This window comes from Lissotriton vulgaris, unplaced genomic scaffold, assembly GCF_964263255.1.
Source record: "Lissotriton vulgaris unplaced genomic scaffold, aLisVul1.2 SCAFFOLD_519, whole genome shotgun sequence".
NCBI lineage: Eukaryota > Metazoa > Chordata > Amphibia > Caudata > Salamandridae > Lissotriton > Lissotriton vulgaris.
In genome coordinates, this window is record NW_028241567.1 from 935,911 (window position 1) to 1,079,378 (window position 143,468).

At 50.1% G+C, this 143,468-nt stretch overlaps 1 protein-coding gene and 1 long non-coding RNA gene across 2 annotated transcripts; both read left to right on the top strand.

Moving 5' to 3' along the window:
- The first annotated feature begins 15,778 nt into the window (after positions 1-15,778).
- Positions 15,779-113,038, top strand: LOC147670622 (uncharacterized). The gene is made up of 3 exons (XR_015303645.1): positions 15,779-15,937; positions 111,067-111,138; positions 112,484-113,038. It is a non-coding gene; the product is annotated as an uncharacterized LOC147670622 (long non-coding RNA).
- A 391-nt stretch (positions 113,039-113,429) lies between these two features.
- LOC147670623 (uncharacterized) lies at positions 113,430-115,666 on the top strand. Its single transcript, XM_086948122.1, has 2 exons — positions 113,430-115,211; positions 115,357-115,666. The coding sequence occupies exon 1, from the start codon at positions 113,593-113,595 to the stop codon at positions 114,820-114,822; it is 1,230 nt and encodes a 409-aa protein (XP_086804248.1). The 5' UTR covers positions 113,430-113,592; the 3' UTR covers positions 114,823-115,211; positions 115,357-115,666.
- The last annotated feature ends 27,802 nt before the right edge of the window (positions 115,667-143,468 follow it).

Below are 143,468 nucleotides of genomic sequence, written 5' to 3' on the forward strand. Positions count from 1 at the left end.
TTTAAGTGCATTAGGCATTTCAGCCAAATTATTCCAAAATTGTGCTTTAAGTGCCTTTTTGATTTAATTTGTCTCAAAAAGTTTTCTGGCTGGGGGAGCCGACTATCAAACCCTTACTTAAGGAAGGTTCAGGTGCTGAAAATGCAGATGCTGTATTACATCTGGCTTTCAGCAGTGGCAGTTGAGTATGTGGGTGGAGCCAGTGGAGAAAGTGGGTGGAGCCGGGGGAAGGGGTGTGGTCTCCTAAAGAATTTGAGCACCTGCACTTAATATTTTACAAATTAAGCACTGAGAGAGGGGTGTGGGGGGGGGGGGGTTAGGAGGGGAGGGTTAACCGTCAATCCGAATGCCAATTCTGGTCTTGACCTGCTTGGGAGAGAAAACGTATGATTGGTCGAACTGATCTTCCCCTGCAGGTCCCAGCGTGGGATTGGTAACGCGTGCACTTGGGCAATGCCCGAGGGGCCGGTGTCCGAGTTTCTGCTGTGGGCTGCTTTTTTTAGCAGTCTGGGGCGATTTGGGCGGCGTCTCTATTGTTGGAATATCGCCAGTGGGCCAGTGGGTGTCTGAGTGGCCTTTCTAGAGGCAGATGGGCGCTCATTACCCCCGTTTGGCAACAGGAAGAGGTGTCACACTCCCTTTGTCTTGCTGGGCCTGCCCATTAATGTGTGCACATATTGAGCTGGGGCAGGGGGCCTGAGTAGAAGTGGCCTCACTTGTTTTCAGGTGTGTTTCTCCAGTGTAAATTAATGCGTGCATTTTTTTACCCCCTTCTTTTTAATGGAATTACACCGAAGCAGTGACATTTGAGGAAAGGCATTATGCAAATGGGCCAGTTTTTTTTGTGAGCCCGGGCCGATTTTCAATCCCAATCCGACCCTGGCAAGTCCCCGGTGGATACCACGACCGGCTGCGTCACCCAGAAGTACCACCCTTCGTGCCCTTGCTTCCCACGCGTAATCTACTCCGGAACCGGGACTTGTACCACCTGCGGGTCCCGTCTCTGTTGTATTATGTGAGACCTGCACAGACCCCCAACCCTGACGTAACTTGCCATGGGGTAGGGGGGGGTGAGCAACTCGCCAATCCAGATGTGCCAGTCTCCATCTCCGAACGAATGCCGAGTTACCACCTCTGTGAACATGCTCCAGTGCTCGGTAAGAATGAGCACCCCCCTTCATGTAAGGTGTGATATCCACCTACCTGCCAGCCTAGCCAAACCGCGCAAGGTAAGACATCAGGGCCCTTATGGCACGTGCAGCTGCGACCCCCCCCCCCCCTGCATCAATGCTCGCACCATTGTCCCCCTCCCCCCCCCCCCCCCCTGCATCAAGCCTGCATGCAGGGCCGGCTCTAGGCTCATGGTGGCCCTGTGCAGGGAGCGTAGGTGGGGGCCCCGGAAGAGGGGGTCCGGACCCTCATGGACATCGATTCGCCAAAATGTTATGGGTGACAAAAGCGACATGTCACTCCCTTTCACACCCAGTGACATCACAGGCGTGTCTAACCTTGGACTTTCGACGGCCTCTTATTTACTGCTTGAGGTGTTATGGAAAGAGCAAGAAATGGAGACAACAGAAAAGTAAACAAAGCTCCATGGGCCCTCTTTAGTTTCTGTTCTCTCTGTCAGTCAGTCTCTCTCTCTGTCAGTCTCTGTCAGTCAATCTCTCTCTGTCAGTCAGTCTCTCTCTCTGTCAGTCTCTCTCTGTCAGTCTTTCTCTCTCTGACAGTCTCTCTCTCAGCCAGTAAGTCTCCCAGTCTCTCTCTCTCTCTCTTAGTCTCTCTCTCTGTCAGCCAGTCTCGCTCTCTCCCAGTCAGTCTCTCTCTCTCCCAGTCAGTCAGTCTCTCTCAGTCAGTCATTCTCTCTCTACCTCAGTCAGTCTCTCTCTCTCTCTCCCTGTCAGTCCCCCTCTCAGTCAGTCTCTCTCTCTCTCTGTCAGTCTCTCTCATTCAGTCAGTCTCTCTCAGTCAGTCAGTCTCTCTCGCAGTCAATCAGTCTATCTCTCTCAGTCAGTCAGTCTCTGCCTCTCTCTCTGTCTGTCAGTCAGTATCTCTCTACCTCAGTCAGTCAGTATCTCTCTACCTCAGTCAGTCTCTCTCTCTGCCAGTCAGTCTCACTCTCAATCAGTCTCTCTCTCTCTGTTAGTCAGTCAGTCACTCTCTTAGTCAGCCAATCTTGCTCTCTCTCTCTGTCAGTTTCCTAGCCAGTCAGTCTCTCAGTCAGTCAGTATTCAGTCTCTGAGTCAGTCAGTCAGTCAGTCTCTCTCTCAACTCTCTCTCTCTCTCCATTCTCTCTCTCAACTCTGTCCACTCCATCTCCACTGTCTCTCCACTCTCTCTCCATTGTCTCTCTCTCCACTTTCTCTCTCTCTACTCTCTCTCCACTCTCTCTCCACTCTCTCTCCACTATCTCCCTCCACTGTCTCCCTCCACTCTCTCTACTCTCTCTCCACTCTCCCCCACTCTCTCCCCACTCTCTCTCCACTCTCTCCACCCTCTCTCCCTTCACACTCTCTCTCTACTTTCTCTCCACTCTCTCTTTCTCTCCGCTCTCTCTCTCCCTCTCTCCCTCCACTCTCTCACTCCACTCTCTCACTCTCTCTCACTCTCTGTCTCACTCTCTTTCCACCCTCTATATACTCTCTCCACCCTCTTTCTACTCTCTCTCCACTCCCTCTCCACTCTCTCCACACTCTCTTTCTGCACTGTCTCCTCCACTGTCTCCCTCCACTCTCTCCCTCCACTCTCTCTTCACTCTCTATGCACTCTCTCTCCTCTCTCTCTTCTCTCTCCCTCTCCACTCTCCACTCTCTCTCTCCACTCTCTCTCTCTTCTATAGCTCTCTCCACTGTCTCCTCCACTGTCTCCCTCCACTCTCTCTCCTCTCTCTCTCTCCTCTCTCTCTCTCTCTCTCCACTCTCTCTCTCTCTCTCTCTCCACTCTCTCTCTCCACTCTCCACTCTCTCTCTCTACACTGTCTCTCTCTACACTTTCTCTCTCTCTCTCCACTGTCTAGCTCCACTCCCTCCACTCTCTCTCTCTCTCTCTCTCTCTCTCTCTCTCTCTCTCTCTCTCTCTCTCCACTCTCTCTCTCTTCACTGTCTCTCTCACCACTTTCTCTCTCTCTCTCTCCACTCTCTATCCACTGTCTAGCTCCACTTTCTCTCCACTCTCTCTCTCTACTCTTTCTCCACTCTCTCTCCACTCTCTCTCCCACCACTCTCTCTCCCTCCACTCTCTCTCCCTCCACTCTCTCTCTCTCTACTCTCTCTCCACTCTCTTGCTCACTCTCTCCACTGTCTCCATGCTCGCTCCACTCTCTCTCTCCACTGTCTAGCTCCACTCTCTCTCCACTCTCTCTCTCTCTACTCTCTCTCCACTCTCTCTCTCTACTCTCTCTCCATGCTCTCTCTCCACTCTCTCTCTCCACCCTCTCTCCCTCCACTCTCTCTCTCTACTCTCTCTCCACTCTCTCTCTCCACTCTCTCTCTACTCTCTCTCCACTGTCTTTCTCTCCACTCTCTCTACTCTCTCTCCACTCTCTCTCCACTGACTCTCTCTCTACTCTCTCGCTACTCTCTCTCTCTCCACTCTCTCTATACTCTCTCTCCACTGCCTCACTCCACTCTTTCTCCACTCTCTCTCCACTCTCTCTCTCCACCCTCTCTCTCCACCCTCACTCTCTCTCCACTCTCTCTCTCTACTCTCGCTCTCTACTCTCGCTCTCTAGTCTCTCTCTCCACACTCTCTCTCCACTCTCCCTCTCCACTCTCTCTCTCTCCACTCTCTCCCACTCTCTCTCACAAAGTAGTGTGCGTTCCATGGGCATCCGCAGAAATGTTTCCGGGGGGGGGGGGGGGGCACATTTTTAACTTCATCTCCATCCCCCTTGCACCCTTCTCCCCTCTGCCTTGCAGCACCCTTCTCGCCCTCCCCCTTGCACCCTTCTCCCCCTCCCCCTTGCACCCTTCTCCACCTCCGCCTTGCACCCTTTTCTACCTTGCACCATTCTCCCCTCTGCCTTGCACCCTTCTCCCCTCTGCCTTGCACCCTTCTCCTCTCTGCCTTGCACCCTTCTCCCCTCTGCCTTACACCCTTCTCCCATCTGCCTTGCACCCTTCTCCCCTCTGTTTTGCACCCTTCTCCCCTCTGCCTTGCACCCTTCTCCTCTCTGCCTTGCACCCTTCTCCCCGCTGCCTTGCACCCTTCTCCCCTCTGCCTTGCACCCTTCTTCTCTCTGCCTTGCAGCCTTCTCTACCGTGCACCCTTCTCCTCTCTGCCTTGCACCCTTCTCCTCTCTGCCTTGCACCCTTCTCCCCTCCCCGTGGCACCCTTCTCCTCTCCACCTTGCACCCTTCTCCCCTCCGCCTTGCACCCTTCTCCCCCTCCCCGTTGCACCATTCTCCCCTCTTCCTTGCACCCTTCTCCTCTCCACCTTGCACCCTTCTCCTCTCTGCCTTGCACCCTTCTCCCCTCTGCCTTGCAGCCTTCTCCCCTCCGCCTTGCACCCTTCTCCTCTCTGCCTTGCGCCCTTCTCCTCTCTGCCTTGCGCCCTTCTCCCCTCTGCCTTGCACCCTTCTCCTCTCTGCCTTGCACCCTTCTCCCCTCTGCCTTGCACCCTTCTCCTCTCTGCCTTGCACCCTTCTCCCCTCTGCCTTGCACCCTTCTCCCCTCCACCTTGCACCCTTCTCCCCTCCGCCTTGCACCCATCTCCCCCTCCCCGTTGCACCATTCTCCCCTCTTCCTTGCACCCTTCTCCCCTCTGCCTTGCACCCTTCTCCTCTCTGCCTTGCACCCTTCTCCCCTCTGCCTTGCACCTTCTCCCCTCTGCCTTGCACCCTTCTCCTCTCTGCCTTGCACCCTTCTCCCCTCTGCCTTGCACCCTTCTCCCCTCCGCCTTGCACCCTTCTCCTCTCTGCCTTGCATCCTACTCCCCTCTGCCTTGCACCCTTCTCCTCTCTGCCTTGCACCCTTCTCCTCTCTGCCTTGCAACCTTCTACCCTCTGCCTTGCAACCTTCTCCCCTCTGCCTTGCACCCTTCTCTACCGTGCACCCTTTCTACTCTCTGCTTTGCACCCTTCTCCCCTCCGCCTTGCTCCCTTCTCTACTTTGCACCCTTCTCTACCTTGCACCCTTCTCCTCTCTGCCTTCCACCTTTCTCCCCTCTGCCTTGCACCCTTCTCCTCTCTGCCGTGCACCCTTCTCCTCTCTGCCTTGCGCCCTTCTCCTCTCTGCCTTGCGCCCTTCTCCTCTCTGCCTTGCGCCCTTCTCCTCTCTGCCTTCCGCCCTTCTCTCCTCTGCCTTGCACCCTTCTCCCCTCTGCCTTGCACCCTTCTCCCCCTCCGCCTGGACTCCAAAACTGATCACTTTCTTCAAACAAAATAATTTTGACCCAATAGACAAGCTTTTTATTTTTAGTAAATGCATGGCAGGTGCTCTACTATCAGTTTGCAGTTTTCATCCAGTATCCATATGTACTCTGGCTATACAAGGAAAGTGCCACCATCCCAAGCCAAGGATACACACTAAATACTAAGAACTACCAACAATATATCGCCCAAACAAGGGTGGGCAGAGAGCACATCACCCTCACATGCATTCATGTTTTAATGAGGATGCTTTTCTCTCACAATAAAATTAATGTTTGTACAAATGCCATTTTGACACCTCTATGTGCTGTACATAACGATTGTCACTGTAACTCAGCTTACCGAACTCAGAGGGAAGGTTGACTTGGTACACCGAGAGAATAACAAATGACTCGGAGGACTTAAACAGATGTCAGGCCAGGGTGAGCGTGAAACGGACTACGATAAAGCAAGCAATTAAAATTGTATTTTGTTTAAAAGAACCATGACTTGTCGGAAAACACCGTTTCTATTATGTATAAAAGTTCCTAAAAATGTCACAGTGATTACAAACTATATTACACAGGCACGTATGTTGGAGAAAGGACCTACAGGCTGTCTGAACAGAGATCAGATAATCTTCCCTTACTTGCAGGCCCGTTATCCTATTCCACCGAGACCTCTGTTTCACCTTTCAACAATAAAAGAAACTTACTCACTGTATCATTCCTTGTCCCAAACTTGGTGGCTGAGGAAGTGCTTCTGCCTCTGGAGCGTTCTTTCTAATAATTATAATTCACCATGGGCCAACCTGTGCACAATCACATAGCAGAACACTGCGTCTTCGCCACATGCCAGCATGCCAGCTCTCCACATGAGGCCCACTCAAGAGGGGTGAGCAAATCGCTTTCACTTTCGCATGTTAGACATGCGTAGTCGAGCCGGCTAAAATCATCCAGAAAATGTAAGCATGCTTTTAAAATGCTGATGTGGAAACAGAGCCAGCTTCAGCATTGTAATTGTGTCTTTAGATAACTTGTAGGGGAGGCAGGGAAGCAGTTTTTTTAAGGGTGCCACAATCACATTAAGAGGTCCCCAGCCCATGTAGGCCCCCAAACCCTGACAACCCCACCCTCCCCCACCCCTCACCCCTCACAGCCCTGGCCTCCACCCTTCTCAAAGGAATAGTGCCCTGAGGAGAATGCGCCATCCTAGGGCCCCCACCCCCTCCTCTTTCCGGGCCTGGCTCGTGGCTTTGACTGAAGAGAAACAATGGAAGTTGATACTTTGTTTCTCTTCAGTCAAAGGTCAGCAGGTCAGCAGCGCGAGGAGCAGGCTGCAGGCAGCAGCAGCTGCTTTAGAGAGAGAGACAGCTCTCTACCGAGAGCACAGCTGAGGGGCCCCCTTCATCGACAGGAGACGTGGCGGCCCCTGGGGTTTAGCGGCCCTGTGCAGGTGCACAGTTTGCACATGCCTAGGGCCGGCCCTGCTGCATGCATGCGAGGCGCAGCGCCGCTTAGTTTAACCCATTGCATATAAAGCAGGATGGAAACACTGCCTCAGTCGATCCACTCACGGAAATGACAAGAGAGTTCATGACAAACACCTTCATCGGAGCATGAAGTCTGAACTGAAGCCCTGTAAATATCAATGTTTTTTATCGAATTAACGCTCAACAGCACCCTCTAGGGGTAAATAATAAAACAACCCGGACAGCAAGAACTGCCATCGGTGGCTAATTCCATCCAAAAGGACAGTATGCTATGATCGTGGCAGGATTCTGCTCCTCGGACCGTGAGATGTACATTGGGTTTATAATGAGAACGGCCAGGGTCGGAGTGGGAGACAGAAGATACCCGGGCCGGGCACCTCCGTTTATTTATTTATTTTATGCGATTTTATATAGCGCAAACTTTACCCGAAGATGTCAGAGCGCTTTACATAAGAACCACTTGAGAAACATAAGGACTTAGGATTACATGCGTTACATAAAGGATACAAACAGAAAGACATTGCAAATGTACAAGATGTAAAGTCACACAAGGAGGAGATACAAGTGGATATATTCTAAGAGTACATCCATACTCCGTACGTCCAAGAGGTCCGAGGCGCCAGGGGAGGGGATCTGAAGTGAAACACACCTGGGCCCATATGTAGTAGGCTTGTGGGGCCCTTGCCTCATGCAGGCCTGGGCCCCCAGTCTGGCCGGGGCCCGTGCTGCCCTACACATGCTCTGGGCCCACATACTAGCGACCCATTCCCCCTTCTCAGTGCCGGACACACAGCTGGGGCAGGACCGCGAACATGTGCTCCACACTCCTGGCCTCAACCAACTGAGCTACCAGCAGCTCTTCGGAAGCCGGCCCGTGATGCCCGTGTCCGGCCGCGCACCACCAAAAGAGCCACCGAAGGGGGGAGTGTGGGGTGGGGTTCGGGACCTTCTGCATCACGACTTAGCGTAGATGGGAACACCCCCTCCCCGCCCTTGACCCGCCGCTAACATCTTTGATCTCCTACTACCCACAGGCTATTCTATACTCAAGAAAGACAGAACCGACGGCGTTGGGGGAGGTGTTGCAGTCATCTTTAGAAACTCCCTTCAACTGAAGGCTTCTCCTTTCAGCTCTTTCCGCACCTTCGAAGGCCTTTCTCTTGAGCTCCAATTGCACCATCGCTCACCCCTCAGATTCCATGTCATTTACCGTCCACCGGGGAGCGACCCTTCGTTTTTGGAAGAACTCACTGACTTTATCAGCGACCAACACTTGGAAAGTGACAATCAGACCTTTGTGGGGGACTTCAATCTACATTGGGGCTCACCACAAGACTCCTCTGCGAACTCGCTTGCCACCTTCCTCTCTGCAAACGATCTTATCCAACACTGCACAGAATCAACACACTCTAAGGGCTCAATCCTGGACCTTGTTATCTCCAAAGCAGACAGGCTTTCTATCACTGCCCCTATTCACGTAGACTGGTCTGACCACCTCCTCATCCCATTCTCTCTTCACCTTTCACACTCTATAACTCTTGGCCAACCTAAGAGGGCTACCTCCTGGTTCCGTGATGTTAAAAATATTGACATTGGTTCCTTCTGTGAATCATCCTTGTTATCACTTCCAAAGCTAGACCCGAACCTTGATGTTGACGAACTCACCTCCCAATGCCTCACAGTCCTTGCAGTCGAAATCAATAAGGTCGCTCCTCTCCAAAGCAAAAAGAAAAGGCCCACTCCTTCAGCACCTTGGTACAACAAAGCCCTCTATGAAGAAAGGAAGCAGCTAAGATACCTGGAGAAACAATGGAGGCAAGCGCCCTCCACCGATAACTTAGCCACGCTTCGCTCTGCAAGATCCAAATACCATAAGAATATCTTCCTTGGGGAAGCGTCTCACTTCAGAACCCTCCTTGACTCTGCCAAAAATAGACCCAAAAAACTATTCGATCTGATCAAGAATCCCAACTGCTCTCCCCCAACCTCCAAGCTGGAGGACTCTACAAAGAAAGCAACAGACTTTGCGCTATTCTTTGACAAAAAAGTGAAATCACTTGTGGATCAGGTCGCTCATCCTGCCCCTCTAGAGGAGCGCAAATCACTAGCCATTTAACAGAACTTCAACCCCATCTCTGAAGATGCCCTTCTCAAGTGCATCCTCGAAAACAAACCCCTCCAACCATTCTCTTGACCCCATCCCTAGTGCCATTGCTATCGACTTCTATTCCCACTCACTGTCCTATTGGACCACTCTGGTCAACATCTCCCTCTGGCAAGGCTTCCTTCCTGTCTCCTTCAAAACTGGGCAGGTCACCCCTCTGCTTAAAAAACCCACTGTGGATGCGAATGACCTCAATAACTACCGCCCCATCACTAACCTTCCCTTTCTTGCGAAGATCACAGAAAGATGTGTAGCGAAACAACTCTCTCGTTATATCAGGGACAATGATCTTCTTGACAAATGTCAGTCCGGCTTCATCCAAAACTGCAGCCCTGAAACAGCCCTATTGCAAGTGATCGATGACGCGCTGAGGATACTCGACTCGGGGGGGGGTCCTGTCTTCTCATTCTCCTTGACCTCTCTGCAGCCTTTGACACTGTCAACCACGACACTCTCCTCAAAACTCTGCAACAGAGAATGGGCATGGAGGGTATTGTGCTTAAATGGTTTGCTTCCTTCCTCTCAGATAGATCCCAAATGATCAAAATAGCGAACAGCCTGTCATCTCCTCTGGCAGTAGGTCAAGGTGTTCCTCAAGGCTCTATACTTGCACGTACTTTGTTCAATCTCTACTTAGAACCCCTGGGAAATCTCCTAAGTAAATCTGGGATCAACTATCACCTCTACGCAGATGACACTCAAATCTACCTTGAGGTTCCGTGAGAATCGTAATGACGTTTTGGGCTTGATCGAATATGGATGAGTTTGGTATCTACGAACCGCAAATGATGAGTGTGGCTCAAGTGAAGTAGTGTGGCTCACTGGTTAGAGGCGGCAGACCCGAGAGCAGAGGACGGCCCGGGACCAGGGTTCGATTCCCGGCGCGGCAGGTTTCTGGACCAGGGTCAGCGGACTCGACAATTCTCTCGCCTTGGTGCCCACTCTGATCAGCGATCACACTCGGCAACTCTGGGCATTAGCTTGCCTCATCTTCACTAACGGCCCCACCAGACCGCCGGGGATGCCTGGTCTCACCCTGGAGATACCCATTAAGGGACCATCTCTCAGGGAATCCAGGAAGGGTTTCGCAGCGGTCGAAGCGCCTTGGGACCCTACGGGTAAGTAGTGCGCTATATAAATGCCTATACATTTACATTTACATTTACAGTTTAGTGGGTGTACGTGTTTTCGCTACACTACTTGGAAGGGTTCGTCTTATTTACGGGTTTCTTCATTCGAACCCTCGGGTTCCATTTTAGATACAACATCCATTTTGTTTCTTGCCCTCACGTAGCCGGCGAACGAACAATGTCCGCCTGATGACCCTGGGACTCCCAAGCTCTTGCGGAAGATGCATATTCCTTTGAGTGTGCCTTTATGACTAGGGGAATGACACGGCAAAGGCAGATGGCTCCGCTCGAGGCTCATCTTGCCGTGCCGGTCTATTGTTTCAGCCTTGCATGCGTTAGGCTCGAATCCTTTGATCCTGCGATCACGCTTCCGATATTGCCCCTACACTTTTTTTCAATCTGTTGTCTGTCTTTGTTTTCCCTGCACCTGTTTCTGTCCCTTCTCTTAGCTCGTTTACAAATAGAGTGGAATGTGCCTAATGATGGGATGATGTGCTTTTACAGTTGGGAACCGGCAATGCTACTGTAATTATGTTCCGGGCTTCTGAAAACATGAATGCGACCCTTTTGAAGTTTACTGTGGGAACTGAGTTGTAACCTTTTGTTCGTATGTTGTGCAATGATGAAAATCTGTATAAAAGGAGCGATCCACTTTTGCAATTCGAAGCAGACTCTCTGAACATACACTCTGTTGTACTTCTAGCGATTTCTGTGTCCCTGCAGTAAATAAACGCTGATCTTTGACACCGAAGGAAGTGTCCCGTGTCTCTGTAATTTGTACGCCGGAACAGGTATCCCCACGAAGGTTTCAGGTGTTGTGCCCTGGCACCTCTGGGCCTTAATTTAGCCCAGTCCTTCAACCTCAAGGTTGCCTCCACCCACGATCTCGCTATCCTTAGCTCTACTCTCGACTCCATTCAAAACTGGATGTCAACTCATCATTTGATTCTGAATCCCTCCAAAACTGAATTCCTCCTCCTCTCCTCCTCACTTTCTCCTTCCCCGGTTCAATCTTGGATGGATCAGATGAATCTACATAACAATAAGCATATCATTGTTGAAAGCGCAAAATCCCTTGGTGTCTTACTCGACAACAATCTCAATCTAACTCCTCACATCAATTCCATGGCAAAGTCTGCACGATACCAATTGCGACTTCTTTGGGGAATCCGTTGCTTTTTCCCTGAGCATGACCTTAAAACACTGGTGCAATCGCTGGTCCTCTCCAGACTGGACTACTGCAACTCTCTTCTTACTGGCCTCCCCAAATCCCACCTGTCCCCCCTGAAATCGGTCCTACACTCAGCAGCCCGTTTCATCTATGGGGCTAAAAGAAGCAACCACATCTCACCGCTGCTATCCTCCCTTCGTTGGCTTCCCATCGAGGCTAGAGCTATCTACAAGACTGCCTGTATCACCTACAAAGCCTTGCACTCCTCCTCTCCTCGCTACCTGGCGAATAAACTGAAACTCTCTGGAGGCTCTAGACCATCTCGGAATGCGGAAAATCTTTTGCTTGAACCCCCCACCTTCAAGAAGGAAAGATCGATGGCCCAATCCTTTTCAGGCAACGCAGTGAGAATCTGGAACTCACTCCCGCCTCAGCTCCGGACCACCACCTCCTCCCAGGTCTTCAAAACGGACCTCAAAGTTCTCCTCCTCCAAAGACACCTCCAAGTCTATCTCACACCCTTGCCTTCGTTTGAAGGAAGACCTCCCATTACTGGAAAGTCTATTGGCCAGGCTTTTGGTACTTCCTCCCAGGGTGTTCTGGTAGTTTAAATGTTTAGTAATATCCCAATACCTGTGTATGGTACCCTTTTGGAACTTGCACACGTCACTTTTGTCTTGTAACACACTGTTTACTACCTCGCACATTTTGTTTGTTTTAGATCAGGGGTCTCCAACCAGTCGATCGCGAGCTACTGGTAGCTCGCCGAGACCCTGGCAGTAGCTCGCGCTGCATTGTGCTAAATGTGCCTTGTCATGTGGCAATTTTGCAAAGCCATTGTAAATACCCATAAAAATGTATTGCCGTGAATGTTGTGGATTATAATTATTTACGCAAGACTGAGAGTTTATTGTGCTTGTTGTTTATAACCCCCCCACCGCCCCGAACAGTCCCTGCACATTTACAGAACCCGCCCTCACCCAAACCAGCCGCTAAGATTGGCCGGCAGCTTAGCTGGGGCGGGGAGGGATGAAGAGTATGATGACGTTCCTCCCCTACGTGATTGGGGTCTTGTGACCCTCTGTAAGCGCCCCCTGCCTCTTCCTTGCAGGCACCGCGCTGATCAGTCACGAGTGCGGCACTGCATCTGGCGGGGCAGGGCAAAGCAGCAGGTTGTGCGGAGCTGCAGCGGGCGTGGCATTGCAAAGCAGCAGGTCGTGCAAGCAGTAGATTAGAACTGCTGGGACCCACGCCATCTGCCTTCAGTAGAGCCTGCCGCCTTCTATCAACCGAGCAGCAGGTAGGCCTCTTGGAGGTGTTAACACAGATGTGAAACTTTTAATTCATATCTAGTGATAATTTTTACTTGTCACACTGGAGGCGGTCACGCGTCGCAGGGTGTGAACCCGCTACATGAACCCTTCTCTGGCTCACCCCTCTCTTTGAGCCAACGCGTGGTGTGCTGAAATGTGGGCCCTAAATCCAGGGCCGGCGCTAGGCATGGGCAGCGTGGGCAGTGGCCCAGGGCCTCGCAGCCATGGGGCCTCGCGCTTTCAAATGCTTCAGAGTTTGGAGGCCCAGGGGGCCCAGGGGATTTAATCAATATCTGCCTTCCTTGGCCTAATCGCTGCATCTGCACGAGGATAGCAGCGATTAGACAGGTCATTCAAGAGCCCTCCCCTCTCAAGTGCGCCCCGCCCCTGGTTGAATAAGAAGCAGGATAACCTGCAGGGCGCTAAAGGAAAGATAGAATGACGGCGCCTCACACTGAAAACAGCTCAGCTCACCCAGGACTAGGGAAAGGGAGCACAGAGTAAATGAAAGGGGTGCGAATTACGGAATCAAGTGAGAGGGGGCGGGGGGAGCAGATAGGTGTGATAGCAGCCAGACAAGAGGTGCAGGCAGAGTAGCACAATCAGAATGTAAAATTGGCTGGACTAGGGCTTTCAGTGTGCTAGGTCCCTCGAGTCTTTACCTGGTGGTAAATTAAAATATTGAAACAGGCCCCTACCGGACCCTATATTCATGTCCTTTACTTTACCTACTGTGCTGATCCTGTATCAGCATAATAATTGTATAACACAGTGGCCGGGTTGGACATTAGGGCAATCAGGCAGTGTGTAATGGTCCAATCTGCCAGGTTATTATTTGACCTGTTTTTTGGGCTGTTTGTTTGCCTGCTTTATGGTCAGATGAACATGTTTTTAATGTTGATTTTCATGATATTAAAACAAACATTGCCTGCAGCAAAATCAAATTAGGCAATCTCTCATACCTTACAAAAAACGTAAACAGCATGTCTTTACAAGTTAAAAACTGCCCTAATTTTGACACTTTTCTAGCTAACTAATTCACTAATGGGGGCCACTTTTATTTTTGTGCTGGGCCTATTTCCTGACCCTATGAGGTCACTTCCTGTCAGGTTAAATCTTATGCAAATTATAGGGGCCTCGCATGTTCCTATTCTGCCCGGGGCCCCACAAATCCTCGGACCGGCCCTGCCTAAATCGATGCCTGCAGAGTCAGTCATGGTCAGGGGTGCTAATTAATTTCTGTGCAGCTGGTTAGTCATGCGATGCAGTGTTAAGTTGTAAATGAGTGTTGCACCCCAAAGCACCCCTGTCAGCCTCTCACCTGCCCCACCGCTGACTTCCCTGCTCCAGAGCACACCGGTGGTGCTTTAGGTCGGATATCTGTTCCCGAATACTAAAGCTAGGTGGTGTTGAAATGAATCCAGCCTGCCTCGGATCGGCAAGGCGGGCCTTCGGCTGAGGCCAGTTGGTGGGCCGTGTTTTTTTTGTCTGCTCAATCTGTCGCAGCACGAGGTGTGCCAGCCCTTGGCTCCCTCCAGGTGTGACGGGCCAGAAGGAGCGGATGTAGACAGAGGGTTCTTGGTCAAGCCAGTGATGCTTGAATTGAGTGGAGGGGAAAGACCCACCCTAGAGTGGCATACTTTGTACCTGGGCCAACAGTGATTGTGCAAGACTCAGTTTCCTTTCCTTCTGGTGTGGAGTGTGCAAAACAGTGTTTCCATCAGCGGTTTTAATTTCATAAGACACCTCATCACTGGTAAAAGCTCGGCCCTGAGCAATTCCTTAATTTTTTCACAACATATCTCCAAGTGTTTTCCCATTACCAGGCACTGACGCGAACCCTCCACCACGCGTACAAAAGCAGGGGGACTCAGAGTAAAAAGGCTAGCTGTCTCTGTGGTGGTCAGATATTGTGGCACAGAGGGCAGAAGGGCACAAAAAAACGAGTAGGACAGAGGGCAGAAGGGCACAAAAAACGAGTGGAACAGAAGGCAAAAGGGGCACCAAAATGAGGGAAAAACGAGTGGCATAAAAGGCAAAAGGGGCACAAAAAAACAAAAGGTCGTAAAGTGGTTTGACAACACAACACAAATCCAAAGTCAATCCTTTCAGTGTTTCTAGGGAACTTTTAAGTATTGTGTTCAAACCACAGTATGGTGGGCTATGAAGAAAATAGGTTTTTTAACCTTAACGTCAATGAAACCTGGCGTGGGAGGTCTCTCGAAAAAATGCGCTAGTTGCTTGGGGTTTGGTAGCTCAAGACGATTTTCACTGACCAGAAGTAGCTCTCACTACACAACAGGTTGGAGACCCCTGTTTTAGATACTTGCACAAGTGCCACCATTGCCTACGTAACGTTTGTTACTGTGCTGGAGTGTCTGCCTACTATTGTAGTATTATACCTCTACTTGTATTTTGTACGTTTTTGTAACCTGCACCCTTATCACTTTTTCCTCCTGTAATGCACCGATTGCTACCTCATGTATTTTGGTTGCTCACCAGTGTCACTTTTGATCCATGTAACTTATTGTTTGCTTTTGTATTTTGTTCCTGTATATCATTATTGGTCCTTCTGTGAAGCGCTCTGACACCTTCGGGTAAGGTCCGCGCTATATAAAATTGCATAAACAAAATAAATAAATAAATGGTGGGGCCAGGGTACCGGAGGGGAGGGGGGCATTTAGCACCCCCAGACCTTCAAACGGCCGCCTCTGGAGGCAGCGGGACGCAGGTGCCCCCAGAGATGCTTTCTAAGGCCTGCCCAGGAGCTGCCCTCTCCCTGCACCCCCTCCCGGTGGACTCGCCCCCCCCCCCCCAGTGCAGGCGGCCTCGCGGGGGGGCGGGCCTGAGTCTCGGTTGAGTTCCTTCGCGCGCAGTTAGTCACTGATTAAAGGTCCGATGATTGACGGGCACAGGAAGACCCGCCCATGGCCCCTGGAGCGGGCCCGGCTCCATTCTCGCTTGTGGTGTGTTAATCATTTACTGGCTGGAAGGACAGACGGACCCGCACGGCGCACACACTCACTCCGCACCTGCGCGCTGTACCTGCCCCCCCCCCCCCCCCCCCCCCCAGCGGGGCTCCCCTGTAAGGTGTCGGGGGTGAGTGGTGGACTGGCGGCGCCTGACCTGCCTGTCATCGTGGCACTGACTGTGAGTGACTGACGGCCCGGGGCGGGGGTCGGGAGGACTCGTCGTGAGTCCGGGGGTCCCTGCAGCTGCCGGCCCAGGCCCAGCCCCAGCCCTTGAAGAGCACAAGACCCGGTGCGCAGAGCGTCCCTTGTTTGCCCACGGTGGACACCTCTGTCCCGCCAGGATCCAGGTACGAAGATGCTTTTGACCCATGTGCCCTTACTGTAAATGTCTCGCATTCCAGTTCTTTGTGTACTGGCTATGATTGGAGAAACATGGAAATGGAAGGCCCGTGATTTGGCTTGGGATATACTGTGGGGTCAATCTCCGTCCCTGCACTGGGGCTGGTGCCGCCGCCCACGCACTCGGAGGCCACCCCTTCACCCGTCTGAAGAACGCTGTTTGCTCCTTATATGGTTTCAGTACGAGGCGGACTAGGGACAAGAAAGAGGCCACGGTTTGAATGGGATGGAGAAGAGCTGCCCGCACCCCCACCTTAAGCAGCAGCTCCGGCGTGCAGTGGGGGGCAGATAGCACTGAGGGGGGCAGGGTGGACAGGTGTGCTCTGGAGCAGGGAAGTCAGCGGTGGGGCAGGTGAGAGGCTGACGGGGGTGGGCAGATAGCACTGAGGGGGGCAGGGTGCACAGGTGTGCTCTGGAGCAGGGAAGTCAGCGGTGGGGCAGGTGAGAGGCTGACGGGGTGGGCAGATAGCACTGAGGGGGGCAGGGTGCACAGGTGTGCTCTGGAGCAGGGAAGTCAGCGGTGGGGCAGGTGAGAGGCTGGCAGTGGGGGGCAGATAGCACTGAGGGGGGCAGGGTGCACAGGTGTGCTCTGGAGCAGAGAAGTCAGCGGTGGGACAGGTGAGAGGCTGGCAGTGGGGGGCAGATAACACTGAGGGGGGCAGGGTGCACAGGTGTGCTCTGGAGCAGGGAAGTCCGCGTTGGGGCAGGTGAGAGGCTGGCAGTAGGGGGCAGATAGCACTGAGGGGGGCAGGGTGCACAGGTGTGCTCTGGAGCAGGGAAGTCAGTGGTGGGGCAGGTGAGAGGCTGACAGCGGTGGGGCAGGTGAGAGGCTGGCAGTAGGGGGCAGATAGCACTGAGGGGGCAGGGTGCACAGGTGTGCTCTGGAGCAAGGAAGTCAGCGGTGGGGCAGGTGAGAGGCTGCAAGGGGTGGGCAGATAGCACTGAGGGGGGCAGGGTGCACAGGTGTGCTCTGGAGCAGGGAAGTCAGCAGTGGGGCAGGTGAGAGGAAGGCAGAGAAAGCTAAAGCCGGTGGCAAATGTGAGAAGGCAACACTGCGGGGCAGTGTGGTAGGCGTGGGCCTACATATCTATGTATATGGTATCTATATACCCAGGGCAGCAGAGTAGTAGAGTGTGTGTGAGAGACTTCTGAGAGTAGAGTTCCCTAAAGAGGGGAAAGAAGTGCGTCTTCAGCTGTTTCCTGAATTGGACTAGGGGTGGGGCAGTCCTGGTGGATGCTGGGATGTTGCTCCAGAGCCTGGGGGCACAGGCGGTTGGACTAGGGCTGGGGCAGTCCTGGGGGATGCTGGGGTGCTGTTCCAGACCCTGGGGGCACAGGCGGTTGGACTAGGGCTGGGGCAGTCCTGGTGGATCCTGGGGTACTGTTCCAGACCCTGGGGGCGCATGCGGTTGGACTAGGGGTGGGGCAGTCCTGGTGGATGCTGGGGTGCTGTTCCAGACCCTGGGGGCACAGGCGGTTGGACTAGGGCTGGGGCAGTCCTGGTGGATCCTGGGGTACTGTTCCAGACCCTGGGGGCGCATGCGGTTGGACTAGGGCTGGGGCAGTCCTGGGGGATGCTAGGATGTTGCTCCAGAGCCCGGGTGCCCGGCGGAGCGGCCTGCAGCGCACTGCTTCTCCCTTTCTGGCACTTCCTTCTTTGCAGTCTGCTGGTGACCGGGCACCAGGTGTGCCAGAGAACCATCTGACATGGGCAGCTAGTCAGCCAGGTGGGCGAGTTGCTGGTAGTGATGGTTGGAACTTGGAAGGATGATGCAGCCAGCTTTGAAGGTGGCACGGGCAGTGTTTAATTTGAGCCGGTGGTTGCAGGTACTGGGACTTATTTTTCGACACCAGACTTTCCCCCAAAATAAGAGCGAGAATGGCAGAAATGGGGAAAGAGAAGGCAGGGAAAGATTGGAGAAGGAAGGGGTGAAAAGGACCATGCAAGCGAGAGATAAGGGCGCAAGGAAAACATGTAGTGAATGTGGCGCCCTCCCCATGGCCCCACCCTATCCAGATTCAAGAACATTTCAATATACATTTGGCATGAACATCAATTCACCTAAATGCCTGGGGTAGCGGAAGTGACATCTCATGCCATGTGACCTACACTTTAACTTACACAGACATACTTACATACACACACTCTCAGCAAATTTCACATTTGCCCTCTAGGCGGTTTTTCTTTTGTTCTGTTTCTCTACTATGCTGTTTTATCACTGTGTTGTGTTATTCTGCTTTAGGTCTCACTATCAAAAAGCGCCGGGACACTCTTTTTGAGTAGCCGTGCGCTATATAAGAATAAATATAACATAACATAACATAACATAAACACACTCCCCCACAAACATGCAAACAACATGCATTTAAAACATTTTTTTTCCTACCTCAGCTGCCAGGGACCGTCATATTCCAGCAAATCTTACTCCATTATTGAATGCACTAATAGAGAAAATTGTAGCATTATTCACTATTAGTGTAATAAAAAATTAACAGAAAATAAGAAAAGTGGAGTCTGTTGTATCTTCTATCTTCCTGTGGGGTTATCATTATATCTTAACATCTTAACTTAATAAAGTAACTTAAATAATCTATCTGAAGTATCCATCTTCTTTCTGATTGCATCAGAGTCCCAACCAATGTCCACAAGACAAGCTGCCTATTTCTTCCGGTCACTGATTTCGCCACCTTTGGGCCAATGATGCAACAGTAGCGCCCGGGGTCTCTTTTTGGAACTAGCCAAGGGTCGCTGCTGCGACCCTTGGTGACTCTTAAAAAACTGCCATGTCCACTGGGTAATTCTTGATAAGAGTCAAATTGAAAATTGTGTACAGAAATCCCACATTTTACAGGGCTTGTCAACATTGACAGCTCACGCAGGATTCAATATAGCAGGAGAAGCTGCCGGAAATACTGAGAATAATACTTCCTGCTGAAGATTTATGCTCAAAACAGTGGCCTCACATAGGCCCCCCCCACCGCGGTGCGCAAGGCCGAGCTCTATGTGGGGGCGAGGGGGGCCTTATGGCAGTACCCTGGCCTGAGAGCTCCTTGGTGAGGGGGGGAGAGCTCAGGGAGTGGGCCCTCAGCTCAGTATCCTGGCCTGAGAGCTCCTGGGAGAGGGGGGGCGAGCTCAGGGAGTGGGCCCTCAGCTCAGTATCCTGGCCTGAGAGCTCCTGGGTGAGGGGGGGGCGAGCTCAGGGAGTGGGCCCTTAGCTCAGTATCCTGGCCTGAGAGCTCCTGGGTGAGGGCGGGGCGAGCTCAGGGAGTGGGCCCTCAGCACAGTATCCTGGCCTGAGAGCTCCTGGGTGAGGGGGGGGGGGGCAAGCTCAGGGAGTGGACCTTCAGCCCAGTATCCTGGCCTGAGAGCTCCTGGGTGAGGGGGGGCGAGCTCAGGGAGTGGGCCCTCAGCTCAGTATCCTGGCCTGAGAGCTCATGGGTGAGGGGGGGCGAGCTCAGGGAGTGGGCCCTCAGCTCAGTATCCTGGCCTGAGAGCTCCTGAGAGAGGGGGGGGAGAGCTCAGGGAGTGGGCCCTCAGCTCAGTGTCCTGGCCTGAGGGCTCCTGGGTGAGGGGGGGGCGAGCTCAGGGAGTGGGCCCTCAGCTCAGTATCCTGGCCTGAGAGCTCCTGGGTGAGGGGGGGGGGGGCGAGCTCAGGGAGTGGGCCCTCAGCTCAGTATCCTGGCCTGAGGGCTCCTGGGTGAGGGGGGGCGAGCACAGGGAGTGGGCCCTCAGCTCAGTATCCTGGCCCGAGAGCTCCTGGGTGAGGGGGGGGGCGAGCTCAGGGAGTGGGCCCTCAGCTCAGTATCCTGGCCTTTAGAGCTCCTGGGTGAGGGCGGGGCAAGCTCAGGGATTGGGCCCTCAGCTCAGTATCCTGGCCTGAGAGCTCCTGGGTGAGGGGGGACAAGCTCTGGGAATGGGCCCTCAGCTCAGTATCCTGGGCCCTCAGCTCAGTATCCTGGCCTGAGAGCTCCTGGGAGAGGGGGGGGGGAGCTCAGGGAGTGGGCCCTCAGCTCACTATCCTGGCCTGAGAGCTCCTGGGTGAGGGGGGGCGAGCTCAGGGAGTGGGCCCTCAGCTCAGTATCCTGGCCTGAGAGCTCCTGGGTGAGGGCGGGGCGGGCGAGCTCAGGGAGTGGGCCCTCAGCACAGTATCCTGGCCTGAGAGCTCCTGGGTGAGGGGGGGGCGAGCACAGGGAGTGGGCCCTCAGCTCTGTATCCTGGCCTGAGAGCTCCTGGGGGAGGGCGGGGCGAGCTCAGGGAGTGGGCCGTCAGCTCAGTATCCTGGCCTTAGAGCCCCTGGGGGGGGGGTGAGCTCAGGTAGTGGGCCCTCAGCTCAGTATCCTGGCCTGAGAGCTCCTGGGTGAAGCGGGGCGAGCTCAGGGAGTGGGCCCTCAGCCCAGTATCCTGGCCTGAGAGCTCCTAGGTGAGGGGGGGCGAGCTCAGGGAGTGGGCCCTCATCTCAGTACCCTGGCCTGAGAGCTCCTGGGTGAGGGGGGGCGAGCTCAGGGAGTGGGCCCTTAGCTCAGTATCCTGGCCTGAGAGCTCCTGGGTGAGGGCGGGGCGAGCTCAGGGAGAGGGCCCTCAGCTCAGTATCCTGGCCTGAGAGCTCCTGGGTGAGGGGGGGGGGGCGAGCTCAGGGAGTGGGCCCTCAGCTCAGTATCCTGGCCTGAGAGCTCCTGGGTGAGGGCAGGGCGAGCTCAGGGAGTGGGCCCTCAGCTCAGTATCCTGGCCTTAGAGCTCCTGGGGGGGGGGGTGAGCTCAGGGAGTGGGCCCTCAGCTCAGTATCCTGGCCTGAGAGCTCTTGGGTGAGGGGGGGGGCGAGCTCAGGGAGTGGACCCTCAGCCCAGTATCCTGGCCTGAGAGCTCCTGGGTGAGGGAGGGCGAGCTCAGGGAGTGGGCCCTCAGCTCAGTATCCTGCCCTGAGAGCTCCTGGGTGAGGGGGGGCGAGCTCAGGGAGTGGGCCCTCAGCTCAGTATCCTGCCCTGAGAGCTCCTGGGTGAGGGGGGCGAGCTCAGGGACTACGCCCTCAGCTCAGTATCCTGGCCTGAGAGCTCCTGGGTGAGGGGGGGGGCGAGCTCAGGGACTACGCCCTCAGCTCAGTATCCTGGCCTGAGAGCTCCTGGGTGAGGGGGGGGGTGAGCTCAGGGAGTGGGCCCTCAGCTCAGTTATCCTGGCCTGAGAGCTCCTGGGTGAGGGGGTGGCGAGCTCAGGGAGTGGGCCCTCAGCTCAGTATCCTGGCCTGAGAGCTCCTGGGTGAGGGGGACGAGCTCAGGGAGTGGGCCCTCAGCTCAGTATCCTGGCCTGAGAGCTCCTGGGTGAGGGGGGGCGAGCTCAGGGAGTGGGCCCTCAGCTCAGTATCCTGGCCTTAGAGCTCCTGGGTGAGGGGGGGCGAGCTCAGGGAGTGGGCCCTCAGCTCAGTATCCTGGCCTAAGAGCTCCTGGGTGAGGGGGACGAGCTCAGGGAGTGGGCCCTCAGTTCAGTATCCTGGCCTGAGAGCTCCTGGGTGAGGGGGGGCGAGCTCAGGGAGTGGGCCCTCAGCTCAGTACCCTGGCTTTAGAGCTCCTGGGTGAGGGGGGAGAGCTCAGGGAGTGGGCCCTCAGCTCAGTATCCTGGCCTTAGAGCTCCTGGGTGAGAGGGGGGGGGGGTGAGCTCAGTGAGTGGGCCCTCAGCTCAGTATCCTGGCCTGAGAGCTCCTGGGTGAGGGGGGGGCGAGCTCAGGGAGTGGGCCCTCAGCTCAGTACCCTGGCCTTAGAGCTCCTGGTTGAGGGGGGGCGAGCTCAGGGAGTGGGCCCTCAGCTCAGTATCCTGGCCTGAGAGCTCCTGGGTGATGGGGGGCGAGCTCAGGGAGTGGGCCCTCAGCTCAGTATCCTGGCCTTAGAGCTCCTGGGTGAGAGGGGGGGGGGGGGGTGAGCTCAGTGAGTGGGCCCTCAGCTCAGTATCCTGGCCTGAGAGCTCCTGGGTGAGGGGGGGGCGAGCTCAGGGAGTGGGCCCTCAGCTCAGTACCCTGGCCTTAGAGCTCCTGGTTGAGGGGGGGCGAGCTCAGGGAGTGGGCCCTCAGCTCAGTATCCTGGCCTGAGAGCTCCTGGGTGAGGGGGGGTGAGCTCAGGGAGTGGGCCCTCAGCTCAGTATCCTGGCCTGAGAGCTCCTGGGTGAGGGGGGGAGAGCTCAGGGAGCGGGCCCTCAGCTCAGTATCCTGGCCTGAGAGCTCCTGGGTGGGGGCGAGCTCAGGGAGTAGGCCCTCAGCTCAGTACCCTGGCCTTAGAGCTCCTGGTTGAGGGGGAGCGAGCTCAGGGAGTGGGCCCCCAGCTCAGTATCCTGGCCTGAGAGCTCCTGGGTGAGGGGGGGTGAGCTCAGGGAGTGGGCCCTCAGCTCAGTATCCTGGCCTGAGAGCTCCTGGATGAGGGGGGGCGAGCTCAGGGAGTGGGCCCTCAGCTCAGTACCCTGGCCTTAGAGCTCCTGGGTGAGGGGGGGCGAGCTCAGGGAGTGGGCCCTCAGCTCAGTATCCTGGCCTTAGAGCTCCTGGGTGAGGGGGGGCGAGCTCAGGGAGTGGGCCCTCAGCTCAGTATCCTGGCCTTAGAGCTCCTGGGTGAGGGGGGGGAGCTCAGGGAGTGGGCCCTCAGCTCAGTATCCTGGCCTTAGAGCTCCTGGGTGAGGGGGGGCGAGCTCAGGGAGTGCGCCCTCAGCTCAGTATCCTGGCCTTAGAGCTCCTGGGTGAGGGGGGGCGAGCTCAGGGAGTGGGCCCTCAGCTCAGTATCCTGGCCTGAGAGCTCCTGGGTGAGGGGGGGAGAGCTCAGGGAGCGGGCCCTCAGCTCAGTATCCTGGCCTGAGAGCTCCTGGGTGGGGGGGGGGGGCGAGCTCAGGGAGTAGGCCCTCAGCTCAGTACCCTGGCCTTAGAGCTCCTGGTTGAGGGGGGGCGAGCTCAGGGAGTGGGCCCTCAGCTCAGTATCCTGGCCTGAGAGCTCCTGGGTGAGGGGGGGTGAGCTCAGGGAGTGGGCCCTCAGCTCAGTATCCTGGCCTGAGAGCTCCTGGATGAGGGGGGGCGAGCTCAGGGAGTGGGCCCTCAGCTCAGTACACTGGCCTTAGAGCTCCTGGGTGAGGGGGGGCGAGCTCAGGGAGTGGGCCCTCAGCTCAGTATCCTGGCCTTAGAGCTCCTGGGTGAGGGGGGGCGAGCTCAGGGAGTGGGCCCTCAGCTCAGTATCCTGGCCTTAGAGCTCCTGGGTGAGGGGGGGCGAGCTCAGGGAGTGGGCCCTCAGCTCAGTATCCTGGCCTTAGAGCTCCTGGGTGAGGGGGGGCGAGCTCAGGGAGTGGGCCCTCAGCTCAGTATCCTGGCCTTAGAGCTCCTGGGTGAGGGGGGGGGGAGCTCAGGGAGTGGGCCCTCAGCTCAGTATCCTGGCCTTAGAGCTACTGGGTGAGGGGGGGCGAGCTCAGGGAGTGCGCCCTCAGCTCAGTATCCTGGCCTTAGAGCTCCTGGGTGAGGGGGGGCGAGCTCAGGGAGTGGGCCCTCAGCTCAGTATCCTGGCCTGAGAGCTCCTGGGTGAGGGGGGGGAGAGCTCAGGGAGCGGGCCCTCAGCTCAGTATCCTGGCCTGAGAGCTCCTGGGTGGGGGGGGGGGGGGGGGGCGAGCTCAGGGAGTAGGCCCTCAGCTCAGTACCCTGGCCTTAGAGCTCCTGGTTGAGGGGGGGGCGAGCTCAGGGAGTGGGCCCTCAGCTCAGTATCCTGGCCTGAGAGCTCCTGGGTGAGGGGGGGTGAGCTCAGGGAGTGGGCCCTCAGCTCAGTATCCTGGCCTGAGAGCTCCTGGATGAGGGGGGGCGAGCTCAGGGAGTGGGCCCTCAGCTCAGTACCCTGGCCTTAGAGCTCCTGGGTGAGGGGGGGCGAGCTCAGGGAGTGGGCCCTCAGCTCAGTATCCTGGCCTTAGAGCTCCTGGGTGAGGGGGGGCGAGCTCAGGGAGTGGGCCCTCAGCTCAGTATCCTGGCCTTAGAGCTCCTGGGTGAGGGGGGGCGAGCTCAGGGAGTGGGCCCTCAGCTCAGTATCCTGGCCTTAGAGCTCCTGGGTGAGGGGGGGGAGCTCAGGGAGTGGGCCCTCAGCTCAGTATCCTGGCCTTAGAGCTCCTGGGTGAGGGGGGGGGGGCGAGCTCAGGGAGCGGGTCCTCAGCTCAGTACCCTGGCCTTAGAGCTCCTGGGTGAGGGGGGGGCGAGCTCAGGGAGTGGGCCCTCAGCTCAGTATCCTGGCCTGAGGGCTCCTGGGTGAGGGGGGGGCGAGCTCAGGGAGTGGGCCCTCAGCTCAGTATCCTGGCCTGAGAGCTCCTGGGTGAGGGCGGGGCGAGCTCAGGGAGTGGGCCCTCAGCTCAGTATCCTGGCCTTAGAGCTCCTGGGTGAGGGGGGGGCGAGCTCAGGGAGTGGGCCCTCAGCTCAGTATCCTGGCCTTAGAGCTCCTGGGTGAGGGGGGGGGCGAGCTCAGGGAGCGGGTCCTCAGCTCAGTACCCTGGCCTTAGAGCTCCTGGGTGAGGGGGGGCGAGCTCAGGGAGTGGGCCCTCAGCTCAGTATCCTGGCCTGAGAGCTCCTGGGTGGGGGGGGGGGCCGAGCTCAGGGAGTGGGCCCTCAGCTCAGTATCCTGGCCTGAGAGCTCCTGGGTGAGGGCGGGGCGAGCTCAGGGAGTGGGCCCTCAGCTCAGTATCCTGGCCTTAGAGCTCCTGGGTAAGGGGGGGTGAGCTCAGGGAGTGCCCCCCCCCCCTCAGCTCAGTATCCTGGCCTGAGACCTGCTCCGTCGGTGACGCACTGACTCAGCAAAGGTAGGCGAACTGAAGCCGACACCAGCCTCGGCCCCAGGCCACGCCAGGCGGAAGGTAATCCTCTTATTTACAGGGAGCCAGTGGAGGTTTTTCAGGTGACCAGAGATGTGTTCTTTACGTGGGATATCTAGTATGAGCCTGGCTGAGGCGTTCTGGATTCGTTGGAGTTTTTTCTGGAGTTTTGCGGTGGTACCGGCGTATAGGGTGTTCCCGTAGTCTAGGCGGCTCGTGACCAGTGCGTGGGTGACCGTTTTTCTTGTTTCGGTGGGGATCCAGCAAAATGTTTTTTTGAGCATGCGAAGAATGTTGAAGCAAGATGATGAGACGGCGTTGACTTGTCTGGTCATCGAGAGAGAGGAGTCCAGGATGACGCCCAGGTTCCGTGCGTGGTCAGTTGGGATGGGTGCTTTTCCTAGGGCAGCTGGCCACCAAGAGTCATCCCAGGCGGAGGGGGAGGTGCCTAAGATGAGGACTTCTGTTTTGTCTGAGTTCAGTTTCAGGCGGCTGTGCATCATCCACTCGGCTACTTCTTTCATTCCTTCATGTAGGTTGGTTTTGGCGATGTTAGGGTCTTTGGTGAGTGAGAGGATCAGTTGAGTGTCATCAGCATAGGAGATGATGTTGAGGTTGTGTTGGCGTGCGATGGCCGCGAGGGGGCTCATGTATACGTTGAAGAGGGTGGGGCTGAGTGAAGATCCTTGTGGCACGCCGCAGATGACTTCAGAGGCCTCTGACTTGAATGGTGGGAGGCGGACTCTCTGGGTTCTTCCGGTGAGGAACGAGGTGATCCATTCCAGTGCTTTTCCTTGGATTCCGACGTTTTTGAGGCGTTGTAGGAGGGTGCTATGACAGACTGTGTCGAAGGCAGCGGAGAGGTCGAGGAGGATGAGGGCGACTGTGTCTCCGTGGTCCAGTAGAGTTCGAATGTCGTCAGTTGCTGCGATAAGTGCGGTCTCAGTGCTGTGTTTGGCTCGGAAGCTGGACTGTGAGGAGTCGAGGGTTTTGTTGGTTTCGAGGAAGGTGGCAAGCTGGTTGTTGACAGCTTTCTCGATGACTTTGGCCGGGAATGGAAGAAGCGAGATGGGGTGGTAGTTTTTGAGTTCGTTGGGGTCAGCTGTGGGTTTTTTCAAAAGGGCGCTGAGTTCTGCGTGTTTCCAGCTTTCCGGGAAGGTGGCTGAGTTGAGGGAGCAGTTGATGACGTCTCGGAGATGTGGTGCGATAATGGAGTCTGCTTTGTTGAAGATGTGGTGAGGGCATGGGTCAGTTGGGGATCCTGAGTGGATGGAGTTCATCAGGCGGATGGTGTCCTCAGTGGAGATTGGGTTCCAGTTGTTAAGGACGTTCAAGGGGGGTGAAGGTCCTGCAGGAGGTTCGGTGGGTAGGTGTCCGGTTCGGTTGTCGAAGCTGTTGTGGATGTCTGCGATTTTGTTGTGGAAGAAGGAGGCTAGGGAGTCGCAGAGGGCTTGGGAGGGGGTGATGTCGTTGGAGTTGGCTGATGGGTTGGTAAATTCTTTGACAATGTTGAATAATTCCTTGCTGTTGTGGGCGTTGTTGTCTAGTCGGTCTTTGAATGCGGCTTTCTTTGTAGACCGGATTAGATGGTGATGTGTGCGGGTGGCGTTTTTGAAGGCGTCCCTGGAGCTGGTGTTTGGTTTTTTTTTCCAGGCCTTCTCGAGGGAGCGACAGAGTTTCTTGGATTTCTTAAGATCATCGTTGAACCAGGAGGCGTTTTTGCTGTTTAGTTTGATTTGACGTTTTTTCAACGGTGCTAGGAAGTCGGCGCTGTTGGATATCCATTGGGTGAGGTTAATGGCTGCTTGGTCGGGGTTTGAGGAGTGGACAGGGGGGTTGAGAAGAAGTGATGAGGAGATCTGGTCGATGGAGATTTTGTTACAGTTTCTTCGCAAGGTGGGTTGAGGATGGCTGTGGATTGTGGTCTTATTGTAGGTAAAGTGAATGCAGCTGTGGTCCGTCCAATGAAGAGCTGTGGTGTGACTGAATGAAACATGTTTGCTGGAGGCGAAGATAGGGTCGAGTGTGTGACCTGCGATGTGGGTGGGGGTAGTGACAATTTGTTTGAGTCCGAGGTTGGCGAGATTGTCCAGAAGGGTGGTGGCGCTGCTGTCATTGTTCTTTTCCAGGTGAAAATTGAGGTCTCCCAATAGAATGTAGTCCTCGGAGGGGAGGGCGTGAGGGGTGATAAAGTCAGTGATGTCTTCAGTGAATTGTGCACGGGATCCTGGTGGCCTGTAGAGGAGGGTGCCTCTGAGTGTGGTCTTGGGGTCGGTGTGGATCTGAAAGTGGAGGTGTTCGGCGGTTGCAAGATTGTTGTCGGCGCTGGTTGTAATTTTGATGGTGTTTCTGTGGACGATGGCGATGCCTCCTCCAGTTTGATTGGTGCGGTCTGTGGGATGCCTGTCCAGGGGCTCAGAGGACCAGAGGCCTGTCCAGGGGTGCAGAGGAGGTGAGGCCTGTCCAGGGGTGCAGAGGAGGAGAGGCCTGTCTAGGGGGGCAGAGGAGGAGAGGCCTGTCCAGGGGTGCCGACGAGGAGAGGCCTGTCCAGGGGTCAGAGGAGGAGAGGCCTGCCCAGGGAAGCAGAGGAGGAGAGGCCTGTCCGGTGGTGCAGAGGAGTTGAGGCCTGTCCAGAGGAGAAGAGGCCTGTCCAGTGGTGCAGAGGAGGAGAGGCTTGTCCAGGGGCCAGAGGGGGTGAGGCCTGTCCAGGGGGCCTAGAGGAGTAGAGAGGCCTGCACAGAGGAGGGGCAGAGGAGGAGAGGCCTGTACAGAGGAGGTGAGGCCGGTCCAGGGTTTAGATGAGGTGAGACCTGTCCAGGGGTGCAGAGGAGGTGAGATTGGTCAACTCGGAGGGGAGAGCAGAGAAGAGGAGGTCTGTCCAGGGCAGGCAGGATCTATATCTACCACTGACAATAATACCACAGACACAATATAGGGCTCAGAATAGGTCTCATAAAAGTATTCCCATGCTCAACCCTTGGTAGCTTGGCTGTGTGCAGGCAGGCTTAACTTTAGAGACAAGTATGTAAAGCATTTAAAAACACCAATTCAGTAAATAATTAAGATACAACCCACAATAAAAATCCAACACCACTTAATAAAAATAGGAAATATGTCTATCTTTTAAATAACATCAAAACAAAAAAATCCAATGTAGGGAACCAGAGATATGATTTTTTAAAGATTAAACACCTTTTAGTGCTTAGGAACCAATAGAGTCACTTCTGGACATTTGGTCGCCTCTGATTGGGACAAGGCCAAAGTTTGAGGCCAGCGAGATCGATCTCTGGTGGATACACAAAGCAGGAGGCCCTGTCGAGAGTTTACCTTTACACTTAGAACCTTTTCTGGAGGATTTCTCACCAGACGTTGTGCAACCTCCTCCAGCAGGCCGGTTTCAGTGAGGGTTCGCCGGATTGCCTTTCTGTGAGAATCCGGTCTCCCTATGGAGTTTTTTCACAAAAGTTCACCAAACTTTTCCAAACGTCTGGAACTTCTTCCCGAAGTTCCTCTTGATGGTCCAAAGTGTCCAAAACACAACCCAAGGGTCTGGAATATCAAAAAAGGTCCTTGAAAGGTTATGACCACAATTCCCACAATGCACCTGGATAACACCCTTAAAAGTCCACAGGTTTCACTCCAGGCAGGGGACTCTTGGTGGAGTTGATGCAGGGTAACTCTTTTAACCTGCAGCTTGCAGGGAGACCGCTCTTTATTCCTCTTGAAACAAGTTACATTTAAAGGGCTGTAGTTCCAGATAACAGTAAACAACTACAACAGCCAATACTGCCACTTGATTTTCAACTTCAGAACGAGGAAAAAGAATAAAACCAATCCCTCTTAACCACTCTTTCGGTTTTAATTAATCTATTTATTTTTTCAACTATCAATTTCTTTTTCTTTTTTCAAAATTCAACTCATTACAAAATTACCATACTCAATACAAACTATACAAAATTCCCCACAGAAAATGTCACCCTTTTTGGAACCTAATTAGTGTTCCTTTTTCAAGAATCTTACATCAGCATTCTCTGTTTCATACTCACATATAGTGTCACATTCATACTTGTGTTTGAACTCATTACCACATTCATACATACATCTTTCTTTCATTCACTCTAAACCCACCCTGGGGTACCAACAACACATTTTTTTCAATGCAAATATAACAAAAAATGTTTCCAAAAAATACAAACAAAGACTAATACATTTCAAATTTCAAAATAGGCCATCCGTGATTCAACAAAACCATACAATTCTTGAAATGATGATTTGACTTGATTGGCCTAAAAAAACGTGGCCGACGTGTTTCGAATCCCTTTATTCAAGGGGTTCTCCTCAGGACCAAGTGTCTCTGAAAAACATGATAGACAGTTTCTTACTATGCTGTTTTGTGGCTTAATACTCCAATATCTATCTAGGACTGCAGCTTGAGCTTTCTTACCTTTTCAACCATTCGGCAGATTCTCATGGATTTTTTCTCATGTGTTATCTAGTAACAAAAATGACATTAAATACACTTGTAGCTGTACACTTATTACCTCATAAGTGTATCACCCTAGGCACCAGTATTTGTTTGCTGGAATCTCCAGCGAAGTTTTACTTCAACCGTTCAATCAGTACGTTTTTAAAAAAAAGATTACTTCTTAAGTTCAAATCCAAAGGTTGCTTTATTCACTTTGTATTCATTTCAAAATTCAAGACAATCCGTGTTCCAATGTGTTGGACTTGGCCCGCAGGGCAGGTTCACCCCTAGACTTTTTGCCTTATTTGTGACCCTGTGTCAGTGATTTTTGGGTCTCTACGCACTTTCCCCTGAGTCCCAGAGTGAAAGTGCGTGCGTGAAGTATGGCTGGCCTGCCCTCCCATAGGAATGCATGGGGAATGTGTGTGTCCCTAGTAGTTCCTGATGCGTGGGGAGTGCAGGCTCGAGTTTGGTATGCCTGAACTCGTGAGAGTGAATGCTGCAAGATGGTGTCTGCGGCATGTATGTGTCTAGTTGGGAAGTGCTACTTCTGGACATTGAGATATGTGTACAGTGAGGGTGCTGGAGCGTGATTGGCTGGAGCTGGCTGGCATGCCAGGCTCCAGGAAGTCTGGATGGGTCTGCCCGGTGGTGAGTGGGAGATTAGCATGAGTGATGTGTGGGAGGAGTGTACCTGTGTCCTGGATGGGCTGGGTTTTCCCCACACAATGCTGGCTCCGCCCCCCTGTGGTGTGTCTAACGACCCTAGCCTCCCCAGTGAATGAAATGGGTGGTTGGGCCATCAAGAGTGCTCCAGAACCAGCTGCGGCTGGTTTTTCCCCCACCCTGCACATTGTAACAAAGGATTTGTTGGTATAAGAAGGGGCTGTGTCCCCACTGAAATTGTTCTTCTTTTGGAATCCTGCCAGAGGGGGCTTGTGCCGCTGCTGGGGCCAGAAGGACCGCCACTTGGGGAGTCTCCCTGCCTGGAGACCCAGTGTGCTGGCTCTGGCCCAGCCTTGCCCCCCTGCCTGCCTCCAGCCCTGCTGGAGCCCTGTCCTGTCCTCCAGTGCTGGGGAGCACTGAGGACGCCTGCCTACAGCCTGAGAGCGCTGCTCTCTGCCCTTCAGCGCTAGGAGCGCCGAGATCGCCTGCCTAAGCGCTGGAAACGCTGTACTTTTGCTCGAGCGCTGTGAGCGCTGTATCCTGCCCGCTTTGTAGGAGGATTCGACGGCGCGGGTGCCACCCCGCTCATTGCCGTATTATTTTGCCCGGTTTTGATCGATCTCGAGGGAGCCCACTCCTCGGATCCTCTGGTAAGCCGCCTGCCTGCCTAGAAGCGAGCCGCCGCGCTGCCCGCGGCGACCCGGAAGTGGTGAGGCGGCCGACCAATCACTGTGCGGCCCCGGAGAGGCCGACCGGAAGTCCCGCCCCGCTGCCGCGACCCGGAAGTCAGGCAGGCCGGGGGCAGGACGAGAAGCAACCGGCCGAGGAGCGCCCCGGGACCAGCGGGAGAGACCCGCCTCCGTGAAAGACCAGCCGGTGAGTGCAGGTGCCTGCAGAGGAGGGGGGGAGCGTCGGGACACATTGCCGGTGTCCGCCCCGCCCCCTCTCTGTAGCGCGACCTCGCGCTCGCGCGTTGGGAGCCCAGAGAGGCTCAGAGGCAGCATTTTGTTGTTGGAGCCCGAGAGGCTCATCGGGGGCAATTATTTCACGAGCCCTGAGAGGCTCTGAGCGCCCCACCTTCCCTGCGAGTCCCCAGAGGGGGGACTCCCCCAAAGAGAAGCGCCGCACTTGTGCCTAGAGCCTGAGAGAGGCTCAGGGCGCCCCTTTAGAGAGCCAGAGAGGCTCGCAAGTGCCCTGTCTTTGCCTTGGGTCCCCAGAGAGAGGGACCCCACAGCCCAGCGAGGCTGCACCTTGTGTTGCTGGAGCCCTGAGAGGCTCAGCAGCACCCTTTCTTGTTTAAGAGCCTGAGAGAGGCTCACCAGTGCCACAGTGGTGGTTCCTTGAGCCCAGAGAGGCTCCAACTTTGTGTTAACTTTACCTGCTCCAGTTGTCCAGCACTTAGTGGACAACTGCCACGTTTAGGCCCTGACATTGGGACACCGGGACAGTCACAGGTGGTGACTTGTGAGTATGGGGTAATGGTTATTGATTCTGCACCTCTGAATGTATTGCTTATGCGTCATGTGCCTTTACACCTCTGAATGTTGATACATCATGTGTTTTATCCTTGCACCCCTATAGGTATTATGACATGTAGGTGGTTGTTTTCTCCCTAGTACAGGTGGTGCTAGAGAGGTCCTGTTGCCAGTGATTACTGGTTGTATGCTCTACTGTTATATTTTTGTGCTACAGTAATTATCTCTAAAAGTGCTGATACCCTTGACAGTGGTCCAAGTGGCCCTGTCCTGTACAAATATCCCTTGTAAATTCCGCCCATGCCGGTTGGCACCGTGTAATAAGATGTGTGTTTTATCTGATGTATATTTTTATAATACAAAGGCTATTTTTACATAACCTTGTGTGGAGTGTTTCTTTGTGGTGGGCCTTGATTGTTGTTGCTGGGGTGCGTGCGCAAATACTTAACTTACATCGCCTCCAAGTTTAGCCTTGACTGCTCGCGCCACGTTACCTAGAGGGCGAGTGGGGGTTGCCTTGGTGTGTGACTCCCTTGCCCTGACACTTAGAACTGGCGATCCCTGACTGACCTCGACGCGAGTCTTGGCCGGCCAGGGTCCCGGGTCTAACATTGGCGGCAAGCGGTGAGGATAAGAATTTGTGTTTGCGTTGTACCACAGTGGCAACTGGCCACTACAAAGCTCTGCATTTTAGATGACCACATTTTAGGGGATTATTGTGTTTTTGGTGAAGTTCCATTATTGCTTCTCCTGAAGAGTGTAATTTGATAATTGTGTTCAGAACATTTGTCCCCCGCCCTGCTTCCAGAGTTTGGTACCTGTGTCACTTGTGGTCAGGTTGAGAAGTCAGGGGTGGTAGAAACTGCCTTACCGATCCGAGGGGAGGGTGTGTGTGGATGAATGGTGTGTTTTCCTGGACGCTGTGGAAATTAGCAAAATTAATGTACCTAAGCGGCGTTCATTTGCCCTCTCCCGTCCCCCTCCCTGTAGGCACCACGTATGCCCTGAAATGTTGACCGCATTATTCTGCCAATGAAAGCCCGTGCCCATATGTACATGACAGCCATTTTAGGCACCTTGGCCTCTTGCCCACTCATTAGAATCACTGGCTTCCCTCCTGCGCGCATTTGAGCACCCCCCTCCCACTCACACATGCATGGACCATGAAACCCAGCACTCGGCGCGACCCTGCTATGAAAGGCAACCCTCCTGCTTGACCCAGGCAACCCTCCCCATTTCCCTCTTGAAGAAGCATCCTTCGCCTCAGCTGACATAGCCCCCAGCTGTATCTGACTGCCCCTGTTCTCTCATGTACGGGTCATAAGATCTCTCTCTCTCTCTGTGCGACTCTGACCCTGCGCGCACCCTGGCCCCCTCCCTCTCCCTCACATGGACAAGTCATAAACCTTCCTCCTCTGCAAGACCCTGTCCTTGGGAGTCACGGCCGCGCCTGACCAACACCTCCTCTCCCTCCATGAATGCCCCTCTGTTGACAAGCCTCCCCTCCGCGCTCGATTGTCCACGCGGCATGAATACCACCCCTTTGATGACCCCTTCCCCCGAGTCCGGCTGACCACACATGTCCAGGGCCATCGCCTAAGCCATGAGATACCATTTACTGCCCTTATTGTATGAAGTCACTCCTCTTCAAAGGACCCACTATTGATCCTGGCCTCCCCACCCCCTGGGCTACGATCAGGCGCACACATCCTAATAATCAGCAGAACATCCAGCTGCGTCATTGCTTTCTCCCTCTTATCAGCAGGTCAAGGGTCCCTATTGTGAACACATGTGGGGTAGGATTTACACGAGGATTATGGGGATGTCTTTTCTTTGTTTTACAATGCTGTGACTGTAATGCCAAGTGTTCTGCAAAGTATAAAAGACAGAGTCTCAGCTCACTTGTTAGAGCACCTCCCGATGGCACCTTGTTTCGTGTCTGACATGACAGGCTCTCCTCATGAGAATTAAACTCTGTTCTTGATTCCTGCTTCCAGCGCCCGTCTCTTTATTTGGTAATTATTCAACATGGGAACTAAGAGGCGGTTTGCGCCAGCGGCCTGGGCATTGATAGAATTATGGGCTCACTTTCCACAATTGGCGTCCCAACGCGGGGTCCATCAGTGACATAGGGTTCGGTAAGAGAGATCCAGACGAAAAAGTGAACGTCTAAAATGATCGGGGTATGCCTGCCTTGAGAGGGCCCTAGCCCGGCTGCCGATCGACAGAACTTCACCAAATTCTGAACGGACCTCTCTTGAGTGACCTATTGTCCTGACTGGAATCCCACAGGAATGCTACACGGAGTAAGAGAACGATCGGGCGCTGGAAGGAGGAAGGCGAAGAACTGCCCACACGGTCCGGTCCGGGTAAGGTCGCGTAAATGCGACAAATTGTGAAATGATTGTTTGTTGGATAATACTAGTATTACGCTTTGTTGAAACCCTCTGGAGATTCACTGTCTGCAAACGGGGAAAAACAAACAGGCTCTCTCTTTGCAAGCAGTGAAGGATAGGTAACGCAGACTTTTGTCCCCATTGTAATCCGTCGTACCTATCTTCCTCCCCCACTGTTTCCCGAACTGTCGTTCGTGGATTATTGTCTGGAGATTCTTTGTCTGCAAACAGGGAAGAACAAGGTCTCGCTTTGCAGGTAGAGAAAGAGTGGGCAACGATAACTTTTCGTGCCCACTTATTCTCCCCACTGGATTGTTTGATTGGCCGATTATTCGGTATTGGTTCGTTTGAGGTATTCACCGCCGCCAAACAACGGAGAATAGAAATATTCTGCCTAGTCTTTGCCCGCTGTGATAAGATAGGTAATGCAGACTTTTGTCCCCGTTGTAATCCGTCATGCCTATCTTCTCCCCACTGGTTGGTAGCCTGTTTTAGCCCGGACAGCTTATTAGAGTTGAACTATCCAGCTCCACTGGAGGGCACACCTAATAAGGACCTGTTCATTAAGTGTGGACTAGTCGCTATGGCTCATAATAGGTTATGGCATAAAAATACAAGAAAAGGAGTTGGGCGAAATCAGTAGGCCACTGAGGAGTTATCAACTTCGTTAAAAATAAAATAAAAAAAAACGTTAGAAATAACTAGCAATAAGAAACATAAAAATGGCGAGGGAAGACAAGCCTGACACCAAGGCAGCCACGAGGTAGCTAGGTTCCGTTGCCTATTTCTGCCCTAAACATGTCTGCCTCATTGCCCACCACGCCCAAATAACGGTCACATGAAATAGAAACAATTCAATAGGTACCTACCCCCATTCCGGAAGCTCCCGAAGTGCAACGGGTCCGCGGTTACGCCCATCCGGAAGGCGAGGCCTCGTGGCACGAGGGGCTCACCTGGCCACGGTCAGGAGGAGATGACGTTGGGCAGGCGGTCCAAAGAATGGCAGAGACCTCTCCTTCTCTCCTCTCCTGCTGCCCTGCAGGCCACGGGGGGGGGGCTGTCTTGCCTCAGCCACCGACCACCCTCCCCCTCTCTGTCTCTCGCCTGGTCCGACCCACGAAGAGGGCCGAAGTTGGAGGCGAGAACGATGGCGAATCAAGTAGTCCCGCCACATTTCAAATTCGCCGCATGCCATCGCCTGCTGGTCCAGAGCCGAAGCCAAGGCAAGAACGGCGGCAAATCAAGTAGTCCCGCCAGATGCCAAATTCACCGCCTGCCGCCGCCTTCATAGGTACAGGCAGTCCTGCCACATTTCGGGCTCCCTGGAGAATCAGATAGTCCCGCCACATGTCAAAAAGGGAGGGGGGGGGCTGTCTTGCCTCAGCCACCGACCACCCCCCCCCATCATCAATGGCTGGCACGGCCAATGTCGAAAACGATGGAGCCGGAGAACGGCGCGGGGTCGCTGGAAGGGGGAGATGCCGCGAACGACCCTCCCCCACCTCCCTCCAGGTGGAGGCTTCCAGCGACACCCCAACACTCTTTGCTTAAAGAGGGTCAACATCATAAAGAGGTCTTCTGCCCAGGACGGGCACCCGCTCCATCTCGCCTCTCCTCGACCTTGAAGATTCTATAAGAGCCGGGGGGCCCCCGACCCTCTGCATGGGTGCCCCCGCCCCCTTCGCTGGGAACCACGACATCGGTGCTACTCCTGCCGGCACCAGACTCGGATCGGAAATGGCTAAGATGCCGCCACGGCACAGGCTTGTTCAGTTCCGGAGGAACACCAGAATGACCCGGTAGGAAAATTGTTGCCGCCCTTCCCACTCTTTGACTCATGGTCCATATTTGTTAGACTGTTAACCACCTAGCACGGAACTTTTTGAACTGTCAACGGAAGGTTCTGGGCCAACCATGCGAGACTAGAGACACTCTGACTGCCCTGGAACTTGCCTGACCCCACCCAAAAATGGCGCCGACACCAAATGAGACGTTTTATTAATGAACTTTGTTGCACCCTGATTGCGCAAGCTTTTTGCCCCGAGATATAGATTTATAACGTATTGGATAATGAAAGTAGAGATGAAGGATATTGAGTATGTGCTTGGACAATGAATTGACTTAAGGGTGGGTACCGATTATGAGTTGCAAAATGAATTGGTGTAATTTAAGGTAATGAATGAACATTGGATAATGTATTTATGAATTTGTTAAGGATGAATTACTGACATGCATCATGCTTGCTCTGTAGGGGAGTTTAATACGATCTTATTGCACTGCTGCACTTTATGCAATAAACTGCCACCAGCTTTGTTTTCCTCATGTACAGTTCCAATCTGCTCCGTGGCTAAGTCCACTGGGTTATAGGCCTGTATTTATGTGCCAACACTTTTTATTAAAAGTATTTTGAAAACGAAAGCATAGTTGTAGCGGTCGCGATTAATGAGTTTTGAATGTACTACTACTGTGAGCAACGAGAAAGTATGATGAAGGTTAAAGGTTAAAAAGTCGATATTTAGCAGCCACACTACGTGTCACAGGTAGCCGGAAAAGTGCTTTAGAAGGCCTAAAACGATATCACAGAAATGCCACCTGACCGCCACCCTTGTACCCGATCAAAAGGGGTTGCGACCAAGTAACACATGTAGATTCGCAGATCGTAAATGATTATATATCTGACATTGCCGGTCCCTCTGGGCTTAAACGCCGAGATGGTAAAGAAATGCTCTACGTGGAGATAGGTCGAGTATGTGGTAGGTAAAAACATTTTCGGATTTATGTGCGCTGATGCGTTTTGAATGCTGCACCCCCCCCCCCCCTTTTTTTTCTTCTCCTCCCTTCTGCAGGTCCCGTCGGAACGCCGGCTGAAGTATGGAAAAGCGACGATCGAGCAACCGACAAAAGGAGAAAAAGGGGATCCGAGCATAGTACTCATGCTAACAAGCTTTGAAAGACGTGGACGTAGATATGACTGTTCCTCCTTAGGACGTAGCGACTGGGAGGATGGACTGACATAGAAAACTTGACGGGTATCGTATGACGGAAATTGACTCAATGTTAGAACGTTGGATAACGCGACTATGACGTTTAATCAGATAGGGAAAGGACTGGGAAAAGTCCTGAGGTAAGGGTACCCAGGCACCACCCGTCTGGGAAGTTAGAAATATTGTTGATGTTCGAAATATACCACCCCCCTTCTCACCCTCTTATAGATAGAACGAAACTACCCGACTGTTCTTCTGATCGATACCCTCTGTTGCCTCAGCCGGAGAACATCCAGTCAAAGGAAGAAAATAAAAATTGGTTTAAGATCCACCTATGGGCAGATAGACCAGCCAGGTTAGTTCCTGACCAACTGACTGCGGTGTGAGTATTAGCAACTGAGAACACTCGCGGAGATAGTGAACGAGAGGAAAAGGAGGAAAAAGGTAAAAAGGAGCTCAACATGTAGATAAATAGGATACTAAAGATGCGCAGCATACAGGAAAATTTTTGTTTGGCCAATAACTGTTTTATGTTTGTCGTGAACTCCTTTGTATGTAACGCATGTACTGTCTTCCCTTGTCTGAGTTTGTGTGTATGTAATGTACGGATTTATGTCTTCCCTCTGTCTGTGTTTGCGTGTTACCTGACCCCTGTCGTTCTGTGTTGTGAGCGCACTAAATGACCTATTACCGTACACGTCTCTTTCTCTCTCTCTCTCTCTCCCTCTCTCTCTCTCTCTCTCTCCCTCTATATATATATATATGTCATACGTGTACTGAATGGCTCGTTTAGGTTGCGGACGACTCTCACTCCCTATGAGAGTCCCCCTGTCCCTTCTTTTTGTATGGTAATACTGTGCCCCGTCGGCACCAGTCTAATTGGATACTTAGTGAACGCGAAGGTGTTCAGCAAAATTGACAGAAACTAAATTGATTGTAACTTGCCATATTACTACCTCTCCTTTCTGCAAAATGAATGAACTTGAATTGGCTAAGAAAGAGAGGACAGGTAAGACGACTGATATCCCCTAATCTGGCCCATTTATGAGGGGGACTATATGTCAATGGCATCCTAATTTTTATTGTTAGAGACAAGCGCCAAGGTCCAGATTGATCCCCAATGCCCAGATTGCCCAACCCCTTTGCACCCAACACGAATGCCCGAAGCATCCCCGCCCCACTTGATTGACCTCAGCTACTGTCCCCCGATATATATATGTGATGACCATGAGCAACTGCCGCCCCCTGAGAAAAATCTGTTTGACCCTGTCTTTCAATGACTGCACCCCGCTCTGTTTGAAAGAGTCAGCCAGCTTGATAGGGAAATGTAAGACTGTTCTGGCTAGGGTTAGAAGGACGAGTCTCCCCTGAATGTTGACAATCTTAGGGTTTTTGATGAAATACGCAAGTGACAGGAGCCTGACCTCTGTCCATATATGTCATGAACGAACCCCGATTAGACTTGGTGCGAACGCAGTAGAAATGCCCACCTCTTTACTTCATGGTAATAGACTTCTGACTACGACCAATGAGCATAACGCCAGGTGCTAGGATTGCGAGTGGAATTCAAATGTAAAAATATCTACTTCTGCCATTTCTCTAAAACGTTGTCTTGTACCTATCCAAAGATTCACGATTACCGGAGGAGATGGGTCAGACGTGACGCCCAGCCTGACTGCAGACCTTGGGACACGTATGACATCGACCAGAGGTAGAGCTGCAGAGCAACAAGGCACGGGACGAGACCACAATTTCAACGTGGAAAATGACGGGCCGCCTCGACGCCCTCCGACTGCTAACCCACGTGTGCCTGGAGTCTCCGTCTGCCTTCTTAGGGCCCGATTGATGGGCCCGCTTGCTTGTTATCCCTTGCTCCCTTGGTCCCTTTTTGTGTGTCCCAGGAACTCTGACCCAACTCCGCTCACTCTTTCTCCCATTGACTATTTGAACAACATCCACCCACCTTCCCACGTGACTTTTTTTGCCAAAGGAAAGAACTTCAATTATATGGGAAGAGGGTGTTGCCATAGAACTATAGGTGCCGAACATAAGGCGCCGCCAAACGGACTGTTTAGGGAACAGGACTGTGGTCTAACAGCAGAGGACTGGCCGCACCCTGCAACGCGTAAGGATAAAACCGAGCTGGACCTATAGCTCCACCGCCGGTGCTCAACAGCGCCAACGAAAGTACCCGGATTAGAGCCTACCAGTGATGGCTCACTGCTAAAAGACACTGGGACGAAGAGATCTTGTGCATCGGACTGAATTCCACCCTCAAATGCTTGCTCAAAATGTTCATTGGTCACATTTTTAAGTCAGAAACGTTTATGCTATGTAGTGCTTCTGAAATGATAGGAACTCGACAAATGCAATTTCCTATGTGCTGCATTCTGCCCATCACATCAACTGTTCATGATTTTTATACAATATGTTAGTATTGACAAATGCTATTTCATCAATCACATGTTTATATGTACGCCCCTTAACTAGGAAGAATAGGTAAATGGACTTTGTTGTTTATATGTACGCCCATCTACTAGGAAGAATGGGAAAATGAACTCGCTTATGTTAAAAGCGGCGACTGTGGAAATTAGCAAAATTAATGTACCTAAGCGGCGTTCATTTGCCCTCTCCCGTCCCCCTCCCTGTAGGCACCACGTATGCCCTGAAATGTTGACCGCATTATTCTGCCAATGAAAGCCCGTGCCCATATGTACATGACAGCCATTTTAGGCACCTTGGCCTCTTGCCCACTCATTAGAATCACTGGCTTCCCTCCTGCGCGCATTTGAGCACCCCCCTCCCACTCACACATGCATGGACCATGAAACCCAGCACTCGGCGCGACCCTGCTATGAAAGGCAACCCTCCTGCTTGACCCAGGCAACCCTCCCCATTTCCCTCTTGAAGAAGCATCCTTCGCCTCAGCTGACATAGCCCCCAGCTGTATCTGACTGCCCCTGTTCTCTCATGTACGGGTCATAAGATCTCTCTCTCTCTCTGTGCGACTCTGACCCTGCGCGCACCCTGGCCCCCTCCCTCTCCCTCACATGGACAAGTCATAAACCTTCCTCCTCTGCAAGACCCTGTCCTTGGGAGTCACGGCCGCGCCTGACCAACACCTCCTCTCCCTCCATGAATGCCCCTCTGTTGACAAGCCTCCCCTCCGCGCTCGATTGTCCACGCGGCATGAATACCACCCCTTTGATGACCCCTTCCCCCGAGTCCGGCTGACCACACATGTCCAGGGCCATCGCCTAAGCCATGAGATACCATTTACTGCCCTTATTGTATGAAGTCACTCCTCTTCAAAGGACCCACTATTGATCCTGGCCTCCCCACCCCCTGGGCTACGATCAGGCGCACACATCCTAATAATCAGCAGAACATCCAGCTGCGTCATTGCTTTCTCCCTCTTATCAGCAGGTCAAGGGTCCCTATTGTGAACACATGTGGGGTAGGATTTACACGAGGATTATGGGGATGTCTTTTCTTTGTTTTACAATGCTGTGACTGTAATGCCAAGTGTTCTGCAAAGTATAAAAGACAGAGTCTCAGCTCACTTGTTAGAGCACCTCCCGATGGCACCTTGTTTCGTGTCTGACATGACAGGCTCTCCTCATGAGAATTAAACTCTGTTCTTGATTCCTGCTTCCAGCGCCCGTCTCTTTATTTGGTAATTATTCAACATGGGAACTAAGAGGCGGTTTGCGCCAGCGGCCTGGGCATTGATAGAATTATGGGCTCACTTTCCACAATGCATGAGTGAGTTCTTTTTTTAAGGAGAGTGGAAGTTTTGGAATTGTGTACTTCTACTTCAGATTGCTACTTCCCTTGTGTTGCACGTGTCTGTGAGCATCCTGTCAAGATGGAATCTCCTTTTAACCTGTGTGGCCTGTCTAAGTACAGTGTGCATGAGTTGGTACGGTTATGTAAGGAGAGAGACATCCCAGTGAGTGAGTCAGACACCCAGTCCAAGCTTAGGGATAACATGATCCTGCGGCAGAAGAGTGACTGGGAGCGTGAGCACAGTGAGAGGGAGAGGGCCCGGACCGCACGCCATGAGGGTGGTGGGTCTGAGGGGAACCCTGTAGAGTCTGATGTGGAGAGTGAGTTTGACAGTGGATGGGCGCCAGCAGAGAGCGAGTACCCCCTAGATAGGGAGTCCCTTGCTGGGTCCCGTGTCAGATGTAGCACCCCATCCCTTTCCCTGTCCCCAGAGGAGTGGATGGATAGGAGAGAAGAGAGGGAGCACCAGCTGGCCATGGAGAAGCTCAGGTTAGAGTATGCCTGGAAGATGGCGCAGCTGGGTGTGAATGAGCGGACTGCAGAGGCTGAGAGGGCCTTGGCCAGGGAGAAGTTGGCCCTAGAGTGTAGGTTATCCCCTGACCGCAGTCATGATTTTCTGGATCCCCCAGGGAGGGTGGAGTCCAGTGGTGGCAGCTTTTTAAGTGTTGGTGTTGACAGTCCCACTCCCAGTTCCCAGAGTATGGTTCCTGTTTCTCCAGAGGAGGAGAATAGGTTGAGGTTTAGGAACCTTAGGAAACCGTCTCACCAGTCTTGGGTAGACTTTGAGGATGACTGTTGTGGAGCCCTGTGTGATTGGGTACGGGAGCCCACGAAATGTGATTGGGACATATTGTTCGATATGTTTCTCAGAGAGCAGTTGCTCAGTTGTTGTTCTCCAGGGTTGCGCACACACCTGTTGGGGTGTGGATTGTCTGAACCATGTGAGCTTGCAGTGGAAGCAGACCGCTGGGAGAGGACCAGAGGTTCTGTAGAGTCATTGGTGAGTGAGTCCAACAGTAGTGGTACAGGGAGCTTCCAGCCCAGCGTGGTGGAAGAGGCTCAGTGTAGCCCAGCTAGGTCCCAGTATAGTGAGAAGGGTGAAGGGGCTGACTGCCTGGCTCAGTGGAGCAGGAGTCAGGGGGTGGCTGAGAGCACCCAGAGGCCCGAAGCCCTGTCTCAGAACTTGGGTGGTTTCTTGAGGGAACACCAGGTTGGGGACCTAGGCTGTCCTGTGAGTACACTTGAGGAGGATCTCCTAGTGTCTAGGGAACCTGGAGTGTCTGTAACCAGAACTCCAGGGGTTCCAGTGTCCGGCAGTGTCGCTCCAGTTGGGAGGGCACAGAAGTCCGAAGCGAGGAGTGATTGGGGGACGAGTTTCCCAGTGGATGCACCAGTGGACCAGAGACTAGCCAGTTGGGCTAGGTCTTGGGTGGACCCGGGTGGCGCCACTTCTGGTCTGGGGGATCTTTGCGCCCTGTCAGGTGGACAGGAGGCGGGAGATCTGCGCCAGACAGACCGTCACACGACACATGGGTCATGTGTCAGCCTCAGGGGGATTGCGTGTGAGTCCCCAGAAGTCCTGGAGTGCCAGGCAATTATTCCACCAAAGGTTTTAGACCGGAGGTTGGGAGGCCAGGTGCAGGTTCGGCCTGACCTGAAGGGTAGGACGACTGTAAGCAGTGTCCTGACCGGTTCTTCCAGGGGAACTTCTCCAGTTGGGAGAGGGCAGACCTCTGGAAGGGGGTGCAGAGGGTGGGAAAGCCCACCTCTGACCCCGGTGCAACCTGAGGGGTTAAACCCTAGGTTGGAATGGCGTTCGGGGTGTCCCCCTCGCAGGAGGAGGAGGAACCCTGGAAGAAGAGGTAAGGGGAGGAAAGCCTTCTCTGAGACTCCTGGTCCGCCTGAGGTTGTAGACCAAAGGCTGGTGAACCAGTGGCAGTCTAGTCCTGTCTTGCAGACAGGGAGAGTGGAGAATGGACACTATGTGCCAGGGGTTACGACCCCCCGCTCTGCGAATTGGCAAGGACCGGTGGCACCTGGGTGGCCCAGGGCCTGGTCCGGGCCGCGGACAGCTGAGGAGTACCAGTGGGGTAGCCCAGTTGGTCCTTACCGTAGCTTTAGAAGGAACCCTAGGGGTTCACCGTGGCATAGAACAGGAGAGTGTCCCGGCAGTGGCGGGCCTGCGTCCGTGTTCTATCGCCCCAAGCAGGGAAGTACATCACGGTGGTGATTGTTCTCCCCTGCGTTTTGGCTGGAAGGGGGTTGTGTTGGACTTGGCCCGCAGGGCAGGTTCACCCCTAGACTTTTTGCCTTATTTGTGACCCTGTGTCAGTGATTTTTGGGTCTCTACGCACTTTCCCCTGAGTCCCAGAGTGAAAGTGCGTGCGTGAAGTATGGCTGGCCTGCCCTCCCATAGGAATGCATGGGGAATGTGTGTGTCCCTAGTAGTTCCTGATGCGTGGGGAGTGCAGGCTCGAGTTTGGTATGCCTGAACTCGTGAGAGTGAATGCTGCAAGATGGTGTCTGCGGCATGTATGTGTCTAGTTGGGAAGTGCTACTTCTGGACATTGAGATATGTGTACAGTGAGGGTGCTGGAGCGTGATTGGCTGGAGCTGGCTGGCATGCCAGGCTCCAGGAAGTCTGGATGGGTCTGCCCGGTGTTGAGTGGGAGATTAGCATGAGTGATGTGTGGGAGGAGTGTACCTGTGTCCTGGATGGGCTGGGTTTTCCCCACACAATGCTGGCTCCGCCCCCCTGTGGTGTGTCTAACGACCCTAGCCTCCCCAGTGAATGAAATGGGTGGTTGGGCCATCAAGAGTGCTCCAGAACCAGCTGCGACTGGTTTTTCCCCCACCCTGCACATTGTAACAAAGGATTTGTTGGTATAAGAAGGGGCTGTGTCCCCACTGAAATTGTTCTTCTTTTGGAATCCTGCCAGAGGGGGCTTGTGCCGCTGCTGGGGCCAGAAGGACCGCCACTTGGGGAGTCTCCCTGCCTGGAGACCCAGTGTGCTGGCTCTGGCCCAGCCTTGCCCCCCTGCCTGCCTCCAGCCCTGCTGGAGCCCTGTCCTGTCCTCCAGTGCTGGGGAGCACTGAGGACGCCTGCCTACAGCCTGAGAGCGCTGCTCTCTGCCCTTCAGCGCTAGGAGCGCCGAGATCGCCTGCCTAAGCGCTGGAAACGCTGTACTTTTGCTCGAGCGCTGTGAGCGCTGTATCCTGCCCGCTTTGTAGGAGGATTCGACGGCGCGGGTGCCACCCCGCTCATTGCCGTATTATTTTGCCCGGTTTTGATCGATCTCGAGGGAGCCCACTCCTCGGATCCTCTGGTAAGCCGCCTGCCTGCCTAGAAGCGAGCCGCCGCGCTGCCCGCGGCGACCCGGAAGTGGTGAGGCGGCCGACCAATCACTGTGCGGCCCCGGAGAGGCCGACCGGAAGTCCCGCCCCGCTGCCGCGATCCGGAAGTCAGGCAGGCCGGGGGCAGGACGAGAAGCAACCGGCCGAGGAGCGCCCCGGGACCAGCGGGAGAGACCCGCCTCCGTGAAAGACCAGCCGGTGAGTGCAGGTGCCTGCAGAGGAGGGGGGGAGCGTCGGGACACATTGCCGGTGTCCGCCCCGCCCCCTCTCTGTAGCGCGACCTCGCGCTCGCGCGTTGGGAGCCCAGAGAGGCTCAGAGGCAGCATTTTGTTGTTGGAGCCCGAGAGGCTCATCGGGGGCAATTATTTCACGAGCCCTGAGAGGCTCTGAGCGCCCCACCTTCCCTGCGAGTCCCCAGAGGGGGGACTCCCCCAAAGAGAAGCGCCGCACTTGTGCCTAGAGCCTGAGAGAGGCTCAGGGCGCCCCTTTAGAGAGCCAGAGAGGCTCGCAAGTGCCCTGTCTTTGCCTTGGGTCCCCAGAGAGAGGGACCCCACAGCCCAGCGAGGCTGCACCTTGTGTTGCTGGAGCCCTGAGAGGCTCAGCAGCACCCTTTCTTGTTTAAGAGCCTGAGAGAGGCTCACCAGTGCCACAGTGGTGGTTCCTTGAGCCCAGAGAGGCTCCAACTTTGTGTTAACTTTACCTGCTCCAGTTGTCCAGCACTTAGTGGACAACTGCCACGTTTAGGCCCTGACATTGGGACACCGGGACAGTCACAGGTGGTGACTTGTGAGTATGGGGTAATGGTTATTGATTCTGCACCTCTGAATGTATTGCTTATGCGTCATGTGCCTTTACACCTCTGAATGTTGATACATCATGTGTTTTATCCTTGCACCCCTATAGGTATTATGACATGTAGGTGGTTGTTTTCTCCCTAGTACAGGTGGTGCTAGAGAGGTCCTGTTGCCAGTGATTACTGGTTGTATGCTCTACTGTTATATTTTTGTGCTACAGTAATTATCTCTAAAAGTGCTGATACCCTTGACAGTGGTCCAAGTGGCCCTGTCCTGTACAAATATCCCTTGTAAATTCCGCCCATGCCGGTTGGCACCGTGTAATAAGATGTGTGTTTTATCTGATGTATATTTTTATAATACAAAGGCTATTTTTACATAACCTTGTGTGGAGTGTTTCTTTGTGGTGGGCCTTGATTGTTGTTGCTGGGGTGCGTGCGCAAATACTTAACTTACATCGCCTCCAAGTTTAGCCTTGACTGCTCGCGCCACGTTACCTAGAGGGCGAGTGGGGGTTGCCTTGGTGTGTGACTCCCTTGCCCTGACACTTAGAACTGGCGATCCCTGACTGACCTCGACGCGAGTCTTGGCCGGCCAGGGTCCCGGGTCTAACACAATGCATTTTGGTGTTTAACCACACCTTCATCAGGGAACATCTACAATTAAAATAAACAAAATACTTTCTCAGTGCATGTATCAAAACAAACAACATTTCTACGCGCAGTACTGTCTGGTTTTATCTATAGATTAAGTGAACTTCATTCTGTCAAATGTAACCATTATCCGTAAGTGTATCGAATACTCTCTAAGTTTAATAACACTCGGGGTTTGCTACTAAGTTACGCGCTTGTTGCATGTTACTGTGGGCGCTACCCCTACAACTCCGTGAATAACGGTTAACTCTATGGAGGTAATCCCCGCCAATTCTCTTGATGGGCTAATTGAGTATTTATGTCCTCTAAGATTTTCTTAAGTTCTTCTTCTGTGACTCCTTTCTTTAATTCTTCGGTTGTTGTTTCTATTTCTGTTTTAAGTTCCTCCATTATTTTCGCCAGTTCCTCTATGATCAATAGTATCAAATCTAAGCTGCACTTATTGAGTATTGCAAACCAGCGTTCTGTGTACGTAGACCACACGGAAAGAAAGCTTAAAGTTCGGCTCAACGAGCACAAGAGTAACATAAGGACACAATCATCGAAATCGACAGTGGCCACGCACTTTGTTGAAAAACATCATAACATCAACCAACTAAGGGCATGTGTATTGGAAATAGTCCCTAAAAAAGAAGGGACAATGAACAAGAAAAACCTCTTAAGACAGACTTAAGACAGACTTAAGACAGACTTAAGACAGACTTAAGACAGACTTAAGACAAACTTAAGACAAAATCCTAACTTAAGTCTGTGTTAAGTCTGTGTTGAGTCTGTCTTAAGTTTGTCTTAAGATAAACTTAAGACAAAATCCTAACTTCTGTGAATACCAAAAGTAGTAAGTTCATTCTGTGAATACCAAAAGTAGTAAGTGCATTCTGTGAATGCCAAAAGTAGTAAGTGCATTCTGTGAATACCAAAACAGTAGTAAGTTTAGGATTGAGTCTTAAGTTTATTCTGTGAATCGGGCCCATCCTCTGTTGTCTCGGCCGAGTTCTGCTCGTCTTGTTTGGTATTTTTTTGCGGGTGTGGAAGGACGTATCCTCGCGGTACTTGAACGCGAGGAATATGCATTGAATTCTGGGAATTGTAGTCAAAACTTGTTTGCGAAAAGGCTGTGCCATAAATACGTCTGTGATCTTCATCCCTCATATTTGACACAATGGATCATCATGTAGCTGTCATACGATTTCCCGTATACATTGTTTGCCCACAATTAGTTCTCCCAAAGTCCAATAAAAAAAGGGGGGAATCATTCGCGCAATCATTTGCCACGATGTATTACATAGCACTTGTTAGACGGGGACCTGGAGGGTCGGCCGAGTACAGGGGGAGAGGCCTCCGGTGAGGACCGTCTCTAGCGATCGTACAGACAAGTAACTTCCCCCCCACAAATGGGCACCACACAAGGATACGATCTGCACACTTTATATAGGATTCTTGAGGCAAGGTTATCAACGATACAGTGGGGGCAGGACACGAGGATCCTCCCAATTCTAGTCTCTGTAGGGTAAGGGGTAGCGGGACAGTCTTGGTACCGGTCTGGTACAGGGGCGGCAAGAAGGAGCTCACAATCCTCGGGCTCGGAGGTCTGAAAGGTCGGGCCGCGGCAGCGCCATCAGGCTAGGATGAAAAGTCTCGGCAAGGAGGGCCGCGGCAGCGCCAGCAGGCTAGGACGATGGTTCTCGGTACGGAGGGCCGCGGCAGCGCCAGCAGGCTACGATGATGACTTTGTTGCAGAGGGGCCGCGGCAGCGCCAGCAGGCAAGAGCGATGGTTCACAAGGATGGGCCGCGGCAGCGCCAGCAGGCTACGATGATGACTTCGTTGCAGAGGGGCCGCGGCAGCGCCAGCAGGCAAGAGCGATGGTTCACAAGGATGGGCCGCGGCAGCGCCAGCAGGCTACGATGATGACTTCATTGCAGAGGGGCCACGGCAGCGCCAGCAGGCAAGAGCGATGGTTCACAAGGATGGGCCGCGGCAGCGCCAGCAGGTCCAGACGAAGGTGCACGTTGCAGAGGGCCGCGGCAGCGCCAGCAGGCTTCAGAGATGGTTGACAAGGCAGGGCTGCGGCAGCACCAGCAGTCCGTTAGGGATGAGTTCTTCAAGGTGTCTCTCGACTCCAGGATACAACTGCCTTCCTGCTCTGGAGCTGCCCCAGTTATAGGTCTGGTCTCCTTTGATGTCCGGACCCTCGCGCTTGGAGGTCGGGAGGTCCGGAATGAGGGAGTCCAGACACCCAGCAGGGGGGTGGAGCCAGCGCCCGGGGAGGCCGGGGGTGATCGGCACCTGGCGGGGGAGAGCCATTGACACTCCTTTCTCCCATTGACCTGCCAAGTGGTCTCTTCACCTCCTGGGTGGATGGTGGTGCCTCGATGTCGGGGCCTGGCCAGGCCCAGGGTTGGGGTCGAGCTGAGGCCACTCGGCCTCGTGGTGCAGTGTCCAAGATGGCGGCCGGGCCGGGGCAATGGTGCTGACGGAGGCCCGGGTCAGCCGATGCTGGGGTGTTCGGGAGCAGGCGTCCCTTTGGGGACGGGTTGCGGGTTGCCTCGGTGGGTTGTCGGGATGGTTCTTTCTGGGGACACAGGGAGAGCCGGCGTCCGAGTCTTCTCATGCGGGGAGGGAGCGGGCCTTTCACGAGGCCTGTCCAACATGCGTCCCCCCCAGCTGAAGGCAGGGAGAGTCACCCATCCTCTTGGGTACTCTCCTCGCCGAGGCGGAAAAAGCGTGACAGGCCGTCCGCGTTGGCGTGGTCCTGGCCAGGACGATGCTCCACAGTGAAGTCCATCCCCTGCAAGGAGATGGACCATCGCAACAGCTTTGGGTTCTCCCCCCGCATTTGCATCAACCATTGCAGGGGTCTGTGGTCTGTCTGCACCCTGAAATGGGTACCGAAGAGGTAGGGCCGGAGTTTCTTGAGGGCCCATACCACTGCAAAGGCCTCCCGTTCGATGGTGCTCCAGCGCTGTTCTCGAGCTAGCAGGCGTCGGCTGATGAAGGCCACTGGCTGGTCGACTCCCTCGGCGTTGAGCTGAGAGAGGACTGCCCCAATGCCGTGATCTGAGGCATCTGTCTGGACTATGAATTCCCGGCTGTAGTCGGGGGCCTGGAGCACGGGGGCGGTGCACATGGCGGCCTTCAACTTCTCGAAGGCCGTTTGACAGTCCGAGGTCAAGTTGACGGTTTTGGGTTTTTTCTTGGATGTTAGTTCTGTGAGGGGCCCCACAATGCTGCCATAGTCCTTTACAAACCGCCGGTAGTATCCGGTGAGCCCTAGGAAGGCCCGGACCTCTGTTTGGGTGACAGGTGGTTGCCAGGCCTGGATGGCAGCGATCTTGAGCTGAAGGGGGGCCACCAGACCGCTCCCCACTTGGTGTCCAAGGTAGGTCACGGACCCCTGGCCAATCTGACATTTGCTGGCTTTGACAGTGAGGCCAGCCTGCTGGAGGGCGTGCAGGACTTCTCGGAGGTGGTGAAGGTGGTCTGCCCAGTGGCGACTGTACACAGCGATATCGTCCAGGTAGGCGGCGCTGAATTCTTCGAGGCCCGCCAGTACCTGGTTCACGAGTCGTTGGAAGGTAGCTGGAGCGTTTTTCATGCCGAATGGCATCACTTTGAAGTGGTAGTGGCCATCCGGGGTAGAGAAGGCGGATCGTTCTTGGGCCCTGGGGGTGAGGCCGATTTGCCAGTAGCCCGCTGTTAGATCGAAGATGCTCAGGTAGCGGGCAGCCCCCATGCGGTCACCCAGCTCATCCGCCCGGGGGATGGGGTGAGCGTCGGTTCTGGTAACAGCGTTCAGGCCCCGATAGTCTACGCAGAACCGGAGCTCGGGGGCAACGCCCGGGGCGGCAGCCTTGGGGACCAGTACGACTGGGCTGGCCCAGGGGCTGTCGGATGGCTCGATCACTCCTAGGGCCAGCATCTTAGTGACTTCGTTCTGGATGCAGGTGCGCACCCCATCTGGCACTCGGTACGCCCTGTGTCGAATAGGTGGACTATCCCCAGTGTCCACATCGTGAAGGCACCAGGGGGTGACCCCGGGGGTGAGGGAGAACAGGCTCGCAAATTGTAGCAGGAGAGCCCGACAGTCTTGGCGTTGTTCTGCTCGGCCTACCACGGGTGCTGTCACGGTCCGAAGAGGAATGGCCTCGGGATAGCGGGTGGCGTGGTCCACCAGGACTAGGATGAACCGGTGCCCCTGGGCCGTTCGGGGGTCTAGGGGCCCCACAATGTCTATTCTGACCCGTTCGAATGGGGTGGTGACGACGGGAAAGGGTTGCAAGGGTGCTTTGATCTTTCGACCGCTCTTCCCGCTGGCCTGGCAGGTGGGGCAGGCCCGGCAGTGGTTGGAGACATCATTACGCATTTTGGGCCAGTAGAAGTGAGTCACCAGGCGGTTGTAGGTTTTGTCTTGCCCCAGGTGCCCAGCAAGGGGGACATCGTGTGCCAAGTTCAAAAGGAAGTCTCTGAAGCGGAGGGGCACCACCAGCACCGACTGGCCCCCAGCTCAGCAATTCTTTGCTCACTGTAGAGCAGGTCATTGTCCCAATAAATCCAGTGGGCCCCTGCGGTGTCTCCTGCGCTCTGGGCGAGGGCTTGCTGCCGGAGTCCCTCGAGGGAGGGACAGGTCCTCTGCTCTTGTTGGAACTGCTCCTGGGTGGGACCACCATCCTGCCGCCACTGGGCCAGTTCGGGAAGGTCTTGGAGTTGAACGGGCCCTTCTTCGGTTTGCTCTGGGGGATTGGTGCTTAGGGCGGCTCCCTCCGGGACGATCGGGGGAGGAGGTTCTGGCCATTCTGGTTCTTCGGGACTGGAGATGGCGCGGGCGGCCATGGACCGGGTCGTTATGCAGGCCCATTCAGGGAGGCCCAACATCCCCAGGTGCTCTCTTCTTTCGACAGCTGCCCAGGGGGAACTTTCGAGGTCGTTCCCCAGGAGGCAGTCCACTGGGGCATCATCGTGGACAGTCACCTTCAGCATTCCGGACACTCCTCCCCACTCGAAGGGGACGCAGGCCATCCGACACAGGCTTTCTGAGTTGTCGGCTGACCGGACGGGGCAAAGGACGTTCGGCAAGATCTGCTCCGGTGTCACCAGATGACAGCGGACTGCCGTCACACTGGCCCCGGTGTCACGTAGGGCTTCAGCCTGGCGCCCATTAATGTTGACCCACTGGCTGTATTTCCGCGTATTGGCGGGTAGGGGAGCCCGCGGAATCATGTCTTTTTCCCCTAGGCAGACCAGGGACATGGCGGCTGGTTCCCACTCGGGCTGGTCGGCCTCGTACTCCTCAGCATCTTCTGGGGTTTGCTCTTCTCCCAGGGCGGCGGCAGCGACCTGGCGGGGCATAGGGTTCTGGTGCTTCGGGCAATTAGGGTCGTTGGCGTAGTGGCCGGGTCGCTGGCATCGGTGGCAAGTAACGTTGGCTCGGAACCCTGGACGCATCGGGGGGTTTCCCCTGCCGGCCGGGGGCGGGGCGCTGCTGGCGGGAGCCACCGGGACGGCGTCTCTGCCCCGACCCTGGCCTCCTCCTCCCCCTCGGGGGCGATGGGGTCCTTGGTTGGTTCTGTTTGGTTCGCTGGGGCCGTTTCGGGCAACTCGGGTGCTTTCCCATCGGTCAGCTTCGGCGGCGAGTTGCCGAGGTTCAGTTAGTTTACTGTCGAGGAGGTGCTGCCTGAGCTCGACGAAGCAGTTGTTAGAGAGATGCTCCCACACAATAAGGTCAAAGAGTTGCTCGTAAGTGGTCACCTTGCTGCCCTTGATCCACCCCTCGAACGCTCTGCTGAAAAAGTTCACATACTCCTCCCAAGTTGTACCCGGGATCCGTTTGCAGTCGCGGAACCGCTGGCGGTACATCTCGGGCGTGAGTCCGTATCGAGTGAGGAGGGCGGCTTTCATGTGGTCGTAGGAGGTCATCTGGTGGTCCGGGAGTTGTAGCAGGGCGTCTCGTCCTTCGTTGACGAACCTCGCCCATAACCCGGCTCCCCAGTCGCTTCGGGGAATCCGGTGAGAGGTCATGGCTACCTCGTAGGCTTTGAACCATTGCTGGATATCGTCGTTCCGGTAATATTCTCTGACGACATCCTTGGGGATGTGGACTTTAGGGTCTGTAGTGGCAGGAGTGTTCGGGCGCTCGGGCACCCCGAGATCTTTATTCTGTTTCCGAAGCTCTATTTCTTTTAGGTTGCGCTCATGTTCGTAGGCTAGCTTTTTCTCTTCTAACTCTCTCTGTCTTTGTTTTTCTTCCCGCTCCTCTCGGAGCCGCAAGTGTTCCAATGTTATTTTTTGTTCCGCCAACTTCAGTTCTCCAGCCAACCGAAGTCGAGCCAGCTCCAATTCATGGAGCCTGCTTTTTTCCCGTTCCCGGATCTCCTCTGGGGAGAGACCCGATCTTCTTACTTCCGTCGGAGTGAGGTTCGTTTCCGGTGCCTCGAGGCTTTGGTTTTGGGGTACGGCCGTACCCGTCTCTGCCCAAGATTCCAGGGCCTTTTTGAAGTCTTCTTTCGTGCTCAGTCCTGTGGTAGCAATGCCTAGTTCTATGCAGAACGGCTTCAGTTCTCTGTGGTTATACTCTTCTAATTTCTCCATCTGGAATTTCTCTGTGGTTCCGCTCTCTTTTGTGGTCATTGTGGTTGTGTCGTGGGGTGAGTTACTCTCTGTACGATTACGCGTTGGTTCGGATCGCGCCGCTGGCCACCAATGTTAGACTGGGACCTGGAGGGTCGGCCGAGTACAGGGGGAGAGGCCTCCGGTGAGGACCGTCTCTAGCGATCGTACAGACAAGTAACTTCCCCCCCACAAATGGACACCACACAAGGATACGATCTGCACACTTTATATAGGATTCTTGAGGCAAGGTTATCAACGATACAGTGGGGGCAGGACACGAGGATCCTCCCAATTCTAGTCTCTGTAGGGTAAGGGGTAGCGGGACAGTCTTGGTACCGGTCTGGTACAGGGGCGGCAAGAAGGAGCTCACAATCCTCGAGCTCGGAGGTCTGAAAGCTCGGGCCGCGGCAGCGCCAGCAGGCTAGGATGAAAAGTCTCGGCAAGGAGGGCCGCGGCAGCGCCAGCAGGCTAGGACGATGGTTCTCGGTACGGAGGGCCGTGGCAGCGCCAGCAGGCTACGATGATGACTTCGTTGCAGAGGGGCCGCAGCAGCGCCAGCAGGCAAGAGCGATGGTTCACAAGGATGGGCCGCGGCAGCGCCAGCAGGCTACGATGATGACTTCGTTGCAGAGGGGCCGCGGCAGCGCCAGCAGGCAAGAGTGATGGTTCACAAGGATGGGCCGCGGCAGCGCCAGCAGGTCCAGACGAAGGTGCACGTTGCAGAGGGCCGCGGCAGCGCCAGCAGGCTTCAGAGATGGTTCACAAGGCAGGGCTGCGGCAGCGCCAGCAGTCCGTCAGGGATGAGTTCTTCAAGGTGTCTCTCGACTCCAGGATACAACTGCCTTCCTGCTCTGGAGCTGCCCCAGTTATAGGTCTGGTCTCCTTTGATGTCCGGACCCTCGCGCTTGGAGGTCGGGAGGTCCGGGGTGAGGGAGTCCAGACACCCAGCAGGGGGGTGGAGCCAGCGCCCGGGGAGGTCGGGGGCGATCGGCACCTGGCGGGGGAGAGCCATCGACACTCCTTTCTCCCATTGACCTGCCAAGTGGTCTCTTCACCTCCTGGGTGGATGGTGGTGCCTCGATGTCGGGGCCTGGCTAGGCCCAGGGTTGGGGTCGAGCTGAGGCCACGCGGCCTCGTGGTGCAGTGTCCAAGATGGCGGCTGGGCCGGGGCAATGGTGCTGACGGAGGCCCGGGTCAGCCGATGCTGGGGTGTTCGGGAGCAGGCGTCCCGTTGGGGACTGGTTGCGGGTTGCCTCGGTGGGTTGTCGGGATGGTTCTTTCTGGGGACACAGGGAGAGCCGGCGTCCGAGTCTTCTCATGCGGGGAGGGAGCGGGCCTTTCACGAGGCCTGTCCAACAGCACTATTACTACTCTAATAGATAAGTGAAACTATCGCAATCTAGTTTATGGTTGGAATCAAAATGAAGTGAACATGCGAGACAGGATCCCAGCACTTTTTTTTACATGGAGTTTAATCGGATGAGAATCCTGTCTTACTCAAATTAAAAAATGCTCTTAAAAGAGGAATCATAGTGTTGATCTCATAATTTCTCTGGGAACTTGGATTGTGAACTCAAGATGTCTGTCATGATTATACAAGCGCAGGTCAGCCTTTCCTGTCACTTTACTGTTGTATAACATGGGTACTCAGCAAAGGATGGCCTCTTCTGTTCTCTAAAGCGTTATCCTCGCTGACCAAAAGAGAAGCAACACTAATGATCAAATTCAACACAGCAGTAGATGGACACAGCCCAATACAGAATAGAACGCCAAATTCTTAACAAATTCAGGATTTCAATAAAATTCTTCAGTGATTAACAATGATTTTCCACAACTTCCACCTACACTTGGAGTTTCTTTTGGACTGAATCAGACACGTGCCTGAGACGGGAGAAGGATTGCATGCTTGGTGCAGTCCTAGAGGTCACCCAGAGAGGCCCTTTTGTAGAAGAAGTAAATGGGAACCCGGCATCTCTTTTAATCAATAATTGTGCCTCCCGTTCCACAGTCAGACTGACGGGAGCTCCCAACCCACCCCTCTTGGGAAACGAGTCCAAGTTGTAGGCATTTCTAATAAAAAAACTAATAAGCTGTCAGCAAATGTTCCCGTACAAATTGTGCCCGAAACTTAAACTGTGATTAAGATCCAGTTATAATGTTAGGGAATAATCATGTGAAATGACTTGTGTAAATTACTGTACACCGTATGGGTTTGGTAATCAAACACAATGTGAAGACTCTAAATTGGATTCAGCAACTCGAGAGTTAATTTATTTCCAGGCTTTACATAAGAGTATTTAACTCCAGCTTTAAATTGCACAGTAAATCAAGAGGCTTGGAATTTTACAGGAAAGAAATGTGAATTGATTGAAAGTGCAGAGCCAGCTTAAATCACGGTGAAACCGAATGCAGTGTGTCCACTCACTCCTCATTACAACCGTACACGTGAAGCAGAGGAGGGCATATACCTGTCATTGATAACATTTTTAACACCTTAGCTGCGTGTAAACATTTCTCCCCAGTGCTGCGCTGTCCATTAGAACTAGTGCTGAATGGACGTTCAATGGTCGTGCGCAGCACTGGGGAGGTAGCGCTGCTGACGACCATTGGCCGTCAGCAGCACTTAAGGGGTTAAGCACGGCAGTCTAAAAGAAGAGATATGGAGCCCATGTAACTCTACTATCACAGGAATTAAATAAACAGGTAGCAAAAGGAGGATAGTAAAGGACCTGAGAAGAATTAATACTATTGTTGTCCCATGTTGCTGTATTGGTAGAACATGCAAGATCCAATGCCAATCTCTTGCTTTAAGGTGAAGATTCATAATTAATTATTTATTTTGTAGGTGTGGTTTATAAAATTACATTTAGTTGTGCTATGTTTTCATGAACATTCATTGGTTGTTGTCATTTTTACCTCATCATGAACCATGTCAATAATGTGTTCTCTCTGTCTAAAAACTTATAAAATGAACTGTTTTGGGATATTTGCTGCAATTGTTTTATTTTACCCTTTTCCAAAATGCAGACTACATGTCACTCCTCTTACTGATTTTGTACTTAAGAACTTTTCCTTGATTTTGAACTAAGCAGGTTCTATGTCAGTTTGCTATTTGATATTATAGAAAAAGGTTTTCTTATTTCTCAGCACACATTTGTTGTGGTGGTCTGTCTATTGACTTTACAGCTGGAGTTATATCTGAGTCTGGCTTTTGATATCATTTAGAGGTTAACTGTATGTGATCCTTCTGCAAATATTATAATGATTATTTCTCTGACTAAGTAACCATTATTTTAAATCTTTAATATGACTTTACTGCTTGCTGTAACTCCAAAGCTAAATGCAAGTGCCTTTACCAAGGGAACGGTCCTTTAAAGGCAGTATTGCCTGCTACTGCTGACTATAAGGTCATTATACTGTTTGCCCCATGAGGGCAGACTGTGTTAATTAATTAAACAAAGGTGTCCCAGAGACCGAGGTGTAGTGTAGTTCCTATATTCCCAATAGGCTCTGCGCATTGGAATAACATAAACGATAGTGTAAACATAGGACTGAGGTCGACTGGGTCTCTTTTGAATATGTTAGACTTAATTATGAAATGCCAGCTAGCTCAGAGGTCACTAGAAACGTTCTCGAGTAAACAAGAAGGTGTTAACTTTCCTGAATAGACAATAAATAAAAAGGGTATTTTTTGAGCAGTCTACTTTCTCATGCAAGAGAAGTGAATTGCCACAATTGCAATACTTGTTATAAAGTAAAGTGCGTACAGTAAAAGGAGTATTATCAAATAATACTGTAAAAGCATTTATATGGTTTCTAAGCCATAAGATACTTAAAATGGATAAAATACATACAATGACAAAATAATGACTAAACTTACTCAACTGGTGTTTCTAAGATACGCCTACCCCAGTGTACCTAACCTAAGCCTAGTACAGGGAAGGAGTAGATGAGTTACAGTTTTTGCTAAGAATCTGAATCAAGAATTCTCTGTGGGTCTAATCAGCTCCGTACCTTGGTTATAGAATGAAGGAGGTCTTGTATCTCTTTCTCAGGACTCGATCTCCCAGCAACCCGCAAGGGTGACAGGGAAACACTGGAGCTGGATTTCTCGGCAGGAGAAAAGACAGCGTCTCTCTCAGTGCGTCAGCAGGGAGGGTCGGCTTCCTTCGGCACTCGCATCAGCAGGGCGTCGGGCAAGTAGATAGCCGATCTGCTCCAAACCACCGTGTGTTGCTTAAGGCAGATGCTGGTATATTTATACCTGGAAGGTGCCGAGTTTGACGTAAGGTTGGACATAAGACGTCACTAAGAACTCGCAGTTCTTTCAGGACTCCAGGAGTTCTAGGACAAATCAAAACAGAAGCAGGGGGAATTCCCGGGCTGCTGGAGGCCTGGTTTGTTTAAGAACGTGTTGTGCTTTCTAGGAGTTTATGGGAGTAGCCTTGCAGTATTTGGACTGCATTGGCTAGGTCTTAATATGGGTATGATTCTTATGCCTGTATAAGAGTATGATTTGATATAACCACATAAGGGCATGAAATCGGGAATATTTACTAGAGTCCTAGAATCATCTACAACACCCACTCCACGTATAATATCCATAATTACTAAATACTAAGTAATGTTTTAGCATATCTAAGCATGTGTTTTCCATCCCACCCCAAAATACATAAGATGCATTTGAAATGGTATATACATGAAAATGAGTATTATACAGTACGTTTTTTGTAAGCAGTGGTGTCATTCAGATAATGCATATATTGTACATTTAGAATGTTGACTGAATGAATCACGAAATTTACGTTTATGAAATGGCTCTTAATACAGAAGAGAAGGTCGAGACCATTCAATCACATATTTATACAAGACTGTACATGTGCTAGAGACTAAGTAAATATTGTCTCTAGAGTTTCTAAAAATAGAAATCTTGTTCTCTAAGAATAGTTCTACTTTAAGCAGAGTATCATGTGCCAAAAAGGTAAATATTTTGGGAACTGGAAAAAATCAATTTCGCTCTCTGGGGAAAAAAAAATAGTTACAAAGTTTTTTAGGTTCTGTTTACCAAAACTGAAGGCCGAATTCAGATTTCAGGGAACGCCATGTGCTTGCTTTTTCAACAGTTATTCTCGTTATTAGGGGAGAACATCAACTCAGATAGGCTGGCAAAAAATATGTCTACAACAGTAGTTGAAAGTTGGGCCATTTCCAAAAAAGTGGAAATAGTGCATATGTGAGATGCACTACCCTCAGCGTTATCTGGATCAGCAATGTTCACAGAAGGTTGTACCTGTGTGCCGCTTTCATCTCGTACCTCACCGCCACCTAATCGTAATGGTGAGGTCTCAACGAATGCCGTCATCAGAATGGGTAGCCGCTGGGGACAACCTGTTGCATGAGCCGTTACCGAACAAAGCAAAGTATCGATGTCCATAGGTACTGCTGATGGAAGTGTGAGATAGACGTCTAACACGCATTCTTCTCCGCATAGCAGGCATCGAAGAACAGGTAAGATGCAATCTTGCCAGATTGGTCTGAATGAAAGAAACCAGGTAGTATTCAGATCTCTTAGCCGAGCCAAGCCGAGGACTTTAGTAATCCGCTCTCAGTATTGCATTGCTAGGATCGTGTCTTCCATTGTAGTCCGAGTTTTGTCTGTGACTTGACTTGCCATATCGGAGCAGAAGGAACAAAAATAAGATTCCTGCTACGAGTCCCAAGATGAGAGGCAGGCCGCCGAACACAGAGTGCACGAAATTTGGGAAGGTGCTCAGGACTGCTTCAAAGGGTGCTAATAGTCCCGAAAAAATTGTCTTAAATGCATGTGCGATGCCACTGGAATCAGACATGTTTAAGATTTGGCTTAACATTTCTACTAAATGTACGGGGCAATTTGTCAATAATAATGCATGTTTCTCTGCTGCTGTCCTTGCAACTTGCAGATCATACGTTTCTCTAGACGAGGTTAAAGGCACAGTTGTTTGTAAAAGAATAGACTTCATTCTGCTTAAAGTATCAATTCGAATAGAAGAGATATTCAAAGAAGGCCATATTGCCGCCTCCATGTCTAGCTTGTTGTTTGGATACAATACTTGCATACAACAAGTGACCCTGGAAGTAACGCTCACGAGATAGGCCGTTCCTGGCACCATGCCACAACAGCTGTGGTCACTTATTAGAACGTAGCTGCCGTTGGAAAGCTGTCTGAAAAAAGCTCTATCTGTGTAGCAGGGGTACCGTGCAGATGGCATGATAGGTTATTTGATGAACCTTTGCAGGCTCCGTGTAAGTTAATTCCTTGACACAGAAATGTACCGCTTAGTGAATTTTTACACTTGTTACCACTAAGGAATACCTCTTTCTTGCCCCCACTCCAACATCTATGTGTGTAAGGTAAATTCCAGATTGACTTGATGTACCCTTTACCCAACCTTTCATACAGGCCTGCTTGTATATACTTTTGGCAATATTGAAACCGAAAAGTTTTTATTGGAATTGTAATGGTGCCATGTATTATCCATTTAATGACAGGTCTTTCGGAGACTGTCCGTGGTAATCTTTCTAGTTTTTCAATGCTCAGCACAGTATAGTCTGCCCTCTTTGTGCCAAAGAGATTTGTTTATCAGTAAGGTTAAAGATAGAAAATAATGACGTTGTGTTTATCAGACGCCATGGCAAGTAGCCTGAACGCAGATTTTGTAACGTCCAGCCTTGCTGTACAATAGAACGTAATTGGGACTGGCCATGTTGTAACATTAGCATATCTTGTTCTATTATATCAATAGCAGATGATACAATGCTGTCCAGTGAATAAATTCTCGAGGACAGAGTCGTTAACCCATTGTCCACTACAAAAAGTGATTTTTCCAAATTAATACGATCAATTTCTCGTATTTTTTCTGCAGTTTCAATTTGTATTATTTTCCAAGCTTCATTGTAAGCTGCGTATATACCGGCGTATATGAAATGTTTTTGACGCTGTTTGCGAGGTCCCAGTAAGAAATCTCGCAAGTCAGCATCTTCTTTAGGTAAATTCAAGTGTTGTTTAATTTCAGGTAGTGTGGATTTCTGTAGCCATTCGAGGCATCGTTTTCCTACACTATAGGTTGTAAGCATGGGCGGAAAATCCGTTACGCTCGTGGATTTTGCGGATTTTCGGTAAATTCGCGATCCGCGAACGCTCGCGAATTTACCGAAAATCCGCAAATTCGCACGCAGCCGATTTTTTTTTTCTTGGTGATACAATTTTGCGGCGTGCGGTGTAAGTTCGCAATTGTGAACATGTAGGTGCGGCGGGCAGCAACAATCTCGCACTCGCGAACTTACAAAATTTGCAATTCTGCACAAGAAATCCACTAGCAAGCAGCATAGACCTTCTGAAAATGATGGTTTTTATCAGAATAACTCCTCAGGTTGACATTTGCCTGCCCTTTTTTGGATTTGAGGCCTTTTGACTTTCTTTGAATCACTTTTGGATTAGAAATAAACTTTCACAAGTAAGTTTGTTTGGGGCATTACATTTGCTGTCCTGCAGAAAAACGAGTTTTGCTAAACTGAAAGCACTCAGCAGCAGGTGCAAACGTTCAAATTCATCATTAGTAACCATTCCCTGTAGTGCTTCCTGACTGGGGCCCCTCCAGAGTTCAGTTGCTAGTTGCAACAATTGTATGACCCTGCTCTGACCCTCACAGCCGGATCATAGAATAGCTACAAGGAGGCCACAAAGGTCCTGGAAAAAAAACTGCACTGCAACAGAAAGCAAATTACAGATAAGGAAGCAGGTGCCAGACAGTGTCACATTAATAAATCAACCCCAAATTAATTCATGTCAGTTGAAGCAGGGCAGGTGTGCTTGCTTTTTCCCCCCATAATCTACAGTGATGATGATGAACCAGAGGGTGGCATTGATGTACCAGAGGGTGGCATGGTGAAACAGAGGGTGGCAGTGTTGAAACAGAGGGTGTAAATGTAAATGTAAATGTAAATGTATTGGCATTTATATAGCGCACTACTTACCCGTAGGGTCCCAAGGCGCTTCGACCGCTGCGAAACCCTTCCTGGCTTCCCTGAGAGATGGTCCCTTAATGGGTATCTCCAGGGTGAGACCAGGCATCCCCGGCGGTCTGGTGGGGCCGTTAGTGAAGATGAGGCAAGCTAATGCCCAGAGTTGCCGAGTGTGATCGCTGATCAGAGTGGGCACCGAGGCGAGAGAATTATCGAGTCCGCTGACCCTGGTCCAGAAACCTGCCGCCCTGGGAATCGAACCCTGGTCCCGGGCCGTCCTCTGCTCTCGGGTAGTCGCGACCGTTGCGTGCCGACAAGTAAGTTCGCAATCGCGAACTGGTACAAAATCCTCGCGAACTGGCAGAAACCCTTGCGAACACTATAAAAACGAAAAAAACCTGCAAATTCGCGAGAATTCGCGGATTTTGCGGATTGCGAGTTCGCAAATACGCAAATTCGCGAACGCCAGATTCGCAAAATTCGCCCATGCTTAATAGGTTGTTATTATCCCTGGATGTTGTCTCTGGGAATATCTTGGGTCTGGCCTATTCTGTTTGAACCCTTGTATTTTGTTCAGGAATCTATCTTGACAGTTATTAGTGTCTGTGGGCCAGATGAACCATTTTTTCCAATTAGGAAGTGTTCTTTTATGTTTTAAAATATGGGATGCGTCTAACTCCACTTCTGTAGTGCTATTACTATCAGGTATGGGTTTCGATATAGATGGTTTGTTTAAGCCTTCTATCCTGGCTTGGCCAACACAGGTTGTTTGTTGAATGGGGTCATTCAGGAACATTATTTGTTCTGGGATCAAGCAGGCACTGAATAATGATTCTAAACCTTGTACCTGCCATTTTTTTGTACCCCAGACAGATTTTGTCTCAATGTTGTTTTTCCAAAATTCAAAACCAAACATAGACATTTTTTCATAAAACTTTTCAGAATAAATCAGTTTAGTATTTGTCAACATGTTTTTTATTCCTGTCTTATTCATAATTTTAAAATAAAAAGTTTCTGGATCAGTGATATTAACCTCTTCAATGCTCATGACGAGCTGAGCTCGTCATGAGCCACGGCGCTCCGGTGCTCATGACGAGCTCAGCTCGTCATGGCCCGTGGAACGCTCACACGCGGGGATTATTCCCCCGCTGTGCTGAACGTTCCACGGAGCCAATGCACCTGTGACGAGCTGAGCTCGTCATGAGCACAGGAGGACTGTAGCTTATGACGAGCTGAGCTCGTCATGAGCATGTGGGCGCTGTGCCCGCTCCCCTCCCCCCCAGCACAGCGGCGGATTAACCCCCACAGCGAAGGGGTTAAACCCTGAAAAGTATGGGAATTTTTCATAAAATGTTTTTGAGCTGCCTTTTGGCGGAGTTGGACAATGTTCCCATTGATTATACATAAAAACATTTCTAGGAATTGCCGATTTATGCAAATAGTGATGCCCATAATGATTATAGCAATACATTTCTTCATAATTTGATGAACCTTGTAAATAATCATGTTCTGTATATTTAGCTGACATTTCTAAATCTGACATCATATTGTTAATATTTTCAAAGTCCCAATCATCAGAGAAAGTACTAGGTGATACAAAATCACTTAAAGAAATCTTGAATTGATGTGGATATTTCAAGAGTTCAACCGGACCATAGATGTCGTAATCAGTAGTGTCCCACGCTACACCACCAGGTATAGGAATGGCTGTGATGTTCACTGATGATAGTTCTCTTTTTAGGGCTCGAGCCTACGTCACACTGCGTAGCAGTGGGCGGAGCCCAAGAGTCCTGTAGTTAGCGTTTTGTCCAGCTACCTAAGAAATTCCTGGCTGCTCGTGAATTTTCGTGTTTTTTTTTGCCAGCTGCATTCCGATTAGGCTTCTGTGCGGGTCTTTTCGGAAGAGAGCACGCAATAGGCAATAGGCTGGAGAGTATCTCCGCCTATTGCATATTCCGTGCGGACACGCGCAGCAGAAGGGCATATTTCTTCAATTTTCGCGGCTGTCAGGGCCCGCGGTAATTGAAGACAGATGCTGGGCGCGTGTGCACCAGTCTCGTTTTTTTTTTGCTAGGGGAGGGGCTAATGGTCCCTGCTGGAATGTTAATCGAAAGTTTACGGTAAAAAAAAAACACCTGTGCAAAGTCGGGGCTACTCGCAGTCGCTGCTTACAAGTCTGACCCCAGAAGTGTCTTCGTTTGAATAAGTATGTTAGTGTTTTTGAGAGGTAGCCAGTGCCGGCATTAATGCTGGTCGGGAAGCGCCTGTTCCAAAAAGTTCGCAAAAACATCCTTGTAAAGGGAACATTATATTGGGGGCGAGGGATGGTGGGGGTTGCATAGGCAGAGGGAAAAGCGGCACCGTCAGATGACTGCAACAGAAAGAGCGAGCGGCACCGTTACAGAGTCACACGGTGCAAGCTGTCCAGGGGGCATGCTGAATATGATGTGCTCCTGGGCGAAGTTTCATGTGGTGCAACAGGTGCAGTGACTCCAGGGCCGTGATTATAGCTATATTTTAGGAGTCAAGCAGCGGCTAGGGGGCATTTCCTTCTCTGCCCTCGGGCCCATGGCACACTGGCTCGTTATTGGTCTGCTCCTCCTAGTCACTGGGTATCTGCGTGTGGTAGCGGGCCTGGAAAGGATCAGCTGCTTCTGCCATGGCCACCCTCCCACCCAATTCAATAACTGACAATACACATTTGTAATACCTCCAGGGTCCGAGCTATGAGCACCAGGCTCCTCGCACCAAGAGCCGCAGGATCGTGGCCACCCCCAACCTCCTTGGAGACGCCCATTGCCGGCTCAGCAGCGCCCACCTCCAGCTGGCACCTCCCGCTCAACACGCGGAACCCTGGAGGAAGAGCAGCAGGCGAGGGGACTCCCCCCGGGACTGGGGGATACTTACAGTCTGACTTTACTACATGTGTCCACAGAGCTGCAACAGGGGCGCGAACCTACACTCCCTGCTACGTGGCTGCTGTGCCCTCTGGCCCGGGTCTTGACCTGTACACACCTCCCCCTTGTATTCCGCCCATCCCCTGCCCCCTCACTCCTCCACTGTCCCCTTTACCCTCTCACCTGAGAACTTTTGCACATGCTCTCTGCCCGGCGTCTTCTCGCCACGCTCCGTCACGCTCTCTTTTCTCTCTTCCGTGTTTCCTGCCCCTCACTTTCTCTCCCTACTTCACTTTCTCTCGCCGGGATTCACCTGCCCTCCCCTTCTGCCCAGATCTCCTCCCGTGCCTGGGACCCAGGTGTTAAGGATTCCTGTGGAGGAGTGTTGCCATTGGGGGTGGGGGGGGGGGGGGGGGGGTGTGTATGTGTGAGGTTGGGTTCCCGTGGCGTTGGGGCTCAGACCATCACCAGTCACATTCGCAGGCTTTGCCACCTCTCCTGTCGATTCTCCTAACTTGGCCCATTTAAACCCGGCACCAGGCGTCTAAAGGGGTCCCGGGAGGACTGAGCGACCAGCGGCTCTGGCACCTATTCAGCGCCCTCCCTGTGCGAGCTCCGGCTTCCCACACACATAGGACGAGTCCACATCAATGAACAGCATGCGCGGCACCGGGTGTTCACAGGAAACGGAGGGGAGGGGGGGGCTCCAAAGTAGTTTTTTTCAGATTAACAAACTGTCTTCTGGGAGAAGGAACCCGTCGGGAGTGGACAGGGAATACAAAATGCAGGGTGAGCTGTGTGTGTGTGTGTGTGTGTGTGTGTGTGTGTAGGGTGAGCAGGGTGAGCAGTGTGTGAGGATGCAGGGTGAGCAGTGTGTGAGTATGCAGGGTGAGCAGTGTGTGAGGATGCAGTGTGAGCAGTGTGTGGGTGTCCCGGGCCAGCAGTGTGTGAGTGAGTATGCAGGGTGAGCAGTGTGTGAGTGTGCAGGGTAGGCAGTGTGTGAGTATGCAGGGTGAGCAGTGTCTGAGTGTGCAGGGTGAGCAGTGTGTGAGTGTGCAGGGTAGGCAGTGTGTGAGTATGCAGGGTGAGCAGTGTCTGAGTGTGCAGGGTGAGCAGTGTGTGAGTGTGCAGGGTAGGCAGTGTGTGAGTATGCAGGGTGAGCAGTGTGTGAGTGTGCAGGGTGAGTAGTGTGTGAGTGGGCAGGGTGAGCAGTGTGTGAGTATGCTTGGTGAGCAGTGTGTGAGTATGCAGGGTGAGTAGTATGTGAGTATGCAGGGTGATTAGTATGTGAGTATGCAGGGCGATCAGTATGTGGGTGTCCAGGGCCAGCAGTGTGTGAGTATGCAGGGTGTGGGAGTATGCAGGGTGAACAGTATGTGGGTGTCCTGGGCCAGCATTGTGTGAGTGTGCAGTGTGAGTATTCAGGGTGAGCAGTGTGTGAGTATGCAGGGTGAGCAGTGTGATGCAGGGTGAGCAATGTGTGAGCGTGTAGGGTGAGCAGTGTGTGAGTGTGCAGGGTGAGCAGTGTGTGAGTATGCAGGGTGATCAGTATGTGAGTATGCAGGGTGAGCAGTATGTGGGTGTCCTGGACCAGCATTGTGTGAGTGTGCAGGGTGAGTATGCAGGGTGAGCAGTGTGTGAGTATGCAGGGTGAGCAGTGTGATGCAGGGTGAGCAGTGTGATGCAGGGTGAGCAATGTGTGAGTGTGCAGGGTGAGCAATGTGTGAGTGTGCAGGGTGAGCAGTGTGTGAGTGTGCAGGGTGAGCAGTGTGTGAGTATGCAGGGTGATCAGTATGTGAGTATGCAGGGTGAGCAGAGTGTGAGTATGCAGGATGAGCAGTGTTTGAGTATGCAGGGTGAACAGTATGTGAGTATGCAGGATGATCGATTTAGAAAAGGGGGTGGTGATGAACAGAGTGTCTGAGTTAAACAGACCACTCTTACCCAGTCCAAAGATCAGGGCTTGATCCATCACCGTTATTTATCTCACTGCCCCATCCCAGCTCAGAACCTGGCTATATGCAAATCAGTCTGTGTGAGTGTGCAGGGTGTGTGAACATGCAGGGTGAGCAGTATGTGGGTGTTCCGGTCCAGCAGTGTGTGAGTGAGTATGCAGGGTGAGCAGTGTGTGAATATGAAGGATGATCAGTATGTGGGTGTCCAGGACCAGCAGTGTGTGAGTGTGCAGGGTGTGTGAATATGTAGGGTTAGCAGTATGTGGGTGTTCCGGTCCAGCAGTGTGTGAGTGAGTATGCAGGGTGAGCAGTGTGTGAATATGCAGGGTGAGCAGTATGTGAGTATTCAGGGTGAGCAGTGTGTGAGTGTGCAGGGTGAGCAGTGTGTGAGTATGCAGGGTGAGCAGTGTGTGCATATGCAGGGTGAGCAGTATGTGGATGTCCAAGGCCGGCAGTGTGTGAGTGTGCAGGGCGAGCAGAGTGTGAGTATGCAGGGTGATCAGTATGTGGGTGTCCAGGGCCAGCAGTGTGTGAGTGTGCAGGGTGAGCAGTGTTTGAGTATGCAGGGTGATCAGTATGTGAGTATGCAGGGTGATCAGTATGTGGGTGTCCAGGGTCAGCAGTGTGTGAGTGTGCAGGGTGTTTGAGTATGCAGATGAGCGTGAGCAGTATGTGGGTGTCCCGGGCCAGCCGTGTGTGAGTGAGTATGCAGGGTGAGCAGTGTGTGAGTGTGCAGTGTGTGAGTGTGCAGGGTGAGCAGTATGTGAGTATGCAGGGTGAACAGTATGTTAGTATGCAGGGTGATCAGTATGTGGGTGTTCAGGGCCAGCAGTGTGTGAGTGTGCATGGTGAGCAGTGTGTGAGTATGCAGGGTGAGCAGAGTGTGAGTATGCAGAGTGAGCAGTGTTTGAGTACGCACGGTGATCAGTATGAGGTTTCCAGGGCCAACAGTGTGTGAGTGTGCAGGGTGTGTGAGTATGCAGGGTGAACAATTGTCAGGACTGATCAGGTTGTCCCTCGATGTTCACTTCAAGTTCCCGTTTTCAGAATCAGGAATGGATATTCTGTGTTACACTCTCCATGGGGATGGACTCAGAGACTTGCCAGAACCTTTGTTAAACATCGCCCATTAGATTAGAATTCTCGGACCTCCTTGCTGTTGTTCCGCGCTTGCCTATAGTTAGCGTTCTAATTGTTTTCCCCTTTCCCAGCTGACAGCGGTTTGATGAAGCGCGAGCGATTAGAATGCTGCGCACTTCAATCGTCGCGCTGACTGAGAAGCAGCCTTTTCTTCAGTCTGCGTTTCCTCAGCGTATTCCCGAGTTCCTGAGAGCTTCGTCAGGGCTTCCAGTTTGAGTCTTCACCTTTGCTCACATTCCGGTATTCCTGCGGGGAAGGTTCCAGTTTGTTTAAGGTAGCAGTTGCCCTTTCTCTCTCTTTCTGGTCAGCGAGAGAGCCCGGGTAAGAAACAGCTTTTGTACTAACTGCTCAGGGAGTGTGTTCTGCTTCTATACATCTCCTCCTGAAATTATTCTATTCCTTTTATCAGCCCATGTGTTCTGGGTTCAGGACTTGACACCAGAGACTTTCAAATTCATTTTCGAAGCAAGTACCAGATATCGTTTCTCCTAGTGTTTCAGATATTGAACTGTCAGTGAAGCTATTGAATTCCATATTCAGTACCAGAGTTCAGAAAGTGTATTAGAATTCATATCACCAACGAACATTTATGAAGCAGTCCCAGATCAGCATCAGTTGCCTGTGTCTATAAAGAACATTTTCATTTGTCTTCAAGTATATATATATATATATAATATAATTTGTGCTTACCACCACATTGAGTATCTTCCTTCTATGGTGACATGGTGCAAGGATTTAGTGAGTACAGAAGAACCTTCACTACAAGCCTTCAACGACTCCCTTAAGACTCCAACGCAATTAGAGAGTGGCTAAATTCTACACACATTAAGGTAGGCTAAGGTCTTGGGAGGTATTAGAAAGGTTAGTGTGTTGGATGGTTGTTTTATTGTTCCCTTCTCTTGCAGGAAGTCAACCACCAGAAGAAATATAGAAGACTTCAGTGTGTGTGGCAGTCTCTCTTGTTTGTTGTCCCATTCCCCTTTCCCCCGTATCTCAGTGCTCAGTCTGACTGGGACCTGGGGTGTAGGGGAGTTGGGAACTAGCGTCTCATCTCCTTGGCTGTATTGTTCCAGCGGAGCCACAATTCAGGTACTGGTTCTGACAGATTGAAGTGCCCGCAATTGTTCCGCTTGGACATTATGGCGGAAGGATTAGATGTAAAGGCTTTGGCTAGCATTCTGAAGGGTTTGCAAAAGCAGTTAAGTGAGACACAAGAAGAGGTTAGAAAATCTAACAGGGAGACAGGTTATTTGAGACAAAGAATTGAGGAACTCACAGTTAGTCCAAGCCCAGATTTTAGTGCACAAAAGTCTCAGTCCTTCTCCCCCTCAACATCAGAATTGACCACTCAAGTGGTTCATGCCATGTCTCCAACTATCCCTTTAGCCCCTCCAGAAAGGTTTCAGGGGGATCCTCATAAGGCACAAGTATTTCTTACTCAGTGTGCCTTACATTATCTTTGTAAGCCTATTATCTTTAAAGAAGATCAATCTAAAGTGGCTTTTATGCTGTCTTATCTGAGTGGTGATGCTGCGGCATGGGCCATGCCCATAGTTTCTTCAAATTATCCCATTTTGTACAATTTTGCAGACTTCAAGGCTGAGTTTTTGCGAATTTTTGACCGAAGAACTGTTGCTCAGTCTACTGATAACGAATTACTTGATTTGAAACAAGGGAATCGAGAATTGGTGGCATACTTAGCGCAGTATAATAAGTTGATCGTAGAAACTAAGTGGCCTGAAGCAAAGAGAGCTGCCATATTCTACAGAGGGTTAAAGGATGAACTAAAAGATGGTTTGGCTCAAATTCCCAAAAGACTCACAGAAGTATCTGAATTAATTGATTTGGTCTTTCAAATAGATCAGCGTCTATCAGAAAGAAAGAGTGAGCGTAGGAAGAATTATCGTCCAATTCCCCCCAGATTTGATCGCATGCGAACAGATTTTGTTAAAGGCAATGAAGGAGTTCAAAATGAAGAACCCATGCAAATTGGCACCGTGCGAGGTCCTTTGAGTAAAGAAGAAAGAGAGAAACGTCTTCTTGGAAAATTGTGTATGTACTGTGGGGGTTCGGGCCATTTTTTGAAGGAGTGTCCAAAGAAACCCAAGACGAATCAATGGGTAAAAGACAGGCTCCACCAGTAGACGGAGTTGCTCTGGTGGGAGCTGCTCAGGAGACAACTCCCGATTAGCAATCCTTAGCAAACACTCTGCAGTATTCAGCCCCTCATTTGGTTATCACTAGTCAAATTTTCTTTGGTTCCAATCGAATGGAGGAAGTGGCAGTGATGATTGACTCTGGGGCAACTGGAAATTTCTGCGACATTCAATTTGCAAAAACTTTAGGAATTCAGTTTGTCAGAAAGGAAAAACCAGAACCAGTTCGGGCTGTGGATGGAACTACTTTGTCCTCTGGTCCCATTACCTAAGACACAGAAACAGTTCTATTGGTGGGGCCTGGTAATCATCGTAGTCATTTGAATTTCAGCCTAATTGACGCTCCGCAGTTCCAGTTGATATTAGGATTGCCATGGCTCACTGAGCACAATCCACAGATAGACTGGGCCAAGAGATCCATGGAATTGAATTCCAGTTATTGTTTGGAGAATTGTTTTCATCAAAACCTAGGAGAGAAAAACCTTGAAGAGAAAAAGGCGACTCCGTCATCTTGTTTGGCTGACTCCTCTCCAATGGTCTGCACCATCGAAGTTCCCAGTATCCCCGGTGAATACTCAGATTTGGAGCAAGTGTTTAGCGAAACTGAAGCTCAAAAGCTTCCTCCACATCGAGATTATGATTGTCAGATTGAGTTGGAACCGGGGGCGAGTCTGCCTAGCAGACGAATCTATGCACTCTCGGAATCTGAGAATGAGCATTTGAAAAAGTACCTTGATCAACATTTGGCAAATGGGTTTATTCGGCCCTCTCAGTCCCCCGTTTCTTCTCCTCTCTTTTTCATCCCTAAGAAGGATGGGAGTTTAAGGACGTGCATAGACTATCGTGCATTGAATCTGGTCACTAAAAAGAATCGGTACCCTTTGCCTCTGATCTCAGAACTGTTGGATCAAGTTAAAGACGCCCAGATTTATACCAAATTGGACTTAAGGGGGGCTTATCATTTAGTACGAATGGCCTAGGGTGACGAGTGGAAGACAGCATTCCGCACCAGATTTGGCCTGTTTGAATATCAGGTCATGCCTTTTGGTTTGTGCAACGCCCCAGCCGCATTTCAACATTTTGTGAATGATGTTCTGCGAGAATTCCTGGATCGCTGTGCGGTCGTCTACAGTGACGATATATAGATTTTTTCCAAGAACCGTGAAGAACATATTTTTCATGCGAGACAGATTTTGGAGCGTCTGCAAGAAAACCATCTCTTTGTTAAGTTGGAAAAGTGTGTGTTTCATTCTACCCGAGTGGAATTTTTGGGATACATACTCTCCCCTGAAGGTGTGTCAATGGATAATTCCAAAGTCAAGGCGATCGAGGATTGGCCGGCGCCGAAATCAGTCAAGGAAATACAAAGTTTTTTCGGTTTTGCCAATTTTTATAGGTGTTTCATTCAGAATTTTTCCGACAAAGTGAGTCCCATTACACGGTTGTTAAAGAAGAATGTGAAATTCGTTTGGGGTTTTGAATCGGAAGAAGCGTTTCAACGTCTGAAGAAAATGTTCATCTCGGCCCCAATCCTTCAGCATCCAGACTTTTGTGAGCAGGGGTGAGGGAATCATATCGCCCGACGCCCGAGCCATGTTGATTTTTATCACGGGCAAGAAGATTTAATGTCTATTTTGTCCGATGGACAAGTAGACATTAAATCGCGTACATAAAATACAGGCTTTGCGCACTCTGGGACTCACGACCAATCAGAAAGCCCGAACATGCTTTTAAGGCCTCTGATTGGCTAGCAGCCCGTGACTGGCTGTAGCCTGTGATTGGCTGGGGGACTGAAGCGTCAGTCACAACAAGCGGCAATGTCAGCAATCTGGTGTCTCGCTTTCTCAATATCAATGGGTTGAGCGTGCAGAGAACCACGAGGAAGCCGTTTCCATTTTAAGACATGAGGATAGCACAAATAGCTCAATGCTGGGGCGCGACCTTTAGAACGAGGTGAGAAGAAAGTGTGACATTAATGTTACTAGGTTAATGCAAAGTGAACTTGCGGCATCAGGGTCGTAGGAATACAGTGCACATTAGTCTCTCTGCTCACAAAGGGAAAAAGAAATGCAAACATCCTGCTGAGAGCTCCACTGATAGCAGTCAAAATAACGCGGCATTACGCTAGTGCCCAGTTCAGATTCCACTAGAGAAAACAGAGAGTGCTAACTTGGGGTTCGGAGCAAACTGTTCTTTAAGTGGAGCTCAGCTATGCAACTCTGCATATTATATTAAATTTGCCATTAAAGAATTATACTGGGTCGTAAACATTTAAAATTCCCGCGCTCAGTATCTCCGCATCACCACACATTAGCATTAGAGCAAATGAGCAATATCTTTGTTTTACCTCGTATTGTCTGTGACAGCTGGTGGATTTTAAAACTGTTGGGGCGCATAGGCAATTTGTATTTATTAACTTTAGGGACAGAAGTTGCAAACTGTTAACCGGCACAGTGCCTTTATCGAAGCAATCTTCTTTTTGCCGGTATGAGAATTTACCTTGCGACAGTGAGCCTCTGTATGCTGTTATATAATATATAAAAAGACGAAGAGATGTTGAAATTACAGTGTCCCGAATCATTAACATAGCGCAGAAACTCATTCATTGGTGGGCTAATAGAGTGCACAGCTCACATTGCACACAATGTGACATGAGTTAACACGGTCTCATTCTCTCTCCCTCGCCTTATTTTTCTCTCACACACCAACATTTCATGCTCTCTTTTCTGGTATTTTTCGGGACCATGTGCCTGTGTAAGCACATTTTGAAATAACTGCTTGGCTGCACGGGAGGCATGCAGGGTTTGCAAGAGACACCCCAGCACTCTGTAGGAGCACTCCATGAGCTCCCAGTCACGAGTCAGCTTGCAGCAGCTGAACTCCTTTACTTCATCATAGTTAAATGTACTCCCTTCAGTCTTGGAACCCGCACACCTTGGTTATATTCTGGTTTTAGCAGGTGTAATTTTGCTCTAAAATGATTCTCTCTCTCTCCCTGTTGCTCAGACTGTGTGACAGAAAAAAAGGGGAAAATATCAAAACGAACTGCACGAGTGCACAACCTAGTAATTCCTCGCTACTACTAGTCCTCGCACACTCTTCACATACTCCATGCGCACCAATCGGTTAGGGTGTTCCTGCTGTTATAAAAATGTTCTCTGTATTCCCCCCATTGTTCCAGGGAGTTCGACTGTATCAACAACTAAACATGCAGTAAAGATACCAACGACTCCACGCTTCCTTGCACTAATACACGCTCACATGCAGTCTATTGTTCATTTTCTCCCCCCTGCCCGCTCCTCTCCCCCGCCCCTTTTCCCTTTACCCCTCTCCTTCTCCAACAGGTTAATCAACCCTTCAAACTAGCATACTGGCTTTGGAGCCTAAGACAGGAACATTGTAAACAGATCACAGAAGAAAAGCCCCAGCCTGCTGATCTAACTCACTAGGATCAGGGCTGGGGAACTGCAGGTGTGTGGTAGCAGGCACAGAAGCCCACCAAACTACCATACTTATATCTATCTATGGCACGTAGGTTACAAACTGATCACTGCAGCAGACCTTCGACATCATTGGCTGTCCTATCGGAAATCGAGGCTGTAATCAGTAAGCATCACAGTAGCTTGTGATGTGATCAGATTTTCTCGAGCTCTATTTAGGCAAAGAGCCATCAATGCTTGGGTACGTTAGAAGTACATGAAGAATGTTTAGACTGTTGTCCTCCCCCCTATTGCCACCCCTGAAGCTCATGCCAAGCCCAAAACCCCACTCGATGCCTGCACTCTCCCATCCGCATTATTTTTTATTCGGACTAAAAAATGATGTTCAGGGGATCTCAGGGTCATAACCCCTCATTTTCACTGGTTCAGTGTCACCACTAGGTGGCATCAAAGCCTCCAGGACAGGCCCCTGCGGATACAGAGCTGTTAAATTACCCCTTCCACTTCCGGTGGCCAGACCCACCTTCAGCAGAGACTAATTTGCATCTCACAGCCTCCACTTCAACCATAGCCACTTAAAGGTTTGCCCGGCTCTTTTTATAGTTTGATGTTGTCTCTGGTGGAGTTCAGTGGCCTGCAGGATGGATGCCTGTGGCTAGCATCAGAAGTCTACAGCGAAACTTGCACAGCTACCTGTTCACAGAGATGCATGTGCAGTCTGCACATGTGGGTGTCTGTGCCTAGGATGGTCTGTCCGAGAGCCTGCTGTGCTAAATGTTCATCGGTTGGTCAGTGCAGGAACTAATAGAGGTTTCATAGTGTTCCACTGATTAACATAACTTTCACTTCAATTAAAGATGTCCATTATTATACATGTAGTTTACCTGAAGGTGAAAGACCATAAAAAGTTAGAAAATATTTTGTTTTTTTTAGCCACTGCTTTGACCCAGTCCCCAGACTCACTAACCCTGCTTCCCCCGTTTTGTGCAGCATCACAGTTCCTATACATTTTTAATGCAATTCAACCACTGAGCAGTCAGCACCTTTTCCAGCCTCTCAAGCTGTTTCTGCTACCACCCCTGCACTCTCACTGCCCTCTGAATACAGGATTCAGGACTTGCTGCCATGGGGCTTAGAGAGCAGGGCAGGAGAAGAGGTAGGGCCAGGGCCTCATGTCACAGACTCCAGAGTGGGCGAAGGGAGGAAAGAGTCCCCCATTACGAAGAGAGAGTGGGGCTGCCCCACCATTTAACCAACCACCATACCTATGCCCTTCACACAAAGACCCCACACATACCCACCCCGCTCCTGACTCCGCTGTTACAGCCTGAGCTGCCAACTTTGAACCTTGGGGACCAGGTTTGTGTCTCAGCATTGCAGGTCACTTAATATGTTCTGGCCTAAAAAAATTATAATAATGAACACAATCTTGTGTATTGTAACTGGTGATCATGAGAAGCGCTCTGATACCTTTGGGTCGTGATCGCGCTATATAAACTATCAGCAAAAAATAAATGCTCACATGACCAGCACTGTGCTTTCCTTTCACAGACGAAGCAGACTCTGAAGCTTTCCCTTTTTTAAAGGTGAAAGGAAAGAATCCTGCATCTTGAACTCAGACTCTACCCCCATCAGTGCAAGAGGTACATGGAAAAGGCCTCGGTGTTTAGGCCTGTGTCCTAGCTTGATAATATAACTTGCATTTGTAAAGCACACATTTACCCAGAGGGGTAATTTTGTGCTGAATAATACATTTTTATTGTTACCCAACTCAATGAAAATGTGTTACATGCACACTAGTTGATAATTGGTTGCAGGGCACATGAACACATCTGCACACATGCTGTACAACCACTCAGTACAACAGTTGCATTTGAGAGTGAATAACCATGCACTGCATAATTGGATTTGCATTTGAAATATATATTGCTCAGTATGTTGCAATGATTGCAGTGCAGGTCCTCTCTGTGCAGACCGACCTTAGTAATTTATTGAGTAGGCGGGGCAAGCAGTTACCTTCCCAGGACAAGTAGATTTATGTAACTTTTTGTCCCCTGGCCAAGTAGATTTTTGAAAAATGTCCACACCACAAGGTAGCGGAGCGCATTGCTGCAGGAGCGTTTGGCGCGCTCGTTGTTTTAAAATTGCTGATTTAAATATTATTTTCTTTGTTTGCGGTTTTTAGGCTGCTGGGTTTTAAAATTCCCTCTTACCTGCACTTAAATCGTGTCATTCACCGCCGCTTGGCGGGCTTGGTGCCTGGGGTGGGTCGCCATTGTAGAGTGGGGCAGAGTAGCTTACTTCCGCCAGCGCTTGACTGCGCATGAGCCAGCGAGGGGACGCCTACTAAAGGCGAGTCCCGGCTCTTCTCCCCAGACAAGGTAGCGGAGCGCATTGCTGCAGGAGTGTTTGGCGCGCTCGTTGTTTTAAAATTGCTGATTTAAATATTATTTTCTTTGTTTGCGGTTTTTAGGCTGCTGGGTTTTAAAATTCCCTCTTACCTGCACTTAAATCGTGTCATTCACCGCCGCTTGGCGGGCTTGGTGCCTGGGGTGGGTCGCCATTGTAGAGTGGGGCAGAGTAGCTTACTTCCGCCAGCGCTTGACTGCGCATGAGCCAGCGAGGGGACGCCTACTAAAGGCGAGTCCCGGCTCTTCTCCCCAGACAAGGTAGCGGAGCGCATTGCTGCAGGAGCGTTTGGCGCGCTCGTTGTTTTAAAATTGCTGATTTAAATATTATTTTCTTTGTTTGCGGTTTTTAGGCTGCTGGGTTTTAAAATTCCCTCTTACCTGCACTTAAATTGTGTCATTCACCGCCGCTTGGCGGGCTTGGTGCCTGGGGTGGGTCGCCATTGTAGAGTCGGGCAGAGTAGCTTACTTCCGCCAGCGCTTGACTGCGCATGAGCCAGCGAGGGGACGCCTACTAAATGCTCCTCCCCTAGCGTAGCGGGATCGCGTATCGGGCGCGCCCTCGCGTGGCCGGAGTCGTGCCAGAGTCCTGCCCGTCTGCGCCCGTCCGCGACAGGACGTGCTGGATGCCGCTGGACTCTGACTTTGCTCCCAGCCGTTCTCCTGGCCATAATGCTGTGTTATACTAGAGACAGTCTTGTTGCCATCAACCATTCTCTTGGAACCTGTGGGACGCCTCGGGTGGATCCCTTATGCGGCCCCCATTCTTGTGGGTGTGGCCGCTTCACTCTCTCTGCCCCCTTGAGAAGGGGTTGTACGGAAGGCGGTATTGTGGCTGCTACTCCACATCCTTTTATCAGCATTTGGAATTTAAACGCCAGGTCGCTTGTCAAGCATCATCTAGACATTTTCGACCTGCTAGGCAATGACTCTCCAGACTTATTCTGCCTGACAGAGACTTGGCTGCAGGACGCTGATACGGCCGCGGTCAACTTGGCCTTCCTGCCGGAATACTCGGTATTTACTCTCGACCGAGCCTCTAGAGGTGGAGGGATGGCCCTTGCAGTTAAGTCCTGTTACTCATGCACTTGGCAGGAACAACGCATCTCTGGCTGCGAAAGTGCAATGTTTAAGGTAGCCATTACGCCTAATTTTACCCTGTCGGGCTATTGATCTATCGGCCCCCAGGGAGTGAAGTGGCTTTTAGAGCGGCACTACCAGATGCCATTAGTGAGCTGGCTGCAGGGTGCTCCAACTTCTCCATCATTGGGGCTTTAAATCTGCACTTTGATAATTTATCTAGCCCTATGGTGTCCAGTTTTATGGCGGATCTTGAGGCGCTCCAGCTGGTTCAGCTGGTGTCACAGCCTACCCACATAGGAGGCCATACCCTCGATCCGTTTTTTACCAATCTTACGGAAGCCTACATTTCCAGCCTAACACCGTTGGCATGGACTGATCATTATTTGATACAGATCCAGTGCCCTACACCGGCTATACAACCTAAACCAGTGGTGTGTTCGATTCCCAGACGTCGCTGGAATAAACGAGTTTTTCCATCTCTTGTCGACCGACTTATTAGACACAATGGGGTCGGCAGATCAAGACTATGATAGCTTTTGTAACTGGGTAACCAGGGCTTTAGACACTCTCATCCCTATCATATGTTGTAAATCGGGGGCTAGTAAATCCAGCCCATGGTATGATGATTCGCTACGGGCACTTAAGGTTACATGTAGGCGTGCAGAACGGGTCTGGCGCAAAACCTACAACAACGAGAAGAAGGTTTTGTACTTGGCCGCTGTGAAATTGTATCATTGGGCAGTGTGCAGAACCCGCGCCGCCTTCTATGCCTTGCAGTTTCGGACCAGTTCTAACCCCTCTAAGGCTATCTTCAAGGTGTTGAAAGACCTCACTGCCAAAAAGGTGACGGCGACCTACCAGAGCTCTGTTGAGCACTGTGAAATATTGGCGGACTTCTTTTTGGAAAAGGTCAATGCTATTTATCAGGCTTTTCCGTTGGCTTCCCCCTCGGCTGACACACCTCTTAAGCTGTTAACATCTGAGGAGTTGCACTCCTTTCCAACTTTAACACCTGAAAGCCTCGGCAAACTGGCTCATCAAGTGAAGTCGGGGTCCACGGCGGATCCGCTTTGTCCAGCTGTGTTCAAAGACTTAGCTGTGCATGACATCTCACCGCTATGTTCTTTGATCAATACGTCGCTCACATCCGGCGTAGTTCCACTGAAGTGGAAACAGGCTATGGTTCGGCCTATTCTCAAGAAACCGAACCTGGATGGCAGTAAGCCCGAGAGTTATCGGCCAATATCACTTCTACCGTGGCCTGCTAAGGTGACTGAGGCGCACGTCAACGCGGTCCTCTCGGAACATCTACGTCATGCTGATGTCCTCGATATGACGCAGAATGGGTTTAGGACCGGTCATAGTACGGAGACGGCTCTGCTGTACATGGTGGAGCATCTTCGCTCCGTGCTCGATGCCGGGCAAACGGCGGCGCTGATGCCATTAGATCTGAGCGCCGCCTTTGACACCGTATCGCACCCGATGCTTCTGCGTCGTCTAGAGGAGGTCGGTGTCACCGGCATCGCTCTCCAATGGTTCCGGTCTTTTTTAGCCAATCGGGCCTTTAGCGTGACCGTCCCGCCGTATCAGTCCAAATACCATCCACTGGGCCTGGGGGTTCCCCAAGGCTCCTCGCTGAGTCCTATGTTGTTTAATCTATACGTAAGGCCGCTAGCTGAGGTTGTCAGGCAATGGGGCATGACAATGGTGTCATACGCCGATGACACCCAGCTAGCGGTCACGATCAGCGGGGATGCCGATGTGGATGCCCCCAGGTTCCAACAAGGACTGCGGGCGGTCGCCGGCTGGATGACGTCCAACTGTCTCCAGCTGAACGCTAGCAAGACTGAGGTCATGATTTTTGGCAAACAACCGGAACTTTGGGGAGAGAGATGGTGGCCAGGGGATTTGGGTCTTACACCCACCCCAGTCTCCGAGCTTAAAAACCTCGGAGTCTGGTTGGACCCTTCCCTTACGTTTGTTTGTCACACCAAACGTACGGCGGCCTGTTGCTTCGGCATCCTACGCGGGCTCCGTCCTGTGCTCAAGTTTTTTGACGCCTCCACTAGGCAACTCATGATCCAAGCCACTGTCATTTCTAGGCTGGATTATGCGAGTTCCCTATTAGTAGGCCTGAACCAGGCAGAGATTGGACGCCTGCAGCGGATCCAGAATGCCGCAGCAAGATCGGTGGTAGGACTACCTAGATCGTGCCCCACTTCTAGTACCCTGCGCTCGCTGCACTGGCTCCCGGTGGCGCAGCGGATTCGGTTTAAGGTCCTCTGTGTCGCCTATAAAATTCTCAAGGGGTCTCCAGCTATGATTCTTTCTACACTCTTGGCCCACTACATACCAGCCCGAGCTTTAAGATCGGCTGATTTAGAACTGGCTGTTGTCCCGCGCTTCAAGCGGAGTAGGCCCGGCGCACGCTCTTTTCAAGTTGGTGCGGCGGTGCTCTGGAACTCCCTTCCCCCGGCGATCCGAGCCCTCAGGGATCTGCTTTCCTTTCACCGTGCGGTGAAAACTTTCTTATTCCCTTAGTTTTAAAATTTGTCTGATTTATTGTTTCGTTGTGTTGTGCTGCTACCTTGTCGGGCGCCAGGACGCTCCTTTGCTGGAGCATCTGTGCGCCTAATAAAAACGCATAACATAACGCATAACACCCCTGTGTGAGCCATTTTTTGTAGAAGCTGACGCCTCCAATCTCACAATAGGAGGAGTTTTGTCCCAGAGGCATAAGAACACCGGCCAACTTTATCCAGTGGCCTTCTATTCTAGGAAGTTATCTGCTGCAGAAATAAATTATTTAATTGTAGCTAAGGAGCTTTTGGCTGTGAAAGAAGCATTTCAGGAATGGAGACACTATCTGTTTGGGGCCAAGCATGTGATCACTGTATATACTGATCATCAAAATCTACAGTTTCTGAAGTCAGCACGAACCGTCACTCCAAGACAACTAAGGTGGTCTCTCTTTTTTGCAGATTATGACTTTGTTTTAACTTATAAACCTGGATCTGCTAATGGAAAGGCAGATGCCCTTTCTCGAATGGGTTTGATGGAAGGTCAAGAAGCTTCTGTGCAAGGTCACATCATTCCAGTGGAAAGGATTGTTGGATCTACTTCTTTTCAAGATTGGAGGACAAGATCAGACAAGAGTTCCAGGAAGAAGAAGAAGTTGATCAATGGGAAGTTAAAGGACCAAATCGACAGGTTCGGGAAGGTGTGCCTTATCTGCAAGGAAAACTGTTTGTGCCTTCAGACGAACTGAGAAACAAAGTAATTCAATTGTGCCATGATAATCCCTTGGCTGGTCATAAGGGAGCGAAAAAGACTCTAGAACTTGTGAAGAGAACATTTGAATGGCCGGGCATGGACACTCAGGTGAGACAGTATATAGCAACATGTGAGCAGTGTGTAAAAGGGAAAATTACTCGTCAGGCCCCACAGGGTGTTCTCCAGCCTTTGCCTTTGGCCCCGTTTCCTTGGCTCACTGTGTCAATGGATTTCATCGTTGAGATGCCTTCCAGTTTGGGTTATTCTGTGATATGGGTAGTTGTGGATCAATATACAAAGATGATTCATTTTGTCCCTTTGAAGAATCTACCCACAACTTCTCAATTGGCCACTTTGTTTATTCAGCATGTGGTAAAATTACATGGAGTTCCTCAGGTTGTGATTTCTGATCGAGACCCTCAGTTTGTGTCTCGATTTTGGAAATCTTTCTTGGCTGGTTTGGGAGTTGATTCTCGTTTGTCCTCAAGTTTCCATCCGGAAACGGACGGTCAAACTGAGAGAGTAAATCAGAACCTGGAGCAATATCTGCGATTGTATTTAATGGATCAAGAGGGAGAATGGCCTTCTTTGCTCAGTACTGCAGAGTTTGCCTATAATAACTCCATTCACTCAGCCACTGGATTTACCCCCTTTTACTTGAATAGTAGTAGGCATCCTAATATGATTGTGGGAAGGGGGAATGTTGATGCTTCAGCAGCAGGTGAATTTCTAAAAGAGTTACAAAGGTCCTATCAACTAGCTACAGAAAATCTTATTAAGGCCAAGAGTCAGTACAAACGTTAGGCTGATAAGAAACGAAGGGAGGGCCCAGTTTATAAACCTGCAGACCAAGTTTGGATTTCAACTCGTCATATGAGACTGAGAGGAAATCGGAAATTTCAGCCAAGATTTGTGGGTCCTTATTCAGTTTTAAAAATGGTAAACCCAGTAGCTGTTAAGATTGATCTTCCAAAGAGAATGAAGATCTATCCAACCTTTCATGTGTCTTTAGTGAAGGCTAGTCCTCCAGATTTAAGATCTAGTTCTTCATCTATCCCAGTGCAGGTGCAGTCCGAAGAGGAATTTGAAGTCAAAAAAATTTTGGATTCTAAAAGTAAAGGTGGAAAACTGTTCTATTTGGTTGACTGGAAGGGATTTGGTCCTGAGGAGAGATCCTGGGAGCCTAGCTCTAATGTCCATGCTCCCAGATTAGTTAGAGAATTCCACAAGACATTCCCACAAAACCCTAGAGAGGGGGTTTTGGTGGGTGGTACTGTCAGGACTGATCATGTTGTCCCTCGATGTTCACTTCAAGTTCCCGTTTTCAGAATCAGGAATGGATATTCTGTGTTACACTCTCCATGGGGATGGACTCAGAGACTTGCCAGAACCTTTGTTAAACATCACCCATTAGATTAGAATTCTCGGACCTCCTTGCTGTTGTTCCGCGCTTGCCTATGGTTAGTGTTCTAGTTGTTTTCCCCTTTCCCAGCTGACAGCAGTTTGATGAAGCACGAGCGATTAGAATGCTGTGCACTTCAACCGTCGCGCTGACTGAGAAGCAGCCTTTTCTTCAGTCTGCGTTTCCTCAGCGTATTCCCGAGTTCCTGAGAGCTTCGTCAGGGCTTCCAGTTTGAGTCTTCACCTTCGCTCACATTCCGGTATTCCTGCGGGGAAGGTTCCAGTTTGTTTAAGGTAGCAGTTGCCCTTTCTCTCTCTTTCTGGTCAGCGAGAGAGCCCGGGTAAGAAACAGCTTTTGTACTAGCTGCTCAGAGTGTGTTCTGCTTCTATACATCTCCTCCAGAGATTATTCTATTCCTTTTATCAGCCCATGTGTTCTGGGTTCAGGACTTGACACCAGAGACTTTCAAATTCATTTGCGAAGCAAGTACCAGATTTCGTTTCTCCTAGTGTTTCAGATATTGAACTGTCAGTGAAGCTATTGAATTCCATATTCAGTACCAGAGTTCAGAAAGTGTATTAGAATTCATATCACCAACGAACATTTATGAAGCAGTGCAAGATCAGCATCAGTTGCCTGTGTCTATAAAGAACATTTTCATTTGTCTTCAAGTAAATATAAATATATATATATATATATATTTGTGCTTACCACCACATTGAGTATCTTCCTTCTATGGTGACATGGTGCAAGGATTTAGTGAGTACAGAAGAACCTTCACTACAAGCCTTCAACGACTCCCTTAAGACTCCAACGCAATTAGAGAGTGGCTAAATTCTACACACATTAAGGTAGGCTAAGGTCTTGGGAGGTATTAGAAAGGTTAGTGTGTTGGATGGTTGTTTTATTGCTCCCTTCTCTTGCAGGAAGTCAACCACCAGAAGAAATATTGAAGACTTCAGTGTGTGTGGCAGTCTCTCTTGTTTGTTGTCCCATTCCCCTTTCCCCCGTATCTCAGTGCTCAGTCTGACTGGGACCTAGGGTGTAGGGGAGTTGGGAACTAGCGTCTCATCTCCTTGGCTGTATTGTTCTAGCGGAGCCACAATTCAGTGAGTGTGCAAAGTGAGCAGAGTGTGAGTATGCAGGTTGAGCAGAGTGTGAGTGTGCAGGTTGAGCAGTGTTTGAGTATGCAGGGTGAGCAGTGTGAGTATGCAGGGTGATCAGTATGTGGGTGTCCAGGGCCTGCAGTGTGTGAATGTGCAGGGTGAGCAGTGTTTGAGTATGCAGGGTGATCAGTATGTGAGTATGCAGGGTGATCAGTATGTGGGTGTCCAGGGCCAGCAGTGTGTGAGTGTGCACGCTTTCTCCAGGCACAAACACCACCAGCCTTCAGTGCACGCTTTCACCAAGCACAAACACCACCAGCTGTCAGTGCACGCTTCCGACAGGCACACACCACCAGGCGTCAGTGCACGCTTTCACCAGGCACGCACCACCAGCCGTCAGTGCACGCTTTCACCAGGCACACACACCACCAGCCATCAGTACACACATCAATTGTTAATGCATCCACAATTAACTATTGTAGCAATCGCAGTATTGCAAACTTTACTTTTAAACATAATCATCTAAAGCTCAGCATGCCACCATTGCTACAATTCGAATCCAACCCACATAATTCCACTAAACACCACATGCATACACTCCATAACACATCACAAAAAGACATTGCCATTTACAATGCCATTTGCTCCAACTCAAATAAATCCGAGACCTATTGCATTTCCAATGCTTGTTTCAATGTGAGATGATCTGGGAAGTTTTAGAACCAAGTTGATGTTCTGACTTGATGTGTCCATTGTACTGTATTTTCCATCAATCATTCTTCCCAAGCTTAGAATTAAAATGATCCAGAGCAGGAGGAAAAGTACACCAAACACAATCCATAATTCAATCCACGGTGAAATCATATATGTTTCCCCAAGTTAATGAAAGAGTTCTGTAATTTTGTATTTGAAAGTTTTGTTTGCTGGCTTGTCTTCATGTTCACTTGGATCATCAAAAAAGTCATCGAAATTGATGAAGTAGCCAGATGCAGTTCTGTCAATTGTTTGCATGGCATCAGGATTGTTATTAATCTTTGTAGTTGCTTCTTCCTTTTTCATATTGGTATAGTCCGAGGCTACATCATTGTAGACAGGTGTTTCTTGACGAACTGTTGCAATTTGGGTTTCAAGAGGCACAAGTTCCATGGCTCTGTTGCGTAGTCCTTTTTTATTCACTGTAGGTTTATCGAATGTGATTAGTTTCTCAGTTTGAACCTCTTGGATTGTAGCAAGGTTTGGTCTTCTGCTACTTCTTGGGAGTCCACTGGGCCTACTACTTATTATTGGCCACATGGTTGTGGTTTTACCAGGTCGATTGATACAACTCGGTTCTCCTTTTTACCAGCAAGGGGCGGTAGTACGACTGATCTTGTTCCGCTGATAGATATGACAGGTACTGCTTTTCTGTAAGAAGGCCCAAATTCCTTCTTTACCACAATTTTTTCTCTGACCAGATCCCCAATCTTTGGAATACAAACAGGTCTTGCTGGGACAGGTGGTTTCTCTTCAGTGGCCGTTGGCTTTAGCTTTGTGTTACTTAGACTTTTTCTCATTTCATTCAAGTCCTGTAAAACAGCCAAACGATATCTGATATCAAACGCTTTTTGTTCCACCACTGAAGTCTGACAATCGAGATCTTCGATTATCATTCTTGTACCAAACAAAAATTCATACGGAGTGATTCCACCCAGAGAATTTCTTGGCAGATTATTAAGACTACGTTGGACACTTATATGTTTGACCCACCCATCACCCGAACCTAATACCCTCGCTGTTATAGATTGCTTTATGTCACATTTTTTTCTTTCCACTACCGCATTTCCCTCAGGATGGAATGGACTAGAGTACCGCAATGCAATGCCCAAGCTGGTCATGGCCTCCTTGTAAGCTCGAGAGCTAAACGCAGGACCCTAGTCAGAATGAAGCATGCCAATTGCGTATGTGCCGATAAAGTCTTGCAAATCCTTTATAACAGTTCTGGCCTCAGCCGAGCGCTCGGGCCACATCCAAATGAATCTCGTCTTAATATTTATGGGATCGCATTTGTCCGATCGGACGCCTGCGTGTAGATAGTCTAATGCTGTCTAATAGTGGTGTCTGGGCTGGTCTTACTGTGCTAGAATCAGATATCTGGTCCGGTTCATAACTGCGATCTCTATTGCAGTCTTGACAATCCATTGCAAAGTTATAAACTTGCACGCTCATTCCCGGCCACCAGTATCTTGATTGCAATTCTATTAGAGATTTTAGGATCTCTTGGTGCCTCAGACCCATTCCCATGTGTGCTTCTTGAATGAAGAAGACTCTCCGGTTCGTGTTTGGAATTACTCTATCCCCCACTCCATGGATTTGAGCAAAAGGAACGGAGTTCGCATCAATTATGTATGTATTTCCGAGTGGATAATTTAGAGGTAACGCCGCATAATTGCCTTCCTTTGAGGCTTTTACTGCTAGTAGCGTTTCTCCATCTATTTGTTTTTTAGAACTTTTTTTGTAGTTAAGGAAGCCGGTAGACCAGCTGCCGCTGTGGCTTTATTAGCCAATGAATTCCCTGCAACGTGAACGCCATCACGTTGAAGACTCTGCGTATGTATCACGTGAGTCTTTTGTTGTTCTTTATGTAAAAGAACTACCTGTTCCCATAGTTTTTTATGTTTTATTGTGCCACCTGTCTCATCTTTGTAACCCATTTCAATCCAGGTCTGCATGGAATTATTGTAAAATTCGACGCAGTAATGAGAATCGCACACTATTAGTGTGGGGAATTCGCGATCTGCATTTTCAAGCGCCATCTTAAAAGCATGTAGTTCAGCTCGCTGAGCTGTACAATTTTTGAGCGATTCAGTTTTAGTGATTAATGGTCTAAATTTTTCTATGCGCCAGCGACCTTTTACAATCGCGCATGCCGCATTGTAAACTTTTTTATCCACAACGTAGTGTTGTGCAAATCTGTCTGTGTAGATTACACAAGTGTACTGTTCCAGAGGTAGAATTTCAGTTGGCAGAGGACATTCATCTTCGTATTGGAGAAATTCTTGCGTTTTTAAGTTCGGATCAAATTCGTATACTACGTCTGATGCAGCAAGAGAATTAACCCATTGTATCCATCTCGGATGTAAGGCTTTAGCATTCGGAATGCTTGCTCTTGTTACTGCATCTAGGGCAGGTATCAGTGTAACGATTATTATGCGTTTACCTTGTGCCAGGGCTCTTTCTTTTGCTACAGCAGTTTGTACCGCAGTTAGAATCTTTTCAGTGGAACTGAATTTTATTTCAGCTTGTGTGTACAAGTGTGATTTGTAAGCTATTGGTACCGTTTCTCCCTCATTAGAGGTCAGGTATGTAAATCCGCATCTTCCTGGGATGATTCGTATCACAATTTTGCATTCGTTCGCGCATGTTTGCAGTTTTGTTTTAGTTAACATGTCTGTTTGTAATGATCGTAAAATTTCTGTGTGTTTCTGAGTCCAATTAATTGCTTTAAAATCAGGTTTTATTAGTTCGTAGAGTGGTTTAACCCTCTCTGCATAATTTAGAATGTAAGTTCTTCCGAAATTCAGGAAACCTAGAATTGATTGTAAGTTTTTCAGCGTTTTTGGAGCTTGGAGTACTGCACACTTCTCTAAGAAGTTGTCTGCTAGGCTTTTGCCTTCACTTGATAACTCATATCCTAATAATAGGACAGTTAGGTGGGCAATTCGTGACTTTTTAAAGTTGAATTTGTACCCTTCAGATGCGAACCCAAGTATTATGGTGTTCACTCTTTTCAAGTGTGTCTCCAGGTCATCGTCTGTTAGATAGACATCGTCGACATAGGATAATGCCTCATCATCATACATTTGTAGTAACTCTGTTACTCTGGCTGAAAATAATCATGGGCTATTCTTGAATCCCTGTGGGAGACGACAAAATAGCTTTTGAGCCCCCATACTGGAGAAAGCTGTCAAATACCTGCTTTCTGGTGCAATGTTTTGACAGAAGAAACCATTTGAAATATCTAATGTAATTTTATATTTTTTTGCGCACAATGTTATTCATCAGTGCTGCACTGTGTGAATTTTGTACTGCAAATGTTTTGCAACAGGAGTTTAAGTGTCTGTAGTCCAATACTAGACAATATGAATGGTCTGGTTTGGATACAGGAAACAAAGGATTGTTTGTTTGTGAGGTGCATGTTTAAATCACCCCCTGGTACTCAAGTTGATCTAAGATCTTCCTGACTTGTTTTTTAGCTTCTTGCTTAACAGGATACTGCCTTTGTGCAGTAGGTTGTTTTTTTAACTGGATTTTATGGTGAGGAGAATCCTCATACCATCCTTCATGATTTTTATATAATGCAGGAGCTTGGGCCACTGCCCATTTTCTAGTATATGTGTATTTTTTATGAATTGGAATGTGATTTGAGAAGGCAGGCATAATCATTTCTTCGCCATGTGGGCACTCCCTGACAAAAACTCTGGTGGCCAGTCCTTTTCTACTAGAAGGATATCATAACCTTGAGATAGGTTCTCCCAGAAGAGACCTCTTATTTTTCTAGTTTTGTCCCCCTCTATACGTAATGTTATTTCATATAATTTATGGGGCACACTGACTCTGGTGTCTGCAGTTTCCACTTGAATGTATTCATTTGTGTCCACTGTCTCCAGAAGATTCATCAGGATCTTGCGAGCTATGGTCACTTCTGCTGCGCTGTCTAGCATTGTCTGGGCCCATTCTCCGTTCTTGAGTTGTGTCCTTAGAATTCTCGGCATGTTTTATTTTAATACTGGCTACCTTCTTTTTGGGAAACTGTAATTTTTTACTTTGATGAGCAGGTTCTTTGTCTTTGGACTTGACGTGCTCTTCCTTGTGTCCTGACCGTCCTCTTCTTTCCGATTTTTGTGAGGAAGTCTGAAAAGATCGAGAGGGACGTGTATCAATATCTTGATATCTGTCAGGTTTTCTCCATTTTTCCCTATTTCTAAGGTTATATCTTTTTTCCGAGGGCTCCCATTGGGGAGACGTACCCTCCCCCCGTCTGGAGATCTATCTCTCCGTTGGGGAGACCTTCCTCTGGTCTGAAACTGTTTTCCTCTGGGAGAGGTCTGTTTATTACCTTTCCACTTCTTCTTTTGAGTTATTAACTTATTTTTTTTTTCACAACCAATTTTATGAGCAAAGTAGGCAATAAAATTGTGGCACCCCACAGATCGGAGATCACCACCAACAGTACAGGCACAGTATATCAGATGAGTAGCAAATGTTCAAGCAGGCACCGAAAATAGGCTCAATATGAATAAACCCCCCTCCCACCCTACCCCGCAACTCCCGTCCCCCCCAACTCCCAGAAACTCCCCCCTCCCCCTCCCCCCCCACGCACGTGTACATGTAGCAGCAAATAAAGGGTGTAGGTGTAGTGCGACAGGAGTGTCGCAGAATCGGGCCAACAATGTCCGCACAATCAAATGTCCTCTTCTCTCTCCGCTGGGGGATCCAGTGACAGACCTCGGTAGTCGGCCCACCGCTTCCAAATCTTGTAGTGTTTGCGTGGGCAGCCCCTTGCCTCAAAGATCGGCTTTTCAAGGCCCATGTAATAGTCCAATCCAGCTTTCCACGCAGACAGGGGGGGGGCCTGTGGAAAGTGAGCCCATATTAGTATCGATGCCCGGGCTGCTGGCGCAAGTCGCCTCTTAGTTCCCATTCTGAATAGTTACCAAATAAAGAGACGGGCGCTGGGAGCAGGAATCACAAGAACAGGATTTATTACTCATGAGGAGAGCCTGTCATTTCGGACACGAAACACAGTGTCTTTCGGGAGGTGCTCCAACAAGTGAGCTGACACATCGTCTTTTATACCTTACAAAACACTTGGCATTACAATCACGATATTGTGAAACAAGGAAAAGACATTCCCATAATCCTCGTGTCAATCCTACCCCACATATGTTCACAACAGAGACCCTTAACCTGCTGATAAGAGGGGAGGGTAATCACGCAGCTGAGTGTTCCGCCAATTTTTAGGATGTGTGCGCCTGATCGTAGCCCAGGGGGTGGGGTGGCCAGGATCAATAGTGGGTCTTTTGAAGAGGAGTGACTCCATGCAATAAGGGGCAGTAAACAGTATCTCCTGGCTTAGGCGATGACCTCAGACATGTGTGGTCAGTCAATCGCGGAGGGAGGGTTTACTAACAGAGGGGTTATTTCACGAAAGGAAGGGAGGTGTTGGTCAGGCGCGGCCGTGACTCCCAAGGACAGGGTTTTGCAGAAGAAGAAGGTTTATGACTTGCCCATGTGAGGGAGAAAGGGAGGGGGGGGGAGAGCCAGGGTGTGCGCAGGGACAGAGTCGCACAGAGAGAGAGATCTTATGACCCGTACATGAGAGAGCGGGGGCAGTCAGGTGCAGCTGGGGAGGGCTATGTCAGCCGAGGCGAAGGATGCCTCTTCAAGAGGAAATGGGGGGTTTCGCGTGGGTCAAGCAGGAGGGTTGCCTTTCAGGGCAGGGTCGCGCAGAGGGAGGGGGTTTCATGGTCTATGCATGTGAGAGGGGGGGGGGGGGTTCAAATACGCGCGGAAAGGAAGCCGGTGATTCTAATGAGCGGGCAAAAGGCCAGGGTGCCTAGAATGGCTGTCATGTACATATGGGTACGGGCTTTTACTGGCGGAGTGATGCGGTCAATATTTTACGGTATTCATGGTGCTTACAGGGAGAGGAGTGGGAAAAGGGAAATGAACGCCGCTTATGTACATCAATTTTTCTAATTTTCCACAGTCGCCCCTTTTTACATAACAGAGTTAATTTTTGTAATTGATGGGGGTACATATAAACAGGCACGGTTGAAGAATTAGCATTTGTCAATACTAACATCTGGCATGTAATCATAGACAGTTGATGTTATTGGCAGGATGCAGCACATAGGAAATTGCATTTGTCGAGTTCCTAACATTCAAACGCACTACATAGCATAAATGTCTCTGACTTAAAAATTTGACCAATGAACATTTTGACCAAGTAGTTGAGGGCGGAATTCAGTTCAATACACAAGATCTCTTCGTCACAGTGTCTTTTTTAGCAGTGAGCCATCACTGGTAGGCTCTAGTCCGTGTCCTTTAGTTGGCGCTGTTGAGCACCGGCGGTGGAGCTATAGGTCCAGCTCGGATCTATCCTTACGCGTTGCAGGGTGCGGTCAGTCCTCTGCTGTTAGACCACAGTCCTGTTCCCTAACCAATCCTTTTAGTGGCGCCTTATGCTCGGCACCTATATTTCCGTGGCAACACCCTATTCCCACCTGAAGGCTGTTCTTCCTTTTGGCAAGAAGTCACATGGAAAAGAGGGTGTGAGGTTCAAATAGTCGATAGGAGAGAGGGCGGAGTGGGGTCAGATTTCCTGGGACACACCAAAGGGACCAAGGGAGCAAAGGATAACGAACAGGCAGGCCCATCAATCGGGCCCAAAGAAGGGGGACGGAGACTCCAGGCACACGTGGGTTAGCAGACGGAGGACTTCTGGGCAACCCGTCATTTGTCATTTTCCACGTTTGAAATTGCTGTCTCGTCCCGCATCTTGTTGTTCTGCAGCTCCACCTTGGGTCGAGGTCACATGTGTCTCAAGATCTGCAGCCAGGCTGTACGTCACGTCCGACCCTTCTCCTCCGGTGATGGTAAATCTTTGAATAGGTACAAAACAAGCTTTAGAGAACTGACAGGAGAAGACATTTATGCACGTGAATTCCTCCCTCAACCCTACTCACTTGGGAGCTACGCTCATCGGTCACAGTCAGAGGGTGGTTACCAAGCAGTGTATATGTCGGCATTCCTACTGAGTTCATGCCAAGTTCATTCATCGTCTATTTATAACACAAATGGAGAGAAATAAGACTCCCATCAACTGCGCATTTCATCAAATTCAACATTTTGGAACCTCCAGTGGAGACTTTCCTTTCAAACCCGAGCCTTTAACAGTCTAACATTTCCCTTCAAGGCTGGCTAACCTTTTCAAACAGGGCGGGGGCGCTATCATCGAGAGTCAGGGTAAAACAGGTTATTCTCGAGGGACGACAGTTACTCATGGTCATCATGTTTATATCCGGGACAGCAGCTGGGGTCAATCAAGTGGGGCGGGGATGCTTCAGGCATTCGCGCTTGGGTGCAAAGGGGGTGGGGCAATCTGGGCATTGGGGGTCAATCTAGACGTTGGCGTTCGTCTCTGATGAACAAAAAAATAAGGTGCCATAGACATACAGTTCCCCTATAAAAGACCAGATTGGGGGACCTTAGTCGTCTTACCCGTCCTTTCCTTCTCAGCCAATTCGAGTTCATTCATTTTGCAGAAAGGAGAGGTAGTAATATGGCGAGATACGATCATTTTAGTTTCGGTCAATTTCGCTGAACACCTTCGCGTTCAATAAGTATCCAATCAGACTGGTGCCGGCGGGGCACAATTTTACCACAAAAAGGAAAAGGAAATAGGGAGACTCTCATAGAGAGTGAGAGTCGTCCGCAATCTAAACGAGCCATTCGGTACACGTATGACATGTAGAGAGAGAGAGAGAGAGAGAGAGAGAGAGAGAGAGATAGAGATAGAGACAGATAGATAAAGGGGGGGGAGAGAGAGACGTGTACGAAAATAGGTCATTTAGTGCGCTCACAACACAGAACAGCAGGGGTCAGGTAACGGAGAGACGCAAACAGAGGGAAGACATAAACCCCTACAGTACACACACACAAACTCAGACGAAGGAAGACAGTACATGTATTACATATATAAGACATTCACGACAAAACATAAAACAATTATTGGCCAAAAAGATCTATCTTTACATCCTGCGTATCTTTAATATCCTATTTACCTACGTGCTTAGCTCTTTTTACCTTTCCCTTTCCCTCCTTTTTCCTCTCGCTTGCTATCTTTTCGAGCGTTCTCAATTGCCAATACTTACACCTCGGTCAGCCGGTCAGAAATTAACCTGGTCGGGCTATTTACCCACGGTTGGATCTTAAACCATTTTTCAGTTTCTTCCTTTGCTGGGAAGTTCTCCAGGCTGAGGCAACGGCGGGTATTGATCGGGAGAACAGTCGGACAGCTTGGTTATATCTATAAGAGTGTGAGAAGGAGGCGGTACATTTTGAACATCAGCAACATTTCTAACTTCCCAGACGGGTGGTGCCTTGGTAACCCTTACCCCATCACTCTCTTTGTCCTTTCCCTATCTAGTCAAACGTCTAGTTACATTATCTAACGTGCTATTTCGAGTCAATTTTCGTCATACAGTACCCGTCAAGTTTCTATGTCAGTCCATCCTCCCAGTCGCTACGTTCTAAGGAGGAACAGTCATGTCTAAGTCTACGTCTTTTGAAAACTCATCAACATAAGGACTATGCTCATATTCCCTCCTTCCCTTTTCGTCGGTCGTTCGATCATCGCTCTTCCATACTTCAGCCGACGTTCCGACGCGACCTGCAGAAGGGAGGAGAAAGAAGGGGGTGGGGGCAGCATTCAAACCACATCAGCATGCAGTAGTCCGAAAATGTTTTTTACCTACCACATACTCGACCTATCTCCACGTAGTGCATTTCTCTACCATCTCGGCGTTTAAGCCCAGTGGGACCAGTAGTGTCAGATAGACAATCATTGATGATCTGCGTATCTACATGAGTCACTTGGTCGCGACCCCTTTAGGTTGCGTGCAAGGGTGGCGGTCAGGTGGCATTTCTGTGGTGTCCTTTAAGGGCGTCTAAAACACCTTTCCGGCTGCCTGTGACACATAATGTAGCTGCTAAATATCGGGCCCTTTTTAACCTTCAGCCTTAATCATACTTATTCTTCGCTCACAGTAGTAATACATTAAAAACTCATTAATGCAACCGCTACAATTATACTTTCTTTTTCAAAAATACCTTTAATAAAAAGTGTTGGTGTACAAATACAGGCCTACAACCCAGTGGACCGGCCACGGAGCGGACTGGAACTGTTCATAACAGGAACGAAGTTGGTGGCCGTTCATTGCATAAAGTGCAGCAGTGCAATAAAATCGTATCGAACTTTCCTACAAGGCAAGCATGATGCATGTCAAGAATTCAGTTTTTTCAATTAATTCATTAATTCATTATCCAAATGCTCACTCAGTGCCTACATTACACCAATTCATTGCTCCCAATCATGATTAGTACCCACCCTAAATCAGTTCATTGTCCAAACACATGTTCAATATCTGTCTTACATTGCTTTCTTCTCTAAGCACATAATCACTATCCATCTTATCGACTTTCATTGTCCAAAAAATGCATACATATCTCGGAGCATCAAGATTTGAGCAATCCGGGTGAACAGGGAGTTTGAAAGTTTCGTTTTGTGTATCGGCGCCATTTTGGGCGAGGTCAGGCAGGTTCCAGTATAGTCAGAATGTCTCTAATGACTCGTGGTTGGACCAGAACCTCTTTTGGCAGTTCAAAAAGTTTTCGTAGTGGGGTGGCAGACTAACAATATAAATCATCAGTCAAAAAGTGGGGAGGGAGGCAACAATCTTTTCCTACCGGGTCATTCTGGTGTCCACCGGAACTGAACAAATCTGTATCTTTGCAGGAGTTTAGTCATTTCCAAACTGAGGCTGGCGCCGGCAAGAGTGCGCCGACGTCTCGTGGCTCCATCGGAGGACAGGGCGGGGGGCGCCTCGTGGAGAGGTCGACCCCCCGGGCTCTTTTAGAATCTTCAAGGTCGTGGAGTACAGGGCGTGTGCCCGTCCCAGGCAAGGAAACCCGCTTTTTGATATGGACCCCTTCTTCAAGCAGGAGTGTTGGGGTGTCGCTGGAAGCCTCCACCTGGAGGGAGGTGGGGGAGGCTCGTTCGCGCCGCCTCCCCCTTCCAGCGACCCCGCGCCGTTCCTCGGCTCCAGCGCTTGGGTACAGCCATGCCAGGCAATGAAGATGGGGGGGGGGGGTCGGTGGCTGAGGCAAGACATCCCCCCCTTGACATGTGGCGGGACTACCTGCAACTATCCAGGGGTGGCCGTGTGGCCGGACTACCTGCCACTCTCAGGCGTTGACATGTGGCGGGGCTACCTGCAATTATCCCAGGCTGAGTGCAGTTGCAGCCATTATTGCGCAAAGAAGCGCCGCCGTCCTCACCTTGGCTTCGGCCTTCGATGAGAGCCGGATCAGGCGAGAGAGGGGGGGGGGGGGGGTCGGTGGCTGAGGCAAGACAGCCCCCCCCCGTGGCCTGTAGGGCAGCAGAAGAGGGGAAAAGGAGAGGTCATTACGATTTTTGGGCCGTCCGCCCCACAGCCTCCCCTTCCGACTGCGGCCAGGCGAGCCCTGCATACATCGAGGCCTCGCCTTCCGGATGGGCGTAACCGCGGACCTGTTGCACTTCGGGAGCTTCCGGAATGGGGGTAGGTACCCATTGATTTGTATCTATTTCATGTGACCGTTATTTGGGCGTGGTGGGCAATGAGGCAGACATGTTTGGAGCAGGAATAGGCAGCGGAGCCTAGCTACCTCGTGGCTGTCTTTGCCGTCAAGCTTTCGCCATTTTATATTTCTTATTACGAACTGTTTCTAATGTTTCTTATTTTTAGTGAAGTCGAAAGCTCATCAGGGGGTTACTGACTTAGCCCGATTTCTTTTATTTTTCCTCCTTCTCCTTAGCGTGTTTCGAGCTAAAGTTTCTGTTAACAGGGTACGGTGATCACTTCATATTTTTATGCGTCCTTTTCATTAGGGGTACTTCTGGACGGACCAGATGAGTTACCTCCAATAAATGGTCCGGGGTGGAACTAGATTATCAATCAGAGGGGAACACATGTCCCTTCATTAGGGTATCATCCTGGACGGACCAAATGATGTACCTCCAATCACTAGGGTAGCCTCCTGGACGGACCAGATGGCCTACCTCCAATAAATGGCCAATGAGTGGGGAGCATATGTCCCTCCATAAGGGTTGCCTCCTGGGCGGACCAGGTGAGCTACCCCCCAAATAAATAGTCAATCAGTGGGGAGTGGGTAGGACTGACGAATCATAAAGGGGCATAACCTACCCTTTACTACTTGCAAAGACTAGACAGAATATTTCTATTCCACGTTGTTTGCAAACAGAAAATACCTCAAACAAACAATTCCTTGGACAACAATGTCCAGGCAATCAATCAATCAGTGGGGAGAAAAACAGGCATGACGGATTACAACGGGGACAAACGTCTGCATTACCTGCCCTTCGCTATCTGTAAAGGAAGACAGAATATTTCTATTCGTCTCTGTTTGTAGACAGGGAAGATCTCAAAGAGCAACAATCGATTATTAATCGATTTCAAACAATCAGTGGGGAGAAAGGTAGGCCTGACGAAATCATAAAGGGGCATAACCTACCCTTCTCTATCTGCAAAGAGGGACGGACGTTCCTATTCACCGCTGTTTGCAAACAGAGAATGTCTCGTTCTCGAGAAGAGAACCAATATTTCAAGTAGCATCCAAAGCTAAAGGAACCAATAACAACAATATCAGTATTCAAATACCGATTCCAATACAATCAATCAATCAATCAGGTGGATAAAACACCACCCTACCAATCAGGCGTAAAAACACCCTACTTAATCTTACCCGGACCGGACCATGCGGATAGTTCTTCGTCTTCCCCTTCCAGCGCCCGATCGTTCTCTTACTCTATGCAGCATTCCTGTGGGATTCCAGTCAGGACAGTAGGTCACTCGAGAGAGGTCCGTTCAGAATCGGTGAAGTTCATTCAATCGGCAGCCGGACGAGGGCCCTCTCAAGGCAGGTATACTCCGATCATTTAGATATTCACCTCATCGTCTGGATCTCTCTTACTGGACCTTATGTCACTGATGGACCCCGCGTTGGGACGCCAATTGTGGAAAGTGAGCCCATATTAGTATCGATGCCCGGGCTGCTGGCGCAAGTCGCCTCTTAGTTCCCAGTCTGAATAGTTACCAAATAAAGAGACGGGCGCTGGGAGCAGGAATCACAAGAACAGGATTTATTACTCATGAGGAGAGCCTGTCATTTCGGACACGAAACACAGTGTCTTTCGGGAGGTGCTCTAACAAGTGAGCTGAGACATCGTCTTTTATACCTTACAAAACACTTGGCATTACAATCACGATATTGTGAAACAAGGAAAAGACATTCCCATAATCCTCGTGTCAATCCTACCCCACATATGTTCACAACAGAGACCCTTAACCTGCTGATAAGAGGGGAGGGTAATCACGCAGCTGAGTGTTCCGCCAATTTTTAGGATGTGTGCGCCTGATCGTAGCCCAGGGGTTGGGGTGGCCAGGATCAATAGTGGGTCCTTTGAAGAGGAGTGACTCCATGCAATAAGGGGCAGTAAACAGTATCTCCTGGCTTAGGCGATGACCTCAGACATGTGTGGTCAGTCAATCGCGGAGGGAGGGTTTACTAACAGCGGGGTTATTTCACGAAAGGAAGGGAGGTGTTGGTCAGGCGCGGCCGTGACTCCCAAGGACAGGGTTTTGCAGAAGAAGAAGGTTTATGACTTGCCCATGTGAGGGAGAAAGGGAGGGGGGGGGGGGAGAGCCAGGGTGTGCGCAGGGACAGAGTCGCACAGAGAGAGAGATCTTATGACCCGTACATGAGAGAGCGGGGGCAGTCAGGTGCAGCTGGGGAGGGCTATGTCAGCCGAGGCGAAGGATGCCTCTTCAAGAGGAAATGGGGGGTTTCGCGTGGGTCAAGCAGGAGGGTTGCCTTTCAGGGCAGGGTCGAGGGTTTCATGGTCTATGCATGTGAGAGGGGGGGGGGGTTCAAATACGCGCGGAAAGGAAGCCGGTGATTCTAATGAGCGGGCAAAAGGCCAGGGTGCCTAGAATGGCTGTCATGTACATATGGGTACGGGCTTTTACTGGCGGAGTGATGCGGTCAATATTTTACGGTATTCATGGTGCTTACAGGGAGAGGAGTGGGAAAAGGGAAATGAACGCTGCTTATGTACATCAATTTTTCTAATTTTCCACAGGCCCTCACTCCCTTCCACGCCCGGGCTAGGTCCCGCTTGGCAACAACAAGCCCCAAAAGCAGCAGATGACGTTTATAGATGTTCCCACCAATACCCTCCATAACATGCAGCAACCCCAGCCGATGGGTGCGGGGAAGATCCCAGCCCAGGACCTCAGACAGACAGCTCCACACGCCTCTCCAAAAGCTAGACAACCGACCACACGACCACACAGTGTGTAACAGGGATCCAGGCACAGCCCCACAGAGCAGGCACTCCGGGGATTCAATCAACCCAGCCTTCCACAATCGTTCACGGGTGTAATAGGCCCGGTGCAGGTACTTAAATTGGATGAGCCGGAGCCGAACAGCGATGGCGGTCCCACGCGGGGATTCTAGGGCCTCCCTCCAATCATCCTCATCTAGGGGGCCTACGTCTACCTCCCAAGCCGCCCAAAGAGAGTGTAGGGAAGAGGAGCAATGGATAACCAGCGTCTGGTATATCCGGGATACCTTCCTATCCCCCAGGTCTCCCATAAAGAACTTCGCCTCGACTGGGCTAAACTTTGGTAGGGAGTCCAGGTGGGCATTGCTCGGGGTGAGGGCATGGTGCAGCTGCAAATAGCGGAAGAACTGAGACTGAGGCATTTGGAACTCCGTGCGAAGTTCCTCGAAGGATTTGAGGGTAGTGCCGGACATAACCTGGCCCAGTAGCGAGATACCTATCGCCTTCCAGCCCTCAAATCCGGCCAGGGCCGAAAGCTCTGGGAGCAGGCCATTATGCCAGAGCGGTGTCTCCGCCGTCAACTTGCCCCACCAGCCCATGCGGCGTAGGGTCTGTCTCCACACTGCAAAAACCACTCTAGTGACCGACGGTAGTACACGACGCAGACGGGCTGAGTATAGAATGGTGTGTAGTGTGTTATCGCCCATAAGCGACCGCTCCAAGGCATACGCCGGGTCCCCCCTGTCGCTGTACCACCACTCATTAAGAACAAGCAGTTGAGAAGCCTGGTAGTAAGATAGGAGATCAGAGGTGGCCAGGCCCCCGCAATAGGTAGATAGGAAGCATGTCTTCAACGCCACTCTGGCCGCTCCGCCAGCCCACAGAAAACGACCCAGCGTCGAGTTAACCTGGCGAAACCACTGCGGGCCAATAGGGTAAGGGAAGTTCTGTAGCTGGTACAACAGGCGTGGGAGCGCCACCATTTTGAAGATGATTAAATTATTTTTAATGAAAGTCTTTTCAGGATTTTCTGTTAGTTGTGGTTTTAGTGGTTTCCCACCCAAACTGTCTCTACCTAGCTAATTCTTCATAAGATTTTTCAATTAATATGGCAAGTTCAAAAGGTTGTTCTGTTATATCGGTTTTTTTAAAATTTCTGGCGGATCGCCACGGGTGCTGCTTCTCCCTTTATGTTGGCTAGTAGTATAGCCAAGACTTGCTTAAAGTCTTTCAGTAATTTAATACCTAGATTTAAAGCAGGCTCTGGATCGTATTCATTTTGAATCTGTCGTAGTACATCTGGTATGAACGCCCTAAACGGAACACCATGTGTTTTTGTGTAGATTGAAACAAAGACTGTTCCCCAAGTGTCACAGCCCTCCACATATGGTGCAATCCCCATTGGTAGGCAGATTGTCAGAATTCTGTGTTTTTCGTGAGGGGTAGTATCAGGAAATACTGCCTCTATTTGAGTAATTTTTTGAGCTAACCAGAACGGAATTTGTTCCCGTTTTGTGGGCAACTTGCCAATGACTGATTGTATAGTCTGTGGTGTAATTTTATTAGTGTTCCCCTGGTGGGGGTTGTGCTGTGGAATTAATTTTTACAGCAGGTTGGACTGTTAAAGTCTGCATGACATATTGTATCAATTGTCTATGTATTTTAATTAATTGTTTTAGTTGAACTAAAAGTTCTCTGTCTGACATTTCTTCAATGTCAGGATGTGGCGTATAGCTGACTAGAACCGGCCATGTGGCTCCTGGTCTACCTAGTGGACCGAGCCTGGTAATGTGATTTTTATGTTTTAGGGTGCCATTAAACCAGAGCTGATGCTCCTGGTAAGTTAGTGGAACGGATGCAATAATCATCCCGGTAAATGCAAGGAAGAGTGCAACTATAAAACTTATAGAAAATGGTGTATCATCGAGAGGTGGTACAGTCATATTTGTGGTAGAGGCACATGAATGTCGGCAGCAAGAGGTATTCTATTCTTGGATACATTTTCCAGCAGCAAATGTCAAGTCAAGTCAAGTCAAGAGATTTATAAAGCGCGCTACATACCCATAGGGTCTCAAGGCGCTAGAGGAAGGGTGGGGAATTACTTGTCGAATATCCAAGTTTTAAGTTGTTTTCTGGTCACACACTCGACCCTATCTTCACTTCCAGCAAACATGTCTCCTTCAGTCACACCACAGCTCTTCACTGGACGGACCACAGCTGCGTACACTTCACATACAATAAGACCACAATCTACAACCATCCTCAACCCACCATGCGAAGAAACTGGAATAAAATCACCATCAACCAGATCTCCTCATCGCTTCCTCAAAACCCTCCTGTCCACTCCTCAAACCCCGAGCAAGCAGCCATTAACCTCACCCAATGGATATCCAACAGCGCCGACATCCTTGCACCGTTGAAAAAACGTCAAAGCAAACCAGGCAGAAAAAACGCCTCCTGGTTCAACGATGATCTTAAGAAATCGAAGAAACACTGTCGCTCCCTCGAGAAGGCCTGGAAAAAAGACCCAAACACCAGCACCAGGGACGCCTTCAAAAACGCCACCCGCATACACCACCAACTAATCCGGTCTGCCAAGAAAGCCGCATTCAAAGACCGTCTAGATAACAACGCCCACAACAGCAAGGAATTATTCAACATCGTCAAAGAATTTACCAACCCTTCAGCCAACTCCAACGACATCACTCCCTCTCAAGCCCTCTGCGACTCCCTAGCTTCCTTCTTCCACAACAAAATTGCAGACATCCACAACAGCTTCGACAACCAACCCGGAGACCAACCCACCCAACCTTCTGCCGCACCCTCACCCCCCTTGAACATCCTCAATGACTGGAACCCCATCTCCACTGAGGACACTATCCGCCTGATGAACTCCATCCACTCAGGATCCCCAACTGACCCATGCCCTCACCACATCTTCAACAAAGCAGACTCCATCATAGCTCCACACCTCCGAGACATCATCAACTGCTCCCTCTACTCCGCCACCTTCCCGGAAAGCTGGAAACACGCAGAACTCAGCGCCCTTCTGAAACAAGCATTTACAATGCAATGGTCTCGGCAATATTAAAGGTAGAGCTATTGGCATTGCTCATGACTTTTTTTTAAAAATCATAAATAAATGGCATTGTCATTTACATTGCCAATAGCTTAATCGCTCGCAAATGCATGACCTATTGCATTTACACACACACAGTGCCACCCCCACACACAGAGGCACCCCCCACACACAGCCCCCCCCACACACAGAGCCCCCCACCCACACACAGAGCCCCCCACCCACACACAGAGAGCCCCCCACCCACACACACAGAGCCCCCACACAGGGCCGGGGGGAGCAAGCAGGGCCGGGGGGAGCAAGCACAGCCAGGGGGCAGGGGAGCAAGCACAGCCAGGGGGCAGGGGAGCAAGCACAGCCAGGGGAGCAAGCACAGCCAGGGGGGCAGGGGAGCCAGCACAGCCAGGGGGGCAGGGGAGCCAGCACAGCCAGGGGGGCAGGGGAGCCAGCACAGCCAGGGGAGCAAGAACAGCCAGGGGGGCAGGGGAGCCAGCACAGCCAGGGGGGCAGGGGAGCCAGCACAGCCAGGGGGGCAGGGGAGCCAGCACAGCCAGGGGGGCAGGGGAGCCTGCACAGCCAGGGGGGCAGGGGAGCAAGCACAGCCAGGGGAGCAAGCACAGCCAGGGAGGCAGGGGAGCCAGCACAGCCAGGGGGGCAGGGGAGCCAGCACAGCCAGGGGGGCAGGGGAGCCAGCACAGCCAGGGGGGCAGGGGAGCCAGCACAGCCAGGGGGCAGGGGAGCAAGCACAGCAGGGGGGCCAGCACTGCCAGGGGGCAGGGGAGCCAGCACAGCCAGGGGGGCAGGGGAGCCAGCACAGCCTGGGGGGCAGGGGAGCCAGCACAGCCAGGGGGGCAGGGTAGCCAGCACAGCCAGGGGGCAGGGGAGCAAGCACAGCCAGGGGGCAGGGGAGCAAGCACAGCCAGGGGGCAGGGGAGCAAGCACAGCCAGGGGGCAGGGGAGCAAGCACAGCAAGGGGTCGTCCATGGGGTCTGGGGTAAACCCGCAGGCTTCAGAGGTGGCTAATTGTCAGATGCAAACGTACAGACGGCCGCCTCTGCTGCTCGCTTCACGAACTGATAATACTGACCGACTGCGGCACTCTGCTCCCGGCATCTCTTTAGCGCCTTGTTGCCAGGCAAATCGTGCAAATGGCACTATTTGAGCCTGCCTGCCTTCTCAATTGGCTGGTGTGAGTTTTCAACTTTCGTTCAACAGAAGGCCTTGGCAATCGTTTTATATGCCAAATCATTCTCCGCGCGCCAACAGGTCCTGGGCAAAATCAGCCTCGCGCGAGGGGCAGAGCTTGGGCAATAAGATTGGGGGTGGGGGGCTTCTGATTTACTGACAGTCACTCTGGCATATCATTTCAAAATACATTTATTCTAGAACAAGCAGGGCACATATGCCGAAAGCAGTGCAATGATTGCATGCAAGGCATGTCAGTGGCTGCTTGTTGCCACCCTGTCTATGAACGACCTTTACAAAACAATGTATGCAAAAAGCTGTTAAATGCATCCGTACACTCGTACTTTCACTAGTAACCTACGGAAGAAACATGGAAAAAAAAGACATTTGGCCAAAGACCGTGTGAACGGACCTGCGCACACATACAGCCCTTGCAAACATTACAATCCAGCCTCATTTGCATGTGCCCAGGGGGTCGATATGGTTCACACAGCTGCTTTGTGCGAGCCTGTTCATTAATGCATTCATTTATAAGCTTTACAAACACGTGGTTGTACACTGGACGCAAAAGTTGAGAACCGAATTAACAGAGACCCTTGCAAGCGACACATGCCAACATTTGGTAACGCTCAAGGCGAGGCTAAGGGGGCCAGGGTGTGCAGGGGTCTACTTTCTCCATATACTTACAAAGTCGATAGAATAGGCCAGGCAGACACCCACCCCACCAGCTCGCAGCGGCAGAGCAGACAGGCAGGCACACATCACAGCAGCGCACATAAGTAGTGCTTGCATGTACGCAACTCTAGCAGTTCACAGAGGTAGAAGAGGCAGACAAACCCGCAGCAGTGCACAGAGGTAGAGAATGCAGGCGCACACACCCAGCAGTGCATGGAGGTAGAACAGGCAGCACCCCGCCAGGAGTGCACAGAGGTAAAGCACGCAGGCGCACCCCCAGCACTGAACAGAGGTAGAGCAGGCAGGCACACTCCCAGCAGCGCACGGACGTTCAGCACACAGGCACCCCCCCCCCAGCAGTTCACATAGGTACAGCACGCAGATACCTACCTGCCCCCAGCAGTGCACAGGGGTATAGCACGCAGGCACACACCCCCAGCAGTCCGCAGAGGTAGAGCAGGCAGGCAAACCTCCATCAGTGCACAGAACCTGAACAGTGAGGCACACACTTAGCAGTGCACAGACTAGGGGTAGAACAGGCAGGTACACTTACAGCAACACACAGAGGTTCAGTACGCAGGCACCCCGCCAGCACTAGTGCACAGAGGTAGAGAACGCAAGCAGGCACACCACCAGCAGTACAGAGGTACAGAGGTACAGAACGCAGTCACCTCCTAGCCGTACGGAGGTACATCACGCATGGGCCCCCCCCTCACATCCGCCAGCAGTGCACGGAGGTAGGGTGCAAAACGCCATCAGTACACAGAGGTAGAGCAGTGAGGGGCACCCCCATCAGTGCACAGGGGTACAGCAGGCAGGCATACCCCCAGCAGTAGTGCACAGAAGTAGAGAAAGCACACAGGCACCGCACCCCCAGCAGAGTGGAGATGAGGCAGGCTCACACCCCCCCCCCAAAAGTGCACGCCGGCACCCCCCAGCAAAGCGCAGACGAGGCATGCAGGCTCACACCCTAGCAGTGCACAGAGGTAGAGAAGGCACAAAGGCACACCCCCAGAAGTGCACGCAGGCACCCCCCAGCAGAGCGGAGACGAGTCAAGCTGAAAACACCCTCTTTTGCAAGGTATACAACCTGCGATTCCCAGGGGTGGCCCGAACCGTGGTTATTATGAACAACACAAATGCGACCACACTCTCCACTACAATCAGGATTCAACTACTGACATCCCACTAGCAAGCCAGGCGCAGTCCGAACGAGTTTGGGTGTGGGGGAGGAGAGGAGCATGGCTTTAGGAAGCTGGGCGCAATTAAACACAACACTTGTTTCTCCGCGACAACTGAGCCTGACCTCACATGTACAAGAATTTTACTCCACATCTCTCGGCAGTCCTTATTTTGTAAATACGCGTGTGCCGCTACCAGGGGGCACGGCAGGCTGCTCCCTCACCACCCACCCCCCCGACCGTGCCACGCGCTGTTCAGACGCACGAGCGGGACTCAGTAAAGGATACAAGAAAGGCAGGGGCATACAGGAGTGACCAGTGCAGCACGCAGGGACACACTTTAACAGTGACATGCCGCTTCAATGTTACCCTTGCTGAAGACATTGCTCAGCCAATGCACGAACACGGAGACCCCTGCAACGCCGATCGCAATAGTGGCCAACAATCAAGCCATCCCCCATGGTTAGCGCGACCCCTGACAATGCATCCTGGGTGACTTTCGTGCCGATGAGACTCAGCCCTGGAACGTAACGCCCACCAGCACCTCACTCACAATCCGGTGGCCGACTTAAGCCGCGTAACTCGGCAGAAGTCTGAAGAATCAGGAGCTCGGACTTGCTGCCCACCCCGCAGACAGTTACAGGCACATCTGTGACACTGGGCGGGGCAGCGGAAATTAGACAACAGCTGAATCTGGCTGTTGTGTGTAACCAAACATACAGCCCGTAGCCCACTCCCTTTCATGTTACCACGCATAGTATGATCCGTGGCCCGTGTGTCCAGTAACGGCTAGCTGCCGCCCCATGTCTAGAGCCTGCATCAGTTGAATGCACCATGGTAGTTTGTGTTTGCCAGTAAGAGTGGCGCTGGCATGCGGCTCTACTGCCTACATATCTGAGTGTTGTCCAAGGCTGGCGCACCAGGGAGGTCTATGGGCCTCGTGACAGGGCTGCACTGGAGCTCGAGGTGCATTGAGTCTCAATAGTTGGCAATGGGGACACTGCGTAGTCCTAGCGTCTCCTCATGCCTAATTGCTAAACTTTCCGCTATGGCCCACGCAAGCATAGAGTGGCGCAAGCTTGCACATGAGGAGGGTCAGGCGCTTTCCATCTCTTACTAACCAGCCGCTTGGCCACTATCATCCCCACATATAAAAATCTGGACAGGACCTTCGTGCTGGGGCTTCTACGAAAATTGTGCAGTAAATATGTAGGCCAAGTGAAGGGTAGCTCCCGGTCAGTGCACTCGTGCAGCAGGGTGGCCAGTCCCCTTCAGTATTCCTCCACCCTGCGGCAAGCCCAGAACATGTGTAGCAGATCGGTCCCGATGTTTGCTTAGAAACAAACGACGGACCGAATTTCAGCAGGCAAGAAACACGGGAAGTAGCTTTAAACAGTGTTTACGAATCTTCTGCCTGTTCAGTTTGAGCGATAGCCTTAAATGGCTTATGGATGCACATAAAGTTCATTTGCCGTCTAGCGTCAAAAATAGAAAAAAATAGCTAATGATTATGCGTTTTTCTCTCACGCTGACTTTAACCGAAGGTGTCCGAGGCTTCACAATAGGAACAGTAATGATACATAAGAAGATTACAAGTGAACAAATTACAAAAGCAAAAGTTAAGTTACATGAGGCAAAAGACAGGAAACTACTTAAATGAAATGGGGAACGCTCGAGAAAACAGCAGAGAAATCAAGACAAGAAAAACGGCACTCACCAGCTGTTTGGGGAGGCGGCGGCGGCGGCAGCGGTCGGGCAGAAATGGCTGCCTCAAACCTTCCGAAATTTTTCGGATTCGGGGGCGTGTTTTGCTGTCCTGAGTGACGGACTACGTCACGAGCTAAAGAACAGCAAAACTTACGCCCCCGAATCCGAAAAAGACGGGGCTACATTGGAGTGACTGATCTCTCCTCCAGTGGCTGGCCTCCTTTTAGGAAGCCAGCCAATGGGGAGAGACAGAGCAGGGAGGCGGGTTCTGAAGCCCCACTAGAGGACATTAATTCTCTGACCGGAAGCTGCTTCGCAGCTTCGTCCCGAGACCTAAAAACTAACAGCTGACCCCACCGAACTCAAAAACTACCGCCCCATCTCGCTTCTTCCATTCCCGGCCAAAGTCATCGAGAAAGCTTTCAACAACCAACTCGCCTCCTTCCTCGAAACCAACAAATCTCTCGACCCCTCACAGTCCGGCTTCCGAGCCAAACACAGCACTGAGACCGCACTTATCGCAGCAACAGACGACATTCGAACTCTACTGGTCAATGGAGACACAGTCGCCCTCATCCTCCTCGACCTCTCCGCCTCCTTCGACACAGTCTGCCATAGCACCCTTCTACAGCGCCTCAGAAACGTAGGAATCCAAGGAAAAGCACTGGAATGGATCACCTCGTTCCTCACCGGAAGAACCCAGAGAGTCCGCCTCCCACCATTCAAGTCAGAGGCCTCTGAAGTCATCTGCGGCGTCCCACAAGGATCGTCACTCAGCCCCACCCTCTTCAACGTATACATGAGCCCCCTTGCGGCCATCGCTCGCCAACACAATCTCAACATCATCTCCTACGCGGATGACACTCAACTGATCCTATCACTCACCAAAGACCCTAACACCGCCAAAACCAACTTACACGAAGGAATGAAAGAAGTAGCCGAGTGGATGAAGCACAGCCGTCTAAAACTGAACTCAGACAAAACAGAAGTCCTCATCCTAGGCACCTCCCCCTCCGCCTGGGATGACTCTTGGTGGCCAGCAGCCCTTGGAAAAGCACCCATCCCGACGGACCACGCACGGAACCTGGGCGTCATCTTGGACTCCTCACTCTCGATGACCAGACAAGTCAACGCCGTTTCATCATCTTGCTTCAACATTCTTCGCATGCTCTGAAAAACATTTCGCTGGATCCCCACCGAAACTAGAAAAACGGTCACCCACGCACTGGTTACGAGCCGCCTGGACTACGGAAACACACTATACGCCGGTACCACCGCAAAACTCCAGAAAAAACTCCAACGCATCCAGAACGCCTCAGCCAGGCTCATACTAGACATCCCGCGTAAAGAACACATCTCTGGTCACCTGAAAAACCTCCACTGGCTTCCCGTAAATAAGAGGATTACCTTCCGCCTCCTAACCCACGCACACAAAGCACTTTACAAACTTGGACCCGAATGCCTCAACACACGACTGTCCTTCTACACCCCCTCCCGTCAGCTACGATCCTCCAACCAAGCCCTTGCCACTGTACCTCGCATCAACAAAACCACCATGGGAGGTAGATCCTTCTCCTACCTGGCAGCTAAAACCTGGAACTCACTTCCCACTCACCTTCGCCTTACTCAGAACCACCTAGCATTCAGAAAACAACTTAAAACTTGGATATTCGATAAGTAATTCCCCACCCTTCCTCTAGCGCCTTGAGACCCTATGGGTATGTAGCGCGCTTTATAAATCTCTTGACTTGACTTGACTTGACATTTGCTGCTGGAAAATGTATCCAAGAATAGAATACCTCTTGCTGCCGACATTCATGTGCCTCTACCACAAATATGACTGTACGACCTCTCGATGATACACCATTTTCTATAAGTTTTATAGTTACACTCTTCCTTGAATTTACCGGGATGATTATTGCATCCGGGTTGTTTTCATTAAACCCTGTAACGTCAAAACCCGGTTGATTCGCATCTACTGCAGCTCCACCGGTTTCGTTGTTGTCGCCGTTAGTTGACAATGTTTAATGAAAGTTTGCAAAGCAAGTTTCAAGGAAACAAAGATTAGGTGCACAATATTTTGGAACACTGTATCCTTCAACTATGACTAAACCAAAAGCGAATACATAGGAATCTCTTCCTACTAAGTTCTGGCGGATATTAACCTTTTACCCACTCCAGACGTCTATTGGAGTTTATACGGAAAAAAGGGGTCTGTGTGAAAAGCATGACTGAGTTACTCTATTATCTAGCGTTAAATTATCGCCTTACCAAACGTTGGGTGCCATATAGTGTAGTTCCTAAATTCCCAATAGGCTCTGCGCATTTGAATAACGTAAACGATAGTGTAGACGTAGGACTGAGGTTGACTAGGTCTCTATTGAATATGTTAGACTTAATTATGAAATGCCAGCTAGCTCAGAGGTCACTAGAAACATTCTCGAGTAAACAAGAAGGTGTAAACTTTCCTGAATAGACAAGAAGGGATTAGTTTCTAACAACCGCATAAACATGACAACTTTGCTCTCCCAGAATAAGGAGTATATCTCCAAAGTCGCGGAAACAATAGATAGCTATTTCACTCAGTCAATTGTGCATGCTTAGTTTCACCAGGAGTGCAGAGAAATAGAGAGATGGGCGTTTTCAATTGAAAGGGTATTTATTGAGCAGTCTACTTTCTCATGCAAGTGAAGTGAATTGCCACAATTGCAATACTTGTCATAAAGTAAAGTGCGTACAGTAAAATGAGTATTATGAAATAATACTGTAAAAGCATTTATATGGTTTCTATGCCATAAGATACTTAAAATGGATAAAATACATACAATGATAAAATAATGACAAAACGTACTCAACTGGTGTTTCTAAGATACGCCTACCCAGTGTACCTAACCTAAGCCTAGTACAGGGAAGGAGTAGATGAGTTACAGTTTTTGCCAAAAATCTGAATCAAGAATTCTCTGTGGGTCTAATCAGCTCCGTACCTTGGTAATAGAATGAAGGAGGTCTGGTATCTCTTTCTCAGGACTCGATCTCCCAGCAACCCGCAAGGGTGACAGGGAAACATTGGAGCTATATTTCTCGGCAGGAGAAAAGACAGCGTCTCTCTCAGTGCGTCGGCAGGGAGGGTCGGCTTCCTTCGGCACTCTCATCAGCAGGGCGTCGGGCAAGTAGATAGCCGATCTGCTCCAAACCACTGTGTGTTGCTTAAGGCAGATGCTGGTATATTTATACCTGGAAGGTGCCGAGTTTGACGTAAGGTTGGACATAAGACGTCACTAAGAACTCGCAGTTCTTTCAGGACTCCAGGAGTTCTAGGAAAAATCAATACGGAAGCAGGGGGAATTCCCGGGCTGCTGGAGGCTTGGTTTGTTTAAGAACGCGTTGTGCTTTCTAGGAGTCTATGGGAGTAGCCTTGCCGTATTTGGCCTGCATTGGCCATGTCTTAATATGGGTATGATTCTTATGCCTGTATAAGGGTATGATTTGATATAACCACATAAGGGTATGAAATCGGGAATATTTACTAGAGTCCTAGAATCATCTACAACTGAGGGGTTTGAAACACCTCCGGTACTGCGAGACCTTTGTTTCACAGTTGTTGCTGTGAATGTTAAACAGCAGTGCAAAAGGGGGTGGTGATGGACGGAGCATCTGAATCAATCAAACACTCAAACCCAGTCAAAAGATCTGGGTTTAATCCATCACCGTTCTTTAGCCCCCTCTGCCACCCCAGAACAGACATGGCTATATGCAAATCAGTCTGACCCTGTGCCTCATGTGAACACTCCAGCCCGAACTGCTAAGCCATGTCTTCCCTGGACCGGAAACAAGCTTCCGAGGAACGGTTTCTGGCATTCCAGCCGTCTTCAGCCCGGCTTGCTTGAATCCAGTGGCAAAGTGAGCAAGGGACTCACGTCTGAGCATACCCTGCCACACTTATGGCGGCCGAAAGCGGTACAAAAGGGGGTGGTGATGGATGGAGCATCTGAATCAATCAAACACTCACACCCAGTCAAAAGATCTGGGTTTCATCCACCACCGTTCTTTAGCCCACTCTGCCACCCCAGTTCAGACATGGCTATATGCAAATCAGTCTGACCCTGTGCCTCATGGGAACAGTCCAGCCCGAACTGCCAAGCCATGTCTTCCCTGGACCGGAAATAAGCTTCTGAGGACCGGTTTCTGGCATTCCAGCCGTCTTCAGCCCAGCTTGCTTGAATCCAGTGGCTAAGTGAGCAAGGGACTCACGTCTGAGCATACCCTGCCACCGTCCGCATGATGAACTCCATCCACTCCGGATCTCCGACCGACCCCTGCCCTCACCACGTCTTCAACAAGGCCGACGCTGTCATCGCATCCCCCTGCGGGACATTATCAACACCTCCTTCGACACCGCCACCTTCCCGGAGAGCTGGAAGCACGCCAAACTCAGCGCTCTACTCAAGAAACCTACAGCGGACCCCACCGAACTCAAGAATTACCGCCCCATCTCGCTCCTCCCGTTTCCAGCCAAAGTCATCGAGAAGACCGTCAACAAACAGCTGGCCGCCTTCCTTGAGACAAATGGATCCCTCGACCCCTCACAGTCTGGCTTCCGAGCCAACCACAGCACCAAGACCGCCCTCATCGCTGCCACCGACGACATCCGAGCCCTGATGGACAACGGAGAAACAGCGGCCCTCATCCTCCTAGACCTCTCCGCGGCATTCGACACTGTCTGCCACCGCACCCTAGTGCAGCGCCTCAGCAACGTCGGAATCCAGGAGAAGGCACTGGAATGGATCATCTCCTTCCTCGACGGAAGAACACAGAGAGTCCGCCTACCACCGTACAAGTCAGAGGCCATCAAAGTCATCTGCGGCGTCCCTCAAGGATCCTCGCTGAGCCCCACCCTCTTCAACGTCTACATGAGCCCCCTCGTGGCCATCGCACGCCAACACAACCTCAACATAATCTCCTACGCCGACGACACCCAGCTGATCCTCTCCCTGACCAACGACCCCGCCGCCGCCAGAGCCAACCTGCACGAAGGGATGAAAGATGTAGCCGAGTGGATGACGACCAGCCGCCTGAAACTGAACTCAGACAAGACGGAGGTCCTCATCCTGGGCTCCTCGCCCTCCGCCTGGGACGACTCCTGGTGGCCCCCCGCCCTGGGCACCGCACCCAAACCGACGGACCACGCACGCAACCTGGGCTTCATCCTGGACTCCTCCCTCTCCATGACCAGACAAGTCAACGCCGTCTCCTCGTCGTGCTTCAACATCCTGCGCATGCTACGGAAGATCTTCTGGTGGATCCCCACCGAGACCAGGAAGACTGTCACCCAGGCCCTCGTCACCAGCCGACTGGACTACGGCAACGCCCTCTACGCCGGAACCACCGCCAAGCTCCAGAAGAGACTCCAGCGGATCCAGAACGTCTCAGTCAGACTCATCCTCGACATCCCACGAAACAGCCACATCTCCGGACATCTGAGAGACCTGCATTGGCTCCCCGTCAACAAAAGAATCACCTTCCGTCTCCTCACCCACGCACACAAAGCCCTACACGATCAAGGCCCGAGCTACCTCAACAACCGAATCAACTTCTACGCTCCCAAACGCCACCTCTGATCAGCCAGCCACGCCCTCGCCGCCGTCCCCCGCATCCGAAGAGCGACAACAGGAGGAAGGTCCTTCTCCTACCTGGCCGCCAAGACCTGGAACTCCCTCCCGACCGACCTGCGCCTGACCCAAGACCACCTCTCCTTCAGGAAGAAGCTCAAGACCTGGCTGTTCGAGCCGTAACGGCACCCCCCCCCAAGCGCCTTGAGACCCTGCGGGTAAGTAGTGCGCTTTATAAATGTCTTTGATTGATTGATTGACTTATGGTGGCCAAAAGCGGTACAAAAGGGGGTGGTGATGGACGGAGCATCTGAATCAATCAAACACTCACACCCAGTCAAAAGATCTGGGTTTAATCCATCACCGTTCTTTAGCCCACTCTGCCACCCCAGTTCAGACATGGCTATATGTAAATCAGTCTGACCCTGTGCCTCATGGGAACATTCCAGCCCGAACTGCCAAGCCATGTATTCCCTGGACCGGAAACAAGCTTCCGAGGACCAGTTTCTGGCATTCCAGCCGTCTTCAGCCCGGCTTGCTTTAATCCAGTGACAAAGAGAGCAAGGGACTCACGTCTGAGCATACCCTGCCACACTTATGGCGGCCAAAAGTGGTACAAAAGGGGGTGGTGATGGACAGAGCATCTGAATCAATCAAACACTCACACCCAGTCAAAAGATCTGGGTTTAATCCATCAGCGTTCTTTAGCCCACTCTGCCATCCCAGTTCAGACATGGCTATATGCAAATCAGTCTGACCCTGTGCCTCATGGGAACAGTCCAGCCCAAACTGCCAAGCCATGTCTTCCCTGGACCGGAAACAAGCTTCCGAGGACCGGTTTCTGGCATTCCAGCCGTCTTCAGCCCGGCTTGCTTGAATCCAGTGGCAAAGTGAGCAAGGGACTCACGTCTGAGCATACCCTGCCACACTTATGGCGGCCAAAAGCGGTACAAAAGGGGGTGGTGATGGACGGAGAATCTGAATCAATCAAACACTCACACCCAGTCAAAAGATCTGGGTTTAATCCATCACCGTTCTTTAGCTCACTCTGCTATCCCAGTTCAGACATGGCTATATGCAAATCAGTCTGACCCTGTGCCTCGTGGGAACAGTCCAGCCCGAACTGCCAAGCCATGTCTTCCCTAGACCAGAAACAAGCTTTTGAGGACCGGTTTCTGGCATCCAGCCATCTTCAGCCCGGCTTGCTTGAAACCAGTGGCAAAGTGAGCAAGGGACTCACGTCTGAGCATACCCTGCCACAGTCATGGCGGCCAAAAGTGGTACAAAATGGGGCGTGGCAAAGTGAGCAAGGGACTCACGTCTGAGCATACCCTGCCACACTTATGGTGGCCAAAAGCGGTACAAACCTCCTTTTGTACAGCTTTTGGCCGCCCCATTTTGTACCGCTTTTGGCCGCCATGAGTGTGGCAGGGTATGCTCAGACGTGAGTCCCTTGCTCACTTTGCCACTGGTTTCAAGCAAGCCGGGCTGAAGATGGCTGGATGCCAGAAACCGGTCCTCGGAAGCTTGTTTCCGGTCCAGGGAAGACATGGCTTGGCAGTTCGGGCTGGACTGTTCCCATGAGGCACAGGGTCAGACTGATTTGCATATAGCCATGTCTGAACTGGGGTGGCTGAGTGAGCTAAAGAATGGAGATGGATTTAACCCAGATCTCTTGACTGGGTGTGAGTGTTTGATTGATTCAGATGCTCCGTCCATCACCACCCCCTTTTGTACCATGAATGTTAAACAGTCAACAGTCGCATGCAGGACCACAGGGCTTAATTGTTGAACAGTCACAGCAATAGCTGTGAAAGGAGGCTGAAGTCAGACCTGGTTCTGCCTGGGCTCGGCTAAACTGCTTTTCATCATTCAGTTGAGCCGGGGAGATGCAGGAGATGAGCAGAACCCCCCTCTTCCTGCGAGCTATGGGAGGAGGAAGGGGGAGGCTCCTGTGTACCCTGCTGCAGGCTCCATCTTCTGCCTTCTCCTGCCCAATCCATATATTTCCGAAAGGCAGAGGCTGTGTATTAGGACATTGTAATGTTGAGAGCAGCTGGCCTATATCAGGTTGTATAGGTTGCTGCTGCTCCGTTGTCTCCAATGGAGGTCTAAACATTTCAATGTTCCAAGCTTTGTCTCGTGAAGGGTTTATTTATACTTCAGATAAGTTATAGATAAAAAGAACCAACACATTGATGCTTTGCTGCTTCCATTGCTCAGCATTCGAACTCTGCATCAGCTTGAACTTGAATTGCTGTTGCTCCGAGAGCATGGTTTGGACAGAATTATGTACAAGGACATTAACACACCTTTGCAAACCAGATTGTTTTGATTTGCAAGTTTCATGGTCTGTACATGGAAAGATGGGGGTTATGAAGACATGGACTGGGTTGTTAGGGTTTGTTCTCTGAGACTGTGGGTGCACTCTATATTCACAGAGACCTTTTCCAGCAAAGGATCATGGCTCTTGAACCAAAAATAAATATATATTCATAACCAGAGTTGCTTCACAATGGCATCCAGACAACAAGAGATTCTTTTGTTTTGTAAGTTCAGGATGGTTATTTGTAAAATGTGATGAAGTGTGATAGTCGTCTGATGCAAAACCATTTCTTTACTTCCTTTCAAGATATTCTGGGATGACCAGGCAGTGCAGCGTGGCTGCCACCCTCGGAAAAACAAAATATAATATAACTGTCAGGTAAGGATTCCTATAACTCTAAGTTTCCTTTTCCCCTGTTTCTTCTTTCTCTATTCCCTTTCTTGATCTCTGTTGTTTTTGTCTCTTCAGCTTCAACATTTGACTCCCTCTCTGCACTATTCTTGTTGTTATCAAACTTCTGATAATCACCTGATGGATCCACATTCCTCCTGGTACATGTTGGGAGTGTTGTGCGGGTCCAATTCTTTTTAGGTCAGTTTTGCCCAGCTGTTCCTTAACTATGGGCACATTTGTCTCCTCTTCCAGACCACATGATACCATCCTCCCTCTGTCTTTTAGCGTCTTTTCTCTCTGGATCTGACTTCCATCTCTTTGCGTCCTCCCATCCTGCCCTTTTTTGTCCTGTCTACTACAAGCAAAAGACACAGCACATGTGTGTGGACACACATGCACACAGGGCTTGCTTTAGGGTGGTGCGACCGGTGGAACTGCACTTGGTGCTGACCTTGGGGGCACTGTATTTAAAAGTAACTTATGGGTTCACAAGCATCTGCTGAAGAGTATGGGTGGGCAGAATTTGAGTAGTCGCGCTACGCAAAGCTTCACGAAACGGTAAAAAATCTCCGCGAGCACGCAAAAGTTCATTAAACACGTGGAATTGCTTGTTCCACCTGTTCGTGTTGATTTTTTCCTGTTCGCGAATGCTGTTTTCATGCTCGGGGAGAAATATATTTCGAACATGCATTTTGAAAGCGCAAACAAGCACAAAAGTCCGTAAAACCGCAGATCGCGGAATTTTTGGCAATTCCGTGTTCTCCACAGTATGCGAAATTACCCGAATTCCACCAGCCGAACGGAATTTATCACCCAGGCCTACTGCAGAGTTTCCTGTGCTGGACCCCTGTGATGAGAGTGGAAGATAGCCTCTTTTCTCTTTCCTCTGTTTTGTGTTTTTCTTTTCTTTACCCTTTTTGGTTTCCTTTACTGTTGTGCTGTTCAATAAATTGTCCCTTCCTAGATCACTGGAAAAAGGAATAGATTAACAGTCTAGGTGGGCAGGGGAGTAAATAACATCTAGTAACTTATTACAAGAATTACAAATATCTCACTGTGACACCAGCAGTTGCCACTGAAATTGCAATTTGATAGTGATGGCTGCTTCTGAGAATCTGTGTTTCTTTCTTAAATATTTACTTCTTTTGCTCTCACATCCTTGATTTCCAGTGATCCCAAGCTCCCGATCTACACTGTTTCACCACTATCAGAAATGCAACTCAAACTGATTTCCTTTCTTGTTTTTGTTAATAGTTTCTTTGTGCAAAGTATAAAGTCACGAATATTTTGTCTTTGTGTTCATTTACAATTTTTGACTCCATTTCTACAGGTGACAGAAGCATGAACAGAACAAAGAAGGTTTAAATTTAGTGAAACACAACGAAAAGGATTATTTCAAGGAAAGTTAAAACATTCTCGAGCTCTAGAGAAGAAACACATTCTATGTGCCAGGAATGGTGACGATGTTGGAGCGGAAAAAACTGGTGTATGTGAAAGTTGTCAAATCCTAAAGGAAAATGATCATAAATGTTTACCAAGTGTCAGTAACTGAGATTGAGGAGAACATTGGCCACAATTGATTCCCACGCAGTGCACTTGAGAAAACTCAGTGTTGTAAATTCTGTTTGATGGTTTATGAGAAATGCTTTGGAGACCCAAACACTCCCCAACAGATCAGCATCCGTAGACGTGGTGTGATGTGACAGAACCGTCAAAAAGACTAATATCCCCGGTTTACAAGTGCAAGCTTTTGACTGCGTCTCCTGTGATTCAGAGGAGAGAAAAGATTGTTTAAAAGAAACAAATTGTAAATGCTCTTTCTCAGATGTAATTTCGGCAAAGATGCTGGATTATCATTTCCAATATAGGAAGATTTTCCCCCACCAACTCTGTCTCTTGGGTTGATCCGAGTAGTTTCAAAGTGTTCTGTAACTTACAAAGTCGATCATGTGCCTGTCTTAGCCACTGAGCAAAAAAACATATACTGGCTCAGAAAGTATAAAATGAGCGAGTGTTACGCTATTGATAATTCATAAACCGCCCTGGCATGCCCTAATCATCTGTCATTACTTGTATGAACAAACATACCTACCAGGCAAACACTAAAGCCCAAAGACCTAATTAGTGCTTTTAGAACTGCTAGATCAAATGTGATAAACTAGAATCACTAATGAGACTAATTAACTTGAGAGAATTCACCCGGGCATAACTTGGAGAAAATGAATCCATGAGGGCATCTTAATAAATACAAGGGGCTCCTCGGTGAAAGTTAATGAGACAAGTTAGGTAGGTGCCTTTAAAGGTAGGAAAATTATCTCCAGGAAAAAATTATAATTAGTTAAATACATATGTTAAGAAGAGCATCTGAAATGTATTTTAGAAGGTCATGCTGAGTTGTGACAAAGAAGTACATGATCAGAAATCAAATTCAGTCTTAAGATGACAGGTATCCAGGAACAAACCCAACTTGGAGAAACAAACAACCCTAATAAGAGCAATGACTGCGAGAACAGCTTTAGTTATCAACCCCACCTCACTAAACATGAGGAAAGTAGCGCTGGACGAAAACCCTATCAGTGTCCTGAATGCCAGAAAGGCTTCAGTCGCAAATCCAGCCTTACGGTACATGAAGGAACCCACATTGGGCTTAAACCGTATCAGTGCTCTGAAGGCTGTAAAAGCTTCAGTACCAAATCCAATCTCACTTTACATGAAAGGACTCACACTGGACAAAAACCGTATCAGTGCTCTGAATGCTGTAAAAGTTTCACTTGCAAATCCTATCTCACTTTACATGAAAGAAACCACACTGGACAAAATCCGTATCAGTGCTCTGAATGCTGTAAAAGCTTCAGTAGAAAATCCAATCTGACTAAACATGAAAGAACCCACACTGGACAAAAACCTTATCAGTGCTCTGAATGCTGTAAAAGTTTCACTCGCAAATCCAATCTCACTTTACATGAAAGAAACCACACTGGACAAAAACCGTATCAGTGCTCTGAATGCTGTAAAAGCTTCAGTAGCAAATCTAATCTCACTTTACATGAAAGAACCCACACTGGACAAAAACCTTATCAGTGCTCTGAATGCTCGAAAAGCTTCAGTCAGAAATCCAGCCTTACTGCACATGAGAGGACTCACACTGGACAAAAACCGTATCAGTGCTCGGAATGCTGGAAAAGCTTCAGTATCAAATCCAATCTCACTTTACATGAAAGAGCCCACACTGGACAAAAACCTTATCAGTGCTCGGAATGCTGGAAAAACTTCAGTCAGAAATACAGTCTTACTGTACACGAGAGAACTCACACTGGACAAAAACCTTATCAGTGCTCTGAATGCTGGAAAAGCTTCAGTCAGAAATACAGCCTTACTGTTCATGAAATAACCCACACTGGGTATAAACTGTATCAGTGCTCTGAATGCCAAAACAGTTTCCATGACAAATCCACTTTAACTGTACATCAGAGAATCCATACTGGCCTCAAACCGTATCAGTGTTCTGAATGCTGTAAAAGCTTCAGGCAGAAATCCCACCTTACTGTACATGAGAAAAACCACACTGGGCAGAAACCCTATCAGTGTTCTGAATCCCAGAAAAGCTTCAGTCATAAAATAACTTTCACTCACCATGAGGGAACTCACACTGGGAAAAAACCTGATTAGCTCTCGGATGTTGAAAAAGTCGGAAATCTGGTCTCACTTAACCTGCGAGAACTTACCTGGAAAAAACCTCGTCATAGCTCTAAATGCCTTGGAAGGGTCTGCTGGAGATTCAGTTTCATTCAACATGAGAGAACCCACAACGAGAAAAAAAATGATCCGTGCTCTCAATGTGACAAAAACTTCAGTTGTGAATGTAACCTTTCTACGTAAGAGAGACAATGTGGGAGAATAAAAGGTGCTCACTGTCAACCCTGAGGAGGAGCTTTTAGCATCGCAAAACCTTTACATGAAGCAGCCACAAAGACTCCACTCCATTGATTGTTCTACAAACTCTACTGAGAAAAGCACACAGCGAGGGATGGAAATGCTTGAATTAACCTCATTTCTTTGTAACTATTTGTGCCCTCTGTTCTACTTGTTTTTGTGCCTTTCTGTCCTCTGTTTCACAAAACGAGTGGAACAGAGGGCAGAAGAGCACATAAAACAAGGGAAAAACTAGTGGAACAGAGGGCAGAAAGGCACAAAAACAAGTAGAACAGAGGGCAGAAGGGCACAAAAAACTAGTGGAACAGAGGGCAGAAGAGCACAAAAAAGAAGGGGAAAACGAGTGAAACACAGGGCAGAAGGGCACAAAAAAAGGGGGAAAACAAGAGAAACAGAGGGCAGAAGGGCACAAAAAAAGGGGAAAACGAGTGAAACAGAGGGCAGAAGGGCACAAAAAAAGGAGAAAACAAGTGAACAGAGGGCAGCAGGGCACAAAAAAGAAGGGGAAAACGAGTGAAACAGAGGGCAGAAGGGCACAAACAAAGGGGAAAACGAGTGAAACAGAGGGCAGAAGGGCACGAAAAAGAAGGGAAAAACGAGTGAAACAGAGGGCAGAAGGGCACAAAAAAGGGGAAAACGAGTGAAACAGAGGGCAGAAGGGCACAAAAAAGAAGGGGAAAATGAGTGAAATAGGGCTCAAAAAAGGGGAAAACAAGTAAAACAGAGGGCAGAAGGGCACAAAAAAAAGGGCAAAACGAGTGAAACAGGGCAGATGGGCACAAAAAAAAAGGGGGAAACGAGTGAAACAGAGGGCAGGAGGGCACAAAAAAAGGGGAAAACAAGTGAAACAGAGGGCAGAAGCGCACAAAAAAGAAGGGGAAAACGAGTGAAACAGAGGGCAGAAGGGCACAAAAAAGGGGAAAACGAGTGAACAGAAGGCGGAAGGACAAAAAAGAAGGGGAAACGAGTGAAACAGAGGGCCGAAGGGCACAAAAAAAGGGGAAAACGAGTAAAACAGAGGGCAGAAGGGCACAAAAAAATGAGTAGAACAGAGGGCAGAAGGGCACAAAAAAAGGGGAAAACGAGTGAAACAGAGGGCAGAAGGGCACAAAAAGAAGGGGAAAACTAGTGAAACAGAGGGCAGAAAGGCACAAAAACAAGTAGAACAGAGGGCAGAAGGGCACAAAAAAACGAGTGGAGCAGAGGGCAGAAGAGCACAAAAAACAAGGGAAAACTAGTGGAACAGAGGGCAGAAAGGCACAAAAACAAGTAGAACAGAGGGCAGAAGGGCACAAAAAACGAGTGGAGCAGAGGGCAGAAGAGCACAAAAAACAAGGGAAAACTAGTGGAACAGAGGGCAGAAAGGCACAAAAACAAGTAGAACAGATGGCAGAAGGGCACAAAAAACTAGTGGAACAGAGGGCAGAAGAGCACAAAAAACAAGGGAAAAACGAGTGGAACAGAGTGCAGAAAGGCAAAAACAACTATTGGAACAGAGGGCAGAAGGGCACAAAAAACCAGGGAAAAATGAGTGGAACAAAGGGCCGAAATGCACAAAAAACGAGTGGAACAGAGGGCAGAAGGGCACAAAAAACGAGTGGAACAGAGGGCAGAAGAGAGGGAAAAACAAGTGGAACAAAGAGCAGAAAGGCACAAAAACAAGTACAACAGAGGGCAGAAGGGCACAAAAAACGAGTGGAACACAGGGCAGAAGAGCACAAAGAACAGAGGAAAAACCAGTGGAACAGAGTGCAGAAAGGCACAAAAACTATTGGAACAGAGGGCAGAAGGACAAAAAACGAGGGAAAAACAAGTGGAACCAAGGGCAGAAAGGCACAAAAAAGGAGAAAACAAGTGAACAGAGGGCAGAAGGGCACAAAAAAGAAGGGGAAAACGAGTGAAACGGAGGGCAGAAGGGCACAAAAAAAGGGGGAAACGAGTGAAACAGAGGGCAGAAGGGCACGAAAAAGAAGGGGAAAATGAGTGAAACAGAGGGCAGAAGGGCACAAAAAAAGGGGAAAACGAGTGAAACAGAGCGCAGAAGGGCACAAAAAAGAAGGGGAAAATGAGTGAAATAGGGCACAAAAAAGGGGAAAACAAGTGAAATAGAGGGCAGAAGGGCACAAAAAAAGGGCAAAACGAGTGAAACAGGGTAGAAGGGCACAAAAAAGAAGGGGAAAAAGAGTGAAACAGAGGGCAGGAGGGCACAAAAAAAGGGGAAAACAAGTGAAACAGAGGGCAGAAGGGCACAAAAAAGAAGGGGGAAACGAGTGAAACAGAGGGCAGAAGGGCACAAAAAAAGGGGAAAACAAGTGAAACAGAGGGCAGAAGGGCACAAAAAAGAAGGGGGAAACGAGTGAAACAGAGGGCAGAAGGGCACAAAAAAAGGGGAAAACGAGTGAACAGAGGGCGGAAGGACAAAAAAGAAGGGGAAAACGAGTGAAACAGAGTGCTGAAGGGCACAAAAAAAGGGGAAAACGAGTGAAACAGAGGGCAGAAGGGCACAAAAAAATGAGTAGAACAGAGGGCAGAAGGGCACAAAAAGAAGGGGAAAACGAGTGAAACAGAGGGCAAAAGGGCACAAAAAAGGGGAAAACAAGTGAAACAGAGGGCAGAAAGGCACAAAAACAAGTAGAACAGAGGGCAGAAGGACACAAAAAACGAGTGGAACAGAGGGCAGAAGAGCACAAAAAACAAGGGAAAACTAGTGGAGCAGAGGGCAGAAAGGCACAAAAACAAGTAGAACAGAGGGCAGAAGGGCACAAAAAACGAGTGGTACAGAGGGCAGAGGAGCACAAAAAACAATGGAAAAACTAGTGGAACAGAGGGCAGAAAGGCACAAAAACAAGTAGAACAGAGGGCAGAAGGGCACAAAAAACTAGTGGAACAGAGGGCAGAAGAGCACAAAAAACAAGGGAAAAACGAGTGGAACAGAGTGCAGAAAGGCAAAAACAACTATTGGAACAGAGGGCAGAAGGGCACAAAAAAACAGGGAAAAATGAGTGGAACAAAGGGCAGAAATGCACAAAAAACGAGTGGAACAGAGGGCAGAAGGGCACAAAAAACGAGTGGAACAGAGGGAAAAAAGGTACAAAAACAAATAGAACAGAGGGCAGAAGGGCACAAAAAACGAGTGGAACAGAGGGCAGAAGAGAACAAAAAACAAGGGAAAAACAAGTGGAACAAAGAGCAGAAAGGCACAAAAACAAGTACAACAGAGGGCAGAAGGGCACAAAAAACGAGTGGAACACAGGGCAGAAGAGCACAAAGAACAAAGGAAAAACCAGTGGAACAGAGTGCAGAAAGGCACAAAAACTATTGGAACAGAGGGCAGAAGGACAAAAAACGAGGGAAAAACAAGTGGAACAAAGGGCAGAAAGGCACAAAAAACGAGTGGAACAGAGGGCAGAAGGGCACAAAAAATGAGTGGAACTGAGGGCAAAAAGGCACAAAAACAAGGGAAAAACTAGTGGAACAGAGGGCAGAAAGGCATAAAAACAAGTAGAACAGAGGGCAGAAGAACATAAAAAACGAGTGGAACAGAGGGCAGAAGAGCACAAAAAACAAGGGAAAACGAGTGGAACAGGGAGCAGAAAGGCACCAAAAACGATTGGAACAGAGGGCCGAAGGGCACAAAAAATGAGGGGAAAACGAGTGGAACAAAGGGCAGATAGGCACAAAAATGAGTGGAACAGAGGGCACAAAAAATGAGAGGAAAACGAGTGGAACAGAGGGCAGGTAGGCACAAAAATGAGTGGAACAGAGGGCACAAAAAATGAGAGGAAAACGAGTGGAACAGAGGGCAGAAAGGCACAAAAAAAAGAGTGGAACAGAGGGCAGAGGGGAACAAAAACGAGGGGAAAACGAGTGGAACAGAGGGCAGAAGGGCACAAAAAACGAGTGGAACCGAGGGCAGTAGAGAACAAAAAACAAGGGAAAAACAAGTGGAACAAAGAGCAGAAAGGCACAAAAACAAGTACAACAGAGGGCAGAAGGGCACAAAAAACGAGTGGAACACAGGGCAGAAGAGCACAAAGAACAAAGGAAAAACCAGTGGAACAGAGTGCAGAAAGGCACAAAAACTATTGGAACAGAGGGCAGAAGGACAAAAAATGAGGGAAAAACAAATGGAACAAAGGGCAGAAAGGCACAAAAAACGAGTGGAACAGAGGGCAGAAGGGCACAAAAAATGAGTGGAACTGAGGGCAAAAAGGCACAAAAACAAGGGAAAAACTAGTGGAACAGAGGGCAGAAAGGCATAAAAACAAGTAGAACAGAGGGCAGAAGAACATAAAAAACGAGTGGAACAGAGGGCAGAAGAGCACAAAAAACAAGGGAAAATGAGTGGAACAGGGAGCAGAAAGGCACCAAAAACGATTGGAACAGAGGGCAGAAGGGCACAAAAAATGAGGGGAAAACGAGTAGAACAAAGGGCAGATAGGCACAAAAATGAGTGGAACAGAGGGCACAAAAAATGAGAGGAAAACGAGTGGAACAGAGGGCAGAAAGGCACAAAAAAAAGAGTGGAACAGAGGGGAACAAAAACGAGGGGAAAACGAGTGGAACAGAGGGCAGAACAGGCCACTTTAACCAATTCATGTCATGGCGTGCTTATCCAATTTTCAAACTGCCCTTAAGACCCTTATTGTGGCGCTGTATGTGTGAAAATGCACCATCTTTTCACTTTGTAAAGTAAACGTTTTGAGTGCCATTTGGCGCCACAGACACGCGCAGTTTGGTTCCTGGCGCACATAGCCATGGTTGCAGAGCACAGAGACCCTCCACTGCTGCACACAGAGGAAAAAAATTAGAGGGAACATTGGTTGCAATATTTTTAAAATTAAAAGATTAACATATATTATCATGAAGTAATTCATTTTAAATATATGTAATTTTATAACATTCTTTTGAAGGTGTGTGTATTTTTAAAAGGCAAAATACATAATTTTATTTTATCTTTATTTTCGAATGAGTTTGATTTTTAAGTCCCTCTCCATTATTTTCTATGGGAGGGCTTTGCATTACCAGTGGTTGGCTATTTATAGTACTGCACTTTCGATTGCTCCACTTTGGCCGAAGTAAGTTACATTTGTAAATTTTACTCCACATCTGTTTAAGCGTGTGCAGATGTGCAAGTCAACACTTTTGAGTAACTTTATCGTATTAGAGAATAGCCAAAACTAGCAAAGTTACTCTACGAGCATCCTTGTATGTATAGATAACTCTCAGGTGTAAGGTACCTTTGTGAATTAGCTCGAGGTGTACAACTCAACCTGAGTGTTTCCTTTTTGTGGTAACCCTAAAGTGGACACGAGCAATTGGGATGGTCCTGCGCGAACACCAGAGCACTCGTCCGGTGTGTTTGTTGGGCTGGGGAGCGGCAATGAATACCTTGAAGTAATTTTCCTGGACTTGCTACATCACTCGCCTCCTGAGGGCCTCCTGTTGCAGCAATTTATCATTACCGTAGTAGGATCAGGTAATTTCTCCATGTTCTTAACCATGTTATTGTGATTTGTTTCGTATTTTCTCTTCTCTTCCTTTTACCTGATTTTGTTGGTTTCACCACAACATAAACACAGAAATGTACTTTGCTTTTACCTGGTTCTGAGGTCTTATCCTTTGTATACATTTTTATACGATGTACACCTTCGCTGTACGGCTACAGTGTAAGCACAAAGAGCCCAAACCCTGAGATACCTGCACCTTGATCTGCCTTTATTGGTATCCTTTCCACTTTGATAAGTGAGATATGGGTTTGAATCGCTGAATAACCTTTAAACCTGCTGTGATACACCTTGGCGGTTACAAGTTTCATGTTTGAACCTCCAGCGTGTGCTCCAGTACGCTGCTTGTCTCACACCGCGTTCCATGCTTTGGCTCTTATCATCAACCTTGAACCATCTCCATAACTTGGAAGCTCCGAAGACTTCGCAGCTGTTGTAACTGCCTGAAGCTTCATAGATTTTGATGGCCGTGAATTCAGGTTCAACTTGATGACCCAACTCTACTCTGTGGGAATTTTGCACTTCAGGACACTTCTGTGCATCTCGTCAGCTTCTGGAACTGATTGAGCCCAAAACATTGCATCAAATTCCAGTGTTCATCATCAGCAGAAATTGGACTTACCAGTGCCCCTCGGGCATGGCTAGCGAGGTCCCCTACTTTTTTGTATGTGACTTCCTGATTGATTCAGTGGATCTGTTTTTTTTCTTTATTTTTTTTTTTGTTGTTTTTAACACACACTTTGGGTCAGTTGTTTTTGCTAATTAATAACCCTTAAACTACTGACCTGGTTGTAATTATTAAATACTCCTGTTTCTCTAAACTTTGTTTGAATTTTGAATTTCTTTATCTCTTTTTTCTACATTGTATTGAAATTTGTGACATCCACTGTTTTGATTAACCTTCGAGCGTGGCCTTTTTGCTCAAGCCACGTTACCAAAAGCGAGCTAGTGACATTTTAGTGGAAGACACATTTACCTTTGCAGACCATAGTAGGGAAAGCAAAGGAGGCTGATTCCAGGAAGCAGTACACCTACCTGACACGCTTACTGTCTTAGGTGGAATCTGCACCCACTGTAGATGCAAAAAGTAAAGATTATGAGGGAAGCTGTTGGTATCTGTGCCCCCAATATTTGAGACTACCACCCTCTCTCGAACAGTTGAAAGAGCTAAAGATGCTCCCGTCAGAAATTCATGTCTCAACAACTAAGACTGCCCACTCATGTCATACATGGTCACATTGTTACCTGAGTCCCTTTACACTTTGATGTGTACATGCATTTTACGTAACAAGTTGTGTTGTGCGTTGTGAACAGGCATCACCCCCTTTGTATGTAAATGAGCTTCTGTCACCAGACACCCCAGGCTCCCATCTCTTCTAGTGCGGATGATAACGTGAGCACTGTAAGGTAATCACAAACAAGGGCTATATTGAGAAATAATCAACTTCCAGGTCACACAGCTGTGGTTATGTAGTTCTTTGTTAGTTTTCAATTTACGTTAATTTCCAGTAATTCTCCAGGTTACGTTTTTCTCAGTTTATCACTTTCTATCGCTCTTTGCGCTCCATCAACTAAACATTTGAGGTGTGTCATAGGATATATTGTTAGTGTTCATCGACCTTGTCACAATCCCTTCATTCTCGATTTGGGGGCATGAGTTTTGTCCTCCGGCTGATCTAGGATGGTCCTTCTCAATGCAGAAGGAGAGTTAATAGGAATACTAAATCAGGCATATATGAAATTGTCAGAGCTACAAATTGTGACAGAAAAGAGCTGAAAATGCACCTCTTTAAAGATGATCACATTGTGATGCATTAGGGGTCGTCTCTTACTCTTAGAAACCATCTCCCCTCTAATCACATGGTGACTGTCTTTGACCATGTGCAGAGCTCTGATGGCTCTCAGCGAGAGTCATGGCATTCCGATAAGACATAAATGTAAGGTGAAATGTGTTCACACTTGAGTACGTTAATGGTAATGTTATTGGTATTTGTATAGCGCAACTGATACCCGGAGGTGTCCTGGCGCTGTGTGAAGGCCGACAGAGGATTGAAAGGCGTGGGAGAGGATGGCAAGATCAGTTAGTAAACAGCCATGTTTTCAGTGCCTTCCTGAAGACCAGGAGATTGGTCAGGCTTCGCAGATATAATGGCAGAGCAAACTCAACTACAAAGGGTTAATTAATCCTCAGAGAAATACCCAGGCGCTCAGCCTCTAGTATACGCAGAGGTGTGTGTAACTCCAAAGTATCTGGATGGTGCAACTGGCAAGCGGGAAAACCCTTTAACCACTCAAAAGTGTGTCTATAAATAGACACACAAATAACTAGAAGCAAGGACGTGTGAATAAAAGTTGTAACATGGCTCACCACTCCACCGGTGTTAATTCCGACCCGGCGGGCCCCGTTGCCGTCAGTAATCGAAAAAAGATAAATCAAGATTCACCTGGCATTTGGAACGATTAAAAATCTGCGAAAAATCTAACGCTTAAAAAATCAACGATTACTGTTGTCTTTGTTTCCATATATTTTCACTTTTCATGTATAGATACGAATGTTAAGGATTGTTGATTATGTGTGCATAGGCATTTCCTGCTATAATGGCAGAGCATTCCATACTCTGGCTACATTCCCAGTGCAGCTTCTTCCTCCCCAAGTGGCTTTTTGTACCCTCGAGACAGTTCTGAGTCTTGCCTCTGAAGACCGCAGTGTTCTATGAGGCGTATACCAGCGTAATTATTGTTTTAAAAATTTTGGTCCGGTTCCCCGAAGGGCTTTAAACACCAGACAGAGGGACTTAAATTGAGTGCGCTTCCTAACCGGCGGCCAGTGAAGTTTTTTAATTTTGGCTGAGATTGAGTCGATCTTTGGCGTGCCTGTAAGGAGTCTAGCTGCTGCACTCTGCAGTATTGAAAGTTTGTTTAAAGATCCTTCCTGGATTTTGAGATATAGACTATTGCAGTAGTCCAATCTGGACATTATTAATGCAGTGACGACTGTTTGTTGCGCATCTTTGGGTAGCACTCATCTCTCTTACAATGTTGGGCGGGGAGCTATGTGTGCATACTGTTTCTTTTGTGATTTCCAAACTCTCCGTGCTCAAACTTAGCGAAAGCAGCACATAGAAACCCTGTACATCGAGGTTCTTAAGATCGATCGCACAGCACACCTTCTCTCTGTGTTTAGCTGTGCTCTATCACAGCTTTGCCTCAGTATGATAACAGTTTCTTAAGATTGATCGCACAGCGTACCTTCTCTCTCTGTGTTTAGCTATTCTCTATCACAGTTTTGCCCCAGTATGATAACAGTTTCTCAAGATGGATCGCACAGCGTACCTTCTCTCTTTGTTTAGCTGTTCTCTATCACAGCTTTGCCCCAGTATGAGAACCGTTTCTTAAGATCGATCGCACAGCATACCTTCTCTCTGTGTTTAGCTGTTCTCTATCACAGCTTTGCCCCAGTATGATAACAGTTTCTTAAGATTTTTTTTATATTTTATTTATTGGTCTTTCAAGAAAAACAACAAAGGGCATATAATGCCCAACCGTTTGGTATTAATGCTTCATACATCTGAACTGTATTACAACACTCCATATCCACTAATATATTATATTGTAGACATATCACGCCTCAATCAACTTACTTTTACGTCGTTTTTACTCTGACTGTTCATCTAAACTCGATAAATAGTCCGCCAAATAGTGCCAGTAGTCTTTAGGTCGTGGACGTGGTGGCAATTCTTCTTCATACAGTTTGAGATTGTCCTTGCAATATATCATATCACTTATCCATTGCTTTATTCGTGGCGTTTTCTTACCCCCCCAACAGATTGCAATATTCCGCTTTGCCAATAGCAGTGCCAGTACACAGAATTTGCGTATTCTCGCTTTAACAGTTTGTAGTATATTCAGCAGACATGTCTGTATGGTACACTGAATCTCAATTCCCACCATCTTGCTCAGCATTTCTGTTACCTCCAACCAAAATTGAGCCACCTCCCTGCAATACCATGCCATGTGTATGAAATTAGCATCATCTATTCCACATCTTTGGCATCGTGCATCCGCTCGTAACCCATATTTGTGTAGCCTTTGGGGTGTGTGGTATGCCTGATGCAGGTATCTGATGTGTATCATCTTTAAGTTTCCATTTGGTGGTAATATACCGGTAATCGTGCCAGCCGCGCACCACTCATCCTCCGTTAGAGGCATTTCCAAACATTCATTCCATTTTTGAATCGCTTTGTCTGCGGTATCACCTATTTCAGCTTGCAATGAGGTGTACAGTCTAGATACTAAGTGTTTGGGATTAGCGGATGTGATGAGTAATTGCAGTGTCAGTAATGTGTCTGGTTCTGCAGGATAAGTTGGGTAGTGTGTTTTCAATGCTCGTTATAGTCTATAGTACGTACATTTAAATAACGATGTTTGGTTTTGTATATATTCCAGCTCTTCTAGTTTCTTAATTGTCCCTTCCTGATACAGATCTCCTATGGTGTCGAAGCCCACCTGTTTTAGCAGGTCCATTCCCACTGCCTCTTGCGTGACTGAAAGAGCTGAATGATAGTTAAGTGGCATTTCTGGTGCGTATATCGGTTGTTTACCTACCTTTTTCGCTATCCCCTGCCATGCTATCGTCGTAGCATCCACTGTATTTATATCTTTTTTATGTAATGCCGGTCGCGAGTGTGATATTATTGCATTCAGTGGTATCGGGAGGGCGTCTCCTTCTTCCACAGCTACATATGTGATGTATGGAGTGGGGTGAAACCAGCAGTGCACATACTGTGCCTGTGCACATAAGTAATACAGTAGGAAATCAGGCACTTTAAATCCTCCCTTTGCATACGGTAACGTTAGCATATGAAGGTTTATTCTAGCTGTTTTACCCGCCCAAATCAGTTTTAAGGTGACTGCTCTGATCTCCTGGAACACTGGTGCCGGTGGTTTTATCAGAATGTTATTAAAGAGATAGAGCAGTTTTGGTAGTAGTACCATTTTTACTATGGCTATTCTGTCCGCCATAGACAACGGCAATTGTATCCACCGATCTATTTTCTGCTCCATCACACTCAACACTCTGCCATAATTTGTGCGGATCACCACTTCTGGGTCTCTATGGAACCAGACTCCCAGGTACCGCACTGGGTCCGTTTGCCAGTCTAGAGGGAATCTAGATGGAAAGGTAGAGTACCATCAGTTAGGGGTATAATCGTGGATTTCGTCCTGTTAATGTTCAGTCCAGAATGATATCCAAATTTAACGAATTCTCTTAGTAGCGGATTTAGATTTTCTTTCGGGTCTCTGACGTAGAGCAACACATCATCTGCATACAGCGAGATGTGTAGTGGTCTTTGGGGGAACTGCAATGCTGAGTGTTTGTATTCTTGTCTTATTTTACATGCTATCGGCACTATAGCTATGGCAAACAACAGGGGCGATAGTGGGCATCCCTGACGCGTGCCTCTTCCTATTTTTATTGGTTCCGAAATATATTTGTTGACCCTAATTCTCGCTATGGGTTTAGTATAGAGTAGCGCTATCCATTGCAGGAACATTGGCGGGAAACCCATTCTTCGCAATATGGTGTGTAAGTATGTCCAGGCAATGGTGTCAAACGCCTTTGCAGCGTCTAATAGTACCGCCGCTGCTTTCGTCTCTGGGGATAGGTAGTGTGCCAGTGCAAACAGGTTCCTTGTGTTATGGGATGTTGATCTAGTGGGAATAAACCCTGCCTGATCTGGTAGTATCAGTCTCGTCATTAAGACTTGCAATCTCGTTGCTAATATTTTAGACAGTATTTTGGAGTCAACGTTTATTAGAGATAGTGGCCTATAGGAGTTACACCTCTCCGGGTCTTTTTCTGGCTTCAATAATGCAATAATCATTGCTTCTCTCAGGGAGGCCAGTAGTACACCTTTTTCATGTGCATCTCCCAACACAGCCACTATATGTGGGGCTAGTAAATCCACAAAGTCTTTATAGAATTCCCTAGTGAATCCGTCAGGACCCGGTGCTTTTCCATTCAGTAGTGTTTTTATTATCTCTGACACTTCTTCCACTGTTACCGGCTGGGAGAGGTATTGTCTTTGTGTATCTGATAACCATGCCAATGCTATCGTATCGCAGTATTTATCTATTTCGTCTGCCTGGGCGGTTTTGTCTGTTTGGTACAGTTTGCCAAATGTGTGTTGGAATGCCTCTAGTATGCCTTTAGTGTCGTCTCCTCGCCCCATATTGGTCCCTTATCGCTTCTACCACTTGTGGTGGTTTCTGCCCACATATTTTAGCTGCTAGTGTCGCACCTGGTCTCCCCGCCTCACCGTAGTGTCTCGCTACCTGCCGTTTGTGCACATATGTTAGCTCTATTTCTGCTTATTTTTGGTATTCTGTTAGTTTGAGCCTAATTTTACCCAGAATTACCGGATTTTGTGATTCAGTATATTCTAACTCTAGTGTCCTTATATCAGCTTCTTTTTTCTTCAATTGCTGTCTTAAGTCTTTTAAAAATGCCCGCACTAGTGCTGATACAGACCCCTCTTATTGTGGCTTTGAAGGCCTCCCAGAGCAACCCAGCGTCCTTCGTTGTAGGCTGCTTATGTTCAAAATATTCCGCTATTGCTTTACCAATCGTGTTACGATAACATTCGGCCAGACCTCTCTCCTGGTCCTGCTAGATCTAACTGCGGCTTTCGACACCCTCTCCCCCTCAGTACTTACAACTCGGCTGAGGGAGGTCGGGGTGAAGAACGCAGCTCTGGATCTCTTGACCTCCTTCCTCACGGGGAGGGAACAAAGAGTCAAGCTTGGGGAGTTTCTATCTCCATCCCATCCTTTGCTATGTGGGGTTCCTCAAGGGTCGGCACTTAGCCCGACCCTCTTTAATATCTATGTTACCCCACTAGCCAAACTTATAAGATCATTTGGGATGGAGGTAGTCTCGTACGCAGACGACACTCAAATCCTCGTCTCTCTTCCCCGCTCAGATGACCTAATCGCCTCCAAGTTTAGATCTTGTATGGAGGCGGTTGGCCAATGGATGATCCAGAACTCTCTGAAACTGAAAGGGGAGAAGACAGAGGTGATGGTGTTTGGGGGGAAAGAAAATATCTGGTCAGCCAACTGGTGGCCTGACTCCCTAGGAACTTGTCCTTCCCCCACATCCTCTGCTAAAAATCTCGGGGTGTTAATAGATCCCGCCCTCGACCTAGGCAATCAGGTGAGCAGAACTGTCTCCACCTGCTGGGGCCTGATCCACACTCTGCGTAGGGTTAGGAAATATCTCTCTCTCCAGGCTAGAAAACAGATAGCTGTGGCTCTCATCGGCTCGCGTTTGGACTATTGTAATGCGCTGTATGCTGGACTTAATAAAGGTCAGCTGCAGCGCTTACAGGTAGTCCAAAACGCCATAGCTAGATTTGTCCTGGATTTACCCAGACGCTCTTTGGCTACTGCAGCCAGGAAAACATTGCACTGGCTGCCGATGGAGCATCGAATCCGCTTCAAGGTCCTTTGTATGACCTATAGAGCCATTGCTAAAAAGAGTGACACTGGAATAGGATCCATCATCTCCCTCTATGCGCCCCAAAGGAACTTGCGCTCCTCTGGTAAACTGCTTCTGATAGCCCCTCGTGTACGAAGAGCCAAGTGGGGAGGTAGAGCCTTTTCCACCCTTGCCCCTAAATGGTGGAACGAACTCCCCCTGGACTTGAGATCTCTCCCATCCCTTCAGAATTTTCGTACTGCCTTAAAAACCCTTCTCTTCAGGCAAGCCTATGCCTAAGGTCCTAAGTTTTCTTGATTTTCCTCTGATCTTTTGTTAGGCGCCTTGACACCTGCGGGTTATTGTTCTGCGCACTATAAATTATTTTTCAATTCAATTCAATTCTGTAGGGCTTTTCCATTAAAGCGCCAGCTGAAAGGAGGAGGCGCGTAGTTAGGCAGATTTATCATTAGTAACACTGGGTTATGGTCAGATAGTGTTCTTGGGAGGTGCTCTATTTCGTCTATCCATTGTAACACCTCATGTGACCCAATCCAGTGATCTATTCTAGACCAGCTGTTAAAGGCCGCTGTTGTGTGGGTGGCCTCTCGTTTGTTGGGATTTTTTATTCGCCACAAGTCTACTAGATGCCTGTCTAGCATTATGTCTTGTAGTGCGTGTAACGCTCTTTTGTGTGTCTCTGTCGATTTTTTGGATCGGTCAACCTCATCATTCAGTGCCATGTTAAAGTCACCCCCCCATAATATCGGAACATCAGGAAGGTCAGATATCTTAGCCCAGATTGTCATGTAAAACTGTGGGTTATCCACATTTGGAGCGTAGATGTTCAAAAGGTTGACTCTATGTCCCCTAAGCATCCCTGTCACTATGACATATCTCCCTTCACTATCAGTATGTAGGTGTTCCATTATGAACTGTAGCCCTCGTCGTATCAATATTGTTACTCCTCTGGAGTAGGAAGAATATGCAGCACTATATGAGGCTTCCGCCCACCGGTGTCCAAACTGTCACGGTCTTATTGCGTGTCATATTTAGCCTACATGTCGTATGGAGCAGTGAATGATTCTCATGGAGTCTGGCAGTGTTTCTCAAAGACAGTTCTGTAAACCAACATTCCCCAACATACCCTCTCCTCCCCCCGCCCACTTCAGCACCCCAATCATGCCAAAGACATTCCCTGAGTGTAACAAAAACTAACAACGTGCCAATGTGGGGGGACACCCCGTGGGGGGGTCCGCTCGGGTCACACGACTCCATCCAACATAGTGGATGTGGCCAGAGTGGATTGCTTAGTGCAGGTGCATCATTACATTCTATACATGTATTCCCCTTCTCGTAGTTGCTCACTGCAATAGTGTTGCTTATTTACGCCTCCCTACCCTCTGTGCGATATATCTCAATCTATGCAGCACTTTTCTAGTGTTCTCTCTTCGCGTCTTTCCGATCCCTCAGTTATCAGTCTTGCATATTTACCTTACATATACGTAGTGCGAACCTTTACCTTACCCACCAACAGGTGCTGCACGATGTTGTGCTATTCCAGTGATTCTACTGTAGTCTGTGCATTGAGTAACCTTTCTCTGTCCCATCCCCACAATCATGAACTGTATCTCACCCAACAGATAACAATCCAGTAGTTTCTTGCGCTTTTCTCGTTGCAATCGCTGACAGGCAACCAGTGCACAGTATATTTGCGCCTGAATTTTGTGTTCTTGTTCCATCGTAATCTCATTCTCTTCTACCTATATGACATATCATGCTTGATCCTATGTCGTCTGCAACATGTCCTAGTTAAGACCTTTGGCGTTGTAGTTCGAATTCTGTGGAGTTTCGTGTTTCAATCTGAATCTTGGTTCTGCTCTTGACGCTTTTGTTCCCTCCTCCGTTGACCCAGCCGTTTAATATAGTCATTTGCTTCTTTTGGAGTGTGACATATCCCTGTTTTACCGTCTCTGGTTATTTTTAACCTTGCTGGGTATAGCATCGCATATGTTATTTCCATTTCTCTCAGCTTCTGTTTAGCCGATGCAAATTCTTTCCTCGCCATTTGCACATTGATGGTGAAATCTGGATAAAATTGCAGTTTATTACCTTGGTGTTCGATCTCTTGCTTTTCTTTCGCCATCTTCAGTATCATGTCTCGATCTCTGTAATTGAGTATCCGTGCCACAATTGGGCGTGGAGGGGCACCCGGCTTTGGTTTAGGTGCGAGTGTCCTGTGTGCGCGTTCTACGATAAACACGTTGGACAATTGTTCGGCTCCAAAGATCGACTTCAGCAGGTCTTCCACATAGTTCTCCATCTTCCCAGTGTTTGTTGATTCTGGAACCCCCGCTATGCGTATATTATTTCTTCGGGACCTCGCTTCCAACTCTTTAGACTTGTTTTTAATGACCTCTAGTACTCTGTCCATCTCTGTGCATTTCTGCGTCGTTGCATGGGATTCGTCTTCCACTGATGACAATCTTGTCTCTGCTTCTTCCAGCCGCTCTCCGTGTTTGTCAAGTTTCGCAGCCATGTTGTCGACTCTTTGGGTGATGGAGTCCAGTTTACTATGCAAATTTTGAAGGGTTTTGTGTATGGCTCTTAGCGCTGTTTCCATAGTGTTTTGTGCCTCCGAGTCCGTTTCCATATCCACATCGGGTGGCGCCGTGGCCCCTTTCGTGGCTTTTTATTATCGAAGGGTAGTTTTGATTGTATCTTTTCTGGTTTACCCATTTTCTTTGCTTTTTAGGTCGCGCCTGCGATTGCAGGGGCGAAAGCCCCTGCTGTCGCAAAGCGATCTTTTGTAATCATTTCAGTAATTTACCTTTCAAGGACTAGGCACAGGAGACAACAGACTGTCACGCGCACGCAGCCGGCCGGAATCGGACCAGGTCACGCGCTCCGATCCCGGCCGGCTGTTCACAACACATGCACACGCAGGCAGGCACAGGCAGGCACACACGCAGGCACACACAACACACACACACACACACACAGACAGACGCAGACAGACGCACGCACACACACACACACACATCCCCCTCCAAACTCACCGGTAGAAGCGTAAACCGGAACGTGCAATTATTTCTGCAGCTACAGGGGCGCCAGGATTGCCCAAGTTTACCTTCAGAATTATTCATGTGATGCGGAGCTGCTTTGTCTAATTTGAAACCATCATTTTTAATTCTGGCTCCATGAATAACGAACGTCTCCCCGTTGCAGAAGTGAAACTTACTTCCCGATGCGTCGAAGCTTCCAATTGGTCATTGAGCGTAGCTGTCCAATTGGCTGTTAACTTCTTGCTCTTAAAGCTTCCGCGTGATTGTATTGGAGCAATCCAGCATTTTTGCTTATGTCCTGGTGTCAGAAAATTACATAAGGACAAACTCGTCATGTTTCTCTGGGGAAATAGGTGTCGACGAAAAATTCTTCGGAGGCAAAACTTTAAAATTCGGTGCGGGTAAATAACGCATGCGACGCCTCTCTGCATGCGGTAAATACTCACGAGACTTGCTCAGTTTGCAATTAGGAAATATGAAGGACTCTGTCCGAGTATCCTCGCCACACAATGAGTTAGGCGAGGTTATTACAAGAACTAGTTCTAGCTGACGTTGATATGTTTGTAATAGATGCAGATGCCAATATTTTACTTTTTGCTGTGGCGTCGTTGAAGGTTTTTCTACAAATTCGAACATGTGGCCCATGTTCCCTCTACGGCGAGCAGGCACCCTGCATTTACTTAGCACGCGGACGTGCTCAGGTAGCACGCACCTCAGAGCAAACACTACACACAAGAGAAAGTACAGTATTCAGCTGCTTATTTCTTCAAATGAACGGCATAAAAAATCACCCTCACTCTTTTTGCTACAGTGCTTAATAAGTGTAGGCAGAGGACCATAAATGACAGGAACACCTAGGTGCCCTTCTTCAATTGCCCTGTGATGGTTGCAGGTGCTGCCGCAGTTACAGCAAGTGCTATATAAACAATGAGGGACAAGTATGCGCCTGGGCAGCAATTCGCGAAGGCCTGGGTGGCAGTGTGAGAAGGGTCTGCGGCGTGGGCCTCTGCTGCCTGGGGGTGAGCACGGAAAGCTGATCACATCGGGTGATCGTAGGCTGGCAGTGTCTTCCAAGGAAGTAGCAACCTTGTTAGACGGACCGGGAGGGTCGGCCGAGGTACGGGGAGAGGTCTCCAGGGAGAGCCGTCTCCAACGACTGTACAGATGAATAACTTCCCCCCCACAGACGGACACCACACAAGACTGAAGGTTAACGAGACTTTATATGCAATTCTTAAGTTACGATGATATGGTACAAGGAGGTCTGGACTCAGGGGTCCCCTCTAGCTTAGTCTTTGGTTGAGGAAAAGGGTAGCGGGACAGTCTTTAGTTACCGGTGAGTCCAAAAATAGCTCTCAATCCTTGAGCTCGGCGTTCTTGATGATCGGGCCGTGGAGGAGCCAAGCAGGTCCCGAGATGGTCGGATGAAAGATGACGGTCCGCGGCGGAGCCTGCAGGTCCCGATGAAGATGACGGTTACAACGGTCCGCGGCCACGCCAGCAGATCCGGACGACGATGAAGGATGAAGGTTACGACGGCTGTGGCAGCGCCAACAGGCAGGATGATGGTGCACAGGACAGAGCTACGGCAGCGCCAGTAGTCCGTTCAGGATGAGTTCCTCTTTACGTCTCTCGACTCCAAGATACAACTGCCTTCCTGCTCTGGAGCTGCCCCAGTTATAGGGCTGGCGTGCTTTGATGTCCGGACCCTCGCACTTGGAGGTCGGGGGTCCGGGATGCGGGGTCCCAGACACCCAGCAGGGGGGTGGAGCCAGCGCCCGGGGAGGCGATGGGCGAGCGGCACTTGGCGGGGGGAGCCATCGACACCTCTTTCTCCCATTGACTTGCCAAGTAGCCCGCTCACCTCCTGGGTGAATGATGGTGCCGAGATGTCTGAGGCCGGCCCAGGCCCAGGGTCGGGGTCGATCGGGGGCCAGGCGACCTCGTGGTGAAGTGTCCAAGATGGCGGTTCAGGTGGGCCGCGTGGGCCGGCAGGGGATCGGGCCCACGAGGTTAGCTTGTCTCGCAGGCAGGGGCCCTGAGAGGGCAGCAGATGTATAATGATGATGCGTGGTACTGTCGTGGTGGCCCTCGGGCCTGGTTGGGCTGGGGGGAGAGCGGCCCTTCAGGTGGCCTGTCCAACATGCGTCCCCCCCAGCTGAAGGCGGGGAGAGTTACCCATCTTCTTGGGGACTCTCGTCGTCGAGGCGGAAAAACCGGGACAGGCCGTCTGCGTTGGCGTGGTCTGGACCTGGCCGGTGTTCGACTGTGAAGTCCATACCTTGCAAGGAGATGGACCAGCGCAGCAATTTTGGGTTTTCCCCCCGCATATGCATCAGCCACTGCAGGGGTCGGTGGTCGGTCTGCACCCGGAAGTGGGTGCCAAAAAGGTAGGGCCGGAGCTTTTTGAGGGCCCATACCACTGCGAATGCTTCTCTCTCTATGGTGCTCCAGCGTTGCTCCCGGGGTAGGAGCCTCCGGCTGATGAAGGCCACGGGTTGATCAAGGCCTTCGGTGTTCACTTGGGACAGGACCGCCCCAATGCCCTGGTCGGAGGCGTCCGTCTGGACGAGGAACTCCCGGCTGTAGTCGGGGGCCTGGAGCACAGGAGCGGAACACATGGCGGCCTTCAATTGTTCGAATGCCGTTTGACACTCTGGGGTCCAGTTCACTTTCTTTGGTTGATTCTTTGACGTGAGTTCCGTGAGAGGCCCCACTATGGTTCCATAGTCTTTTACAAACCTTCGGTAATAGCCTGTGAGGCCCAGGAATGCTCGTACCTCGGTTTGGGTGATAGGGGGCTGCCAGTCCTGGATGGCAGCAATTTTTAGCTGTAGAGGGGCCACTAGGCCGCTTCCCACCTGGTGCCCGAGGTAGGTCACAGACCCTTGTCCAATTTGACATTTGCTGGCCTTGATCGTGAGGCCAGCTCGTTGAAGGGCTTGCAGCACTGCTCGGAGGTGGTGGAGGTGTTCGGTCCAGTGGTGGCTGTACACAGCGATGTCGTCTAGGTAGGCGGCGCTGAACCCTTCGAGCCCCGCCAGGACCTTATTGACGAGCCGTTGGTGCATTTTTCATGCCGAAAGGCATGACCGTAAAATGATAGTGGCCATCGGGTGTGGAGAAGGCAGAACGTTCCTGTGCTCGGGGTGTGAGGCCGATCTGCCAATAACCTGCTGTCAGGTCGAAGATGCTGAGGTAGCGGGCAGCTCCCATTCGGTCGACCAGTTCATCTGCCCGGGGGATGGGATGTGCGTCCGTCCGGGTGACCTCATTCAGGCCCCGGTAGTCGACACAGAACCGGAGTTCTGGGGTGGTTCCGGGGGCGGCTGCTTTGGGGACCAGCACGACCGGGCTGGCCCATGGACTGTCTGAGGGCTCGATGACCCCGAGCTTGAGCATCTTGGCCACTTCCGCCTGGATGCAGGCCCGTACCCGATCAGGTACGCGGTAGGCCCGGTGGCGGATAGGAGGGCTATCTCCGGTGTCCACATCGTGCACACACCAGGACGTGACACCTGGGGTGAGGGAGAACAGGCTGGCGAACTGTGACAGGAGGGCTTGGCACTCTTGGCGTTGTTCTCTGGTGAGGGTCTCCGAGAGGCGGACCCCATCTACGGAGCCGTCTTGCTCCTGGGTCCGCAGGAGGTCAGGGAGAGGCTCGGAGTCGTCTTCAGCCCCGTTGTCTGTGGCCATCAGTAGGCTGAGTTCGGTTCGTGCAAAGTGAGGTTTCAGCCTGTTGGTGTGGAGGACCCGGAGTGGGTTCCGGGAGGACCCCATATCGATCAGATAGGTGGCAGGACCCTTGCGCTCGATCACCTTGAAGGGCCCCGTCCATTTGTCTTGGAGAGCGCAAGGTTCTGTGGGGGACATTACCCATACTTGTTGCCCCGGCTCGAATTCAATGGATGAGGCGTTCTGGTCATACCATTTTTTCATATCCTCTTGACTGGCCTCTAGGTTGGCTTTTGCTAGGTCCCTGAACCGCTGGGACTGGTTGCGGAGGGTGAGGAGGTACCGGAAGACGTCTGGAGGGTTCTTGGCCGGAGGCATCTCCCAACCTTCCTTGATCAGGCTGAGCGGCCCCCGCACTGGGTGCCCGTATAGCAGTTCAAATGGGCTGAAGCCTAGTGATTTTTGTGGGACTTCCCGGTAGGCGAAGAGGAGGCACGGCAGCAGTACATCCCACTGGCGACGAAGGGGCTCTTCCAATCCCCCGATCATCCCTTTTAGTGTGCGGTTGAACCGCTCAACCAGTCCGTTCCCTTGGGGGTGATAGGGGGTCGTGAATCGGTAGGTGACCCCACACTGTTGCCAGAGTGATTTCATGTATTTAGAAATAAAGTTCGTGCCTCTGTCACTGACGACTTCTCGGGGGAACCCCACACGGGAGAAGATCCCCATCAGGGCCCGGCCGACCACTGGGGCTGTCACGGTCCGGAGAGGTATAGCCTCAGGGTAGCGGGTGGCGTGGTCCACCAGCACCAGAATAAAGCGATGGCCTTGTTTTGTACGTGGGTCTAGGGGTCCCACAATGTCTATTCCGACCCTCTCAAAGGGGGTCGTGACTACTGGAAAGGGTTGCAAGGGGGCCTTTAGTTTGCGGCCGCTCTTCCCACTGGCTTGGCACGTGGGGCAAGATCGGCAATGCTGGTGCACATCGTTTCTCATTTTGGGCCAGAAGAAGTGGGTCACTAGGCGGCTGTAAGTTTTATCTTGTCCGAGGTGCCCTGCCAGGGGGACATCGTGGGCCAAGTTTAACAGGAAGTCTCTGAAGCGGAGGGGTACCGCTAGTACTCTGTTGGCCCCCAGCTCGGCGATTCTTTGCTCGCTGTACAGTAGATCATTGTCCCAGTAGACCCAATGGGTTCCGGAAGTATCCCCTGCGCCTTGGGCGAGCGCTTGTTGACGGAGTCCCTCTAGGGAGGGACAGGTCTTCTGCTCCCGGCGAAATTGTTCTTGCGTGGGTCCCCCCTCTTGGGCCCACTGGTCAAGATTAGCGATGTCGGAAGGTTGAGCAGGTTCGAGGGGGGTGTCATGGTCGGTGGTCTCGGCTGGGGCGACCGGAGGCGGCGGCGCCGGCCATTCTGGTTCTTCTGGGTGAGGGTTGGCCCGGGCGGCCATGGACCGGGTGGTGACGCACGCCCAGTCCGGGACGCCTAACATCCCCAAGTGTTCTTTTCGCTCCACGGCTGCCCACGGGGAGCTCTCCAGGTCATTTCCGAGTAGGCAGTCCACGGGGGAGTCGTCTCGGACCGTCACCTTCAGCATGCCGGAGACCCCTCCCCACTCAAAGGGGACGCAGGCCATCCGACACAGACTTTCCGAGTTGTCGGCTGATCGCACAGGGCAGAGAATGTTCGGTAGATATTGTTCTGGGGTCACCAGGTGACAGCGGACGGCTGTCACACTGGCCCCGGTGTCCCGAAGGGCTTCGGCCCGTCGTCCATTGATGCTGACCCATTGGCTGTACTTCTGGGTGTTAGCGGGTAGGGGGACCCGCGGGACCATGTCTCTTCCCCCTAAGCACGCGAGAGTCATGGCGGCTGGCTCCCACTCTTGATACTCTTGCTGGTCTGTTTCTTGTTCCTCGGGGATCTGTTCTTCCCCTAGTGCCGCGGCGGCCATTTGGCGGGGTTTTGGACTCTGATACTGCGGGCAGCTGGGGTCATTAGCATAGTGGCCGACTCGCTGGCATCGGTGACAGGTGACATTGGCTCTGTACCCCGGTCGCGCCGGGGTGCTGCCCCGGTTGGCCGGGGGGGTGGTGCTGGCAGCGGGGGCGGCCGGAGTGTTGTCTCTTCCTCGTCCTTGGCCCCCTCCCCCTCCTCTCGGTCGGTGGTGTCCATTGTTGTTCCTGTTTTGCTCGTAGGACCCATTCCGGCCCACTCTGGTTATCTCCCACCGGTCAGCTTCGGCTGCGAGCTGCCGGGGATCGGTCAACTTGCTGTCGAGGAGGTGTTGGCGTAGTTCGATGAAGCAATTGTTGGACAGATGCTCCCATACCATTAGATTGAACAGCTGCTCGTATGTCGTGACGTTGTTTCCTTTGATCCAGCCTTCGAAAGCTCTGCTAAAGTACGTTACATAGTCCACCCAAGTTGTACCCGGGATGCGTGTGCAGTCTCGGAACCTCTGGCGGTACATCTCGGGCGTGAGACCATAGCGGGTGAGGAGGGCCGCTTTCATATGGTCGTAGGAGGTCATCTGGTGGTCTGGGAGCTGTAACAGGGTATCGCGGCCTTCATTGAGGAATCTGCCCCATAGGCCGGCACCCCAGTCGGTTCTATCGATCCGGTGCGCAGTCATAGCGATTTCATAGGCCTTAAACCATTGTTGGATGTCGTCCTCCCGGAAATATTCTCGGACCACATCTTTGGGGATGTGTACTTTTTTCTCCGCGGTCCCCGGGGTGTGTGGTCTCTCGGGCACCCCTAACTCTTTATTCTGTTTGCGCAGGTTGATCTCGGCTATGTTCCGTTCGTGCTCGTACGCCAGTTTCTTTTCCTCGAGCTCCCTTTGTCTCTGTTTCTCTTCTCTTTCTTCTCGGAGACGTAGGTGCTCTAAGTTGATTTTTTGTTCGGCCAACTTGAGTTCTATTTCCATCTTGAGTCGGGTCATTTCTAGCTCGTGTAGTCGGATTTTTTCTCTTTCTTGGATCTCGTCTTGCGGAAGACCGGTTCTTTGCCCTTCAGGGGCTGTGGTGGTTTTTTCTGCGGTGCTTTGCTCAGGGGCTTCGGTATCCCCGGTCTCTGCCCAAGATTGTAGGGCATGTTTAAAATCGTCCTTGGTGCTTAGTCCGGTGGTAGCGATACCTAGTTCGATGCAGAACTGCTTTAGTTCACGGTGGCTGTACTCCTCTAGTTTTTCCATTTGGAACTTCTCGGTTGATCCGCTTTCTTTAGTTGTCATTATGGTTCGTTGTGGGGTGAGCTATTTTCTGTACGTTATGCGGTGATTCGAATCGCGCCGCTGGCCACCAATGTTAGACGGACCGGGAGGGTCGGCCGAGGTACGGGGAGAGGTCTCCAGGGAGAGCCGTCTCCAACGACTGTACAGATGAATAACTTCCCCCCCACAGACGGACACCACACAAGACTGAAGGTTAACGAGACTTTATATGCAATTCTTAAGTTACGATGATATGGTACAAGGAGGTCTGGACTCAGGGGTCCCCTCTAGCTTAGTCTTTGGTTGAGGAAAAGGGTAGCGGGACAGTCTTTAGTTACCGGTGAGTCCAAAAATAGCTCTCAATCCTTGAGCTCGGCGTTCTTGATGATCGGGCCGTGGAGGAGCCAAGCAGGTCCCGAGATGGTCGGATGAAAGATGACGGTCCGCGGCGGAGCCTGCAGGTCCCGATGAAGATGACGGTTACAACGGTCCGCGGCCACGCCAGCAGATCCGGACGACGATGAAGGATGAAGGTTACGACGGCTGTGGCAGCGCCAACAGGCAGGATGATGGTGCACAGGACAGAGCTACGGCAGCGCCAGTAGTCCGTTCAGGATGAGTTCCTCTTTACGTCTCTCGACTCCAAGATACAACTGCCTTCCTGCTCTGGAGCTGCCCCAGTTATAGGGCTGGCGTGCTTTGATGTCCGGACCCTCGCACTTGGAGGTCGGGGGTCCGGGATGCGGGGTCCCAGACACCCAGCAGGGGGGTGGAGCCAGCGCCCGGGGAGGCGATGGGCGAGCGGCACTTGGCGGGGGGAGCCATCGACACCTCTTTCTCCCATTGACTTGCCAAGTAGCCCGCTCACCTCCTGGGTGGATGATGGTGCCGAGATGTCTGAGGCCGGCCCAGGCCCAGGGTTGGGGTCGATCGGGGGCCAGGCGACCTCGTGGTGAAGTGTCCAAGATGGCGGTTCAGGTGGGCCGCGTGGGCCGGCAGGGGATCGGGCCCACGAGGTTAGCTTGTCTCGCAGGCAGGGGCCCTGAGAGGGCAGCAGATGTATAATGATGATGCGTGGTACTGTCGTGGTGGCCCTCGGGCCTGGTTGGGCTGGGGGGAGAGCGGCCCTTCAGGTGGCCTGTCCAACAAACCTCTTGTCAGATAAAGCCAGTTGTGTGAAAATGTCAACATTTTAATTACAAACTGCACCGTATCTATGGGTGCTGCAAATAATGACTGCACTTTCCTGGTGAGGAAATCCAATAACTCATTTCAAAACACTTGTGTTCTTTCATTAGAAAAATCAATATACGTTAAAATACTTCAGAACGCATTAATTTAAAAGACTCTTTCCAAAGAATGCTTAGCATTTTCCCTGAAATAAGGATATTTTCATAAATTAAGAAAGCAGCTTTGAATCTCATTGTGGGTCCCCCCTCGTTATGGGCAAGTAACATGCTCACATTGTGCCTCAGGCTCACCTTCTGCTCGCGGGCAAGCCCCTTCACAAGTCTTGCTTACCTGTGCCAGTGTCGCTCTCGGTGTTCCCAATCTGACTCTGCCAAAAGCATTGCCGATTCACCATGTGTCTCTTTAAGATGTACTCTTGATCAGCATGGCTCTCATGCGTGTTTTGGTGTATGTTCTTACATTGTATGAATTAAATCCCACCCAATGCCACATTTCCTTAGTTAGCTAAGCAAATGTGAGTTACTCTGGGGGATTTAGTTTGAATCTACTGCTACACATGAAAATCTATACATTTTAGCTCTGTCAAGACTCTTGCTGGGCCATAACATGCATACATTTACCTTTGTTTCTGACTCTGAGTGCCAAGCTGAAATAGAGCACAAGGTACGCGAGTAGATGGCATGACATCTGGTAAACCTAGTTGTTCTCTCAGTGTTTTGAAGGACCAACATACGTGTTGCCCTGCGCAGACTTCACATTAGGGCGCATTACCTTTCAATCCTAGCTGTCTAAACGTCACTGACATATGGCCTCCCTCTGTTGTAGTTTGTCTGGGCGGGTGATACTGGTGCGGACTGTGCAATACGTTTAAGGCCAGTTTGAAGTTAGATATGTTTCTATCACTTAAAGCCTTCAACTTGACAACGCTTGAAATGTCTTAACATATGGCCAATGTCTTGCAACAAATGTCACTAATGCAGCTTTGGCTTTTACTGCGCAAAGAGCTCTAGTGAGCATTATTTATTTTTCCACTACAAAGATGCGCACATTTTATTTTGAGCACTCTAACGAGGAACTGAACATTATGTTATCGTTCTACTTCTGAAACCGCGTGCAGATTTGCAAATTGTGTTACAGTCTCAAGAAAAAATCTCAAACAATAAAAGAGGGGTAATTTCAAACTTGGTGAACATCACATTTGTGTTTTCTTTACCCAAAGCTGTGAGGTAGTTCAGCTGGCAGAAGTCCAGAAATATATTTCAAAAGGGGTATGTCCCCCTGTTAAGACGCAACATTAAAGAAAGGCCCTTGGGGGGCACCTCTCACTGATATTTGGAGAGAAAATGGTATAGTATGCAAGGTGATTTTGGAGCTTTTGAATTATTAGTGTTATTCTGTTTGAAGGAATATGTATTTTTTTATGCAGGTATTAAAGCACTGTGAGAGTTGTATGATGTGGTAAATAATTTGCATGTATATTTAATTTTTTTATCTTTACTGATGGTTTTACTGGTTAGTTTGGTTGGCGATTTGATCCCTTAGCACCACTTTTCCTTACTGCCTTGTGGTAGGCAGTCTTGTGGGAGCCAATGACTACTTTTCCGTCTGTTCATTCTACACGTGTCCATCCCTTCTGCACAGAGAAAACGTACCATAAACGTGGTGTTTTGAATACATGTCTTTATTGATTTACAAATCTTGTTACCACAAGTATGTACCTGTTAAAGTGAGTAAAAAGCTCATATTCAGGAGGTTAATTACATACAAAAATATATATTATTGTGGTAGCTGAGGTTTAGAGTGGACAATACAATGTCAGTCACATTCACATTCTGTACAATTCATATTGGCATGGAGTGGGCGAGTAGGTTTCACAAACTGCCTCAAATGGAGGTAGGGGGCATACATGCCAACATTATAGAACAGGAAAATGGGAGATTCTGGAGAGAGAGAAAACAAGCATTGGCATAGCCAATAGGTCTCGCCTTTGGGACCTTCTAAATATTAAGTTATGCAGCACAATATCCTTGTGCACCAACATTACTGTTGCATGGTTAAACACTTATAAGGTCCCAAAGGCGAGACCTATTGGCTATGCCAATGCTTGTTTAATGTTCCAGCTGTCACCTGGTGTACTGCACTAGGTCCGACTCTGTGAGTGTGTTGGCCACTATCTCACACTTCCAATTGCCAATTCCCACCACCGGATCATCTGTATGCCACAGCTTTGTCACCCTGTATTCCGTTCACTGTAGACGTTGACAGTCCTGCCCGTTATATAGCCCGCGAGCAATCCGTGTGTTTCCACATTGTGTAGTGTCCCCAGTGTGCCTCCAGAGTTTATGCCTTACAATACTCTCTGTTGCTTCGCACAGTTATATCACTTGCTGTTTGCTTGTGTCTTGCGGAGAGTCACCCTTTTTTATGTAGGTCGCCCTAGCTGTCGCCTTCTACCTCCGTCAGGCGGTGTACTTTCTTGTTCGCGCCCTTTCCCTTTTTGAAGCGTTTGCGTTTGCAGCACTGTGTTTCGCTTCGTGTTATTTGCTGCCCAGCTAGGACTTACTGCATAAGCGCCGCCGTATCACTCTTACCGCCGCCCTTGCCGGTTAGGTGCTCCAAAGTACGCCGCTTTGTTGTCTTTTGGACGCTTTGCCTTCTCCGCTTTTCATTTGCCTGTGGGAGCTGCCATCTTGTGTTTTCAACCTGCGCTCCTTCTGTACACAGTCTAGTTGTCGTTTTCAAACCATTTGGATTTCAGTAGTTAGCCATGGGTCTACTGTATTTTGGCATGAAGTTAGTTTATTGCCAGCGCAGCGCTACGGGGCCAATATTCTTTCGCTGATCGTGGTCATACAGCAGTTGTTCGTACCGTTCAGTTCACAGCGGGGCTGTGTAGTCCAATTTGCGCCGATTAGAGATCCATCTACTTCCACACGAAGTTGTAGCGACGATTAAGACACCACTTAACGGGTTACAGCTCTTGAGGTGGGTTTCAGATGGTGCACTATTCAGAAAAACGCTGGTGGGAAGCACATAATCGCTCACATCTCTCCCTCTTTACGGCGCCGCCATTTTAGCCGCGGTAGTTTGCCAGGTCCGTTGGCTTCACTTGCCGTTTTTCGAGCTGAATAACTCACGTTGCTACAGTCCACATATTTCAGTACGTTCCTTGCACCTTCCGATTTACTTTCGTACCGTTTTAGGTTCTGGTTGCACCATTTATATGCTGTTTGTTCCCGTTATTTGACTCTGGCCGGCGGAGCTGTCTCAGGAGGCAGCCCTTCTGCTGTGCGCCCTCTAGCGCCCCCCAACAGTTTCTTAAGATTGATCGCACAGCGTACCTTCTCTCTCTGTGTTTAGCTGTTCGCTATCACAGCTTTTCCCCAGTATGATAACAGATTCTTAAGATGGATCGCACAGCGCACCTTCTCTCGGTGTTTAGCTATTCTCTATCACAGCATGTCCCCAGTATGATAACAGTTTCTTAAGATTGATCGCAGTGCGTACCTTCTCTCTCTGTGTTTAGCTGGTCTCTATCACAGCTTTGCCGCAGTATGATAACAGTTTCTTAAAATGTATCGCAAAGCGTACCTTCTCTCTCTATGTTTAGCTATTCTCTATAACAGCTTTGCCCCAGTATGATAACAGTTTCTTAAAATGGATTGCTCAGCGTACCTTCTCTAGGTGTTTAGTTATTCTCTATCACAGATTTGCCCCAGTATGATTACAGTTTCTTAAAATGGATCGCACAGCGTACCTTCTCCCGGTGTTTAGCTATTCTCTATCACAGCTTTGTCCCAGTATGATAACAGTTTCTTAAGATGGATCGCGCAGCGTACCTTCTCTCTGTGTTTAGCTATTCTCTATCACAGCTTTGCCCCAGTATGATAACAGTTTCTTAAGATCGATCGCACAGTGTACCTTCTCTCGGCGCTTAGCTGTTCTCTATCACAGCTTTGCCCGAGTATGATAACAGTTTCTTAAGATTGATTGCAGAGCGTACCTACTCCTGTTGTTTAGCTGTTCTCTATCACAGCTTTGCCCCAGTATGATAACACTTTCTTAATATGGATCGCTCAGCGTATCTTCTCTCTGTGTTTAGCTGTTCTCTATCACAGTTTTGATAGAGATAGGAATGATAAACAGGGCAGGACTGAAGGCTTTTGCTCTGCACCTCTAACAGAGCCCCTCTCCGACTGTTTGCCATCGCAAACCACAGTGACTTCTGGCATGATAGTTCCATTGTGA

Coding starts and splice junctions, on each gene's coding strand:
- LOC147670623 (XM_086948122.1), top strand. CDS start 113,593: ATGACAGGTATCCAGGAACAAACCCAACTTGGAGAAACAAACAACCCT.